The sequence below is a fragment of the Ornithorhynchus anatinus genome, chromosome 14, assembly GCF_004115215.2.
Source record: "Ornithorhynchus anatinus isolate Pmale09 chromosome 14, mOrnAna1.pri.v4, whole genome shotgun sequence".
Classification (NCBI taxonomy): domain Eukaryota; kingdom Metazoa; phylum Chordata; class Mammalia; order Monotremata; family Ornithorhynchidae; genus Ornithorhynchus; species Ornithorhynchus anatinus.
Genome location: NC_041741.1, coordinates 23,352,334 through 23,496,512, shown reverse-complemented (window position 1 = coordinate 23,496,512; position 144,179 = coordinate 23,352,334). Strand labels below are relative to the sequence as shown.

Sequence of the window (144,179 nt, the reverse complement as noted above, 5' to 3'; positions counted from 1 at the left end):
AGGTCCTCAATCAGTCAATTGTATTTATTGAGCGCTTACTGTGTGCAGAACACCATTCTAAACGTTTGGGAAAGTGCAATATAATGAAGTTGGTAGACACGGTGAGCTCACAGTCTAGAGGGGGAGACAGACATTAATATAAATAAATTATGGATGTGTACATAAGTGCTGAGGGGCTGAGGGAGGGAATACAGAGAACAAATAAGGGTGATGCAGAAGGGAGTGGGAGAAGAGGAAATAATAATGTTGGTATTTGTTAAGCGCTTACTATGTGCAGAGCACTGTTCTAAGCACTGGGATAGACACAAGGGAATCAGGTTGTCCCACGTGGGGCTCACAGTCTTAATCCCCATTTTACAGATGAGGTAACTGAGGCACAGAGAAGTTAAGTGACTTGCCCAAAGTCACACAGCTGACAAGTGGCAGAGCTGGGATAAAAGCTCAGTCAGGGAAGGTCCAGGTACAAAACTTCACCAATCATTTCTCTATACCACAAAGATGGGTTGGGAAGGGCCATACACACAAGTGAGTGGGGAACTGTTCTGGTTTCTGTTTATTTTTTATTGAGGGGGCGGGTCTTTAATATGAGATTGGATGAAATAAAGATCTCTTCCTCCTCTTTAATTCATCGAATTATATCAGTGTCCATTCTTTTAAGTCTAAAAACCCCTATAACCACAATTCAAAGAGGAACAGAAAAGTTATCAGAACCAGACCTGGTCTTTCTGTGACCTGAGACATCAACAAGATCACCAGGCCTGAATTCCTTCTCCATCACAACTGTGCCATGGAAACCCACCTCATTCAAATGGCAACCCCAGTGACAGGGAGCCAGGGCTCTGGGTTTCCTCCCATCCGCAGTCAGGTGGCCAGATCTGTTGTGGGGACTGGGGTCTGAGAAAGGAGCAGAAATGGAAACGAAGTGTGGCCCTCAGGGGCGAAAAGGGAGGATCGATTGCTGCTCCATCTCTGTTGCCTAGACTGAATGTAATCTCGATGTGGGCAGAAAGTGTGTCTGTTATAGTATACTCTCCCAAGAGCTTAGTACAGTGCTTTGCACACAGTAAGGGTTCAATAAATACGAATGAATGAATGAATGAATGAATGAATGAATGAATGAATGAATGAATGAATGCCCAAGCAACATTTCCTGGAGGGGGGCAGAACGGGGCCTTCTCTGAGCACAGTGGCTGGTGCCCTCATTCGCTACCACGGCTTCAACCCTATCATCTCTATGCAGATGATACACAAATCCACATCTCCTACCTTGTTCTCTCCCCCCCAGCCCCCTTCAGGCCCGTATCTCCTCCTGCCTCCAGGACGTCTCTACCTGGAAGTCTGCCCGCCACCTAAAGCTCACCATGTCCAAAACTGAGCTCCTTATCTTCCCTCCCAAACCCTGTCCCCTTCCTGACTTCCCTGTCGCTGTGGATGGAACGACCATCCTTCCTGTCTCTCAAGCCCACAGCAGCGTGGCTCAGTGGAAAGAGCATGGGCTTGGGAGTCAGAGGCCATGGGTTCAAATCCCGGCTCTGCCACTTGTCAGCTGTGTGACTGTGGGCAAGTCACTTCACTTCTCTGGGCCTCAGTGACCTCATCTGTAAAATGGGCATTAAGACTGTGAGCCCCACGTGGGACAACCTGATTCCCCTATGTCTACCCCAGCGCTTAGAACAGTGCTTGGCACATAGTAAGCACTTAACAAATACCAACATTATTATTATTATTATTATCCTTGACTCGGCTCTCGCATTCACCCCACACATCCAATCCGTCACCAAGGCCTGCCGGTCTCACCTTTACAATATCGCCAAGATCTGCTCTTTCCTCTCCACCCAAACGGCTATCTTACTGGTACAAGCTCTCATAATATTCCGCCTGGGTTATTGTATCAGCCTTCTCTCTGATCTCCCTCTTCTCTCTCCCCGCTTCAGTCTATTCTTCATTCCACTGCCCGGCTCATCTTCCTGCAGAAACGCTCTGGGCATGTCACTCCCCTCCTTAAAAACCTCCAGTGGTTGCCTATCAACCTCCACACGAAACAAAAACTTCTCACTCTGGACTTCAAGGCTTTCCATCACCTTGCCCCCTCCTACCTCTCCTTCCTTCTCTCTTTCTACTGCCCACCCCGCACGCTCTGCTCCTCTGCCACTCACCTCCTCACCATCCCCCGTTCACGCCTCTCCCGCCGTCGACCTCTGGCCCACATCCTACCGCTGTCTTGGAATGCCCTCCCTCCTCAGCTCCACCAAACTAACTCTCTTCCCCTCTTCAAAGCGAGATCTCACCTCCTCCAAGAGGCCTTCCCAGACTGAGCTTCCCCTTTACCCTCTGCTCCCTCTGCTCCCTCTCTGCTCCCCCTCCGCCCTCTGCTCCCTCCCCTTTCCCCCCTCCACCTCCCCTCAGCTAAGCCTCCTTTCCCTCTGCTCCTCCCCCTCTCCCTCCCCCCCCCAGCACTGTGCTCATTTGTATATATTTTTATTACCCTATTTATTTTATTAATGAGGTGTACATCCCCTTGATTCTATTTATCGTCATTAAGTTGTCTTGTTTTTGTCCGTCTGTTTCCCCCGATTAGACTGTAAGCCCGTCAATGGGCAGGGATTGTCTCTATCTTTGCTGAATTGTACATTCCAAGTGCTTAGAACAGTGCTCTGCACATAGTAAGCGCTCAATAAATACTACTGAATGAATGAAATGAATGCCCTCCTCCCCAGGCCCCACAGCTTGGCAGCCAATGGGTGCATCAGTGGCAGGTCTGGGAGTTGGGGTTGGTGTGTTGGAGGGGCCAGCCAGCAGAATCCCTAGAACTGGCACCACCATCATCAAGCCCTGGGGCAGGCCTGCCTCCCACCTCCTGCACCCTGTACCCAATCTTCTCGGTCTGGCACCTTTCCAGACCACCCAGGACCCGGCAGGTAGCAGGGAGCACAAGGACTGAGGTTAACTAGCAGAGGAGCCATAGCTCCGGAAATCCAGTCAGGGGTTGCGGGCGGCTCTGTGACCCAAGGCAGCATGGCCTGGAAGATGTGGCCTGCGGCCTCCATGCCTCTGTCCCTTGACCCTCTGCCCAACTGAAGACCACTGCAGTTCTCCCTACCTTCCCTGGGCCCCAGCATCTCCAAGGCCCACCCTTTCTGGAGAAGAAAACCTCCCTCCCTTAACTCCCACAGGCTGGAGCAGTTCATGATGAAGATAAAGAGAGTGTGGGGAAGGAGAGAGAAGGCCCAGACTGTAGCTCCTGCTTCAGCTTGGGGTCTTGGCCTGGGCAGAAGGGGAGGCAGCGCGGGGCAGCGAATGTCCATTTCCGCTATCCTTAGCCTCCCTCTCCTTTTCCATGATTGGTCTGTTCTGCTGCCGGACCATCGGCCAGTTCCAGCAGGGATTCTCCAGGCATGAAGAGGTTTGGCTGCTGGTTGGCTACTTCGGAGATGGTTCCAGTGGAGCCAAGAGGGTAGGAGACTCAGAGAGTCCCGTTCCAGTAGTCCACAGGTCAGGAGGCAGAGAGCAGGCTGGTGGCCAAGGACCGGGGGTGAAACGCCCTCCCTCCTCATAGCCTATAGACATTTACTCTCCCCTCCTTGAAAGCGTTATTGAAGGCACATCTCCAAGAGGTCTTCCCTAAGCCCTCCTTTCCTCTTCTCCACTCCCTTCTGCGTCACCCTGATTTGCTCCGTTGATTCATCACCCCCGTCCCAGCCCCACTGCATTTTTGTACATATGTGTAATTTACTTATATATTTATATAAATGTCTGTCTCCCCCTCTAGACTGCAAGCTCATTGTGGGCAGGGAATGCAACTGTTTATTGTTATATTGTACCCTCCCAGGCGCTTAGCCCAGTGCTTGGCACACTGTAAGTGCTCACTAAATATGATTGAATGAATGAATGAGAGCACTGGAAGTGGAATTAACATTTAATAATAATAATGGTATTTGTTAAGTGCTTACTATGTGCCAAGCACAGTTCTAAGCACTGGAGTAGAAACAAGCTAATCAGTTTGTCCCACGTGGGGCCTCACAGTTTTAATCCCCATTTTACAGATGAGGTAACTGAGGCTCAGAGAAGTTAAGTGACTTGCCCAAAGTCACACAGCTGGCAAGTAGCAGAGCCGGGACTAGAACCCATCACCTCTGACTCCCAAGCCCCACACTCATTCATTCATTCATTCATTCAATCGTATTACTGAGTGTTTACTGAGTGCAGAGCACTGTACTAAGTGTTTGGGAGAGTACAATATAAGAATAAACAGGGAGGGCGTTCCAGACCAGAGGCATGACGTGGGTGAAGTGTAAGTGGCGAGACAGACGAAATCAAGGTACAGTAAGAAGATTAACGTTAGAGGAGAGAAGTGTACGGGCTGGGATATAGTAGGAGAGTAGCAAGGTGTCTTTCTGGAGGCTGCAGACATGAGGGTATTTGTGTCTACATACTATCCAATTTCCTCCCTGTTAGAAGAGGTTATCAAAACTAGCTGCAGGCCAAAACAATGCTTCATTAAAGCAAGGACAGACCCAGAGCTCACCAATGTCCTCAAATGGTTGGAAACATGGTACCATGTTCAACCCTTTCTCTCACACAGTTTTGGATTCAAAATATCATGACAGAGCTCATCTTAGGGTGGAAGGCTTGATGCAAACACAGTTCAAAGCTAGTAGTAGCACGGTGCTATTCTTGTCCCTTAGACAGTAATTAATTGTTTTTAACCTTGCAACGAATACCGAAACCGAATGTGCTCCTTTACAGAAATCTATTTATTGTCAATCACTAATAGCATTTATTGAGCATTTACTGTGGTCAGAGCATTATTCTAAGTGCTTGGGAGAATACAGTAAAGTTGGTAGACATGATCCCTGACCACAAGGAGCTTATATATTAAATAATAATAATTGTGGTATTTATAAAGCACTTACTATGTGCCAAGTAGAAGCAGCGTGGCTCAGTGGAAAGAGCCCGGGCTTGGGAGTCAGAGGTCAGGGGTTCAAATCCCGGATCTGCCACTTGTCAGCTGTGTGACTGTGGGCAAGTCACTTAACTTCTCTGTGCCTCAGTTACCTCATCTGTAAAATGGAGATTAACTGTGAGCCTCACGTGGGACAACCTGATTACCCTGTATCTACCCCAGCGCTTAGAACAGTGCTCTGCACACAGTAAGTGCTCAACAAATACCAACATTATTATTATTATTATTTCTAAGCACTGGGATAGATCAGGTCCCAAATAGCACTCAGTCTTAATCCTCATTTTGTAGGTGATGAAACTGAGGCACAGTGAAGTTGTGACTTGCCCAAGGTCACATAGGAAACACGTGGTAGAGCCAGGATTAGAACACAGAGAGGAGTTTAGTGGAAAGAGCATGGGCCAGGGAGTCAGAGGACCAGGGTTCTAATCCCAGCTCTGTCCCTTGCTTGCTGTGTGACCTTGGGCAAATCACTTAACTTTTCTGTGTCTCAGTAACCTCCTCTATAAAATGGGAATTAAATCCTCCTCCCCCTGATTTAGACTATGAGACCCATGGGAGAGGGACTGTCCAACCTGATAAACTTGTATCTACCCCAGGGCTTCGAAAAATGCTTGACATAATAAATGTTTAACAAATATCATTAAAAATTATTACAGATAGATAGTAAGTTCTGTGGGGCTAAAGGAGGAGTGGATATCAAAGTGCTTAAAGATTACAGATTTTTTTGATGGTATTGATACCTGTCTACTTGTTTTATTTAGCTGTCTGTCTCCCCCTTTTAGAGTGTGAGCCCGTTGTTGAGCAGGGATTGTCTCTGTTGCCGAATTGTACATTCCAAGCATTTAGCACAGTGCTCTGCACTCAGCAAGTGCTCAATAAATATAACTGAATGAATTAAATGAATTACAGATATAAGTGTATGGGTGATGCAGAAGAGTTACTATCACTGTAGACAACACTACCATTCTCTCTGACTCACAACCTATAACGTTGACACTGTCCTCGACTCATCTCTTTCATTTGATCAACATATTCAATCTGTCACAACATCCTGTCAGTTCTTCCTTCACAACATCATTAAAATCCACCCTTTCTCCCATATCCAAACCTCTACTATGCTGATCCAACCACTTATCATATTCTGCCTTGACTCAGCCTTCTTGCTGACCTCCCTGCCTCCTGTCTCTCCCCAGTCCAGTACGTACTTTACGGTGCTGCCCAGATCATTTCTGTAAAAAGAAATTCAGTCAATGTTCTCCCACTCCTCAAAAATCATCCAGTAGTTGCCCATCCATCTCCACATCCAACAGAAACCCATCACTATTGGCTTTATAACACTTGGCCACTATGTCCCAGTCTATATTACCTCACTGATCTCCTACTACAACCCAGCCCTCTCGTTTCACTCCTCTAATGCCAACCTACTCACTACACCTTGATTTGTCTATCTCACCCTTGACCACTCTCCCCCACCTCCCCCTTCATATCCGACAAACCACGACTAACCCCACCTTCAAAATCTTATTAAAATCGCATCTCCCCCAAGAGGTCTTTCTCTACTGAGCCCTCATTTCCCCAACTCCCTCTCCCTTCTTCAACATCCTTGCGAATGGATTCCTACGTTTTAATCAACCCAACCCTCAACCCCACAGCAACCTACGTATTTATAATTAATTTTAATGTCTGTCTCCCTCTCGAGACTGTAAACTCCCTGTGAGCAATATATATATATATATTATGTTATATTGTACTTTCCCAAGCGTACAGTGCTCGATAAATATGATTGATTGACCGAGCATGGATAAAGAGTTTTGTCCCCATACACACTTACAAGCTCAGGAGTCAGGGTGACAGTGACAGGGTCAACGATAGGAACAACTCAGAGCCTCACTGGTACCCACTACTAGTCAGACAGGCAGGGACAGTGGCTTTTAATACATGCTCTTAAGTGCCCAGCACAGTGCTCTGTAAGCAGGAGGTGCCCAAGGAATACTGGTGATGATGATGATGAGCTGCCTAGACACTTAGAAAATGCACATAAATTAGCAACATTTATATCCTCACTCCTGCAATCTACTACCGTTTTACCCTACATTTTACAAATGTTTGGTTGACTAATAAGTTAGAGACCATCAAGGCAGATCAACTATCTCTAAGTTTTGTACTATGCAGGCAAATTATGTGCATTTGTGTGTACCTCATCACAACACCCCCTACACAACTTTTAACAACCTCCTTCTCAGGCCAAGGAAGTTTCTGTGGATTTTATGAATTGCATTCTTCAATGCCGACATAATGACATTCAACAACTTACGTCTGTTGTCCATTTGTTTACGACTAAAGTATAAACTGGTGTTCTTAGACCAGAGAGATAACATTCAACAGAAATAAAATGTGTTTTCCTGTTTACCATCCAACAAATTGAGAATTTAATTTATGCACTTAAGCTAAAAGCCAAAACATCCAGCTGTGGTCTTTTGTTATCAAAAAAAATTTCCTGTCAACTGTGAGTTGCCAATTCAAAAATTGTAAGAGAAATTGTCCAAGAAACAATTTGCGTGCATAATTCAAATTCACAAAGTCATTTTACACGTCATACTAGACTCCAGAAAAGATTTAACCCATGAATTATGCAAATTTGGGTAACAAAAAATGCATTTAAAATAGATACACTGGATCTTTGGAAAGTAGAAAAAAATACATTTTCTCCTATATAAATTAAGTTCATTTCCCATCATTTGTATGGACTAATTATCAATGAAACAAAAATATCATCCAGATTCATACATCTTGATTCATCAAAATATTTCCAATGTGTTTAAATCTTTACTCAATTAGAGTCCTTTAATTTGTGTCACCGTGGATTCCTGAAAATTCATCTTAAGTCAAAATGTGGTAGATTGTCACCAATTTTCCCATGAGAAGCAATATGATGGGTGAGTGGACGATTGGGTACTAATCTAGGGCTGGCCCAATTTTTACCCAAATTACCCAGAATTGTGTACTCAATCAATTCAAGATGAGTAGCAAAGCTACATGAATGTATTTTATATTTTAAACAGCAATCATGTTGTCATAAAAATCAAAGAAAGTTAAAAATATGGTATAAAGAAATATAGAACTGAAGTGCATTGTACAATGAGAATTACCTCTACCTACAAGTGAGCACTTATGTATATGTCTGTAATTTACTTTTTCTATTACTGTCTCCCCACTTTCTAGAATGTAAATTCATTGTGGGCAGGGAATGTGTCTGTTTACTGTTATATTGTGCTTCCCCAAGTGCTTAGTAAGTGCTCTACACACAGTAAGTACCCAATAAATATGACTGATTGAATACATTTTAAATTATTTATTTTATTAATTTATCTTGATGTAGAAGCAGGTTGGCATAGTGGAGCCAGCAGTCCAGAAAGGAAGAGATTCAGTGGGTTCCATTTTGGGATCTATTTCATTTGTTCATGCTTTCTTTGCTTTCTGCTTCGTTCCGTACTGTACATGTGTAATTATATAGAATGAACTTTATTCCTGGCTGTGTTTTCATAGAGGAAGTCACAGTGAGGGTGGAGGGCATCAGAGCTGACTCAAGTTCGTTCATTCATTCAATAGTATTTATTGAGCGCTTACTATGTGCAGAGCACTGTACTAAGCCTTGGAATATACAATTTGGCAACAGATAGAGACAATCCCTGCCCATTGATGGGCTTACAGTCTAATCAAGTTCTAGTAGCCCCTGGCAAAGCACCATGTTCCATTAAAGGCAGGACTTTTAGAAGCTTTGTCTGCCTATGGTGCTGCTGGAGCTAGAGGGGAAGGTGTGACCGGAACAGGGTCTCCAGACAACACTGGGGGTGGTGGGAGGCATGTAAAGAGGTTCAGGAATGGTAGCATGAGAAGGATTCCACCAGCAGGTCATTCTGTGCCCCTGTTACACAGGTGGGGGAAGCAGGGAACCTCCTGGGAATGAAATGCCCCTCACCCACAGTTACTGCTCTTTCCACCAAGGCAGCCAGGGTAAGTGGGATGAAAAGAGCGGGAAGTGGCTATCGTGCCACCTTGCACAGCCCCTAGCTGTCCCGGTGCTTGTAATAATTCTGATACCCAACCAGGCCCCGTCAGTAAACTGCAGTCTGCAGATCCCTGATCCAAAAGGGAATGGGAGAATTCCACTTGGCCAGAATGTAGTGGAAGCTGGAGTGATAATATTTTGCCCATCTGGATTAGAGAGGAATAGAAGCTGAACTTCCCAAAGCCCTATTAGCACTACCAAGGGGTTCAATTCTCCCAGGAAACTCCTTACTCTTCATGGAATGAGAAAAAAGGAATCGAGCCCCACGTGGGACAGGGACTGTGTCCCAACTGATTATCTTGAATTTACCCCACAGCTTAGAACAATGCTTGGCACAGAGTAATGCTTAGCAAATACCATAAAATAATTGAGTGGTAACTGTGTGCAGAGCACTAGAAGAGAACAGATTTGGTGAACTTATCCCTCTACCCATAGAGCTGCATTTAAATATGGCCAAACCTTCCAGAACCCATTCCAAGATGCACGTTAATTCTCTTGACAACAGTGAAGAATTTTATTTGATGCCAACTAACTGCTCAAATTCACCGTGGTCACTTTGGTCACAAATAACTTTGGAACTTTGGACTGAGGATCACCTATTTATGACAGGCATCTGTGTCTATGACATATGACATATCTATGACATATGTATATGACATATGTCTATGACATATGACAGGCATATGTGGTAGGTGGACTCGAGTTCATTGAATTGTACATTCCAAGCACTTAGTACAGTGCTCTGCACATAGTAAGCGCTTAACAAATACTATTGAATGAATGAATCCTGGCAGAATTAAAATGGAATCCTAAGTCTTTGATCCATTATGGTCCTGAAACTGTTGAGAAAAGCTCAATTGTTTATTCGGTTCCTTGCTTAACTTAATGTTTTCAGGTTTGGCGGCGGGGACTTAACTCTAATTTAGGAAAAAAAAAAAAATTCATGAGACAGAAATTGTGTTAAATAGGGATCATGACTCCCAGCTCCAGTGTATTGTACCTGCTTGCTCTAGACGGTAAGCTCTCTGTGGGCTGGCAATGTTTCTGTTTATTGTTATATTGTATGCTCCCAAGCGCTTAGTACAGTTATCTGCACATAGCAATTGCTCAATAAATGCAGTTTGACTAACAGGAACTTAGTACAGTGTTCTCTAAACAGTAAGCACTCAGAAAATGCCATCAACTGATTGACTGATAGATTGATGAAGTCCTGGCCCTACCTGTGCATGATGAGCCAATCCTGAGCTGAGGTAAAGGAGCAACTCAATTTGAGTATTTTTTGCTCCAATCTGGTCGCGTTTCAAAGAACAAAGAGATGCCGATGGTGCTGTGCAGAGCAGACCTATTGGTTCCATCCTGAAGTCAATGTCCGGCCTCCATTTTAAGAGGCTGAATATGCAGAGCATCATCCTCAGGGAATCCATAGTTCTGGCCCTTGCGACCCTTCATGCCAAGCATTACAAGAAGGACATGAGACGGTGTGGCTTCAATAATATGCTGGATAATTTAATGGGAATTTTTATATGACTCCTGGGTCTATGGTTTAATTTGGCATATGTTCTTGTAAATGCACCGAGGTATTTTACGCTAGGTAAATCTCCTAAATTAAATAAATTGGCGTGTTGAGACCGCCTGTGACAGCTCAGGCATTAGGGAATTTGGCAGCCAAAGGAAAAACCCTATTTTGGTCTTCCATTATCTAGTAGAGCTATTCATTTTGTGCCAGTCTCTCAAGTGGGTGGGAGTACCTTAAACAACCACCAGTAGAAAATAATTCTGGTATTTGTTAAGTGCTTACTCTGTGCCAAGCACTGCACTAAGCACTGGGATGGATACAAGCAAATCAAATTGGACAGAGTCCCTGTCCAAGACAGGGCTCACAGTCGTCATCCCCATTTTACAAATGAGCAGCGTGGCTCAGTGGAAAGAGCATGGGCTTTGGAGTCAGGAGGGCTCATGAGTTTGAATCCCAGCTCTGCCACTTGTCGGCTGTGTGACTGTGGGCAAGTCACTTAACTTCTCTGTGCCTCAGTTACCTCATCTGTAAAATGGGGATTAAGACTGTGAGCCCCATGTGGGACAACCCGATTCCCCTATGTCTACCCCAGCGCTTAGAACAGTGCTCGGCACATAGTAAGCGCTTAACAAATACCAATATTATTATTATTATTATTAAATGAGATAACTGAGGCAGAGAGCAGAGAAGCGGCTTGCCCAAGGCCACACATCAGACAAGTGAGGCAGTCAGGATTAGAATCAATGACGTTCTGACTCCCAGGCCCGTGCTCTATCCACTATACCATGCTGCTCCTCAGTAGATGACTTCAGTGTCAAGGGCAGAAGAGAAAATTTAATTGACTGTTCTGGCTTGTATTCATGTCTTTACAAAGCAAAAGACATATCTGAATCAGATGTCAGCTTCCGAAAATTGGGCACCCCCTTCCAAAGACAGGAAAATCCTACCCTGTTGTTTTGTTTTGGGGTTTTTTTCCAAAGAACTGAGAAAATAAAGTGCCAGAATGGAAAAAATATAAATGGGAGAATATTGGGTTTACTGTGCTCTTTAAGACACACCAACTCCACTCAGTCACCTTGATGAAGTGAAATAATACCTCCCAGACAAACAAATCAGGTTGGTTGACTGCTACCATGGAATCCAAATTGCCTCAAGTTGCTATGGAAATTAAGTGACTCAGAATGGTGAGAATGACAGCAAACAACCAGAGTCATTAAGCCTGCTACTACTGAATCAGTCACTCAATCGTATTTATTAAATACTTACTTTGTGCAGAGCAATGGACTAAATGCTTGGGAGAATACACTACAACAGAGGTGGTAGACACGTTCCCTGACCAAAATGAGCTTAGAATCTAGAGGGAAAATCATCTGTAAACTGATTCTAATAATAATAATAATGTTGGTATTTGTTAAGCGCTTACTATGTGCAGAGCACTGTTCTAAGCGCTGGGGTAGACACAGGGGAATCAGGTTGTCCCACGTGGGGCTCACAGTCTTAATCCCCATTTTACAGATGAGGGAACTGAGGCACAGAGAAGTTAAGTGACTTGCTCACAGTCATACAGCTGACAAGTGGCAGAGCTGAGATTCGAACTCATGAGCCCTGACTCCAAAGCCCGTATTCTTTCCACTGCGCCACGCTGCTTCAATCGGATGCAGTCACTGACGGTTTCCTTCTCAAAATGCTCTTCTTTTTTAGGATATTTATTAAACAATTACTATGTGCCAGGCACTGTACGAAGCACTGGGGTAGATACAAGCTAATCCCATAGGACTAATGAATTTATGCAAGGAGAGGGAACTTGGAATCAAGAAAAGAACACAGGCCTAGGTGTCAAGGATCTGGGTTCTAATCCTGCCTCTGCCACTTAACTGCTGGGTGACCTTGGGCAAGGTAACTAGTTTCTCTGTGCTTCAGTTCCCTCATCAATAAAAGAGGGATTCAATACCTGTCCTCTCTCCAACTTCAACTGTGAACCCACTGTGGGACCTGTTTATCTTGTGAGCAGCAGCATGGCTCAGTGGAAAGAGCACAGGCTTGCGCGTCAGAGGACGTGGGTTCTAATCCTGTCTCCGCCACTTGTCAGCTGTGTGACTGGGCAAGTCACTTCACTTCTCTGTGCCTCACTCACCTCATCTGTAAAATGGGGACTAAGACTGTGAGCCCCACGTGGGACAACCTGATTATCTTGTCTCTACCCCAGCACTTAGAACAGTGCTTGGCATAACAAGTACCATAATTATTATTATTATTCCAGTACTTATCACAGGACTTGGCACAAAATAAGCCCTTAACCAATACCGTTATTATCATTATGGTTGCATATCACAGTTAGACAAGAGGGTTTACATTTTACTGTCATTTCCTCAAGTGCTGGATCAAACCCTGCTTAGGCCCTGGGCTAACCGATTTGGGGAAGGCCTCCATGTGGTGTGTGATCTCATGGGATATGATGTCATTGGATGTCATTGGATGCCAGCAACAGCACTCAGAGAGAAAGAAAGAGAGAGACAGGGGGGAGAGAGAGAGACAGGGAGAGACAAGAGAAAGAAGACAAAGAGAGGGAGGAGAGGGAAAGAGAAAGGAGAGAAGAGAGAGGGAGAAAGAGAGAGGGGGAGAGAGGGAGGGAGAGAGAAGAAAAAGGAAAGAGGGAGAGTATGCCAGGATTTCATTTTCCACTCCATCCCTCATCGCTGGCCCATGGATGAGGAGGCCTACCTAATCCCCAAGTACTTCTAGACTCCTCTAGTAGCCTTCTCAGGCCACCTGGACTGTTCTTGTCCATCTTGTCAGGCCACACTCCCGGGCCCCGTGGATGATGGGTCCAGTGGGGGTGGGTTGCCGGGGGGACTTTGAGTAAGGCAGATCATGCTGGAGTCAGTTTGAACATCTAAACCAAGAGTGCACTCCTCAAGAAGACCTTCTAACCCACTCCCATCTTGGCCCGAACCCTTGCGTCTCCTTCCCCTGGCTGTGTTTACACATACTGTGTCCCACTTGGGCTGTAAGCGTTTTCATTGTTAACGGCCACCTGTCTTGGGCTGTCACCTCGCCCCCTCTGACATCGCAACCTCTTTCCCGCCCACGCCACGCCAAGCTGCTGGCCCATCTGGGATTCATTTCGTGAGGCAGTTGCTTATGTTGAGAACATGTTCAGGACATATTTCCCCTCTCCTCAAGAACCTCCAGTGGTGGTTGTCCACCCACCTCCGCATCGAACAAAAACTCCTCACCAACCAAGCACAGTTGAGTTTTGGCTTGTAGCAGATTGCCTTCCACTCTCTAACCACTGCCCAAGCTAGGCCTCTCCTTGACCCTTCCTCCCATAGTCGAGACTGGTAGGGTACTGGAAACTCTTCAGGTGTGACCCTGAGAAGGGAGTTAAGCACTTACTATGTGTCATACACTGTTCTAAGCACCGGGATAGGCAAAAGTTAATCAGGCAGGATAAAGTTTCTGTCCCAGATGGGGCTAATAGTCCATGTTAGAAAGAAAATAGGCATTGAATCCACATTTTACAGTTCAGGAAACTGAAGAACAGAGAAGTTAATTTACATCTCTGCCCCTGTCCTCTCCCCCTCCCTTCAGGCTCGTATCTCCTCCTGCCTCCAGGACGTCTCTACCTGGATGTCTGCCCGCCACCTAAAACTCAACATATCCAAAACTGAGCTCCTTATCTTCCCTCCCAAGCCCTGTCCTCTTACTGACTTCCCTATCACTGTGGATGGTTTGACCATCCTTCCCGTCTCTCAAGACCGCAACCTCGGTGTCATCTTTGACTCGGCTCTCTCATTCACCCCACACATCCAATCCGTCACCGAGACCTGCCAGTCTCACCTCTATAATTTCGCCAAGATCCGCCCTTTCCTCTCCACCCAAACGGCTATCTTACTGGTACAAGCTCTCATATTATCCTGGCTGGATTATTGTGACAGCCTTCTCTCTGATCTCCCTTCCTCGTGTCTCTCTCTACTCCAGTCTATTCTTCATTCTGCTGCCTGGCTCATTTTCCTGCAGAAATGCTCTGGCCATGTCACTCCCCTCCTTAAAAACCTCCAGTGGTTGCCTATCAACCTCCGCACGAAACAAAAACTTCTCACTCTAGGCTTCAAGGCTCTCCATCACCTTGCCCCCTCCTACCTCTCCTCCCTTCTCTCTTTCTACTGCCCACCCTGCACGCTCCGGTCCTCTGCCGCCCACCTCCTCACCATCCCCCATTCTCGCCTCTCCCGCTGTCGACCCCTGGGCCACGTCCTCCTGCTGTCCTGGAATGCCCTCCCTCCTCACCTCCACCAAACTAATTCTCTTCCCCTCTTCAAAACCCTACTGAGAGCTCACCTCCTCCAAGAGGCCTTCCCAAACTGAGCTTCCCCTTTTCCCTCTGCTCCCTCTGCTGCCCCTCTACCCCCCTTTCACCTCCCCTCAGCTAAGCCCTCTTTTCCCCCCTTTCCCTCTGCTCCTCCCCCTCTCCCTTCCCCTCCCTTCAGCACTGTGCTCAACCGCTCAATTGTATATATTTTTATTACCCTATTTATTTTGTTATTGAGATGTACATCACCTTGATTCTATTTATTGCTATTGTTTTAATGAGATGTACATCCCCTTGATTCTATTTATTGCTATTGTTTTTGTCTGTCTTCCCCGATTAGACTGTAAGCCCGTCAATAGTCAGGGACTGTCTCTATCTGTTGCCGATTTGTACATTCCAAGTGCTTAGTACAGTGCTCTGCACATAGTAAGCACTCAATAAATACTATTGAATGAATGAATAATTTATGTAATTTATTTGTTTATATTAATATCTGTCTGCCCCTCTAGACTGTAAATTTGTTGTGGGCAGGGAATGTGTCTTTTTCTTATAATACTGTACTCTCCCAAGTGCTTAGTCCCATGCTTTGCACCCAATAAGGACTCAAATATTATTGAATGAATGAGTAAAAAGTTAAGTGACTTGCCCAAGGTCACACAGCAAGGAAATGGCAGAGCTAAGATTAGAATAATAATAATAATTGTGGTATTTGGGCTCAAAGTCTAAGTAGAAGGGAGCACAGGTACTGAATTCCCATTATGCCGATGAGGAAACTGACGCACAGCGAAGTTAAGTGATTTGCCCACGGCAGGTACGTGGGCAGAGCCAAGATTAGAACCCAGGTCCTCAGAGTCCCAGGCCTGTGGTTTTGGATTAGGCCACACGATTCCTACTGCTGATATTCTCAGAATCTTCAGTGACTCCTTTAACACTCACATACATTTTGGACTATCAAGTGTAAGTGGTATCAGGTATGAGACAGCTGGCTTGGTGGCTTTCTTCCATATTCGGAATGATCCCGGTTGCCAGTTCCTCATCGTTCCCGGGGGATGTGGGTGTGCTTTTGCTCGCTGTCGGTCGCTGCATAAACAAATGTTGCTTTCCACGTCTGAAAGCTTCTGCCCTGTGTCAGCTGACTCCCTGCTCATTTGGCAGCTCAGCTCGGCAGACTGAGGTTTGGGATGCATTAGAAAGGATTTTTCATTTCGCCTTTGTATATCTCCTCATAAGTAATATGACTATTTTGGGTTTATTTGGGACATGTCAGCCCCGTCTTTCTAGCCTGAAATTGCACTGTGATCTCTCTGAAGGGGTCAGAGCCCACTGCAGAGCTACATAAAAGCAGGTTTCACTGTAGGACAGGTAACTGTCTTTTCCCACTCCAAATTGGGGTGGAATTCAGAGCCTAGGAGAGAGGAGGGGTGGCAAATTATTTCAATAAAGTCTTTGGAGCCCGGGTTTATTTCTAGATTTGGCGTGTTGTTCAGGACCGTGGAAAAGCTGCTTAGTGTATGTGTCTTGAGCCTGAACGAGATCGGCATGTTAATGTGGGGAAAAATGAGAACAGTGACAATAACGCTCATGATTATCATCACCATCAACAGTGTTCGATGAGTGCTTACTGCATGCAGAGCTCAGAATTTAGGCACCTGGGAAATACTGAAGAAGTAAACTAATAATGGTATTTTCTAAGTACTTACTGTGCTTACGGTGTGTCAAGCACTGTAATAGATGCAAGATAATCAGGGCAGACACAATCCCTGTCCCTACATGGGGTCACAGTTGTCTGTTGTGTGATCTTGGGCAAGTCACTTAACTTCTCTGTACCTCAGGTCCCTCATCTGTAAAATGGGGATTAGGACTGTGAGCCCTATGGGGGACATTCATTCATTCAATAGTATTTATTGAGCACTTACTATGTGCTGAGTACTGTACTAAGTGCTTGGAATGTACAATTCAGCAACAGATAGAGACAATCTCTGCCCAATAACAGGCTTACAGTCTAAACGGGGGAGACAAATAAGCAAAACAGAACAAAATAAAACATCATTAAAATAAATAGAATCATGGAAATATACACATCATTAACAAAATAAATAGGGTAATAATATATTCAAATATGCACCGTGCTGAGGGGTGGGGAAAGGGAAGAGCAGAGGGCGGGAGGGTGGAGAATGGGGAGGGGTGGAGGAGCAGAGGGAAAGGGGGGAAGCTCAGTCTGGGAAGGCTTCCTGGAGGAGGTGAGCTCTCAGTAGGGCTTTGAAGAGGGGAAGAGAATTTGTTTGGTCAACGTGAGGAGGGAGGGCATTCCAGGACAGTGGTAGGACATGGGCAGGGGTCGACGGCAGGACAGGCGTGAACGAGAGGCCGCGAGGAGGTGAGCGGCAAAGGAGCAGAGTGTATGGGGTGGGCAGTAGAAAGAGAGAATGGAGGTGAGGTAGGAGGGGGCAAGGGGATGGAGAGCTTTGAAGCCAAGAGTGAGATTTTGTTTCATGTGAAAGTTGGAGGTTTTTAAGGAGGGGAGACATGCCCAGAGCGTTTCTGTAGGAAGATGATCCAGGCAGCAGAATGAAGAATAGACTGGGAGTGGGGAGAGACAGGAGGAAGGAAGATCAGAGAGAAGGCTGACACAGTATTCCAGTCGGGATACTATGAGAGCTTGTACCAGCACGATAGCCATTTGAATGGAGAGGAAAGGGCAGATCTTGGCGATATTGTGAAGGTGAGACGGGCATTGGATGTGTGGGGTGAATGAGAGAGCTGAGTCAAGGATGGCACCAAGATTGCGAGCCTGTGAGAAGGGAAGGATGGTAGTGCCATCCACAGTGACAGGAACGTCAGGGAGAGGACAGGGCTTGGGAGGGAAGATAAGGAGATCAGTTTTAGACATGTTGAGTTTTAGGTGGCGGGCAGACAACCAGGTGGAGAAGTCCTGGAGGCAGGAGGAGATATGAGCCTGGAGGGAGGGTGAGAGAACAGGAGAGGAGATGTAGATTTGTGTGTCATCTGCGTAGAAATGATAATTGAAACAGTGGGAGCGAATGAGTTCACTAAGGGAGTGAGTATAGATGGAGAACAGAAAAGGGCCAGGAACTGACCCTTGAGGAACCCCTACAGTTAGTGGATGGGAGGGGGAAGAGGAGCCTGTGAAGAAGACGGAGAATGAACGGCCAGAGAGATAAGAAGAGAACCAGGAGAGGACGGAGTCCGTGAAGCCAAGGTGAGATAAAGTGTGGAGGAGAAGGGATGGTCGACAGCGTCAAAGGCAGCTGAGAGGTCGAGGAGGATTAGGATAGGGTATGAGCCATTGGGAGCACTGTACTAAGCATTTGGGAGGGTACGATACAATAGAGTTGACAGAAATGTTCCTCGGCCAAAATAACCTTACAGTCCAAGGGTTATTCCAAACTCATTCTAATACAAAGAGAGGAAAGTGACCCTTCCAATCGGATGGCTCTATGTTGAGTCCTCAAAATAAAATAGAGATCTCAGGAGGAGTACCTGCCAACAACCCAGCAATACTAATGTAGCAAGGAATTGCAGATGCGAGAATCAACATGAACAGCGAATGAATCTGTTTCCTCCAAACTGCCAAGCAAGTAGCCATCAATATCGCAGGAAGCATAAGGTGACAGTCCCAAGAATGTAATCTTCTTGTGGGCAGGGAACATGCCTACCGACTTTGCTATATTGTACTCTCTCAAGCACTCAGTAGAGTGCTCTGCACGCAGGAGACACTCAACAAATATGATTCATTGATAAGACTGGCTTAATAAAAATGACTACTAATTGGCATGTATCTTGCTACCAAGAAATAAGGAATCACTTACAATTTGCAGCTCCTCAGAACAAGAAATGAGTGGCAAACATGACATGCAGGTCAGAAAAAACAGCTTGATGAAAAGCAGCATGGTGTAGTTAACAGAATATGGGCCTGGAAATCAAGAGGACCTGGGTTACTTCTGTTGTGTGATCTCAGGCAAGTCACTTAATTTATCTATACCTCAGTTACCTCATCTGTAAAATGGGGCTTGAGACTGTGAGCCCATGTGGGACATGGATTGTGTCCAAAGTGATTAGCTTGTATCTACCCCAGTTCTTAGAACACTGACTGATACAGAGTAAGTGCTTAAACAATACCATAAAGAAAAGGAGTCTGCATCTGGAGCTTTGGGATGCCAAGACTGATGTGGCTCCGCTGAGCACCACCAAATCAAAGCTTTAGCTTTAATGGCAGTAATGTGGCTAGTCCCTTCATGGCTTGCCCCTGTTCAGCCTCAGAGGGTCCTGTAAGCTCCTGTGGGCAGGAATCGAGTCTATGAATTCTGTTGCAGTACACTTTCCTAAGCGCTTAATGATAATGTTGGTATTTGTTAAGTGCTTACTATGTGCAGAGCACTGTTCTAAGTGCTGGAGTAGATACAGGGTCATCAGGTTGTCCCACGTGAGGCTCACAGTCTTAATCCCCAGTTTACAGATGAGGCAACTGAGGCACAGAGAAGAGAAGTGACTTGCCCACAGTCATACAGTGCTCTGCACACAGTAAGCACTCGATAAGTACTACTGATTGATTCTGCCTTACAACATTTCAACTTAAGTCACAGTTTTCAAGAAACAATTGGGCTGGTGATCGGAGGACTGCCTCTACAAAGAACTAGAATCGTTAGAATATTAAACAACTTAAAAATCATTTGTTGTTTTCAAGCATCAGACTTTCTGTTATCTCTGAGACATAGTCTCAGAGCTGGTCAGGATTTGTTTTTTTGCTCTGACATCTGACCCAGAAGAATTGGAGGTGTGGAATCAGGCCAAGAGAAGCAGTGTGGCTCAGTGGATAGTGCATGGGCCTAGCAGTCAAAAGATCTGGGTTCTAATCTCTGCTCTGACGATTGCTTGCTGTGTGACCTTGGACAAGTCACTTAACTTGGACAGAGAAGCAGCGTGGCTCCGTGGAAAGAGCCCGGGCTTGGGAGTCATGGGGTCGAATCCCAGCTCTGCCACTTGTCAGCTGTGTGACTGTGGTCAAGTCACTTCACTTCTCTGGGCCTCAGTTACCTCATCTGTAAAATGGGGATTAAGACTTTGAGCTTCACATGGGACAACCTGATTACCCTGTATCTACCCCAGTGCTTAGAACAGTGCTCTGCACATAGTAAGCACTTAACAAATACCAACATTATTATTACTTAACTTCTCTGTGCTTCAGTCTCCTCAACTGTAAAAGGGGGATTAAATACCTTTTCTCCTTCTCCTCTGGACAGGAACTGTGTCCAACCTAATTAACACATACCTACCCCAGTGTTTGACACATAGTAAGTGCTTAACAAATAACATAAAAAAAGGAGAAACTGTATGGAGGAATGGATTATAGTGCTAGTGGTTTTTCAGAGTGCCGCTGACACTCTTGTCCACGCCAGTTATATCCCCACTAAGGCACCGACTGCAAAAAGTGAGCAGGCAGGAAGAGGTGGGGTACTGTGTTATCTGCAAATGGACCCATTCATTCATTCAATCCTATTTATTGAGCGCTTACTGTGTGCAAAGCACTGTCCTGGGTGCTTGGGAGAGTACAGTGGAAAGAGCACGGGCTTTGGAGTCAGAGTTCGTGGGTTCGAATCCCGGCTCGGCCACTTGTCAGCTGTGTGACTTTGGGCAAGTCACTTAACTTCTCTGTGCCTCAGTTACCTCATCTGTAAAATGGGGATTAAGACTGTGAGCCCCACGTGGGACAACCTGATTCCCCTGTGTCTACCCCAGCGCTTAGAACAGTGCTCAGCACATAGTAAGCGCTTAACAAATACCAACATTATTATTATTACAGTATAACAGTAAACAGACACATTCTGACCTAAAAGTCAGTTGCCTTTGAAGTCACTGCCATCATGACTGTCTACACTGGCCAGCTACTCTAAAACTGCTGAGCTTGTCTACTTTCCAAATGACCTAAATGGTGACTCAGTCAGAAAGCTTCATCACTGATGGTATCTCCCCAAGAGGCAAAAGTGGGAACAGAGACTGCCATTATTATGATTACGGTACTTTTAAGTGCTTCCTATGAGTCAAGCACTGCTCTAAGTGCTGAAGTAGATAAAAGATAATCAGGTCAAATACAGTCCCTATCCCACATGGGGCTCACAGTCTAAAGGCCCCCTGATTCCCACAGCTATGGTCTCTCCAACGGACCGACAGCAAGCTTACGGGAATGAAGAATCAAGTGAACAAAAAAAAAAAAAAGGGGATTGAGTGATTTGGGATACATTCACAGAGTGTCCTGTAATTCTCCCAAAACCTTTCCAGGGGAAACGTTGACCAGGATCAATCAACCCCAAGTGCCAGGCATTGTAAGTATCTGTCGCGGAGGATGCCTCAACACAAAGTCTCATGGCGAAATAAAGTATGAAAAGAGTAATCCGTTCAGAACTAGGTTACTGCCTCATAAATTACAGTTTGGACATTTAGGCTCTGAATTTTTAATTTGTGTTTATTTTTCCCCAAATGAAGACATTTGACAATGAGGACGGATTCCACAATAAAATGGGCCTATGGATTTTTTACTTAGGACACCACTTTATAAAAATCAATCAATCATATCGAGAGCTTACTGTGTCCCCTAGACTGTTAGCTCACTGTGGGCAGGGAACCTGTCTTCCAACTCAGTTATACTGTACTCACCCAAGAGCTTAGTGCAGTGGTCTGCACACAGTAAGCACTCAATAATATGATTGGTTGATTGCAGAGCACTGTACTAAGTCCTTGGGAGAGTACAATATAACAGAGTTGGTAGATACCCTGCCCACATCCCCTGCCCACAAAAATTTACAATCTAGGGGATTAGATAGACATTAATATAAACTATGGATATGTGTAAAAGTGCTAGGGGATGAACAGAGAGGTGAATAAAGGGTGCAATTATAAGTGCAAGGACTATGCAGAAGGGAGTGGAAGACGAGGAAATGAGGACCCAGTCGGGGAAGGCCTCTTGGAGGAGATGTGACTTCAATAAGGCTTTGAAGGTGGGGAGAATAGTTTTCTGTAAAACATGAAGAGGGAAGGTGATCCAGGCCAGAGGCAGGTCGTGGGTAAGAGGCCCGTGGTGAGATAGATGTGATCAGGGTACAACTGAGCAGGTTGGTGTTAGAGGCATGAAGCATGAGGGCTAGGTTGTAGGAGGAAAGCAGTGAGGTAAGGTGAGGTGGGGAGCCAAAGTGAATGAGTGCTTTAAGGTGCTATAAAAGAGTAGCACCGTGGCCTAGTGAAAACAGCATAAGCCTGGGAGTCAGAGGACCTGGATTCTAGTCCCAGCTCCACCACTTGTATGCTGGGTGACCTGGGCAAATCACTTATCTTTTCTGCACCTCAGATATCTCATTTGTAAAATGGGGACTAAAACTGTGAGCCCCAGGTGGGCTATGGATTGTGTCCAATCTGGTTGACTGTATCTACCCCAGAGCCTACGTACAGTTCAGTTACACAAAAGCGCTTAACATATATTTTAATAGGGTTCTAGAGAAGGCTTGTAACTGGGAATCTCTGAGGCGGAGATACCAGGTATCCGCAATGGGGTGAGCTTTTGAGGGTACAGAATGGAAAGAAGGGAAATGGGGAAAAGAGGAGGGAAAAGAGGAGAGAGGGAGGAAGAGATGGAAAGGGAGTGAGGGTGTGAGAAAGAATGGGGAAGGCAGAGGACATTAGATAGTCCCTGTTGCCTCATGCATATTTTGTCTTGTCTAATGCTGCCGAGTCATCTCCAACCCATAGTGACTCCATGCACACATCTATCCCAGAACACCCCATTCTCCATCTGCAATCGTTCTGGTAGTGTATCCATTGAGTTTTCTCGGTAAAAATACGGAAGTGGAAAAGGATACACTGCATTTTTCCACGCAGTAAACTTGACTCTCCACCCTGGACTCTGTCCCATGCTGTGGCTGCCCAGCACAGGTGAGTTTTGACTTGTAGCAGATTGCAAGCCACTCGCTAGCCACTGCCCAAGCTAGGAATGGAATAGGTAGGCCTCTGCTTGATTCTGCCTCCCATAGCCGAGGCTGGTAGAGTACTGGAAACACTCCAGATGCTATTCTGAGAGGGGCACATATATTTACTTATGTCTACATCCTCGTTCTACTTCTTTGAGTTGTAAACTATTTTAATGTCTGTCTCTCCCTCTACACTGTAAACTCCTGCTGGGAAGGGATCATGTCTGCCCACTCTATAATCCCCGCTCAGCCACCTGTCTGCTGCGTGACCTTGGGCAAATCACTTCACTTCTCTGTTCCTAAGTTTCCTCATGTGTAAAATGTGGATTGAGACTTTGAGCCCCACATGGGCTCAATTTGCTTGTATCCACCCCATCGCTTAGAAAAGTGGCCAGTGCATAGTAAGCGCTTAGGAAATACCACAATTATCAGTATTTTAATCATAATAATGTTGGTATTTGTTCATTCATTCAATAGTATTTATTGAGCGCTTACTATGTGCAGAGCACTGTACTAAGCGCTTGGAATGAACAAGTCGGCAACAGATAGAGACATTCCCTGCCGTTTGACGGGCTTATAAGCGCTTACTATGTGCAGAGCACTGTTCTAAGCGCTGGGGTAGATACAGGGTGATCAGGTTGTCCCACGTGGGGCTCATAGTTTTTTAATCCCCATTTTACAGATGAGGTAACTGAGGCACAGGGGAGTTAAGTGACTTGCCCACAGTCGCACAGCTGACAAGTGGCAGAGCCGGGATTCGAACCCAGTATTATTATTACTACTTTCCCAAGGACTGAGTCCAGTGCTCTGCCCACAGTTAAGTGCTCAATAAATAATAATTATGGTATTTCTTAAGCACTTAACTATGTGCCAGGCACTGTACTAAGCGCTGGGATGGATACAAGCAGATCGGGTTGGACACAGTCCCTGTCCCACGTGGGGCTCACAGTCTCAATCCCCATTTTACAGATGAGGTCACTGAGGCCCAGAGAAGTTAAGTGACTTGCCCAAAGTCACACAGCTGACAAGCGGCGGAGCCGGGATTAGAACCCACGACCTCTGACTCCCAAATCCGGGGTCTTTCCACTGAGCCACGCTGCTTCTATAGGGCAGGGAACGTGTATACCAACTCGACTGTATTATACTCTCCCAAGCACTTAGTCTAGTGCGCTGAGCAAGGTAAGCACTCAATAAATAGCATCGATTGATTGATCGCTTCCAGCAGGCTGCAGCTCAAAGGGGCAGAGTCTCTGGGCGGCTTCCCGGGCCTGCAGTCGAGGCTGCCGCCACACGAGAGCAGCAGAGCAGCTTTGGTGGCTGCAGCAACAGCTGCAAATTGCAGCAGCAAAGCAGCAGCCGAGGATGCAGGGCCAAGAAAACGCAAAGAGGCTGGTGGGGCTCCAGGATTTCACACCCGCCCCCTGACAAGGCGGCATCTCCCCCCCTCACCTGTCTCTGGAGGCCGAGCCAGGACTCTAAGCTCCATGTGGGCAGGGAACTTGTCTCTTTCTTAATAATAATAATGATGTTGATATTTGTAAAGCGCTTACTATGTGCAGAGCACTGTTCTAAGCGCTGGGGTAGATACAGGGTAATCAGGTTGTCTCACGTGAGGCTCACGGTTAATCCCCATTTTCCAGATGAGGTAAATGAGGCCCAGAGGAGTGAAGTGACTTGTCCACAGTCACACAGCTGACAAGTGCAGAGCGGGGAGTCGAACCCATGATCCCTGACTCCGAAGCCCAGGCTCTTTCCACTGAGCCACGCTGCTTACAGTAACTTGTAAAGCGCTTACTGTGCGCCAAGCCCCGTTCTAAGAACTGGTGTAGATGCAAGTTAATCCGGTTGGACGCAGTCCCTGTCCCACGAGGGGTTCACAATCTTGATCCCATTTTACAGATGAGGCCCAGAGAAGCCAAATGACTTGCCCGAGGTCACACAGCAGGCATTAGCAGGATTGGAGTCCAGGTCCTTCGGACTCCCAGGCCCGCGCTCTATCCGCTAAGCCACGTTGCTCTTGTTGCACTCTCCCAAGTGCTTCGCATAGTGCTCTGCACACAGTAAGCGCTCAATAAATACAACTGGCTGACTGACACACTGACTGAGGGGGTTGAGGGTGGGGAGGCTTCACCCTTTCTACTGGGCTTTGGGACCAGGAGTCAGGAGGGCTAGCTAGGTCCTGGTGCCCATCCTCCCAAAAAAGCCCTCTATGCCAACCCAGTCGGAGTTATGTTCAGCACCTATGCTTACTATGCCTACACACAAAAAAAGGGAAGACAATTCAAAGCCCTCTTTCACTCTTTCATCTCAACCCTGCTCATCTATGACATGATCCTCATCATTTCATCAACCAGCAGCCTACAGATTTATTATCAGAGATGATTTAAGATTAATTCAAGAGGGTACCATTCTACGCAGCCTGAAAATGACTAGATGTTAGCAACGTAATAAGTGAAAGAAGAAATGCAAAGTGAATTAAATTTTGAATAAACACATTTAACTCAATCCAATTATGACGACTCCAGCGGAATGGAACAGCAGTTAGAAATCTAAAGAAGACCTCATGCTGTAACTCTCACTAGCTGGGGGGCGGGGGGGGGTGGTGGCGAGGCTGCATTGTTCTAAATTACCGAGCGTAAGGTCAGTGAGAAAATCAATCACCCGCATCCAGCCTCTGGCCTGGAACACCCTCCCTCCTCATAGCTGACAGATACTCTCCCCCACATTCAAAGCCGTAATGAAAGCACACCTCCTCCAAGAGGTCTTCCCTGACTAAGCCCCTCTTTCCTCTTCTCCCACTCCCTCTGCATCACTCTGATTTACTCCCTTTATTCATCCCCTCCTTCCAGCCCCACGACACTTATGTACATAGCTGTAATTATTTATTTATATTCATGTGGGTCTCCCCCTCTAGACTTTAAACTCGATGTGTGCAGGGAATGTGTCTGTTCATTGTTATATTGTACTCTCCCAAGTGCTTAGTACAGTGCTCTTCACCAAGTAACTGCTCTATAAATATGATTGAATGAAAGGTCAGAGAAACAACATTGCCTGATGGAAAGAGCACGGGGCGGGGAGTCAGAAGACATGGGTTCTAATCCTGACTTCATTTGTCTGCTGTGTGTGCTGTGTGAACTTGGGCCAGTAACTTCACTTCTGTGGGCCTCAGTTCCCTCATCTGTAAAATGGGTGATTGAAACTGTGCATCCCATGTGGGACAGGGACTGTATCCAGCCTGATTTACTTGTATCCACCCCAGCACTTAGTATGGCACCTAAGACACAATAAGTGCTTAGCAGACTCCACAATTATTTTTTAAAGAAGCAGGATGGCTTAGTGGAAGGAGCATGGGCTTGGGAGTCAGAGGTTGTGGGTTCAAATCTCTGCTCCACCATTTGTCATCTGTGTGATTTAGGGCAAGTCAGTTAACTTCTCTGTGCCTCAGTTACCTCATCCGTAAAATGGTGATTGATTCTGCGAGTCTCCCGTGGGACAATCTGATAACCTGTATCTACCCCAGAGCTTAGAACCAGTGCTCGGCACATAGTAAGCACTTAAATCCCATCCAGCGCTTAGAAGAGTGTTTGACACAGAGTAATAGTTTAACAAATACCATAATTATTATTATGAGCAATGGTACTTTTGGATTGTTCTAAGATACTGGTGAGCCAGTCCAGAATCTAGAGGGAGAAAAAGGAAAGCGTAGAGGAGAGAAAATACTTTCCAAGGTCTCCCTCTTACTTCCTCAAACTCCTGATTTCTACATCCACTCGCTCATCCTTCCCTGCTGTCTCACTCCCGCTATGACCTACTGGGAGTCAAGGAATCTTGGCTTCTAATCCTGTCTCCACTACTTACCTGCTGCGTGAACATGGGCAAATCACTTAACCTCTCTGTGTCTCAGTTTCTTTTAGACTGTAAACTCATCCTCTAGGCTGTAAACTTATTGTGGGCAAGGAACGTATCTATCAAGTCTGTTGTGCTATAATCTCCCAGCACTTAATAGAGTGTTCTTCACACGTTCAGCACTGAAATACCACTGGTAAATGCATTTCCTCAAAATGCAAAATATGGATTAAAATACCCGTTCTTCCTCCTCCTTGGACAGTAAGCTCCTGTCTGATAGGTACTGGGTCTGATTTGGTTGTCTTTTATGTACCCTAGGGTTTATTATAGTGTTGGGCACATAGTAAGGGCTTAACACACACCACAGTTATAAACATACTCCCTTTCTATTGACTTCATATTCTTCGAGATCATCCCTAACGTTTATCAAAGCTAAAGGGCTTTACTCTGTCCTGATCTTCCTTGACTTCTTGACCATCTTCAATACTATGAGAAGCAGATGGCTTAGTGGAAAGAGCCTGGGCTTGGGAGTCAGAGGTCATGGGTTCTAATCCCAACTCTGGAATTTATCAGCTGTGTGAAGGCAAGTCACTTACCTTCTCTGTGCCTCAGTTACCTCATCTGTAAAATAGGGATTAAGACTGTGAGCCCCACGCAGGACAACCTGATTACCTTGTATCTACCCTAGCACTTAGAACAGTGCTTGGCAGGTAGTAAGTGCTTAACAAATACAAATACCATAACTACTGTTGAACAAAGTCAATTCTATGGCCTTGAGGAAATACAGCAGCAAAGCTCTTCTCCCAGTACCCTCCCCCCCCATCTTGCCCTCTTCATTCTCCCTAGCGCCCTTCCTCATTCTACCTTGCTTGCCACTCTCCCTCTCCCAGTCTCTCCTCCCTGCCTGCAAATCTCTCCCACTTAAAAAAATCCCAGACGTCACCTTCTCCAGTCATTGAGAGCCCCTGTTGGGCAGGGATTGTCTCTATTTATTGCTGAATTGTACTGTCCTAGCGCTTAGTACAGTATTCTGCACACAGTAAATGCTCAAAAAATACGATTGAATGAATATGATTCTTTCAATTCATTCATTCAATCGTATTTATTAAGCACTTACTGTGTGCAGAGCACCTCTGGAAACCCCACATTCTCCACAGACCCCCAGTTAAGCTCCCTTCTCCTGATAATAATAAACAATAATCATAATAATCGTATTCATAAAGCACCATATCAAGTGCTGGTGTAGATACAAGATAATCAGGGTGGATACAATCCCTATCCTAAATGAGGCTCACAGTCTAAGTAGAAGGGAGAACATGTATTGAATTCCCATTCTACAGATGAGCAAACTGAAGTACAGAGAAGTTAAGTGACTTGCCATGGGTCACACAGAGGTCAAGTGGTGGAGCCAGAATTAGGATCCAGGTCCTCTGACTCCAGGCCCTTGTGTTTTCCACTTGGCTACACTGATGTTGCACTCCGAGTGGCATCTACTCACCAGTTGTCCTAAACACTGAAATATTTCATATTTATTCTTAGTACTTATGCACTGTCATTTATATTAACTTGCTTGATTAAATCTGCTTCTCTAGCCAGAGTAACCTACTAAACTTTGCATTTGTTACTTACTAGTTTACTCTCTCCTCTTTATTTTTAGATTGTGGACTCTTGAAGGACAAGGGTTATATCTCATTCCAACCTTTTTTTAATATCTGTTTAGCGCTTACTCTGTGCTGAGCACTGCACTAAACTCTGTGGTAGATATAAAATAATCAGGTTGGACACAGTCCTCGACCCACATAGGGTTCACAGTCTTAATCGCCATTTTACAGATGAGGTAACTGAGGCATGGGGAAATTAAGTGACTTGCCCAAGTTCGTACAGCACACAAGTGGAAGAGCCAGGATTAGTGCCTAGCTAATGCCAGTCTCAGCTATGGGAAGGACAGTTAAGCAGAGGCCTACCCATTCCATTCCTAACTTGGCCAGTGGTTAGCGTGTGGAAGGCAATCTGCTACAAGTCAAAACTCCCCTGTGCTGGGCAGCTGCAGCATGGGGGAAAGTCGAGGGCGGAGACTCAGGTTTACTGCGCGGAAGGCGGCAGTGGTAAACCATTTCCATATTTTTACCAAGAAAACTCTATGGATCCACTACCAGAACGATTACAGATGGAGAGCAAGGCACTCTGATAGAAATGTATCCATGTTGTCGCTATGGATCAGAAATGACTCGACGACATAAAACAAGACAAGGCAATACAGATTAGCCTGCAGATTAAGCCACGGATAAAGAACACGGATTAGGCTCCTGCTCTTTCCATTAGGCCAAACTGTTTCTCTGTGTATTCTTTCCCAGAGCTTAGTGCAGCGTTCTGCACACAGCAAGCAGTGAAGGAAAAAAAAAGTCTTATCATTAGGAGATTCTTGAGGAAAAGAAAACCCTCCAAAAAACCAATTTGTGAAAAAAAAAATATTGTGGAAGAAAAAGCGGGGGAGGAAATATTTACCAAGAAATTTATCGAGTTGAAGAAAAAAAATTGTGGGGTGAGAAAGAGGAAATATTGTATTGTATTGACTCATGTCCCCCGTCTAGACTGTGAGCCTGTTGTGCGTAGAGATTCTCTCTCTTTATTGCTGTACTGTAGTTTCCAAGTGCTTAGTACAGTGCTCTACACAGAGTATGCGCTCAATAAATACGAATAAATGAATACTATAATGACTTCTCCTTTTATCCTTCCACACTGCTGCTATCAACAACCTTTATTCTCATCTATCGGTGAATGGCTTGTAGACTTTAGTCCTCCCATAATTTTGTAGCTACATAAGGCTAGCGATCACATCTCTTAATTCAACTCTCCTAAGCTCTTTGTATGGCTCTTTGCTTGCAATAGGTAAGTGGTTGACTGACTGACAAGGGAAAATTTTCAAATAGCCTTGAGTGATTGGGACAACTGCAGCAATAGTAATAATAATAATAAAAATAATAACGATGGCATTTGTTAAGCTCTTACTATGTGCCAAACACTGTTCTAAGCACTGGGGAGGATACACTGCTGGAGAAGCGGCATGGCTGGAGAAGCAGCATGGCTCAGTGGAAAGACCCTGGGCTTGGGAGTCAGAGGTCATGGGTTCAAATTCCGGCTCTGCCACTTGTCAGCTGTGTGACTGTGGGCAAGTCACTTAACTTCTCTGTGCCTCAGTAACCTCATCTGGAAAATGGGGATTAAGACTGTGAGCCTCACGTGAGACAACCTGATTACCCTGTATCTACCCCAGCGCTCAGAACAGTGCTCTGCACATAGTAAGCGCTTAACAAATACTAACATTATTATTATTATTATACAAGATGATCAGGTTGTCCCACGTGGGGCTCCCAGTCTTAATTCCCATTTTACAGATGGGGTAACTGAGGCACAGAGAAATTAAATGACTTGCCCAAAGTCAGCTGACAAGTGGCTGAGCCAGGATTGGAACCCGTGACCTCTGGTAAGCCCATGCTCTTTCTCCTTGTTCCTAACTGAATTATTTCTTAGAAAGTTGGGTTTTATTCACCTTTCTGTTCAAAATGTGGCTCATCATTCATTCATTCAATCATATTTATTGAGCACTTACTATGTGCAGAACACTGTACTAAGCGCTTGAATCGGCAGAAACTCGTGTTTCCAGGATTTGGACTGTTGAGGAAACAATAAATTGATTTTGGTACCCTTATCAAGCTTGGAGTAAGCATCTTTGAGACCAGGTATTGCATCTTCTATTTTTATTGTACAGCTGCAAGGTGGGCACGCAATAAATAATGGTGATGGTGACAGGGAGGGGATGATAGAAGATGTGGAAATTCTTCAGCTGGGAAGAATTCTACTCTTGAAGCCACCCTTTCCCAGAAGACATAGATTCAGTTTATCCACAGCTGTGAAACCTGCCTGGTTGGTGCTGAGAAAAAGGGTCTAGAAGATTCCTTGGAGTCTCTGACCCTCCAGGGGTGTTGTGCTGCTTATGGGGAAGGGCAGGGCCAGTTGGCTGCCCCAGGCAACCCCTCTTTTCTCCCTCCCCCCAAAATTGGTCTGGCCCCATTACCATTTCTCCATGAGGTTAATTGGGCTAGATTACAATCAGAAAAATACAAGTCCCCAATCTCCATTCTATTGAATTGAAAACTAGCAGGGAATTTTCAGGCTGTTCCTCCTCAGACAATATTCCTGAGAGCAAAATTACTCTGAGGACGTTCCAAGACTGCAAAAGCAACAGGATTATACCTCCTAAAGGGGATGAAACTCAGCCACCTGGGGCCTTTGTTTTTGCTTATAGCACACAAATCATGATAATACTTGTGGTATTTGTTAAGCACTTACTCCTTGACAAGCATTGCGGTAGAGTACATGCAGATTGCACAAGTCCTTGTTCCACATTGGGCTCACAGTCCAAGTGAGAGGGAGAGCAACTACTTAATCTTTATAAGTTCTTAGTAGAGTGCTTTACCCACAGTAAATGCTCAATTAATATGATTGAATTTTACATATGAGGAATCTGAGGCACAGAGAAGCGAAGTGACTCACCCCAGGTCACCCAGCAGGCAAGTGGCAGATGAAAACTCATTCACTTTCACGGCTTCAACTACCATCCCTATGCCGATGATTCCCAAATCTACATCTCCAGCCCTCATCTTTCTCTTTCTCTGCAGTCTTGTAATTCCTCTTGCCTTCAGGACATCTCATCTTTGCTGCCCTGCCAACAACTCTCACTCAACATGTCCAGAAACAGAACTCCTCATCTTCCCAACTAAACCCTGTCGGCCCCCGACTTTCCCACCATTGTAGACAGCACCACCACCCCACTGATAACCTTGATGTTATCCTAGACTCATCTTTCTCAATCAACCCACATATTCAATCCATCACCAAATCCTGTCAGTTCAAACATCACCACATCCCTAAAATCTGCCCTTTTCTCTCCATCCAAATGGATACCAAGTTTATCCAAACACTGATTCTATTTTGCTTCTATTACTGCTGCCATGTTAATACAGTCATTTATTCTATCCGGCCTTGATAACTCTATCAGCCTCCTTGCTGACCTCCCCGCCTCTTGTCTCTCCTCACTCCAGTCCACATTTCACCCTGCTGCCTGGATCATTTTTCGACAAAGCTGTTCAGTCCATATTTTCTTACTCCTCAAGAACGTCCAGTAGCTGTCCATCCATCTCCTCAAGAGGAAACCCCTTACCCTCAGCTTTAAAGCTCTCAATCACCTTGCCCTTTCCCACCTTACCTCTCTGATCACCAACTACAACCAAACCTATACACTTCTATCCTCCCACTCCAACCTACCTCGATTTCATTCTACCTCTCTGCCGAACCCTCGCCTACATCCTGCCTCTGGCCTGAAATACCCTCTCCCATCATGTTCGACAAATGATCACTCTCCCCACCTTCAAAGACTTAATAACAGCACTTAATTACTCTGTATCTACCCCTAAGCTTGATGCAATGGTTGGCATATAGAAAGCACTTTAAAACCTATTATTATTGTTATTAATATTATTATCAGCTTGATAGTAACCTCTAAGTACATATGTGTATCTCTGTTCAAAATATGTTCATATTCCCCTTTCAGTTGTACACTCATTGTATCGTGTAGGTTCCCCGTTTTAGGTTCTTTATGATGATGAACATTAGTATGATCTTATCTCTCACTAGATTGAAAAACCAAGACCAGGAGCTGTTTTTTGTTCTTCCAAACATGGGGAAGCAGCTTGGCTTAGTGGAAGAGCTGTGGCCCTGGAAGGTCTTGGGTTCTAGTCCCAACTCTACTGTGTGGCCTTAGGCAATTCAAGTGGTCTCCCCATGCCTCAGTTTTCCCATCTGTAAAATGGGGGTGGTAATACTGAACCCTACCTTGCAGGGATTTTGTGAGGGGTAAATTAAAAGGTGCTTATAAGGGGACCTGTTTACCAACTCCGTTGTACTGCACTCTCCCTAGTGCTTAGTACACATGGTGAGCGCTCAATAAATACCACTGATGATGATGATCTCCTCCATAGGCCTTCCCAGGTAAGCCCTCATTTCCTCTTCCCCATTCCCTTTGGCATCACCCTTGTACAGAGAAGCAGTGTGGCTCAGTGGAAAGAGCCCAGGCTTGGGAGTCAGAGGTCATGGGTTCTAATCCCAGCTCTGCCACTTGTCAGCTGTGTGACCTTGGGCAAGACACTTGATTTCTCTGGGGCTCAGTTTCCTCATCAGGAAAATGGGGATTAAGACTGAGCGCCTCACGTGGGACAACCTGATTACTTTGTATCTACCCCAGTGCTTAGAACAGTGCATGGCACATAGTAAGCACCTAACAAATACCAACATTATTATTTTTACTAGTATTTGCATACTTTATTCATCCAAGCGTCAGCCCCACAGAGCTTTGTACATATCTGTAATTTATTTATTTATATTACTGTCTCCATTGTTCTTGTCTGTCTCCCCCGATTAGACTGTAAGCCCGTCAAAGGGCAGGGACTGTCTCTATCTGTTACCGATTTGTACATTCCAAGCGCTTAGTACAGTGCTCTGCACATAGTAAGCACTCAAAAAGTACTACTGAATGAATGGACAGCTCCTCCTAGACAGAATACATCTATCAACTCTGCTATATTTTACTCTCCCAGACTTAATGAAGTGCTCTGCTTACAGCAAGTGTTCAATAAATACAAATTGATTGATTAGAATGCAAGTTCTCTAACCCTCAGGCCTATGTTCTTTCCACTAGGCCACGTTGCTTCTTCTGATTCTATCCCTACCCCTACAAACTAGAAGAAGATATCATTGAGAGAAAGATCTACATAACTCTCTATTGCCATGTAGTCATTTCTATCTTCGGAACTGCAGGAGTACACGCTAGCTAAAAGCTATTGTGGAAAGTGCACTATCATCCTGTGTTAAATACATGTATCCATCTTCTGTTTTATACATTCAGCCAGTACAATTCTATTCTCTCCATAGGAATACAAAGTCTTTCCCCAGTTGTTTTAAATTGACAAAATCTCCAAAAAGAATAGATTCGATTGAAACAAAAAAGAAGAGGATTGCATTGACAATTTTTACAGTGAATAGAATTGTCTTCACCTTTTCTTCTCCTATTGAAGTCCTGCAAAATTCAAACCCTACCTATTGGAGATAAAAGTGAATTAAATCATTTTGAATTGTTTATAGATTTTAAAAGTGACACAAACATAATCTCTTATGTTACATATTGTAGTGTGGCATCTAAGAAATCTGGAAAATTCAATTAGACTGTAAAATTTATTATAACACATATACAAGTCCACTGTCCTAAGGGAGCCTAACTCACATTTATCTTGAGCTTCCTCCCAGATCTAATAATATTAATAATATCATTAGTTTTTCTAAAATGCTTACTGTGTGTCAAGCCCTGTGCAAGCCCTGGGGTTAATATAAGATAGCCAGATCAGGCCAGTACCTGTCCTGTAAGTGGCTCACAGTCTATAGAAAAGAGAGGAAAGGTTATTTAATCTCAATTTAACAGATGAAAAAATCAAGGCCCAGAGAAGTGCGTTGGACAAGGTTACATAACAGGCATCCAAATGGCCAAGTCTCGACTCGAACCCAGGTCCCCAGACTTGCATGCTCTTCCCACTATGCCTGGGCCACTGGCATGGGCAGAAATCCTCTGAAGCCTCAATACCTTACAACCTGCAGCACGATTAGTCTTAATAGAATGGCTCAGGTGGTCACTCTCTCGATCCTGATCCCAGAAGTGAATTGTTGGGGAATGATTTTCATTAACTGGCTATTCATCTCAGCTGGGAACCTTCCACTGACAGTTTAAATTGTCCTAGGCCACATGATTCTTCTTCAGTATCTGTTTTATTTTTCTGAGATCCATATAAATGATTTAATTATAGTATTTATTGAGTGTTTATTATGTGTGAACATACTCCTCCCGAGAAAGGAGTCACTGCTTTTGAGCAACAGATTGAGAAAAAGAACAAAAAATTTTGGTGGGAAAATAGAAAATATTGCCAGGCACTGCAAACATCAAACATGACAGCAAAACAAAGCTTAGAGGATAGTGCACGGATCTGGGGATCAGAAGGACCACGGTTCTAATCTCGGCTCCAATTGGGTGGGTTACTTCACTTCTCTAAGCCTCAGTTACCTCATCTGTAAAATGGGGATTAAGAGTGTGACCCTCATGTGGGACAGGGACTGTGTCCAACCTGATTAGCTTGTATCTACCCCAGTGCTTAGATTAGTGCTCAGCACATAGAAAACACAAGTAACTTTATTATTATTATTATTATTAACAAAGGACAACCTCTTTATGTGGCCAATGTGGCAGGGACCGAGGATCCTACGTTGGCTTTTCAATCACACATGCACCCATAAGTGAATTTCACGCTCAGTGGTGTAGACTTGAATAGAAAGACATACTCCCTCACTCTCTCTTTCTCTCCTCTTTTTCTCTCTATCTTTCTCTCCCTCTCTCTCTTTCTATGTGCCAAACACCCTGCTATGTACTGGATTAGATACAAGACAATCAGCTAAGACAGTTGATTTGATGTCTTCATGGTATCATTTGACATTTTGAAATATAGAAGTGTTATGAATAAAAGCTAACAAGTTGCATTACTGGATGGAATTATCAATTATTTTATCATATTACTATGCAATTGATCCTGCTCTCCCATCACCCAGTTTGGGCACTGCTGCTGAATGAGATGCCCGCATCTGCTGTACCAGCCATTGAGGTCTGCCCTTGGGAACCAGGTGGCGTCTGATAATGTTATGGAACAGAGTGTCTCTGAGCATTCTCTCAGCAGCAGATCCTGTTTTTAAGCAAGAAACTTGCACAATCAGAGGCGGTTTGACCTCAGGTGTAGGTAAGCACTTAATAAACATGATTGATTGATTGACTGAGAAATAAAAAAGTAAATAACCCCCTCTGTCCCCTGATTATTCCCAGTAATTAACCTCTACTGTCCAGGATCAAGCCAAGGGAGGGGCATGGAGGTTGATGAAAAGTAAATACTAATTTGCATTTACAAGATATTAAATTAGTGAACCAGCTCCCACACCATTTTATTAATATAGCCCAGGAGTTCTAGGTGTTATGCCCTTGTTGGAAATGTTCCATTTGATCTCAGGGTCATTTTTGTGTGCCTCAAAAATCCTCAATTGAAGACTCTTTTATGAAACAATATACCATTTGTTCTAGAGCACTCACAGATGGCCTTAAATTTATCCATTTATTTTTTTTATCCTGTGACAGTTGATGCTCCTAAATATTTTCTAATCATCTATCGTGTGGAGTCATGAAGTAAATGACAGTAAAAGTCATACTATTCACACTCACAGATGGCTAATTTAGCAAGAGCAAGGTGCAGAGAAGTAATCTCTACAAGAAGTCTAATAATTAGTCAGAAGATGCCAGAAAAGGAAACGGAGCCTTTGGATTCATGTTTGTGTGTTCTAAGTTTAATTTGAGTCTACTTTAACTAACTGCACAATGTTAAGTAGCACCCAAATTATATGAATCAATTATTTTCACATTGAACAACACTCAACAAAATGCATTTTCTAAAAGTAAGCAAAAGTGCTTTCATACATCATAATTAACTTCTGAAAATGATTAATCTCAATAAAAAATGGATTAAGAAACACTTTAATGTTCCCTCAAAAATTCCAGAATCTTCAATGCCCAGGAAAAGTGTGTTTTAAATCTCTCCAATCTCTCATGGACCCTCACTTTGTAAAAAAAAAGACACACAAATGTAGAACCATTAAAATTCTAGTAAATATGTTTTTCTTCCCAAAAGCAGAGTGTTAAACCTGGGCAAAGGTGCTAGAAAAGCTGCCTTTTTGCCAGTTCCTGAAAAGACCACTGGAATAATCTTGTTTGCACCAGATCATGCTCACGCGCTGTACAAAACTCTATGTCACTGGGCAGTGGGCTCTGAAAAAGCCTCAGAAGGCAGCAGTGATGCTCTGGTAATCATAATGCTAATAGCTACAAAGCAGTCTTGTGTCATAGTGCCATCCTTTTGGGAAATGCTCTACTGTATTTGGGAAAGGATAAATGACATGATCACATCGACATCCAGAGACTCCTTTATGAAAACAAAATGCCCAAAAGGCATTAATAATGAATTATTACTAATTATGGACAGATAAGAAGCATAATTCATTCCCTCCAAGTTAAGAGGGGAATGTGATTTGAATGGAGAGAGATGAAGTGGCTTCTCATGTTAAAAAAGTTGGAATTTGCTTTATATCCTTCGTAAATCAAAACAGGTCAAATATGTGGAGCTTTTCCTATTTATCCACTTTATAAAATGCAGAAAAATAGTTTAACTTCCTTCTAGTTTTAGAGATAAAAAAGAATTAGCCTTTAACTTAGCTTCAGACATTTTGATGTTCCGGTAATTCTCAATGGCTTTTTTTTAGAAGTGAACACAAAAAGGCCATTAATCCTTGATATGGGGTTCACGCTCTTGAGTAGTTGAAGCAGAGGTAATTAAAATGAATTGAGATTTCCTATTTAGAGTTATTTCATTCTTCACGTTATCAGAGATAGAGCCTAAAGGCTTTAACTCAGATTTGTACAAATGAGCAGAAGCCATATTAACAAAGCACATCTCTATGCCTCTAAATATAACAGTCATCACTGGCTGTTTGCTAGCTAACTTTTCTAACTGCCGCAATCATTTTGATAATGATTTGCACTCTCAGAATGGTGAATTCTATAGTTTTCATCATTATAAAGGAATTCCTCTATATTTAATGGAACATTCAGAGCTTCATCTTCTTTTTTTACATTCTTTTTATATCTCAGCTTGTAGCTATTAAAGAGATGAGCAAAAGACCAGTGTGGTAGTAATAGCAGTATAGTAATAATAATAATAACAATAATAAAATAATGGTATTTGTTAAGCACTTATGTGCCAAGCACTGTTCTAAGTGCTGGTGTAGATACAAGGTAATTAGGTTGTCCCACGGGGGGCTCACAGTCTAAATGCCCACTTTACAGGTGAAGTAACTGAGGCACAGAGAATAATAATAATAATGATAACGTTGGTATTTGTTAAGCGCTTGCTTTGTGCCAACCACTGTTCTAAGCAGTGGGGGTAGATACAAGGTAATCAGGTTGCCCCACGGGGGGGCTCACAGTCTTAATCCCCATTTTACAGATGAGGGAATTGAGGCTTAGAGAAGTGAAGTGACTTGCCCAAAGTCATACAGCTAAGTGCCGGAGCCAGGATTAGAACCCATGTCCTCTAACTCCCAAGTCCGGATTTTTCCACTGACCCATGCTGCTTTTCATGTCCAATATAGTATAGTGTATATATATTACATAGTATAACATAGTATAGTAGCAGTACTAATCCGTTTAGACTGTGAGCCCGTCATTGGGCAGGGAATGTCTCTATTGCCAATTGTATATTCCAAGCGCTTAGTACAGTGCTCTGCACATAGTAAACACTCAATAAATACTATTGAGTGAATGAATAAAAGTATTGGCAGTAATAGGAAGGCAATCAGCTTCAAGTCAAAATTCACCCATGCTGGGCAACAGCGGCATCGGACAGAGTCGAGCACAAGTTTACTGTGTGGAAGGAGGCAATGGTAAACTGCCTCTGGATTTTTACCAAGAAAACTCTATGGATCCACTACCAGAATGATTGCAGATGGAGGTGGGATGATCTGGGAGAGCTGGGTCTGTGGTGTTGCTATGGGTCAGAAGTCCCAACTCCTCCAAGAGGCTTTCCTGACTAAGCCTCCTTTCCTCTTCTTCCACTCCCTTCTTTGAGGCACTGACTTGCCCCCTTTTTATTCATCACCCCCACCCCCAGCGTCACAACGCTAATGTACATATCTATAATTCATTTATATAAATGTCTGTCTCCCCGTCTAGACTGTAAGCTCACTGTGGGCAGGGAATGTCTCTTGTTTATTGTTATATGGTACTCCCCCAAGCGCTTAGTACAGTGTTCTGCACATCGTAAGTATTCAGTAAATGTGATTGACTGACTGACTAGTAGTGTAATAATAATAATGATGGTATTTGTTAAGCGCTTACTATGTGTCAAGCATTTTTCTAAGCACTGGAGCAGATAGAAGGTCATCAGGTTGCCCCATGTGGGGCTCACATCCTAATCCCCATTTTACAGAGGAGGTAACTGCGGCTCAGAGAAGTTAAGTGGTCTGCCCAAGGTCACAAAGCAGGCAAGTGGCAGAATTAGCCAGGATTAGAACCCATGCCCTCTGACTCCCAAGCCCCGGCTCTTTCCACTGTCACGCTGCTTCTCTGTAGCAGTAATAGTAATAATAGAAGCAGCAATTGAAGGAGTACTTACTGGAGAATTACTGAGTTCAGTACACTGGAGTACCAGAGGACTATAAGGCATGCTCCCTGCCCACGGGAGCGTATATACTAATAGAGGAAGGTGAGCACAAAAATATTTACACTAGTGAACTGGCAATAAACAGCTAACTATGCAACTGAATATACCTATATGTACTTGTACTGTGGAGGGCTACAAATATATATATATATATACGCACATATATACACACACACACATATACACACACACATACACACACACATACAAACACACACATACACACACACACACACACAAATATACAATCCTGGAGGTGTCTATTGGTTTGATATATTTTAGAGTGTTGAGAACTAACTGAGCAGGATTTGCTGGAAGATCTGGGATTTTAGGAGGGCTTCAAAGCAGAGCAGGGCTGAGGTCTGGCAGACTTATAGAGGGAGAAGAACTAGGCAAATAGAAGCTAAGTCAGAAGTGGATGGGGCAAGTACAGTAAGGGAACTTGGGAGGAGCAAAGCAAATGTGGCATTTTCTTTTTGACCAAAGTATAAGGCATGAAGTGTGAAATATCAAATTTGCTGGCTTCTTGTCAGTCCTCAGTATTAAATAGGATATTAGCAATAGAGCTATTTCTATTAAATTTTCTAAGAACAAAAACTTTAGGAATGCGATGACACCAAGAGAGAGAAAAGAAAGTAGCACCAGGCATTATAGGTAACAAATACAATAAAGCAGTGAACAGTGACCTTTATCTGTGCATATTATGGAATGGAGTGGCTTATCACTCACAATCACACCCACCGATTTAAAACCTTAAAATCAGCAAGGTCATTTTTGAAAGAGAATGACTATAATAAACATGTATATTTGTGGATTGTAGCCATAATACTTATAGATTACACATGTCATAAATATTAGTAATAAGTGTGCTATAGGTAATAGCATATATATTCTATGAATACAACTGCTACGAACTTTTCCAAATCAACAGGCCACAAGTATCAAAGAAAAGAGTATGGATCTGTGAGTCAATGGACCTCGGTTGTATTGTACTCTCCCAAGTGCTTAGAACAGTGTTCTGCACAATACATACTGCTGACTGATGGGATTTACTGTCAGTAGCAACAAAACAACATCCTTGAAAACAAAGGACAGATATTTGTGTATATTCTCCTATAATGCACACACTGAAACAGTTTTTCAGTTTGCCAGCATTCTGAAGTGAAAGAAATGTGAAATTAAAGGAATTCACTTACAAAATCCATTCTCTATTGTTACCCATTCACTGACTAAAGGCGTTTAACTTACTAAATCCATTACCCATTGTTAAGGGCTATTACAGACTTTACTGGTCTTTGAGTTAGATTTTTCCCATAAATGCTGTCTACTTGGGCTATAGATTGTGAATTCCATGAGAGTTGTGGAGGGAGAGCACGCCTGTTTAATCTCATTGTGTTTTTCTAAGTGCTCTGTTCAGTATATTGCACTTAAGAGCGCTTCATAAATCATTGTGATGCTAATGATGATGTAAGGCATGAAAAACAATTATTTTACAAATCTACCTGGGGTTAGCCCAGAAAATATTCCTGCCAAAAATGCAGGCAAACGGTTGTGAACTGAGATGGAATCAGCACAGGGCCGTTGACTGAAGTTGTGTGATAGCCTGCATGGGGAAACTCTATCAACTTCAAAAACGTTTGTCAGCAACATAAAGTTGAAGGCTGTCACTGAATTTTGCCACTTTGGCAGGATAAGTCAAATGATGCCCTAGGTGATTGAGATATAAAAATTCAGATACAGGAGGACAGTGCGCATTTGAGGGGTGGGTCGATAGAATATAGCCACAGTGTGACAAATTCTAGACTGAATTCAGGATTTGTAGAAGAAATGTTTTAAGGTCACAATAAGCCACTACTTCAAGCAATATAGTCAGGGCCAGCTTCAGATGGGAAATAGTAAATCCCACCTTCACAACATCACTAAACTCTGCCCTTTCCTCTCCATCCAAACTGCTACTAAGTTAATACAATCACTCATCCTATCCCACCTAGATTATTGCATCAGCCTCCTTGTTGACTTCCCAACCTTCTGTCTCTCCCCACTCCAGTCCCCACTTCACTCGGCTGCCCAGATAATCTTTCTATAAAAACGTTCAGGACATATCACCCTCCTCCTCAAAAATCTCCAGTAGTTGCCTATCCACCTCCATATCAAACAAAAATTCCTCACCATTGGCTTTAAAGCACCCTATCACTTTGCCTCCTCCTACCTGACTTTGCTTCTCTCCTTCTACAACCCAGCCCACATACTTCACTCCTCTGGTGTTAACCTCCTCACTGTGCCCTGATCTCGCCCGTCTCGCCGCCTACCCTTGCCCACATCTCGCTTCTGGCCTGGAACACTCTCCCTCCTCCAAGCTGACAGACAATTACTCTTCCCTCCTTAAAAGTCTTACTGAAGGCACATCTCCTCCAAGAGGCCTTCCCAGACTAAGCCCCACTTTTCCTCACCTCCCACTCCCTTATGTATCACCCTGACTTGCTCCCTTTGCTCTTCCCTCCTCCCCAGTCTCACAGCACTTATGTATATATCTATAATTTTATTTTTCATTGATGTCTGTCTCCCCCACTGAAGATTATGAGCTCATTGTGGGCAGGCAATGTCACTGTTTATTGTTGTAGTGTACTTTCCCAAGCGCTAAATACAGTGCTGTGCACACAGTAAGCACTTAATAAATACCATTGGGAATGATGATGTGTCCAGAAGAGAAGCTCTCTGAGATCTACACAGCAACAGGTACCATTGTGCCCTTCCCCATTTCTGATTAGAATACTCAGAATGTCTTAGTGAGGCACAGGGAGGGCTTTTCCAGGTTTTTGACATAAACCAGGTTGGAATTCATCAGGAGCCTCAAAGCAGTACATATTTTCCCTGTGCCAAAGAGCCCGTACAGAAATATTCTATGGTTGCCTGTCTACTTGTTTTGTTTTGTTGTCTGTCTCCCCCCTTCTAGACTGTGAACCCATTGTTGGGTAGGGATTGACTCTGTTGCTGAATTGCACTTTCCAAGCACTTAGTACAGTGCTCTGCACACAATAAGTGCTCAAAAAATATGATTGATTGAATGAATGAATGAATGAATGAATGAATGAATGAATGAATGAATGAATGAATGAAAAGCCTGTTCCCAGCCATTGCCTGATGGCTGCTTCTCCAATAAGAAAAAAAAAAAACTAGCCAAAATAAGATGCATCCAGCCTCTGTCCCTGTAAACTGGGCTTTATCAGGGCATAGAGCCCTGGTCAGGGCTGAGATATAGACTCAACATGGGGTGGCTGTTCACACAGTTTTACACCAGACAGTCCAGTTTGGGGTTGGTCTGTCCGCATCTTCAGATGGTAAGGGAGGTAAGTTGTTGCCTCACAGTGGCACACTTTAGGGATGGCCACACGCCTCTTGACCTCCTCTAGATGGCTGCTGCTGCTTGGATCATCTCTAAATTGGCCCCCAGACAAGACCTTCCTGTCATGGCTACTACACAGACGCAACGTCAGAGGGGGCAGAGTCCCCCTGCTCTTCCTCCCACCCACTCACTCATTTCCTCAAGGACTCTCCATTCCCCACTCCCTCCTCTAACATCCCCTCACTACCCTGAAAAATGAAAACATTTCTGCAATAATTTACTGAAGTGCTGAGGGATGTTTTTAATGGTATTTGTTAAGTGCTTACTACGTGCCAGGCACTGTACTGAGCCCTGGGGGGGATACAAGATAATCAGGTTGGACACAGTCCATGCCCAACATGGGGCTTACACTATTATATTTTACAGATGAGGTAACTGAGGCACAGAGAAGTGAAGTGACTGGCCCAAAGTCACACAACAGACAAGTGGAGAATGCAGGATTAGAATCCAGGTCCTCCTGACCCCCAGGCCCATGGTCTATCCACTAGGCTGTACTGGGACTAATTGTCAATTTTCCCCCACCTTTGACCCTCCATTCCTCCCCTGTCTTTACCCACCTTCCCGGGCCTCGGAGGCTGTGAGGGCAGGGGCAGCTTACGGCCAGGCAGACTGCCTCAGTGAAGCCGGGAAAGGAGAGGGATGGGGCCCACACTTCCCCAGAAGCCCGCTTTTCCACATCAGGATAGGGGAAAAACACATTAAAACCAGAAACATATAATCCAGCTTCCTGCAGTCCTCTTGTTCTCCCTACTGCTATTCAAAATATTGACAATTAGGGAGAGATCAGGAATGGATCTGTTGTTAACAGAGAGTGAAAGAGGATGAAAGAAAAAGTAAAATTAGAATACGTGGAATTAGCATATCCCAGAGCTCTGTTCTACACTCTCCCAAGTGTTTAGTACAGTGCTGTGCACACAGCACGTTCTCAATATGTTCTCTGATTGACTGACATTGCCAGAAGGCAATGGAGAGGGGAGTCAGGCTTCCCCAGAAACCTCTTTTCCTGGGATAATTCAGCGAAGAAACATGAAGTTTGAAGAAAAAAGCAAACATCAAGAGAGAAGTGGCTTCTACTGCTCGCTCCCTCCTGTCATCTGGCCCTGGGGTTTAATGACCAACAGAGCTTTTTTTTTAAGGGTATTTGTTAAGCATTTACTGCATACCAGACACTGTACTAAATGCTGGGGTAAATACAAGTGAAGCAGGTTAGACACAGTCAACGTCCCACAAAAAGCTCATAGTCTTAATCCCCGTTTTACAGATGAGGTAATTGAAGCACAGAGAAGTTGTGATTTGCCCAAAGTCACACAGCGGATGTGTGACAATCAGGATTAGAACCCAGGTCCTTCTGACCCCCTAGGCCCGGGCTCTAGCCACTAGGCTGTGCTGCTTCTCAATATCTGCAGTACTTCTTCCAAAGATCACAGACATGAAGTGAGAAGTAAATCACCTAGCCCTAATGTGATTAATTACATTCTCTCTACTAAAATTTCCTCTATTTTAATGTCTCATTTCCCATTCAAACCAATGAAGATCTTCAATAGTCACCACATTCTAGGCTCAGGTTATTTGTATTTAGTGATGTTATGGCTAAAAGCCCTACTTAGTGATACATAGATGCACTCAAACAAAATAGTCCCCTTCCAAGGCCGCTGGTGAAATGTATCCTTGGGTAGATAAGCCTGAAACTGTTAGGAATTAAACTTTCCTTAAGTGGCTATTAGTGTTATATATGATTCTCCTCTGGTTGGCTCATGAACTAAAAAGAAGCCTTAATATTGCTGCACTTTAACATTGATTCTTTTATAGATAAAGCAGTGAAGTACAATTTTTTTGCCCCAGGCCTCAAGTTCTTTCTCCTCTGCATTATGTGTGATTGACTTTGCAGCCAGTCACTGTGGTCTGTAGCAAATATGCAATTGAGAGGTGCCATTCCTTTCCCTGACTTCATGCCTCTCCATGGGTCCCAGCATCCAAGATCAACATTTGGCCCAGTAAGACTCATAAGGTGTTCGGGTCTTCTGGGAGGAGAAATGCTATATAATAATAATGTTGGTATTTGTTAAGTGCTTACTATGTGCAGAGCACTGTTCTAAGTGCTGGGGTAGATACAGGGTAATCAGGTTGTCCCACGCGTGGCTCACAGTTAATCCCCATTTTACAGATGAGGTAACTGAGGCACAGAGAAGTTAAGTGACTTGCCCACAGTCACACAGCTGACAAGTGGCAAGTACAAGGCAAGGATATGATTTTATAACAAATGTTGGTAATTAATTTATAAAAAGTAAATGAAACAGTGAAGATCTTTACGACTGATTCCTGAGTTACCCCGCCTGCACATTTTTTACATTGAGATTTAATGCACTACACTTTACTTTTGTTCAAACCAATTTAAAATCTAATATGGGAGATTGCAACTAACTTTTTGGCTGAAAATACTCTGGGGTCATTTCCAGACAGTAACTGTAAATATTAAAAACAGGCTAATGTTTTCAATGAAGAAACTAGTAAGAGGTCTTCTGCGAAGTTGATGATGCTCTAAAGATAACTGAACTAATGTTTTACTAGGCTCCAAATGCACTGCTGTGATATTCTTCTGCTAGCTTCCGGTCACAAAAGTAAACAAACGATGGTTGTCTCATAGTTACAGTCTAATCATTTCTTCATTAGAAAGCAACTGCTTAAAAAACTTGAAGACAAAAATAAAGATAGCTTTACATTAATTGCTCTCTTTCTGCTAGGTTCAGATTAAAGCCATAAAATGACTAAATGAATCTCAAAGGAGACAGTAAAATCCAATGCATTGTGCCCTGGAGTCACAAATGGTGTGCCTTAACCTAGTTCAAGCACTAACCGGAAGTCTAATATTAGGCATTCATATATCCTTTCTGGGCCTCCAGTTCCCAATTAAAAATGAGACTTTTTGTTGAGATATATAAAACAGAAACTAGGCTATGCCCTAGTAGAAGGAATATGATATGATAACCAGGAGACCTTTGTTCTACTGCCAACTCTGTTCCTAGTCTGTTGTGTGACCTTGAGTAAGTCGTTTCACCTCTTTGCATCTCAGTCTCATTATAAACTGTGTTTAAGGCAACCATCCTTTCCTTGTCGAATGTGAGCCTCCTGTAGAATCTCTGACCCTTGTCTGTTGTGTGACCTTAGGCAAGTCACTTAACTTCTCTGTGCCTCAGTTACCTCATCTGTGAAATAGGTATTAAAATTGTGAGCCTCATATGGAAAATGGATTGTGTCCAACCCAATTAGCTTGTATCTACTCCAGCACTTAATACAGTGTCTGGCACAGAGTAAAAGCTTAACAAATACAACAAAAAAAAGGAAGCCTTTCCCAGATTCGACACTCATCTTTGCTCCTCCCCAAGGGTCCCTTTGAACCATTCCCAATTCCCCTGAGATGACTTCCCTTTTTTTCCTTTATTAAATGCTCAGGATTCCACTTTTCCCATTATCACAACCTGCTGGGCAGACCCTACTCTTTTCTGCCTCCCAACAATGAATTTTGGTACTCTACCGTGTATACCACGCAAACCCATAGACGGATTTGAGAGCCAGATCACATATCCAAAGAGAACTCAGATCAGACCTTAGGTGTCAGCAACAGCCGCTTTGCAAAACTCCTGTGGCAGCAACAACCCCTTGGGTTGCATAAATGATGATGGAGTTGCCTAGTCTAAAATGATCGGTGAGTTTCACTCTTACTGGATGGTGACTTACCAAGCACGAGCCATACTCTCTCCATGGAGTAAACAAAAATGCAATCCTCCTCCTCTTTTGCATGCATTTCTTAAGTGATTACTATGTACCAGACACTGTCCTAAGCACTTTGGGTCAGCAATAAACTAATGAAGTTGGATTAGTCTCTGTCCCATATGGATTCACAGCTTTAATTCCCATTTTACAGATGAGGTAACTGAGGCACAGAGAAGTGGAGTGACTTCTGTGGGAGCAGAAGGGAGAGGGTATTTTTCATAATGCACAAAGACTCCTCATATTTGATTATCAGAGCTCTGAAGAATGTTAAGGCTCAAGAATCTGATGGCACATCAGTCCATGAATCACATTTATTGAATGTTTATGTATGCAGAGCACTATACTAAACATTTGGGAGAGTACAATACAACAGAGTTGGTAGACACATTCCTGCTCCACAATGAGCTCATGGCCCAGAGGGGGAGACAGACATCAGTATAAATAAATAAATTATAGATATGTATATAAGTGCTACAGGGCTGAGGGAGCAGTGAATAAAGAGAGCAAATCAGGGAGATGCAGAAGGGAGTGGGAAAAGAGGAAATGAGGGCTTAGTCGGGGAAAGTGATGTACCTTTAATAAGGCTTTGAAGATGGGGAGAATAATTTTCTGCTGGATCTGAAAAGGGAGGCATTCCAGGCCAGTGGGAAGGCATGGGTGAAGCGATACAAGAATCAATCAGTTGTATTTGTTGAGGGCTTACTGTGTGCAGAATACTGCAGTAAGCATTTGAAAGGACAACAGAAGTGAGGTAAGATGGAGGAAGAGAATGATTAAGTGACTTAAAGCCAATGGAAAGGAGGTTCTGTTTGATATGATTATAGATCGTCAATCACTGGAGTCTTCAAAGGAGTGGGAAGGCATGCACATATTTATTTTTTATAAGTGATATGGGCAGCAGAGCGAAGTTTAGATTGAAGAAGGTTGAGATTGAAGGCAGGAAGATCAACAAGGATGCTGATGCAGTGGTCACGCTGGATATAAGCATTTGGACCAGTATGAATGAAGAGAAGGGGGCAGATTCGGGAAATTCTGTGAATGCTGAAACAACAGGACTTGGTGACAGATTAGATATGAATATGGAGTGAGAGAGATGAGCCAAGGATAATGTCCAGATTATGGATTCATGAGATAGAGAGGATGGTGGCATTGTACACAGTATTGTACTCTCCCAAATGCTTAGTACAGTGCTTTGCAAACAGTAATCACTCAATAAATATGAGTGAATGAATGAATGGGAAATTTGCAAGGAGGACAGGGCTTGGGAGGGAAGATGAGGAGTCCTGTTCTGGGTATGTTAAATAGGAACATCCCAGACTGAACTCCCCTTCCCACTCTGAGCCCCCCTTTTCCTCTACTCCTCCTCCCCTCCCCATCGCCCCGACTCCCTCCCTCTGCTCTACCCCCTGCCCACCCCACAGCACTTGTGTATATAAGTACATATTTATTATTCTATTTATTTTAATAATGATGTACATATATCTATAATTCTATATATTTATATTGATACTTTTCACCCCTGTCTACTTGTTTTGTTTTGTTGTCTGTCTCCCCCCGTTCTAGACTGTGAGCCCATTGTTGTGAGAGATTATCTCTATTGGTTGCCGAATTGTACTTTCCAAGCACTTGGTAGAGTGCCCTGCACATAGTAAACGCTCAATAAATGCGATTCGATAAATGAATAAATGAACATTCAAGTGCAGATGTCCTGAAGCCAGGAGGAAATGGGAGACTGCAAAGAAGGGGAGAGATTGGGACTGGAATTGTAGATTTGGGAATCATCTAGGTAGAGATGATAGTTGAAGCCACGGGAGTGGTTGATTTCTCCAAGGGAATGAGTGTAGATTGAGGATGCAAAGAGAACCAGCACGGAGCTTTGAGGGATTCTCACTGAGATCTACAATTAGAGAGTGGACATGCTGCTTCGAGAATCAGTTAGACTATTCTTCAACTTATTAAAAAACGAACAGAGGCCACAGGATTTCAAAGGTGAGGCCATAGGGTCATCACCATCTTCAGCACTGAATCCACGCTTCTCTCAGCACAGCTGCGCTGGGTAGGTACGTATGTGGGGAATGGACGATAATGGAATACCTAAAAAGCTGCTGTATGGAGAGTGGAAATTAGAAAACTGAAGGCCAAAAAGTCAGAAGAAACATTTTAAGGATAAAGGAAAATAAAACCTCTGATTGTGCTGCATCTCTACTGAAAACTAGGAGTCAGTTGTCATGGAAAAATCAGCATGGTAGTTCGTGTCCAACCTTGGACCTGATAAATACTGTGCACTGTAGCCTCTAAGCTCCTTGTAGGTAGGGATGGCATCTTTCCCAAGTGCTTAGTTCAAAGTTGTGCATACATTAAGTACTCAATCAATCCACTGATTGACAAAGGAACACAATCTGTTCCTTCCCATGTGTCCTTCACACTGAATCCAAACAGGATCTCATTGTCAGAAGTAATTTCCCAAATTCCTTAACAGGATTCTAACCAAAGTGCTTAGTGAAAACATTCATTATGACAGAATGGAGAAGCAGCTCTGCCTAGTGGGTAGAGTACGGTCCTGGGAGTCGAAAGGAATTGGGTTCTAATCCCAGCTCTGCCACTTGTCTTCTGGGTGACTTTGGGCAAATCACTTAACTTTCCTCTTCCTCAGTTACATCATCTGTGAAATGGGGATTAAAACTGTGAACTCCATGTGGGACATGGACTGAGTCCATCCTGATTCAGTCGTCCTACCCCAGTGCTTAGTACAGCGTCTGGCACGTTATAAGCATTTAACAAATACTATTAAAAAAATTGAATGAGTGGACATAAGATTATGTGTGTGCATATCTCTATAGATAGTGTTTTCAAGAACAAAAGTTTTTTTAAAAAACTGTTCCAGGAATTACTTGCCACTGTAGCGAAGATGTTAGCCAGGGCTTTTTCTGACCAACTAGGGAACCCCCTTAACGACACACAACTAGAATCACAGTGAGGCTTTAGGCAGAAAGGCAGCACAGTATTCATTAATTCATTCAATAGTATTTATTGAGCGCTTACTATGTGCAGAGCACTGTACTAAGGGCTTGGAATGAACAAGTCGGCAAAAGTATAACATGACCTTTGAAACAAATCAATTTCAGTAAAAGAAATGGGGACCAAATTAAAACCCTTATACTGCATTCAAAGACTTTCCAAAGCCATTTGTCACCACAAGTCAACCCGGGTCTTAGGAGTTACTAAACAAATACGGATCCCTTGAAAGGTTTATCAATTTTCTAGCCACACGGTGATAGGCTTGGTTGTGTCAAAAAAGAAGATATCCTGACTGACCTATTCCCATGAACAGTGGAGTTGAGTTGGCTCGTTCCGGGGCTACTCAGTGTATTTCACACAACTGTGTTTGAGCATATAATTTGGAACCCTCAAGGGAGTGTTAGAACACACTTCTGATTGTCTGGGAAGCTCTTCCTACTCATATACAGTTGCTCTTCATACTCAAAGAAGGCACCATTCATTCAATAGTATTTATTGAGCGCTTACTATGTGCAGAGCACTGTACTAAGAGCTTGGAATGAACAAGTCAGCAACAGATAGAGACAGTCCCTGCCGTTTGACGGGCTTACAGTCTAATCGGGGGAGACGGACAAACAAGAACAAGAATTTCACTGGTGGTGAAATTTGCCTGTGAGTGCATGTGTGACGAACGGCACATGTGAGACCACCTGGTCCTCAACGTGATGTGCACCCACAAAAGTGTATTGTTGTGATTGTTATTTACAGTGCCTATTGAAGTTTTTGCTTTCACCTCCCTGTGTCTTGATCTGTGAGAAACTTCTGCTCAAAGAGAGTAACTCCTTTCTTGATTTCTTTGTGCCTTGCAATGTCTATGTGTAACAGTTGATTCCTAGTTTTCATTTGGGATGCAGTATGGTACCCTTAAAATGATTCCTCTGACCTCCTTGCCTTTGTTTTTCCAGTTTCAATTTATCACACAACAGTTGTTTGTGTATCCTGAAGCAGAATCCATTCACCGGCCCAAACCCTACCCATCACAGGTGTGTTAAGGTGAATGAAGATTTTCTTCTAGCACTTCACTGTAGTGATGTTGCCCTGTCACTTGCTGTTTTCTATAGCTGTAAGTGAAGCTGATGAAACTGTCCAAGGAGTTGAATATGGAGTTTGTGTGGAGTCCAGGGCTCAAAGCCTTAGAGAAGATTGCGCTACAGCTCTATAAACCTTTCCCTTAGCCCAGATCCTAATATCCTGCTCTGTTTAACAGTCCCACCAAAGAAGTGCTGGCCCCTTAATGCAGCTTTCTATTTCTCTGTTTATGATTCTGTGATTGGTGACTGAGCTGCTTGAGAAACCGAAATCTGTGACAATAACTACGATATTTGGCAAGCATATCCTACGTGTCACGTACCGTTCTAAGGACTGGAGAAGATATGAGTTAATCAGGTCAGATGGAGGAACAGGAGGCACACAGTCAGAGTAGGAGGAAGAACAACTACTGGACTCCCATTTTATAGGTGGGGAAACTGAGGCACAGAGAAAAATAAGAATAAAAATAATTATCACAGTAATTGTTAAGCACTTACTATGTGCCAAGCACAGTCCTAAACTCTAGGGTAGATACAAGCACATCAAGTTGGACACAGTCGCTGGCCCACGTGGGGCTCACCGTCTGAATCCCCATTTTAGAGATGAGGTAACTGTGGCACAGAGAGGTTAAGTGACTTTCCAGGGTCACACAGAGGGGACGTGGCAGAGGTGAGAACCCAGGTCCTCTGACTCCGATGCTCTTCCATTAGGCTACTCTTCTCATAAGAATAATAATAATTACCAGAGTACTTGTTAAGCACTTACTATGTGCCAGGCACTGTACTAAGCACTGGGATAGGTACAACCAAATCGACGTGGACATATTCCCTGTCCCAGGTGGGGCTCGCAGTCTCAAATTCCCATTTTTAAATACAGATAAGATAACTGAGGCCCAGAGAAATGAATTGACTTGCCCAAGGTCACATAGTGGACAAGTGGCAGAGCCAGGATTAGAACCCATGACCTTCTGACTCCAAGGCCCGTGCTCTATCCACTATGCCATGGTGCTTCTCATGCAGCTCGGTTGACTATATGGATTTTTGGTAGAGTGAATGACTTCTCTGGCTCAATCTGATATACCATCTTGGTTTGTGTTAGACTTATCACCAGTCCATAACGTTTGATTGATTCAGAAAAGTGGTTTACAGTCATTTGCATGTCTTCTTGACTGTGCGCCTTTTAGGTGCAGTCATCTGAATCCAGCAATTCTCGAATGACTCTCTCTAAGATTTTGGATGATCCGCAGAGTCTTCTGAGTTGGAAAATTTCCCGGGATGCAAAAGCATATTCTAACAACTAATAATGACTCTAGTATTGGTTAAGTGCATACTACATGCCAAGCACCTAACTAAGCAGTGGGATAGATATAAGGCAATCGAGTTGGTTGTAATCCCTGTCCCAGGTGGGGCTCCCAGTTTAAGTAAGAGGAAGAAAAGGTATTGAACCCCTCCTTTGACAGATGAGGGAACAGAAGCACAGACAAGTTAAGTGACTTGTCCAAGTCATATAACAGGCAAGTGGTGGAACCGGGATTAGAACTCAGGTCTTCTGACTCCCAGCCCATGCTCTTTCCACTAGGTCATACTGATTCTCAGCCCCTACATCTACATTTCCTGTTCAAGCTTCCAGCATAGCTGTGTAAAATAAACTGAACAGGAATTCTATGCGGCCCTGTTTTGCTTCAAAGGAAATAGGGAAAGGATCGGACAGGGAACATTTCAGGGCAGTTAAACTTGCTAATTCATTTCCAGAGTCCAGATCTACTGAAGGCATCAAATGCTTTCTTCAGGTCTATGAAAATCATGCAGAAGTTGTGGTGCTGGTTCTCAAACTTTTTCCTGGTCTGATGCTCCCAAGTTCAAATCTACCAGGCCCTGCTCAGATCCGAGCCACATTTGTGCCATCCTCATTTATATCAACCCAACAGCAACAGTAATAATAATAATTGTCATTATTATTATTATCATGCATTCATTCGTACCTTTCCTCAGTACACGTGTATATATGTATAATCAATTATTAAGTCAATAATTTATTGTGATCACTCAACTTGTAAATATGTTTATTGTCTGTTTCCCCCATTATAGTGGCAATTCATTGTGGGCAGCCAATGGTAAGGACTTTCTCTTTAATGTGGAGACAAATGGGCAACTCTTGAAGGTTGTTGAGGAGTGGGGAGATATGGAAATTATTACAGTGATGGGAAAGACATGGGGCAGTCAGGGGTTGGGTGGGAAAATAAGGAGTTCTGTTTTGGACTTGTTTGAGTTGTTGGTGGGACATCCAGGGAGGGATGTACTGAAGGCAGTAGGAAATGCGAGACAATAGAGAAGGGCTGGAGATAGAGATTTGGGAATCATCCACATAGAGATGGTAGTTGAAGACATGGGGGCGAATGACTTCTCCAAGGATGTGGGTGTAGATGCAGCATGACTCAGTGGAAAGAGCTTGGGCTTGGGAGTCGGAGGTCATAGGTTCTAATCCCAGCACCACCGCTTGTCAGCTGTATGACTTTGGACAAGTCACTTAACTTCTCTTTGCCTCAGTCCCTTCATCTGTAAATGGGGATTAAGGCTGTGAGCCCCACGTGGGACAACCCAATTACCTTGTATCTACCCCAGAGCTTAGAACAGTGCTTGGCACAGAGTAAGAGCTTAAAATAAACTGTAAGCTTATCAGTGAGCAGGGACTATCTCTATCAGTTGCTGATTTGTACATTTCAAGCGCTTAGTACAGTGCTCTGCACATAGTAAGTGCTCAATAAATACTATTGAATGAACAAATACCATCATCAATATTATTCTTATTAGATGGACAGTAGAAGGGGACCTAGAACTGAGTCTTGAAGGACCTCCCCTGTCAGAGGGTGGGCAATAGAAGAGGAGCTTAAAAGCTCATTATGGTAAGGGACGTGTCTGTTAATTCTGCCGTATTATACTCTCCCAAGTGCTTTGCACAGTGCTCTTCGCATATAAGCGTTCAATAAATATAATTGATTGATTGACTGAACCTGCAAAAGAGACTGAGATGGAGCGGTCAGAGAGATTGGAGGAGAACAAAGAGAGGACAGTGTCAGTGAAGACAAGCCTGAATAAAGTTTCAAGAACTGGGTGGTTCACAGGGTCAAAGGCAGATGAGTGTCCTAGGGGAATTAGAATGGAGTAGCGGCTGTCTGATTTGGTGAAAAGAAGTTCATCAGTAACCTTAGAGAGGGCTGGTTCCGGGGAGTGAAAGGGACAGAAACCAAATTGGAGAAGATCAAGGAAAAAATTGGAGGAGAAACAGAGATAGTGGGCATAGACAACTTGCTCAAGGAGTTTGGCAGGAGGGAGGTGGGATGATAACTGGATATAGAGAAGCAGCATGGCCTAGTGGAAAGAGCATAAGCCTGGTAGTCAGAGGACGTGTGTTCTGATTTTAGATCTGCAATTCATCTGCTGAATGACCTTGGGCAAGTCACTTCATTTCTTCATGGCTCAGTTTCCTCATCTATAAAATGGGGATTAATCATGCTCCTTTCTACTTAGTCTGTGAGCTCCCTGTGGGACAGGGACTGTGTCCAACCTGATTCACTGTTGTTATTATTATTATGTTTGAAAGCAGTGGGTAAGAAATTATTGGAAAGTGAACAGTTGAAGATGGCAGTCAAGGAGGGGAAAAGGAGGGGGGCAAGTGTTTTAATAAAGTATTAAAGAATGGGGTCAGAAGCACAAGTGGAGGTGGTAGGTTTGGAGAGGAGGCGTGAGATAGCTTCTTGAGATACTGCTGGGAATATTGGGAGAGTCAAAGAAGGTGGAGGAGGAAGGGAGACTGGGAATGAGCAGGAGACATTTTAAGGAGACCGTTCCTGATGGTTTCAATTTTGTTGATAAAATATGTGTGCAGGCCATTAGGGGAAGGAGATTAAAGGATTGGGGGGAGCGACAGGAAGTTTGAAGAGGAAGTTAAACGTCTGGAACAGCTGGTGAGGGAAATGGGTATGGAAGTGAATTAGGAAGAAGTATTGTCAGGCAGAGGAGAGGGCAGAAATGAGGCAGGTAAGAATGAATTTAAAGTGGACGAGGTCAGATAGATATATGGCTTGCCAACATCTGTAACAGCTGGTGAGGTAAATAGGTATGGAAGTGAATTAGGAAGAAGTATTGTTGTCAGGCAGAGGAGAGGGCAAGTTGAAGCAGGTAAGAATGAATTTAAGGTGGAGAAGGTCTGGCTTTTCACCAACAGCTCAAGTAAAGGATTGGAGGAAACTTATTATGGAGGTGACCCAGGACTGTGGCTTAGTGATATTAGATCAGCTGAAGGACCAGTAAGTGAGGGAGATGAGTTGAATGGAGAGGATGGTGTTGAAGGCATCAAACTGTGCATCAAGAGATAGGATTTTGAGACCCAGTGGGATATTTGGCTTGAAAATATCAGAGGGGGTCAAAAGATTGGAAGCGTCTATGGGGAAACAGGACAGATTTGGGTTGGGGTGGGGGTGGGGTGGGGTGAGGGGTGTATGGGAACAAGAGCGTGATACATTAGGTTATGCTATGTGCTTCATGCAGAACCAGGAGGGCAGCAGAATTTCCAAAGCCAGCCTAGCCCTGATGCTGTTCCAGTTGGAGTAGAAACATTCAAGAAGCAGCCAGTTGCAGTAGCCAGAGCAGTTTCAGTGGTAGCAGGGATGGGGGAAGAATAATAATAATAATGGTATTTATTAAGCCCTTACTCTGTGCCAAGCACTGTGCTAAACAGTGGGGTAGATACAGAGTAATCAGGTTGTCCCATAGGGGGCTCACAATCTTAATCCTTATTTTACAGATGAGGAAAATGAGGCACAGAGAAGTTAAGTGACTTGTCCAAGATCACCCAGCAGACAGGTGGGGAAGTGAGATTAGAAGCCATGTCCTCCACCTCCCAAGCCTGTGCTCTTGCCACTAGGCCATGCTGCTTAAGGATAGCAACAGCAAAAGAGGGAAAGTAAATTTTCCTATTTACCTTTACTCCATCCTAATCCTACTAGACTTCTCAGATGTCTTTGGTACTGTCAACAACCCCCTTCTCCTTGAAACACTATCCAACCTCAGCTTCACCGACACTGTCCTCTCCTGATTCTCCTTCTAACTCTCTGGCCACTCATTCTCAGTCTCTTTGGGGTGGGGCGGGGGGGGGGACTCCCTCATATTTCAGTTCTGGGTCCCCTACTATTCTCCACCTAGACACACTCCCTTGGAGAACTCATTCACTCCTAAGGCTTCAACTCCCACCTCTATGCGGATGATTCCCAAATCTACATCCCCAGCTCTGATCTTTCTCCCTCTTTGCAGTCTCACATTTTCTCTACTTGGATATCTTGCCATCACCTCAAGCTTAACGTGTCCAAAATAGACCCCTGGGCCACATCCTCCCGCGGTCCTGGAATGCCCTCCCTTCTCACCTCTGCCAAACTAATTCTCTTCCCCTCTTCAAAACCCTACTTAAAGCTCACCTCCTCCAAGAGGCCTTCCCAGACTGAGCTCCTCTTTTCTGTCTGCTCCCTCTACCCCCCCTTCACCTCTCCGCAGCTAAACCCTCTTCTCTCCCCTTTCCCTCTGCTCCTCCCCCTCTCCCATCCCATCCCCTCAGCACTGTACTCGTCCGCTCAACTGTATATACCTCAACTGTATATATCTTCATTACCCTATTTATTTTGTTAATGAGATGTACATCACCCTGATTCTATTTATCTGCTATTGTTTTAATGAGATGTTCTTCCCCTTGATTCTATTTATTGCCATTGTTCTTGTCTGTCCGTCTCCCCCAGTTAGACTGTAAGCCCATCAAAGGGCAGGGACTGTCTCTATCTGTTACCGATTTGTACATTCCAAGCGCTTAGTACAGTGCTCCGCACATAGTAAGTGCTCAATAAATACTATTGAATGAATGAATGAATGAATGAATGAACTCCCCATCTTCCCACCTAAACCCTGTTCTTCCTCTGATTTTCCCATCACTGTAGACAGCCCCACCAATCTTTCTCCCCAGTCTATAACCCAGATGCCATCCTAGACGCCACTCTCCCAGTCAACCCACATATTCACTCTATCACTAAATCCTGTTGGTTCAACCTCCACAAGATTGCTAAAATCCATCCTCTCCTCTCCATCCCAACTGCTACCATGTTAATCCAAGCATTTATCTTAACCCACCTTGATTACTATTTCAGCCTCCTTGCTGACCTCCCTGCCCCCTGAATCTTCCTACTCCAGTTCATATTTCACTCTGCTGCCCTGATCGTTTTTCTACCATAACGTTCAGTCCACAAGAACTTCCAGTGGTTGTCTACCCACCTTTAATAATAATAATGTTGGCATTTGTTAAGCGCTTACTATGTGCAGAGCACTGTTCTAAGCGCTGGGGTAGATACAGGGTGATCGGGTTGTCCCACATGAGGCTCACAGTTAATCCCCATTTTACAGATGAGGTAACTGAGGCACAGAGAAGTTAAGTGACTTGCCCAAAGTCACACAGCTGACAAGTGGCAGAGCAGGGATTCGAACTCATGACCTCTGACTCCCAAGCCCAGGCTCTTTCCATGAGCCACACTGCTTATCTGCTTCTTTACATCAAACAGAAAGTCTTTACTACCAGCTCTAAAGCACTCAAACACCTTCCCCCCTCCGACCTCACCTCGCTACTCTCAACTACAACCCAGCCTACACACTTCACTCCTTTAATTCCAACCTACAGTGTACCTCAGTCTCACCAATCTCGCTACCGATCTCATTTCACCCTCCTGCCTCTGGCCTCCAAAGCCCTCTCTCTTCATATCTGAGAGACAATCACTCTCCTGCTCCAGTCGTAGCCTTATTGAAGGCACCTCTCCTGTCAGTCAGTCAATCATATTTATTCAGCACTTACTATGTGCAGAGCACTGTACTCAGTCCTTGGGAGAGTATAATATAACAATAAACAGACACATTCCCTACCCACATGAAGCTTACAGTCGAGAACAGGTATTGACTAAGTCTTCTATTCTTTTTCTTCCACTTCCTTCTGTCCTACTGTGTCACCCTGACTTGCTCCCTTTATTCACTTCTGCAGCCCCCCAGAACTTATGTACATATCTGTAATTTATTGATTTATATTAATGCCCTTCTCATTGTGGTTGGGAATGTCTGTTTTATTGTTCTAATGTATTCTCCCAATTGCCTAGTACAGTACTCTGCACACAATAAGTGCTCATTAAATACAACTTGCGTGTCTCTGTGGCGCAATCGGTTAGCGCGTTCGGCTGTTAACCGAAAGGTTGGTGGTTCAAGCCCACCCAGGGACGAATTTATTATAGAGAAGCAGCGTGGCTCAGTGGAAAGAGCACGGGCTTTGGAGTCAGGGCTCATGAGTTCGAATCCCAGCTCTGCCACTTGTCGGCTGTGTGACTGTGGGCAAGTCACTTAACTTCTCTGTGCCTCAGTTCCCTCATCTGTAAAATGGGGATTAAGACTGTGAGCCCCACGTGGGACAACCCGATTCCCCTGTGTCTACCCCAGCGCTTAGAACAGTGCTTGGCACATAGTAAGCGCTTAATAAATACCAACATTATTATTATTATTATTACAACTGATTACATTCGATTGATTTTTTTTTACCACCATAATTCCACCATCCACCCAACCAAAAGTGGGACTTTGAGGAGACTCCCTGACCATTTTTCAGATGGTGTTAGAGGACCCCAATAATAGTGCCCATTCTAATGAAAGAGAAGCAGACAATCACCTTATGTAACTAGGATCTGAGAATTAAAAATAAAACTTGTTACCAGGTCAAGCAAGTTATTCTACCCATGTCTCATTTCCCACTCTCTTCTATCAAAATCCTGCCCGATAAATAATCAACTCAGATATCCCATGAGATCGTCCTTGATTAAATTCTGATACGATGTCAACTACTGCTCAAATGAATACTATCAAATGAGAACAGAATTTCACCTAATTGGTTCAGGAACTCCAGCTTCTACCTGAGAACTCCGGGTTTTAGCAAGTAGAATTCTGCATTTGACTCTGTCCATATGAAAGTCTGCTATAACCAAAAACAAAGTTGTCCCACATCGATATAAAGGAGCAAAACCGTTCATATTGCTCAAAATAAGATAATGGAATATGTGAACTTCAAAAATGTAAATGACATAAACAATTTAGAATATCAGTAATTACTCTTTTTTTTTTTGCTCTGAGAAGCAATACCTAGAACCTGCCTTAATTACCATTTTAACTTTCTTCTAAAAAGCTACCAACTTCTTTTTCCCCTAGGGGGAAAAAGGTAGAAGAGGTAAAGAGGTAAATTATTGACCCACTAATTACAGCGAAAACAGCCTAAATATGGTTTTAATAATCATAATAATGTTGGTATTTGTTAAGTGCTTACTATGTGCCAAGCACTGTTCTAAGCACAGAGTAGATACAAGATAATCAGGTCGTCCCATGTAGGGCTCACAGTCTTCATCCCCATTTTACAGATGAGGTAACTGAGGCCCAGAGAAGTTGTGACTTGCCCAAGGTCACACAGCTGATAGCCGCGAAGTCGGAATTAGAACCCATGACCTCTGACTCCCAAGCCCGGGCTCTTTCCACTGAGTCACACTGCTAGAAAGCACACACTTGGTTAGTCTAGATTGCCGCTAATCTCCAAGGTAGCCTTTGTACTCGTGTTTAGGATGGTCAGTTGCCATGTTTGACAACAGATGCGTTTTTCAGCTGGACTGCCCTCTGCCTCCGTAGGGCTTTGGAACTGCACCCATTTATTTTAATTTCCAGTGAGTGTCCCTCTGCAGCCGCTCCAGCTGCTGAATGCCCCAACGTGGATATGGAAACTTTCAGGGGGACACAATGTCTCTGGAGTGATTGGAATGGTCATTTCCCCAGAGAAACGTTCTAGGTGCAGACCGAAATGGGTGAACCGCCGCAAAAATGACAATCAAAGTAATGTCATCAAGTTACTCTACGGGGGAGGGGGGTGGCAGACCAGCAGAAAAACGCAACTGTTGTCAAACATGGCAACCGACCATCCTAGACACGTGTACAAAGGCTACCTGGGAGATTAGTGACATTGAGTAAAGTCACGTGTTTCAGGGTCTGGTTTTCTGGAGCGTCACTGAATTCCACCCTGTTCGGGTATTAGAAATCCTTCAAAACCGTTAGCCAACGCAACCGACGGCTCTACAGAGGTGCTGGGTGACTTTATGAATGTGCTCTGAAGAAATAGATTGCTACCGATATTCATAATCATAGTATGGAGCATGCAAATAAAGTGACGATGTGTCTGGTTCTCATTAGAATGTAATCAGTCACTCAGTGCAATTCTTGAGGGCGGGAATTGTGCTTACTAATTTCGTTGTAATCAATCAATCACATTCGTTGAGTGCTTACTGTGTGCACAGCACCATACTAGGCTCTTGGGAGAGTGCAATATAACAGAGTTAGAAGATACTTTTTTATGGTATTTGTTTAGCACTTTCTATGTGTCAAACACTGTACTAAGTGCTGGGATAGGTACAAGTCAAATTGAATCGGACACAGTCCCTGCACCGCATGGGACTCACAGTCTAAGTGGGAGGGAGAACAGGTATTGAAACCCCACTGCACAGTTAAGGAACCTGAGGCAGAGAGAAAGCAAATGACTCTCTCAGTCACACAGCAAGCAATTGGCAGAGCCAGAATTAGATCCCAGGTCCTCTAACTCCAAGGTCCGTGCTTTTTCCACTAGGCTTCTCCACCCAGAATAATAATAATAATGGTGTTTGTTAAGCACTTATTCATTCATTTATTCATTCAATCATATTTACTGAGCACTTACTGTGTGCAGAGCATTGAACTATGCGCTTGGAATGTACAATTGGGCAACAGATAGAGACAATCCCTGCCCAACAACGGGTTCACAGTCTAAAAGGGGGAGACAACAAAACAGTGTCTGGTATCGTGGCGGGTCACCGGTGGCCAAGTTCTCACTGTGGGCGCGGAATGTGTCTACTTATTGTCACATTATACTCTCCCACCCCTCTCAGAGTCAAACGTGGAGAGTTTCCAGTACTCTACCAGTCACGACTACAGGAGGGAGAGTCAAGCAGAGGCATACCCATTCCATTCCTAGCTTGGGCAGTGACTAGCGAGTGGAAGGCAATCTTCTATGAGTCAAAACCCACCTGTGCTGGGCAGTAGCAGCATGGGAGAGACACAAGAGCAGTGACTCGTTTCCTGTGCGGAAGGAGGAAATGATAAATCACTTCCATATTTTGACCAAGAAAACTCTATGGATCCACTACCGGAACGACTGCAGATGGAAGGGGGGCATTCTGGGAGAGATGTGTCTATGGCGTCACTATGGGTTGGACACTACTCGACAGCATAAGACAACAACAATAATACTCTCTCAGGTGCTTAGTACAGTGCTCTCTGTACATAGCAAGTGCTCAATAAAAATGACTAATTGACTGACTAGGGCAATTGATCGCCCCACAGAATGTAATAATAATAATAATGTTTGTATTTGTTAAGCGTTTACTATGTGCAGAGCACTGTTCTAAGCACTTAGGTAGATACAGGGTAATCAGGTTGTCCCACGTGAGGCTCACAGTTAATCCCCATTTTACAGATGAGGTCACAGGCACAGAGAAGTGAAGTGACTTGCCCCCAGTCACACAGCTGACAAGGGGCAGAGCCGGGATTCGAACCCATGGCTTCTGACTCCCAAGCCCTTATATTTTGCCGCACCCCATGTGCATTTTATTTTAACATCCGTTTCCCCCTTTAGATGTAAGCTCCTTGAGGGCAGTGATCAAGCCTCCAAATTCCATTGTATTTTAGTCTCCCAAGCGTTTAGGACAGTGCTCAACAAGTGGTAAGCCCTTCATTCATTCATTCAATCATACGTACTAAGCGCTTACTTTGTGCAATGCACTGTACTAAGCTCTTGGGAAAGTACAATAAAACAATAAACCAATAAAGAGTGGCAATACCTGCCCACAATGGGCTCATAGTCTGGCAGGTTTGGAGGGTGGGGGGTGGGGTGGGGGGTAGTCTTGAAGGAAATTCCTCTGATTAACAGATAGATAAATGAAGTTCATGTTGCTGGAGAAGCTTCCTTCCCTTCTCTTGAGTGGCTTGGGTTCTAATCCCAGCTCTGCCACATCTGCTGGGTGGCACTGGGCAAATCACTTCACTTCTCTGTGCCTCAGTTCCCTCATCTGTAAAATGGGTACCGTGAGCCCCATGTGGAACAGGGACTGTGGTCAACCTGATTAACTTGTGCCTACCACAGCATTGATTCTCCTAAAGAATTAACATCTCACCATGGCAGGAAAGCTTGCAGATGCCAATGAAGCTTAGAGCTATGCCATCGAGAGATGCTCTCTCGTCAGGGTTACCCATAATGGAAAGGCCTAAGCCGAAGTGTCAGACAAGGTTGATTCACCTGGGCTGGGCAGCAGCGGCATGAGAATGAATCAAAGGTGGATAATAATGTTGGTATTTGTTAAGCGCTTACTATGTGCAGAGCACTGTTCTAAGCGCTGGGGGAGATACAGAGTAATCAGGTTGTCCCACATGAGGCTCACAGTCTTCATCCCCATTTTACAGATGAGGTTACTGAGGCCCAGAGAAGTGAAGTGATTCGCCCACAGTCACACAGCTGACAAGTGGCAGAGTCGGGAATTCGAACCCATGACCTCTGACTCCCAAGCCCGTGCTCTTTCCACTGAGCAACGCTGCTTGATTCAGAAATGACTCAAAGGCATGTGAGGAAGACGTCGGCGCTTAGAACAGTGCTTAGCACACAGTCAGTGCTTAACAAGTGCCGTTATTATTCATTTATTGGCATTATTGTTAAAGTATTAGTTACTTTCACATTTCTGGGAAGGAAATGATACCGGATAAAACACTTTCCTAGGATCCAAGTTGACTGGATTGTAATTCAACATCTTCCGAGCATTGTCCTTTCATAAGAACGCTGCCTATGCAAATCAAAACGATGTACACCTGCCATTATTAGGTGCTTTAGAGAACAGAACCACACTTTCTTGGCAGTGGGCGGGCCTCTTAAAACGAACTGGCTTGCCATCTGCTCCCCGGATATAATGGTAACTAGGGCTTATTCCCCTGCTTCTGTTTGGAAAAGTTTGCCTGAACATGTCCGGGCAATTCTGCATCCAGGGAGGTTGTCGGTGGGGAGGAGCTTGTTGTGGACAGGGATTGTGTCTGTTTACTGTTGCACCGTACTCTCCCAAGTGCGTAGTACAGTGTTCTGCGCGTGGCTTGAGTGGGCAGGGAATGTGTCTGTTTATAAGTAATAGTAATTGTGGTATTAAGCACTTATGTGCCATGCACTGTTCTAAGCACTGGGGTAGATACAACGCAATCAAGTTGGACACAGTCCTTGTCCCTCACAATTGATCCCCATTTTACAAATGAGGTAACTGAGGCGCAGAGAAGTTATGTGACTTGCCCAACGTCACACATCATACCTCTGGCAGGGCCGGGTTTAGAACCCAATATCTCTGACTGTACTCTCCCAAGCACCAAGTACAGTGCTCTGCACACGGTATGAGTTCAATCAATAGGACTGAACGGTCGTTGTGGGAAGGGAATGTGTCTGTTTATTGTTGTACCGTCCTCCCACAAGCGCTTAGCACACGGTATGAGCTCAATCAATGCGACTGCATGGTCGAAAGGTCGTCGTGGGCAGGGAATGTGTCTGTTGGTTGTTGCACCGCACACTCCCGGGTGCTTAGTGTAGTGCTCTGCACCCGGTTGGAGCTCCATCAATGCGATCAAAGGGTCAAAAGCTCAATGAGGGTGGGGAATGTATCTGTTTCTTGTTGCCTTGTACTCTCCTAAGCGCTCAGCACACGGTCGGAGCTCCATCCATGCGATTGAACGGTTGAGTGATGGAAAGTAGAAGTCTGTCTCCCCTCGTCCGCCCTCCCCAACGGGGAGCTCGTTGCGGGCGAGGAATGTGACTGCTCGTTCATTCATTCAATAGTATTTATTGAGCGCTTACTCTGTGCAGAGCACTGTACTAAGCGCTTGGAATGTACAATTCGGCAACAGATAGAGACAATCCCTGCCCCATGATGGGCTCACAATCTAAACGGGGGAGAAAGACAGGAGAGCCAAAGAGAACAAAGCAAAAACAAGACAACAACATCAAGATAAATAGAATCAAGGGGATGTACACCTCATTAACAAAATAAATAGGGTAATAAATAATATATACAACTGAGGATAGGGCTGAGGGGAGGGGAAGGGGGAGAGAGCAGAGGGAAAGGGGGGTTCAAGTCTGGGAAGGCCTCTTGAAGGAGGTGAGCTCTCAGTAAGGCTTTGAAGAGGGGAAGAGAGTTAGTTTGGTGGAGGTGAGGAAGGAGGGCATTCCAGGACAGCGGGAGGACGTGGGCCAGGGGTCGATGGCGGGATAGGCGAGAACGGGGGACGGTGAGGAGGTGGGCGGCAGAGGAGCGGAGCGTGCGGGGTGGGGAGTAGAAAGAGAGAAGGGAGGAGAGGTAGGAGGGGGCAAGGTGATGGAGAGCCTTATAGCCTAGAATGAGAAGTTTTTGTTTCATGCAGAGGTTGATGGGCAACCACTGGAGGTTTTTAAGGAGGAGAGTGACATAGTAATAATAATAATAATTATGTTGGCATTTAAACACTTACTATGTGCAGAGCACTGTTCTAAGCGATGGGGGAGATACAGAGTAATCAGGTTGTCCCACGTGAGACTCATAGTTACTCCCCATTTTACAGATGAGGGAACTGAGGCCCAGAGAAGTGAAGTGACTTGCCCACAGTCACACAGTTGACAAGTGGCGAGGTCAGGATTAGAACCCGTGACCTCTCACTCCCCAGTCCGGGCTCTTTCCACTGAGCCACGCTGCTTCTCTACCCATAGCGTTTCTGCAGGCAGATGATGATGATGATGATGATGTTGGTATTTGTTAAGCCCTGGGCAGCGGAATGAAGAATAGACTGGAGCAGGGAGAGACAGGAGGAAAGGGGAGCAGAGAGGAGGCTTGTTGGTGTAGAGTAATAATAATAATGTTGGTATTTGTTAAGCACTTACTATGTGCAGAACACTGTTCTAAGCGCCGGGGAAGATACAGGGTCATCAGGTTGTCCCACGTGAGGCTCACAGTTAATCCCCATTTTACAGATGAGGTAACTGAGGCACAGAGAAGTTGTCACTTGCCCACAGTCACACAGCTGACAAGTGGCAGAGGCGGAATTCGAACCCATGACCTCTGACTCCCAAGCCTGGGCTCTTTCCACTGAGCCACGCTGAGTACTCTCCCAAGCGCTTAGTACAGTGCTCTGCACGCAGTCAGCGCTGTATAAATACTACCGAATGAATGCATGCATGCATGCATGCATGAATAAAACTCAACATGAGCAAGACTGAGCTCCTCATCTTCCCTCCCAAACCCGGTCCTCTCCCAGACTTCTCCATCACCGTGGATGGCACGACCATCCTTCCCGTCCCGCAGGCCCGCAATCTCGGTGTCATCCTTGACTCGTCCCTCTCGTTCACCCCACACATCCTATCCGTTACCGAGACCTGCCGGTTTCACCTCTACAATATCGCCAAGATCCGCCCTTTCCTCTCCACCCAAATGGCTACCTTACTGTTACGGGCTCTCGTTATATCCCGGCTAGACTACTGTGTCAGCCTTCTCTCTGACCTCCCTTCCTCCTCTCTCGCCCCGCTCCGGTCTATTCTTCACTCCGCTGCCCGGCTCATCTTCCTGCAGAAACGATGCGGGCATGTCACTCCCCTTCTTAAACAACTCCAGTGGTTGCCTATCGACCTCCGCTCCAAACAAAAACTCCTCACTCTAGGCTTCGAGGCTCTCCATCACCTTGCCCCTTCCTACCTCTCCTCCCTTCTCTCTTTCTACCGCCCACCCCGCACGCTCCGCTCCTCTGCCGCCCACCTCCTCACCGTCCCTCGGTCTCGCCTATCCCGCTGTCGACCCCTGGGTCACGTCCTCCCGCGGTCCTGGAACGCCCTCCCTCCTCACCTCCGCCAAACTGATTCTCTTTCCCTCTTCAAAACCCTACTTAAAACTCACCTCCTCCAAGAGGCGTTCCCAGACTGAGCTCCTCTTCCCCCTCTCCTCCCTCTGCCATCCCCCCTTTACCTCTCCGCAGCTAAAGCCTCATTTTCCCCTTTTCCCTCTGCTCCTCCACCTCTCCCTTCCCATCCCCACAGCACTGTACTCGTCCGCTCAACTGTCTATATTTTCGTTACCCTATTTATTTTGTTAATGAATTGTACATCGCCTCGATTCTATTTAGTTGCCATTGTTTTTACGAGATGTTCTTCCCCTCGACTCTATTTATTGCCATTGTTCTTGTCTGTCCGCCTCCCCCGATTAGACCGTAAGCCCGTCAAACGGCAGGGACTGCCTCTATCTGTTGCTGACTTGTTCATCCCAGGCGCTTAGTACAGTGCTCTGCACATAGTAAGCGCTCAATAAATACTATTGAATGCATGAATGAATGCATGAATGAATGAATGAATGAATGAATGAATGAATGAATGAATGGAGGAAACAGAAGCAGCGTCCCGAGCGTTAAGTGGATAAGGCAGGTTGCGCGGGCCCCTCCCCCGCCCCCTCCGCGGTTGCCCGGGTAACCGGGCGGGGGCGTGGCCTGGGGGGCGTGGCCTGGGGGGCGTGGCCGGGGCCGGCGCGCGCCGGCGGCCGCATTTGGGCGGGCGGCGGGGTCGGAGCGCGCCGAGCCGAGCGCCAACATTCCAAGCGGGGGTGGGGAGCGCGGGGGATGGGCGGGCCGGGCCGGGCCGCCCGTCGGGATTGGCCGCGGGGGCCCCGCCGGGCGCTCCCCATTGGCCGCAGAGCCCCCGACCGGACGCTCCCCATTGGCCGCAGGAGCCTCCGGCCGGACGCTTCCCATTGGGCGCGGGGCTCCCCGGCGGACGCTGCCCATTGGCCGCGCGGTCCCCGGCGGACGCCCCCCATTGGCCGCGGGGCCCCCGGCGGACGCTCCCCATTGGCCGGATCCCCCGCCTCGGGGCGCTGGGCGCCAGAAGCTCGGCCGCCACCGGGCTCCGGGCGGCAGCGGGGACGGCGGCGTCCCGTTCCCTCGTCCGCCCTCCTTCCCTCCCTCCTTCCCTCCTTCCCTCCGGCGCGGGGCCTCCAGACCCTCCTGCCCGCGGCCGCTGCAGGGGTAAGGCGCCCACGGGGGGAGGGCTGGGAAAAGCCGGTGGGCCGGACGGACCCCGGTGGGGACTGCCCGGCAGCCGAGGTGCGCCCCCACCTCCCGAAAATTAAAAAAAAAAAAAAAAGGTTGGCTCTGGGGGTCCCCCAAGCAGCCCCGCGGAGGCGTCCAGTACGCTCCCTGCCGCTGCCGAGCGGGGTCCCCACCCCGCCCCTGCGACACCCCTGACAACCGGCATCCCCCCCGCCCCCCGCCCCCGCATTATTTGCGCCAAAAGGAACGGCCGGGGAGAGAGTCGGTTTTCCTCCCCCTTGTTTGTTTGTTTGTTTTTCGACCTGTGCTTGGCCCAGTCTCCTGCATCCATTCGTCTTTGTGGAGCGCTTACTGTGCGCAGAGCCCCGGGCCCAGCGCTGGGAAGGGACAATTGGGCGGCCGACTGGGACCGTCCCCGCCCAGCGACGGGCTCCCGAGCTCGGCGGCGCCCCTGACCTCGGCGCTCGCTACAGAAACGCCTCCCACCCACCCACCCCGTCTCCTCCCCGGATCCCCTTCCTAGCCTGCCTTGCTTTGGGGGTGTTTTAGCCCCGCAGCCCCTTTGCTTTTTTAGACTTTGGCATGTGAAGGTCACAGGGGTTGCAGGGTTGGGGGGACACGCGGGACCGCGGGCCACCCCCTTCCAAAATAACACTGGCCTCTGCCCTCCAGCCAACTTGTTGTTGTTCTTCTCCTCCCTCTTCCTTCTCCTCTTCCCTCTTCTTCTCCTCTTCCTCCTCCTCTTCCCTCTTCCTTCTTCTTCTCCTCCTCCTCCTCCTCTTCCCTCTTCCTTCTTCTCCTCTTCCTCCTCTTCCCTCGTCCTTTTTCTCCTTCTCCTCCTCTTCCCTCTTCCTTTTTCCTTCTCCTCCCCTTCCCTCTTCCTCCTCTTCCTCCTCTTCCCTCTTCCTTCTTCTTTCTTCTCCTCCTCCTCTTCCCTCTTCTCCTCCTCCTCTTCCCTCTTCTCCTCCTCCTCTTCCCTCTTCCTTCTCCTCCTCTTCCCTCTTCCTTCTCCTCCTCCTCTTCCCTCTTCTCCTCCTCCTCCTCTTCCCTCTTCCTTCTCCTCCTCTTCCCTCTTCTCCTCCTCTTCCCTCTTCTCCTCCTCTTCCCTCTTCTCCTCCTCTTCCTTCTTCCTTCTTCTCCTTCTCCTCCTCCTCTTCCCTCTTCTCCTCCTCCTCTTCCTCCTCTTCCTTCTCCTCCTTCTCCTCTTCCTCCTGTTCCTTTTCCTCCTTCTCCTCTTCCTTCTTTTCCTCCTCCTCTTCCCTCTTCTCCTTCTCCTTCTTCTCTTCCTCTTCCTTCTCTTTCCCTCTTCTTTCTCCTTCTCCTCCTCTTCCTCCTCCTCCTCCCTCTTCTCCCCTTTCTCCTCTTCCCTCTTCTTCTTCTCCTCCTCTTCCCTCTTCTCCTTCTCCTCTTCCTCCTCCTCTTCCCTCTTCCTTCTCCTTTCTTCTTCCCATTCTCCTTGCAGATGGAGGTAAACTGCTTAACACTCAAAGACCTGATCGGCCCTTGGCAGTCCAGGTTCAATTTCCCCGCCGAAGATGGAGAAAGTGCCCAAAAGGTAATTTCTACCCCAAATTGATCGTGCTCGATTTTGCGGTTTCGCATCTATTTTGAGAGTGTTATTGTCGAAGCAGGCATCATCGGCTGGCTGTTCGGCCCATTTTATAATCGACGGGGATGCTGACCGATTTGTATCTAGGGGGGTGAGATCGAAAATAACAAAGCCCATGATTGAAAAACAAAAAAAGTAAGGAGTTCAAATCCTGGGGAGTTCACCTTTTCTTTTTTTTCTTTACATGAACATGCCTTTTGGAAAGGGGGACTGTTCTGACCAGGAAGGCTGTGCTAGATATAAGGTATCTTTCTAACCCAGCCCTACTGGAGCAATGATTTACTGAAAAACGGTATTAACCGGATGATTTGGGAGAATATGAATTTTCAATGATCCTGATTTGGGGGAGCTTCATCATGCTTTGAATTGTGATTAACTCAATTCCTGGAGACATTCATTATAGTACCGATTAGCTGTCCCGAAGTTTGCGTCTGTGCAGATCCTCATCAAAGAAATTGTACCAGTGAATTAGGGGGTGAATGAACTCGCTATTTTAGGTAGAGACAGAGTCTGGAGAGCTGGGTTTTTAGAAATAGGCTGGAGTTCTAGTCCAGGTCATTCATTCATGCAATCGCATTTATTGAGCGCTTACTGTGTGCAGAGCACTGGGCTACTAAGCACTTGTAAAGGTCCAGATACTTCCTAACTGTGGATAAGTATTTTAATTTCACTGGGTCTCCCAGAACCACCATTAAGGCTGGGAATAACAATGCTACTTTGCCTTTAGTTCCAGGTTTTGGTGGGAACTGGGCAACAATAGTATGCAAAGAACTTTGCGGGACAATAATAGTGCTGGCTCAATGAGGAGATAAGGATCTGAAGAATTACCAACTCAATTATATTTTCCAAGTGCTTCACAGTAAAGTTTCTCGTAATGGAAAGTTGCATTTTAGTGTTATTTTCCCGTGGTTTGCCTCTTTTTGTGAATAAACGGGCCACTCATGAAATATTTAATTCAGGCATTTGGTCACCACATCTGGCATGAGTTCATCAGTGTGAATTACTAAGTATTTGCTAGTTGCAGAGCATTGTACTAAGTACGTGGGAGAATACTAGTAGGATTACTAGACGTGAACCCTGGTCTCATGGAGTTTGCAGTCTAGTAGGGGATTCAGGCACCAAGATAAATTAGACAGGAAGAAGAAATAGAGTGTATATAAGGTATCTACCCAAGTCCAAGAAGACTTTGTGAAAAAGTGCTTAGGTGGTGAGAAAGGGTTGATGTGGGACTTAGGAGATATTCATTCATTCAGTAGTATTTACTGAGCGTTTACTATGTGCAGAGCACTGTACTAAGTGCTTGGAATGTACAAATCGGCAACAGATAGAGACAATCCCTGCCCACTGAAGGGCTTACAGTGTAATCGGGGGAGACAGACAAAAACAATAGCAATAAATAGAATCAAGGGGATGTACATCTCATTAACAAAATAAATAGGGTAATAAAAACATATTATTACTCAGCACAGTGCTGAGGGGAGGGGAAGGGAGAGGGGGGCTAAGCTGAGGGGAGGTGAAGGGGGGGCAGAGAGGGAGCAGAGGGAAAAGGGGAAGCTCAGTCTGGGAAGGCCTCTTGGAGGAGGTGAGCTCTCAGTAGGGAAGACGGGAAGAGAGTTAGTTTGGCGGAGGCGAGGAAGGAGGGCATTCCAGGACAGCGGGAGGACGTGGGCCAGGGGTCGACGGCGGGATAGGCGAGAACGGGGGATGGTGAGGAGGTGGGCGGCAGAGGAGTGCAGCATGTGGGGTGGGCAGTAGAAAGAGAGAAGGGAGGAGAGGTAGGAGGGGGCAAGACGATGGAGAACCTTGAAGCCTAGAGTGAGAAGTTTTTGTTTTGTGCGGAGGTTGATAGGCAACCACTGGAGGTTTTTAAGAAGAGGAGTGACATGCCCAGACCGTTTTTGCACGAAGATGAGCCGGGCAGCGGAATGAAGAATAGACTGGAGCAGGGAGAGAGAGGAGGAAGGGAGATCAGAGAGAAGACTGACACAGTAGTCTAGCCGGGATATTACGAGAGCCTGTAGCAGTAAGGTAGCCGTTTGGGTGGAGAGGAAAGGGCGGATCTTGGCGATATTATAAAGGTGAGACAGGCAGGTCTTGGTGACGGATCGGATGTGTGGGGTGAATGAGAGAGCTGAGTCAAGGATGACACCGAGGTTGCGGGCTTGAGAGACGGGAAGGATGGACGTACCATCCACAGTGACAGGGAAGACAGGAAGGGGGCAGGTCTTGGGAAGGAAGATAAGGAGCTCAGTTTTGGACATGTTGAGTTGGATGGCGGGCAGACATCCAGGTAGAGACGTCCTTGAGGGAGGAGGAGATACGAGCCTGAAGGGAGGGGGAGAAGACAGGGGCAGAGATGTCGATTTGTGTGTCATCTGCATTGAGATGATAGTTGAAGCCGCGAGAGTGAATGTGTGAAGAGTTTATAAATGAATGGGGGAAGGCTTGCAAGAGGTGACGTGACTCCAGAAGGGCTTTGTTCAACCCATATATTCCATCTAGCAAAATCCCGTCATTTCGTCCTCCACATCATTTCCAGGATCTGCCCTTTCGTCTCCATTCAAATGGCCACCTCACTGGTCCAGGCACTTAGTATATTACATCTTGACTACTGCATCATGCCTCCTCACTGGTCTCTCTGTCAGTCGATGATATTTATTGAGAGCTTACTGTGTGTGGAGCGCTTGGGAGAGTTCAACATAACACATTCCCTTCCCACAATAAGCTTACAGTCCAGAGAGATGAACTTACATTCTAGAGGAAGCTTACAGCCTACTGTCTGCCTCCCATCTCTCCTCTCATCATCCCCACACTTCTCTGCTTCCAGAATCCCATTTCTAACAAGATGTCGTGCATATGGCTTCCCACTCCTCATCAACCTCCGGGGGTTATCCAGTCCTTTCCACATCAAGCAGAAACCCCTGACTGTTGACTTTAGAAAGTCAGCTCTCTCCCTCGTGCTTATCCACCCACTTCTCACATCATACCCCAGCTCACACTCTTTATAACTCTTAGCCTAACCCACTCACCGTGCCTCATTCTTATTTCTTTCAGCCTCTTGCTCGTCTCCTTTCCCCAACCTGGGACTCCCCATTGGAGCTTATGTTCCTACCATAATTTCTCACATAATTGCCCCACTTTTGCTACCCAGAAAAGGGGCCAGGCTATTACCCAGGGAGTTAAGTCTAGAAATAAGAAAACGGGTGGCAAAAGGAGGAGGGGAGAATGCAGAGAATGGAAAGAGGGCATTTGAGACTACTGCAGCCAACTTCTGTCACCCTCTCCCAGATGCTGTATACAACAGGCACTCAGTGAATTACAGTACCCGCCCCCCGCCAAAACCTGGCCCTCACAGTTCTCTTCCTACACAAGCCTCAATCCACAGTGTCTGACCCTGCTCCCACCCCAGCCTGTAACTTGGACATTCTGACCATACTTCTTACCACCCCTGCTCAACCTGCTGTCATTGTTTTACAAAGTAATCTTGAATTTCTTCCTCAGAAATCGGTGGGGGAGTATGCGGGTGAAGCAGTTTTGCAAGTGAATATGTTCTATTACTTTCTCCTATCTGTTGTGTCTGTCTTGCCCCCACTAAATTCTAAGCTTCTTGTGGGCAGGATCATATAGTTGTAGCGATAATAATATTGAGTGCTTACAGGGTGCAGAACCCTGTACTAAGCACTGAAAAATAATTTGCTGGTGAGAGAGTTAGGCATGGTCCGTGTCCTTCCAGGGGTTCACAATCAATAAGTAAGGTGGGGTAGAGTTTGTTGAGGCACAGTGGGAAAAAGGAAAGACTGAAAATGCAAAGCAACATAAAAGTACAGTCCCACAAGTCCACTGGTAAAAAGAACCTGAAGAGGCCCTTTGAAAATTAGAAGAGGTACCCACTCTCGCTGCTTAAATCCCTTACAGCCTCACATACCCAACACATGTCAGGAGGAGGGCCCCTGGATGTCACGATGGGAAGGTGCCAGGGGTTACTGATGATAATAATAATACTAGATACTAGTGGTATTTATTAAGCACTTGCTATGAGTCAAGCCCTGTTCTAAGCGCTGGCGAAGGTATAAGATAATCAGGTCAGACACATTCCCTGTCCCACATGGAGCTCACCATCTAAGTTGGAGGGAGAACTGATATTGATTCCCATTTTGCAGATAAGGTGACTGAGGCGCAGAAAAATTAAGTGATTTGCCCCAGGTCACACAGCAGGCAGGTGGCAGAGCCAGGATTAGAGCCCAGGTCCTCTGACTCCCGGGTCCGCGCACTTGACACTAGGCCATGCTACTTCTCTAAATAATGTCTGTCAATGGTCTTATAAATTATTTAGGTCAATTAATGTCTGTCCCCCCTTCTAGGCCATAAGCTCACTGTAGGCAGGGAAAATGTCTACCAACTCGTACTGTACTCTCCAAAGTGCTTAGTACGGTGCTCTGCACCCAGGAAGCATTCAGTTAATACAATTGATCAATTGATTATACCCTCCAAAATATTAGTAATAGTAGCAATAATAGCAATAATATGTATTGAAAGCCCACTGTACTTAGTACTTGAGAAGTACAAAACGAGTAAGTGACACCTTCCCTGCCCCCAAAGAGCTGACACTCTAACGGGGGAGAGAAACATGAAAATATTTACAAATGGAGTAATCAGAGGAAGTAATTTTATGGACAATTGAATAGCATCTATACATAAGAGCTCAGAATGGGTCTACCTAAAAATGGTGTAAGAGTTCCGGAGATTCCCGGTGGGTTTGGACAACACTGGATGTTGGGAACTGCTAGGGGAAGGCTTATTGGAGGATGTGGCTTAGAATGCAGGCAGCACTGTGATCTGTTAGATTTGTGGAGTGAGGAAGTTCGAGGGGAGCGGGGTAGGTAAAGACAGAAGTGAGAGAGAATACAGTGTTTTGCACATAGTCGCTGCTCAGTCAATGCTAAGGGTTGGTGATGCTAAGATTGTGGGGGTGTAAGAGAAGAGGAGGATGGTGGTGTCAGTTGTGGTGGGAAAATGAAGTGGAGCAGGGCTGTTTGGGAGAAAGCTGAGGAGCTGCATCATCTGGGGAGGGATAGGGAAAAATTACTGTGAATCTAACATCTTCACTTTTTAAATTATAATGTTAAACACTTACTGGGTGTCAGGATATCTGGGGTAGATATCGAATCTTGGCTTTACTGACACTGTCCTCTCCTGGTTCTCCACCTCTCCCCCGCTGCTCATTCTCAGACTCTTTTGCAGGCTCCTCCTCTGCCTCCCACCTCCTAACTGTGGGAGTCCCTCAAAGTTCAGTTCTGAGTCCACTTCTCCATTTACACCCACTCCCTTGGAGAACTCTTTCTGTCCCGTGATTTCAACTACCATCTCTATGTGGTTGATTCCCAAATCTATATCTCCAGCCCTGCTCTCCTTCTCTGCAGTCTAGCCTTTCCTCCTACCTTCAGGACATCTCTAACTTGTAAGTCCTGCTGACACCTCAAACTTAACATGTCTAAAACAAAACTCATCTTCCCTCCCAGACTTGCCCTCCCCTTAACTTTCCCATCAGTGTAGAAAGCACTACCCTCCTCCCTGTTTCACAAGCCCATAACTGTGGCGTTATCCTCAACTCATCTCTCTCATTCAACCCACATATCAATCTGTCACCATATCCTGTCAGTTAAATCTTCATATCACTAAAATTGTCCCTTTCCTCTCCATCTAAATTGCTGCCATGTTAATCCAAGCACTTATCGTATTCCACGTTGATTACTGCATCATAATAGTAATAATTATGGCTCTTGTTAAGCATTTAATATATGTTAAGCACTGTTCTAAGCACTGGGCTAGATACAGGTTCATCAGGTTGGACACAGGTCCTGTCCCACCCTGGGCTCCCACTCTTAATCCCCATTTTACAGATGAGGTAACTGAGGCCCAGAGAAGTGAAGTTACTTGCCCAAGGTCACACAGCAGACAAATGATGCAGCCAGGCTTAGAACCCAGGTCCTTCTGACTCCCAGGCCCGGGCTCTATCCACGAGGCCACGCTGCTTCTGCATCACCCTCCTTGCTGACCTCCCTGCCTCCTGTCTCCCGACTCCAGTCCATTCTTCACCCTGCTGTCCAGATCATTTTTCTACAAAAACGTTCAGTCCATGTTTCCTCACTCCTCAAGAACTTCCAGCAGTTGTCCATCCACCGCCTCATCAAACAGAAACTCCTTACCATCGACTTGAGGTCATCAGTCAGCTCTGTCCCTCCTACCCTACCTCCCTGTTCTCCTACGACAACCCAGCCCGCACACTTTGCTCCTCTAATGCTAACCTACTCACAGTTCCTCGATCCCATCTACCTCTCTGGGGACCTCTCGCCCATGTCCTGCCTTGGGTCTAGAATGTCCTCCCTCTTCAAAGCCAATGCTCTTCCTTCAAAACCATTTTTTTATGGTATTTGTTAATCGCTTACTGTGTGCCAGGCACTGAACTAAGTACTGGGTAGATTTAAGCTAATCATTTTGGACACAGTCCCTTGACCCACATGGGGCTCACAGTCTTTAGTCCCTATTGTACAGATGAGGCACAGAGAAATTAAGTGACTTGCCCAAGGTTACACAGCAGACAAGTGGTAGAGCTGAAATTAGAATCCAGATCCTGACTCTCAGGCCCGTATTCTTGCCCCCTCTTTTCTCCATCTACACCAGCTCCCTCGATTCATTCGGTCCCGTGGCTTCAGCTACTACCTTTAGGTGGATGATACGCAAATCTACATCTCTAGCCCAGATCTGTGTCCCTTTCTGTAGTCTCACATTTCCTCCTACCTTCAAGACATCTCTATTTGGTTGTCCTCCAGTCACCTTAAACTTAACTTGTAGAAAACAGAACTCCTTATCTTCTCTCCCAAACTCTGTCCTCTCCCAGACTTTCCCATCACTGTAGATGGCACCACCATCCTTCCTGTCTCTCACGTCCGTAACCTTGGCATTATCCTTGACTCCTCTCTCTCAGGCAACACATACATTCAATCCTTCACGAAATCCTGTCGGTCCCACCTTCACAGCACTGCTAAAATCTGCCCTTTCCTCTCCATCCAAACTGCTATCACGTTAATACAGTCGCTTATCCTTTCCCACCTTGATAACTCTATCAACCTCCTTGCTGACCTCCCTGCCTCCTGTCTCTCCCCAGTCCAGTCCGTACTTCACTTTGCTGCTCAGATAGTTTTTCTGCAAATACATTCAGGACATGTTTTTCCACTCCTCAAGAAACTCCAATGGTTAATAATGTTGGTATTTGTTAAGCGCTTACTATGTGCAGAGCACTGTTCTAAGCACTGGGGTAGACACAAGGGAATCAGGTTGTCCCACGTGGGGCTCTCAGTCTTAATCCCCATTTTACAGATGAGGTAACTGAGGCACAGAGAAGTTAAGTGACTTGCCCAAAGTCACACAGCTGACAAATGGCAGAGCCGGGATTCGAACCCATGATCTCTGACTCCAAAGCCCATGCTCTTTCCACTGAGCCATGCTGCTTCTCTGCCCATAGATCTACAAAAATTCCTCACCACTGGCTTTAAAGCACTCAGTCACCTTTCCCCCTCCTGTCTCACCTCGCTACTCTCCTACAACCCAGCCCGTGCGCTTCGCTGCTCTGTTGCCAACGCTGAGAAGCAGCGTGACTCAGTGGAAAGAGGAAAGAAATTGCGTGCCTTCTGGATGGGACCTGAGACTGAAAGTCAGAGATCACAAGTTCTAGTTTCCGTTTCTCAAAGTGACTTTTTTTAAGTGATTTGGGACAAGTTTATACTTGTTGAAACGAGTTCACTTCTCTCACCTTAATGCAACAGCCCCAATTAGATTACTGTGGTCTGTTCCTGTGGATCAAAGCACTTTAACAGGTTTGTGGCGGGCTCAGGAAAAAGGATTAAAGAAGATTAAAAGCCTAGGCTCTGAGATCTGCAGCATTACCTAGTCGGAAGAGTGAGGGCCTGGGAGTTAGACAATTTGGGTTCTAATCCTGGCTATGCCCCTTTCCTGTTGTATAACCTTGGGTAAGACACTAAACTTTTCTTTCCTTCAGTTTCCTCATCTGTAAAACAGAAATTACCTATTCTCCGTCCTAGTTTATTCAATAGTATTTATTGAGCACTCGTGGGCAGAGCACTGTTCTAAGAGCTTGGGAGAGTACAGTATAACAGTAAACAGACACATTCCTTGCCTACAACAAGCTTACAGTCTCATGGACTGAGTCCCATCTGGGGAAGGTGCTTAGCCGGTTGATCTCATATCTACCCCAGCGCTTAGTTTAGCACTTGTCTGATCGGTTTATAGTGTACCCTCCCCAGTGCTTAGTTCAGTGTGTGGCACATAGCAAGCCCTTAAGTACCATAGTCCTACAATACCACAAAAGCCTTCAGTTTTGACCCATTTGTGTCACCCACCGTGTTACTATTAGGTCATTGTCTTAATGTAGTTTTCTGATCTAATTCTGCACGTGCCCCCACCTTTCCAATGAGATATGAAAAAACCAACTGAAATGGGAGGTGGGAGAGGGCGAAATGCCAAGATCTTTACTACTTCCCTTACCGTGCCCATTTCCTTTTCCGTGAAGGGGTTCTTTGCCGACCCAGATGGCAAGCTGCAAATAAATTCCTGGCAGCAGCATCTGGCGAATTTCAGGTACTTTAGGGTTCATTTTCTCTAGTCCCATTAAAACAGCTCTGATGATGCTGCATTTCAAATGTAATCTATGCCACAAGGTGCATTTATTGGTTTAATTGTGGTATGGTATTTACATCATAGCTCTTGGGGTTGTGAGGTGAGAATAATGAGAATAATCAGTTGATTGATAGAGCACTTACTGTATGCAGAGCACTGTAGTAAACCACTGAAAAGGGTCCCATACTGATCCAACCACTTATCATATCCTGCCTTGACTACTGCATGAACCTCCTCCCTGCATCCTGTCTCTCCCCTCTCTGGTTCATACTTCACTTCGTTTTCGTAAATAAATGTTCAGTCCATGACTTTCCCACTCCTCAGAAATATCTTATGACCGCACATCACCAACAATATCAAACAGAAACTCCATTCCCTTGGCTTTAAGGCTGTCCATCAACTCTCCTCCTCCCACCTTCAGTGAATCAGTGGTATTTATCGAGCCTCGCTATGTACAGAGCATTGTACTAAGTGCTTGGGAGAATACTGTATAACCGAGTCAGTAGACATGTTCCCTGCCCATGACAAGCTTATATTATAAGAGTTGGTAGAAGCAATTACCTTGTTTATCTACAGACCGGCATGCACACTTTGCTGCTTTAATACCAACCCACTCACTGTTCCTTGATCTCCTCTTGCTCTCTTGCTTCCTCTGTCTTGGAACTCCTTCCCCCATCATAGCCAATAGACCACCTAGCTCCTCGCTTTAAAGTCCTACAGAAATCACATCTTCCCCAGTAAACTTTCCCTGACCACGGTCTCATTTCCCCTTTTGGCCGTCCTTACTGAATCACTTATACACTTGACTCTTTACCCTTTAAGGACTTGATATCACCCCACCTCCCAGGCACAGCATTTATAGACAGATTTTTTTTTTTCACTCTCCCATTTCCCCTGTTTTAATGTCTGTCCTCCCGTCTGGGCTAAGATCCTTGTCGGGAGGGATCATGTCTCCTCTAGAGATACTGTTGGGAAAGATGGGAGAGTTGAAGAAAGGGTAGGAGGAGGAGAGGAATGGAGAGGAGCAGGGGAGATTTTAGGGAGATCCTGCCTGATGGTTTCAGTTGTCTCAGTAAAACACATGGTTAGATCATTGGAGGTGGGAGGACTGGTTTGAGGAGCAAGTTCAACATCTGAAACAACTTTTGTGGTCCATGCCCACAAAAAGCTGGCAACACAGGAAGTGGTATCCTTATTAAGTAAACCTTCAAACTCATTTTTTTAGCTTAAGCTAAAAAAAACCCTTGCTTTTACAAGATGCAATTGTAGAAAACAAATTTAATCAATCCATGGTATTTATTGAGCAATTACCTTGTGCAGAGCACTGTACTAAGCACTTGGGAAAGCACAACAGGTTTGCTAGATGTAATCGCTGCCCACAAGGAGCTTACGGTCTACAAAGAGAGACAGATGTTAGACTAGAGAGAGAGGAAATAGTGGAATATTAATAGAGAATAGTAGAATACTTAAGAGGCATGTGAGTTTTATGTTTGAATCACTATATTTTTCTCTGGTATCCGCATCTCTCACTGTCCTCAAAATGGTCCTCCCTCTCCACCGGACACAGTAATAAGGACTAATTGACCTATTTGAAGGTAATTCTTCATATTCAATAAACCCATTCCCAAATCCCAGCCTCTGGGTCAGGGAGACTGTGGCCCATCACTAGATTAGCTTTTCTGTAGTCGGCACCATTAATGAGGCCTGAGTCCACCCCAAGGCCCACAGAGATCAGCAGATCCACCTCATCCCTGGAAAGTTTCAGCCTTTTCCGCCTACACAGGCCTGTGTCCTCATTCTGCTGCTAGACCGTGTGACTCCAAGGTCATTTTCAGAATTTAAGTGGGGAGAGGGTGACGGCTTCCCCAAAGAGATGAACTACTGTTCCAGTTTGGAAAGGGCTTCAACCACATGATTTCTCAGCAGAAGTATTTGGTTTATAGAGTTTGTCGGTTTCTCTGGGCTCAATTATAGCTGAAAGGCCTCCAAACAGTTTTGTCATTCGGTACTTCCCAAGTCACCTCTCAGGGTAAGATCTGGAGAGTTTCCAGTACTCTACCAGTCTCGACTGTGGGAGGGAGAGTCAAGAAGAGGCCTATCCATTCCATTCCTAGCTTGGGCAGTGGCTAGCGGGTAGAAGGCAATCTGCTACAAGTCAAAACTCACCTGTGCTGGGCAGCAGAGACATGGGAGGGAGTCGAAGGCGGAGACTCAGATTTACTGCGTGGAAGGAGGCAACGGTAAATCGCTTCTATATTTTTACCAAGAAAACTCTATGGATCCACTACCTGAACGATTGCAGATGGAGGTGAGGTGTTCTGGGAGAGATGTGTCCATGGCATCGCTATGGGTAGGAAGCGACTTAACAGCATAAAACAACTTTCCAAGTAGAATGTGCACACTAGAGGATATTTACAGAATGCTTAGTCATCAGCAGCAGCAGAAATGGTATTTATTGAGTGCTTACCATGTGTATAGCACTGTACTAAGCGTCCCAGAGTTTCTCTCTAGTTTTGCCTTTTCCGTGTGTGTGTTTTGCCGTTTGGTATGCATAAGCAAATGTGGTCCTGTCTCTTATCCATTTCCTCCACCCACTTTTGCGCTGTCTTCCCACTTTTCTCCCCTTCCATCTCTTTCCACTGCCAACCATTATCTCCTCCCAACCAGCCTCCACTCTCTCCCACTGCTGAAGTTTCCTGTATTCTCTTCTCCACCCCTCCCCCTATAATCGGCAATTCTACTCTCGCCTTTTGTCTTTTGTAATGCTGCCTTCCTCTCTTTATATTCGTACTAAGGTGAAATTTGTCCTCCTTTATCCTTTATTCAACTTCTCCAATTTATATTTCCCTTTCCGACCCTTGCTTTTTCCCACCCCGGGTTTCCTTTTTAAAAAACGGTTGTCTTTGTACCGACCAGTGCCAACAGTGAATATGGTTTCTCCCTGGAATCCCAGCAGCGAGCCGGCCTAAGGGGGTTCACATCGGGACAGGGGAGAGAAAGGTAGCAGTGACAGCCGCAGTGGGGAGCGACCTTTCTGGGTAATACACCCTTCAGGGACATTTTCAGACATTCCAGAGCAAAATTCCAACCATTTCCTGCTTACACACATTTCTCCTGTGACATGGGACTTGCATTGCAGAAGATTTGCTGTGTAGTCCACACCTCAGAGCAGACAACTGTTTTTCGTTAACATCAACCTATTATTACCATTATTGTAAGTGCTTACTATGTGCCAAGTGAATCAGGCCAGACACAGTCTCTGTCCCATTCCCCAAATTCCTGCATCCTTTGGCCCCACCATTGCTCCTGTCTCGCCTCTCTTCCATCCTCTCGTTCTCTGCTCTTCTCTCTTCCCCATCCCAACTCCCCACTTCTTCTGCCCAATCCCTAATTTCCTGCTCTTCCATTTTTCTGGCCTCACAAATAAACTCCAGAAATGTTTTTCAAGAGTAGTACTGCCCTTCATCTCTTTCCATACCTACTCTAATGTAGCAGATGCCGGTGTTTGAAATGGCTAGAGAGGATTCTGAGCAGAAGGGGTGTTTGCAGGAAAACACCTTTTGACCCTTTAGTTATTGTACACAACTTTTCTAAAAAAAAACCTATAGAAGAGGACAAAGATTAAAATAAATTACAGATGGGGAAGAAGTAGAATATAATGATATTTACATAAGTACTGTGGGGCTGGGATGAGTATCAAAATGCTTAGAGGGTACACAGCCAAGTTACAGGGGTGATGCAGAGAGGAGGGGAAATGAGGACTTAAACAGTGAAGACCTCTCAGCTGTTATTATTGGAGGGTTTTGAAGGTGGGAAGAGTGGTGGACTCTCAGATAGGAAGCTGGGAGGGAGTTCCAGGCCGGAGGGAGGACATGGGCAAGAAGCTGGCATCAAGATGGACAAGATCTAGGTACAGCGAGTAGGTTGGCATTAGAGGAGTGGAGTGTTCGGTTTGGGTCGTACTAAGGAGATAAGCAAGATAAGCAAGGTAGTGGGGAGCAAGGGAGCAAGGTGACTGGGTGCCTAGCACCAATGATAAGGAAATGCAGAGGTGGATGGGAATGGGAGGTTATTGAAGAGTGGGGGGATTTAGCAGGAGCGGTTTTTCAGAAAGATGATCCAGGCATCAGAGTGAAGTGTGTATTGGAGAGGTCAGAGACAGGCGGCAAGAAGGTGAGGAAGGAGACCTATGCTGTAGTCAAGATGAGGAATAAGTGTTTTGATCGGCGTGGCAGAAGTTTGAGTGGAGAGGAAAGGGAGGGTTCCAGAGATGATAGAACCAACAGGATTTTGTGACATTGCTTGTGTGGGTGGAATGAGAGAGATGACTCTACACCCGCTGTCTCAAATTCCTCTCCTCCAATTCTCTCCTTGACCCCCTCCAATCTGGTTTCCATCCCCTTCACGCTACAGAAACCACCCTTGCAAAGGTCACTGGTGATCTCCTTCTCGCCAAGTCCGACAGCCTCCACTCCATCCTAATCCTCCTCAGTCTCTCAGCTGCCTTCAGCACTGTCAACCACCCCCTTCTCTGGAAACATTATTCAACCTTGGCTGAATGGTCACTGTCCTCTCTTGGTTCTCCTCCTATCTCTCTGACCACTTCTCCTCTGCCTCCTACCCCCTAACTGTGGGTGTCCCGCAAGTCAGTTTTGGGTCCCCTTCTACTCTGCATTTACACTCCCTCCCTTAGAGAAGTCATTTCCTCCCATGGCTTCAACTACCACCTGTGTGGATGATTCCAAAATCTTCATCTCCATCCCTGATCTCTCTCCGTCTATGCAGTCTCACATTTCCTCCTGCCTTCAAGACATCTCTGTCCTACCATCACCTCAAATTTAGCAAGTCAGAAAGAGAACCCCTTCTTTTCCCACCCAAACCCTGTCCTTCTTCTGACTACTATCCTTCCACTTCTACTTCCACTATTATCCTTCCTGTTTCCCAAGCCCCTAACTTTGGCATTATCTTAAACTTCTCTCTTTCACTCAGCCCACGTATTCAATCTATCACTAAATCTTGCCGGTTCAACCCCTACAATATTGGTAAAATCTGTCGTTTCCTCTCCATCCACATTTTTCCGTGTTCATCCAAGCACTTCTCCTATACCAATACCACTTTGATTACTGTATCAACCTCCCCACTCCAGTCCATACATCACTCTGCTGCCCTGATCATTTTTCTATAAAAAACGTTGAGGTCATGTTACCTCACTCCTCAAAAACCTCCAGTGGTTGCCCAACCATTTCCACATCAAACAGAAATTCCTTACCTTCAGCTTTAAAGCATTCAGTCACCTCCCCCCTACCCCACCTCACCTCGGTATTCTCCTACTACAACCCAGTCTGCACACTTCACTCTTCTAATGCCAACCTACTCACTCTATCTCAATCTCGTCTATCTCACCGCTGACCTCTCACCCATGTCCTGCCTTGGGCCTGGAATGCCCTCCCTCCTCATATCCGACAGACAATAACTCTACCCTACCTTCAAAGAAATATTGAAGGCACATCTCCTCCAGTAGGCCTTCCCTGATTAAGCCCTCCTTTCATCTTCTCCCACTCCCTTCTGCATCACCCTACCTTGCTCCTTTATTCATCCCAGCCCCCCCAGCACTTATGAACATATGTTATTCATTTATTTATATTAGTGTTTGCCTCCCCCTCTAGACTTTAAGTTCATTGTGGGGAGGGAGTGTCTATTGTTATAGTGTGCTCTCTCAAGCACTTAGTAAAGTGTTTTGCACACAGTAAGCGTTCAAATACCATTGAATGAATATACATATGAATATATCTTTATATATATAGATATATATGTATATAAATGTTATTCCCCTAAGAATATGTGTGTGTGTGTGTGTGTGTGTGTGTGTGTGTGTGTGTGTGTGTGTGTGTTCCCCTAAGAACTTCTTGAAGAGAATGGATCCATTTCAGAATGACCCAGTGTGTTATTCTCAGAATCCTGATCAAAAGTGCCTGGGGTGGAATTGTGCTTTTGAAAGCCTTTTGGGAATTTTTTCTTCCTTGACTTATGCTGATCATTCAGAAAATGTGAGAGCCCCATGCAGGATAAGCCATATGCGGCTCTGGTTGTCAGACAGAGAAAGGCCTTTATTTTGAATAAGGTGCTGTCACCTGATGTTTGAAGGCTGTCATTATAGCTTGTGACTCCAAGTAAGATTGGTTGCCTGCGGGGATAAGTGCAGTTCCAGTATGAAGAAACCTGTAGGAAGGTGAAATGAAGTTTAAAATCATCTTTCTTTATGGAGGTTCGCTTCAATAGTTTTCTTGTGGACTACTGATTCCTCAAATTTGGGGAGCAGCAATGGGTTTGGAATGGCATAGTTGAAGAGTGAAGCTGCGAAAAATAGAGTAAAAGTGATATCTCTTTCTGACCTGTATTTATTAACCCTTATGCTGGAGGACAGGAGGAAGCTCAGGCTTCTGAGGCCAAGGAGAGCAAGGAAGAGGAGCCAGACCAAGAGAGCTTCCTCCATCTCTTCACTGGCAGGGTTGAAACAACATAGCTAAGCGGATAGAGCATGGGCTTGGAAGTCAGAAGGATCTGGGTTCGAATCCCAGCTCTACCATTTGCTGTTAGACCTCGGGCAAGTCCCTTCACTTCTCTGGGCCTCAGTTAGCTCAACTGCCCCATGAGGGGACAGGGACTGTGTCCACCACGATCTGCTTATATCCACCCCAGTGCTTACTATAGTGTCAGGCACATAGTGAGAGCTTAACAAATGCCACAATTATTATTAACTATTATCTCTGATGGAGCCTCTGACAGAACTAAGTTGGGTTGTCTGTCTGGGGGGTGTTTGGACAGCAGTGTTCCTGGTAAGTCCCTTGGATCCCAGGATCCCAACCGTCAGCATGGGCCCTATAGAACCAGCATGGAATTGGGCGAGAAAGAATCAGCTTGTACAAGGTTCTAGCCTGTGACCTGGTGTCACGGGAATCTAAACCATTTGACCCAATTTGGGGGTTCACAGTTGGAGACTTACAGTCTTACTTCTGCTAGGGAGCCCCTGGGGAGTAACGTTTTCATAAAGGAATAATAAAATGTTTTGACTTTGGGTGATGAGGTGATGACCACTATGAGTAGAAGGGAAAGGGGTCCCTTCTATTCATTTCCTTCCTGTCGTCAGCGGAGGGCGGCATGGTTGAGTTGTTGTTCATCTCCTGGACGGACTTCAGTCCCACCACAAAGTTGCTGGCTTGAGAGAGTGAACATGTGGCTGCTGGAAAAGTGTAGTTATCGCTTTGAATTTGCACTTTCAGAATGATTTAGCCCAGGTAATTGACTATGTGTGAGTTTGAGTGAAGCGGGTGGAAAATTCAAAAGTCTGGTAGGTTGAGGTTTCTTTGACTGGAAGAAACCTATTTTCGCATGCCTTTGTTCAAGGGGAAAACCAGGACACTTACTTAAACAAGTTTTTTTGGTTTTTTGTTGTTTTTTTTTTTTTTACTTTCTCTTTCAGGATTTTTGTTTTCTGCTCTGGTCTGTGGGCCTATTCTTACTTTGGGAGTCACTTTCTCTAGATGATTCACATTCCTTGGCTAAAGGGTTTGACTTGAAATTTGGTAGTTCACTGGCATGTCCTTGTGAATAGTATTTGCTTAATGTGTGTGCCTATGCCCTGAGCAATCCAGAGAACCATTGCAAACAACCTGGCTGTATTGTTCCAGAAGAGTTACAGAGTTGCCCTAACACCAACCTTATGGAATATTTTCGAAAACCCTTAGGCCTATCAAATTGTACTTACATTTCCACCATGATCACAGCTCACAGCATCGTATGCCCTTTTATTACTCCACGTACCCTTAGGCTAAGAGAACATTCAAGCCTACAGTTCAGTTTCCCCCCAGACACAAACTGCTCTGAAAACCAAGCAGAAGAAATAAAATGGAGGGGCAGACTCCGTAGCATTTTCCATTTGATTCCCTGCTTGATTCCTATTTGGGCCCATCTCCGAATCAATCAACGATATTTACTGAGCGCTTACTGAGTACGGTACTAAGTGCGAAAGTACAATTCAGTAGAATTGGTAGATGTAATTCCTTCCCACAAGCTTATACTCTACAGAATTGTACCAGCCCTTTTTTTCTTTCCTTCTTCTTAGGGTGTACAGATCTGTGCTCATTTTCATTCCAGAATTCATGACTTCATCAATAAGACGGGAACCCTATGGCACCTGACTTTGCTCTCTCCTCCATCTCATAACGCGACCTGTCTCATTATCGTCTCCCAACAATCTCTTTCCGCTTAGGAAAACATATACGTGGATCGATCCCGAACAGTTCCAAAGACCCCATTGAAAAGCGAGCCGATCGATCTGTCGAAGCAGAGGAACTGCACCCCAGAAAGAAATCCAATTACGCCGGTGAAACTTGTGGACCGATCCCAGGCTGAGCCATGGACCCCAACGGCTAACTTGAAAATGCTCATTAGTGCTGCTAGCCCAGACATGAGAGACCGCGAAAAGAAGAAAGAGCTGTTCAGGCCAATTGAAAACAAGAATGCAGCCTTCTCTGAATCTCAGCAGGTAAATGGTTTGAGAGCATTAAGAAGCTTAAGGTTTTTCATTAACTTGTCCCTTAGACGAGGTCACAGCAGGTACAGTTTTTAAGTTACCTATCTGTAGTCAGCTTGTCTGTAATATTAAACAGTGGAACCTCAAATCCAACCCTTGAGACCCGATGATACTTGAAAAATCTGGATTTTTGAAGCAAGGAAACCACATAGCCTATTATTCAGCTAATTACAGGACAGTTTTCTGTAGGTCACAAGTTATGCCAAGTATTTTTCAATATTGAAGCAGTCCTTTCAGTACTTACATGCCCTGGAAACCCAAATGGAATCTTTTAATGTTGAATTTTTCTTTGAATGCATTCATTTCCCTCACGCCTATTTTTGGCAGTGAGCAATTTCTGAAAAAAAATTTGCACCCATAACTACATTTTAGTGATTGTAAAAATTCTCTAGGCCATCAGCTGCACTGTTGAGGATTAAGTGAGATCATTGATATGAAAGTTATTATGTTTGTGTTTTTTGTTAAGGACTTTGTATGTGCTAGTCACTGTACTAATTTTAGTCACTGTACTAAGCTCTGGGGTAGTTACTACATAATCAGGTTGGTCTTAGACCCTGTCTAAATCCTGTCAGTCCCACCTTCACAACATAGCTAATATCCACCCTTTCCTCTCCGTCCAAACTGCCTCCTCATTAATACAGTCATTCATCCTATTCTGCCTGGATTACTGCATCAGCCTCCCAGCCACCTTTCTCCCCACCCAAGTTCATACTTCACTCCGCTACCCCACTCACTCTTCTACCAAACATTCAGGACATGTCACCCCACTCTTCAAACAACCCTAGTGCTTGCTCATCCATCTCTGTATTAAACAAAAACTCCTCACCATTGGCCTTAAAACATTCCACCACCCTTGCCCTCTCCTACCTCACCTCGTTATTCTCCTTCTACAATCCAGTCCGCACACTTCACTCCTCTAATGCTAACCTTGTCACTGTGCCTCGATTGCTCCGCCGATCCCTAGCCCACATCCTGCCTCTGGCCTGGAACGCCAAATCTGACAGGCAATTACTCTCCCCTGCTTCAAAGCCTTATTGAAGGTACATCTCTTTCAAAGGACATCCCAGACAAATTCCCCCTTTCCTCTTCCCCCACTCCCTTCTACATTGCCCTGACTTGCTCCCTTTGTTCTTCCCCCCTCCCAGCCCCACAACCCTTATGTACATATCTGTAATTCATTTATTTGCATTGTCTGCCTTCCCCTCATCTAGACTAAGCTCGTTGTGGACAGGAAGGTGTCTGTTTATTGTTGGGATCTCCCAAGTGCTTAGTACAGTTCTCTGCACACAGTACATGGGCAATAAATGTGATTAAATGAATGAATGTGGCCCACTGGAGGAATAAGTGATATACAAGTTGAAGCTATAATTATTATTAATAATAATAATAATATATTGCTACAAACTAGAGTGAAGCATCCAGATCAGCAATGCAACCACTGAATAAAATCTTTGCCATTTTCATCTAGCCCCTTGGGCTTGCAGGGCATCCATACCACTGGCAAGGAGTGAATCACAAAACATAGTAGTAGTAATCTTAGTATTTAATAAGCACTTATTGTACAGAGAGCACTGTATTAAGCACTGGAAAAGAATAGCCAGGTGGGAATTAGACACGGCCCCTGTCCTTCCTGGGGATCTCTAAAGCACAGTAGAGATCAAAGACATGAGCCCTGCCGTCTAGGAGCTCACAGTCTACCAGATGTTTCATTAACAGTTATTTGCATAGTACTGGACAGGATGTGGTTTTTCTGCTTTCAAGCCGCGAAAGTGCGTACATTTGCCATGCACCGTTAAGTTTAAGTCCGTACCTGCTGCCTGTGCCCAGACAAGTACCATCAGCCTCCGCTTTGATGCCTTCCACCCACTTTTAGTCTCCTCACCTTCAGATGAGTGTACTGTGAGGAAGATAATATGAAAATAGTCTGTTGCCTTGGCACTGTACATTTGTTCAGCAGTGAAGTGGGCAGATTTGTAGACAGAATCTTCCCCTTTATCTGAATCGGCAGAAAGTGTTTTGCTCACTACTGTGATGAAGATTGAATTCATGGAGCCAGCCTTGAGAATTATCACAGAAGTGGACAGTCAGCATGAAATGTTTTTGCTTTATAGATCAGCCTTGGGCCTGAAAATAGATTCCCCTTCACTTATTGTTTGCTGGCAATTGATTGCATTTTCCCATAGCGATTCATAGTAATGATTTTAGTCCCTGTTAAACACTTGCTATTGGCCAAGCATTGTATTGAGCACTGGGGTAGACAAGATAATCAGGTAGGATACGTCCCTATCTCATACAAGACTCACAGTCTAAAGAGAAGGGAAAATTAATTAATACCCACTTTACAGATGAGTAAACTGAGACAGAGAAATTAAGTAGCTCACACAGAGTTACACAGCCTTCAAGTGGCAGAGCCAAGATTGGAACCCAGGCCTTCTGATTCCCAGGCTCATGCTTTTTCCACTAGACCACACTGCTTCTCTGTTTTGTAGTTCCTCGTACCTATAAATTGCTGTTTCACTTTGAATCATTCATCTCATCCACAATCGGCACGTATCCATTTTGAGCTTTCTTTGTAATTCAACCTTTTTCCAGTCTAGAAACCTACTTATATTGATAATTCACAAAGCATACTGAGTTGTTTTCTCTGAACCCATTTCAGAGTAGAATTTTAGCAAAGAAAAGCAGTGTGGTCTAGTGGATAGAGCATAGGCCTGGGAGTCAGCGGCACCTGGGTTCTATTCCCGGTTCTGCCACTCATCTGCTGTGTGACCTGGGCAAGTCACTTCAATTCTCTGGGCCTCAGTTCCCTCATATGTAAAATGGATATTAAGACTGTGAGCCCCCTGTGGGACAGGGACTGTGTCCAACCTGGCAAACATGTATCTGTCCAAGCACTTAGAAGAGTATCTAGCACATTGTAAGTGCTTAACAAATACCATTAAAAAGGTACCTATTACAATACTGAAAAGTTCATGAAATCATACAGAATGGACACACATGACCTCTGACGAAATAGGTCCATGGCATTTGGAATTGTACCAGACTATTAGAGAAATGTCCTTTTAAAGTAGTTGGAAATCTTCTTCACTCCTTTTGAGTGTTTTTAGTGAAACGATACACTGTATCTACTTTGGACTGTAGCCTCTATATAGTTGTAACAATGCCATCTTCATTTAAATTTAAAATATTTACTTTCAGTGTAGTTGATCCATTTACTTACCCCAACAATTCATAAAATAAAACATGTGATAGGTCTTTGAGAATTCTGTATTTTTACAAGCTGTATTACATGGATAATTAAAATAGCATCTTTCACAATGAGCACTTCTTTCTTCACACTAGAGTTGTGTGGTTATTCATCCCAGTCCTATTTCTCCCATAGAAACAGAAAAGGATTTTTTGAGAAAGAATGTGATGGTTGCCCCCATTTTCTGTTTATTTTTGTATGGTATTTGCTCTACACTTACTATGTGCCAGGCACTGTACTAAGTGCTGTGGTAGATTACAAGCTAATCAGATTGGACACATTTTATAGATCAGGTAATTCAGGCACAGAGAAGTTAAGTGACTTGCCCAAGGTTACACAGCAGGCGAATGGCAGAGCTGGTATTAAAGCCCAGGTCCTCTGACTCCTAGGTCTGTGCTCTTTCCACTAGGCCTACCCTGCTTCTCAAATATCTAGCATCATGGCCATGATCATGTAAGATCACTTAATGCCCCCAGCTGTGTGTGAAATGAAATCAGTCAATCAGTGGTATTTGCTGAGACTTTGCTGTGTGCAGAGCACTAAACTAAGCACTTAGGGGAGTACAGTGCAATAGAGTTTGTAGTAGACTTGATCCCTTCCTTAAGGAGTTTCAGTCTAGTGTGTAGGTTAAAGAATAACAGCTTTCCAGGGTTGAGTTTTGGTTTAGTTTTGCAATTGATGAGAAACCATTTTCTGATTCATTAGTCATCAACATGTTGGATTATTTATAGTCTGAAGGATTTTTAAACCCTATAGTTCTAGCCGATGGAAAGGTGAGTGCCTCTAAAAAATGTTATCTCAATAATACTGTTTTGTTTCCACTTCCCTGTTCTATGCCAGCTCTACGTTATCTGAGGTCCAAGGGGTTAGAATAGCAGATGGATTAAATCTCCAGGTAATCGGAACACTACAAATGAGTCACCCCCCCACCCCAACCACCAAACCTTTAATCTGAGCTACTAGCAAGTAACCAAAGCGAAGTTAAGCATTTCCTTTCTTCCCCTGCTTTTTGAAGGTGTTAATTATCATTGAAATAACCAATAGACCTGGCACAGAAAGAAGAGGGGGTTTGGATAGTCCACTTAAGACCACAGGTTCTAAGCCAGGGACACTTATTGCCCTGGGCACAGCAGAGGATCAGTAAAAGGAGAGAGCAATTACGTCAATAGTTCACGAGCTTTTGAGGGACAGACAGTTCAGGAGCATTTGAGGGTGCTGACCTTACTCGACTCTCTGAAGAGGCAAGGAGGAGGAGGAAGAGGCTGGCAAGTAGCAGCAGCTGGAGCGTAGGAGAAGAGAAACTTGTTTGGCTACCAGTCAGGCTTCACAGGGTTGGTACCTCTGCTGAGAACATAAGAAGCAACCACAGAGGCTGAACTCCAGGAGAGTAGGAAATTGTGGTGGCTGCAGACTTTTTTTCTTTTTTCACCTAGTCAGACGCTGCTGCTCTGATTTGGCTCCTTTGACGATTCCTCTCTGAGAGGGTGAGGGTGGGGGCTTCCCCAGGGTCACACAGAGACATCATTTCTAAACAGACCTGAAAATCTCTCGTCTGCATGATCGAGCTCCATCAGTTGATAATAAATAGCACAATGAAATACTTTGCTAATGTTTCTATTTCAATGGGGTATTACTAGCTATTACATTCCCAGAGTTAGCTTCTTTAGGCATATTAAAAAATCTCTCTTAAAAATGACTTTTTATCCCCCCCTCTGTGTCTCCGATACAGCTTGACATCGAAGGGGATGGAACTATAGATGAATTTGAAAAGCAGAGGCCAAGCCGGAAGCAAAAAAGTTTAGGACTTCTATGCCAAAAGTTTCTAGCTCGCTACCCAAGTTACCCCTTGTCAACCGAAAAGACTACTATTTCCCTGGATGAAGTTGCTACTAGTCTTGGTATGTATGCTGTTAACACACAATACAGAACAACCTCCCTAGAGAAAATAAAGGCAGTCTATTCAAATTGAAGCCTGGTCAAAGATTACAAACACTGCACAGATTACAAGGGGAAATTTGTTTTGGAAGACAAAATGCCCTTTGTAAACATTTTATCCTTTTTGATTGAAGAGAAAACTCTCTTGCAGGAATGAAGAAATTGGTGTGGTCAGGGACAGGCCAAGGGAGGCCTGAAATTTTGTTTTATGCTGCTCTGTTAACAGTTTACTTCCTACAGTTAATGCAGCTTCTAACATCTAGGAAAATCATCAAGCATAATTTTGTTGTCTAGAAAAAAGATCAAAACAGTGTTTTCACCACAAGTGTAACAATTGATTTACAGTATCCACATTTAAAGCATCTATTATTTCATACTAGAAGAATGATTGCTTCCAAGTGAATCCTGTTTTTTTTTCCCTTGACTTTATGAATCCACAACTGTGTTTTTGTTATTTTGTAAGCAGAAGTTTGAATTCAGACAGTGTCTGTTTGAACACCTTGGTGTCAGTATTAAGCATACAAACTGAGGAGAGAAGGAAACACCTGAAAAAAGAGAACTAAAATAAATCATATGCAGGGATCTAGTTGCTAATGTATATTTATAACCGTCTGTTTGGAAATTTGTGAGATCTATCAGGGCAGGTTCTGAACAGGGTTCTGCACATTGAAAGAGTTTAATCAACTCTCTAAGGGTGAGGATGAGCAAAACAATGGTTATGCTGAAGAAATAGGGTTTGGAGACAAATAATTTGAGGATTCTGGGGAAATGAAATGTACTTGAAAAATAAGCTATAGAACCCTTGCAGATAAATTCAGATTGGCAAAAATGTTTGAGCAGTAGTGACAATAGGCAGTAGTAGATTGAAGAAGTACCCTAACAGTGCTTTGGGCTGATCTTTAATTTTCCATTAAATTTTGGCAAAGAATAAGTGGATTTCTTTTAGACCAAGGGTTATTTTAACAGCCTGCCTATTGCAAATGAGTGGCTTTGATTGTAGATTCTAATGGCAGAAAGGAAGGTATGTGACAACTGGGAGTTGAGATGGTTGGAATTGTTTGAATGGAGACCATTGTTTGCTATTACTGAATCAAGCCAATGGTCCATTCCTCTCAGTATTTGGTCTGACAGTTGCACAGCGATAGTTGGTGGACATAGATTGCCATCTTCAACTTCTTCCCTCTGGATTCCTAACTTTCCCTCTGGTACCCTCCCTTAAAATTTGTCCAGACCCTCTTGCATCTTCTCATATTTTCTCCTTGCACAATCCTGTGCTTACCACCTGCAGGGCTTTGAAGCTGCCATTTTAAAATCTCAGTGGGTCCCCTCTTGTTCTGGAGTTTGGGAATTTGGCGAACACCTCCGTGTTCACATCTGTCCACACTCTTCATGATTTTGTATTCTTTAGTCACATCTCCTCTCAGCCCGTGATGTTCCAGAGAGGAGTGAGTGAGAATAAGTCTTTTTGATTAATCCTCATAAGAAAGGTTTTCCTTTCCCGTGATCATCTTGATTGCCCTTCTCAGAACTGGCTCCAGCTCTAGAATGTCCCCATTAAAATAACACAACTAGAACTTCATCCCTTATTCCATATGGGAGATTATTATAATAATAATAACTGTGGCATTTTAGTACTTTCTGTGTGTTAGGCACTCTACTAAGCGTTGGGGTGGAAACAAGTATATCATAATGGGGCTCAAAGTCTTAATCCAAATTTTACATATGAGGTAAATGAGGCCCAGAGAAGTGAAGTGACTTGCCCAAGGTTACACAGCCAACAAGTGGTGGAGCTGGGACTAGAACCCAGGTCCTTCTGACTCCCGGGCCTGTGCTCTATCCATTAGGCCACATTGTTTTGCTATAGCTTTACCTATAGAGTTACAGTTTTATGTAGTGGCAAAACTATTGAGTACTTACTGTGTGCAGAGCATTGTACTAATTACTTGGGGGAATACAGGGGAGTAAGTAGACCCAGCCCCCGCCCTGAAGGAACTTACAATCTAGCAGAGGAGATAGATATTAAAATAAATTACTGGTAAGAGAGACAACTAACAACACAGATATGTGCATAAGTGCTTTGTTTCATTTTCTGTCATTTTCCTAATGATGCCCAGCTTTTTGTTTGTTTAGGAAGCATCATGGCCGAGGGGTAAGAGCATAGGCGTGGGAGTCAAATGCCCTGTACTCTAATTCTGGCTCTGTCACTTACCTGCTCTGAGTCCTTGGCCAAGTCACTTAACTTGTCTAAGCCTCAATTCCCTAATCTGTAAAATGGGTAGTAAGTATCTAGTCTCCCTTCTACTCAGACTGTAAGCCCCGTTTGAAACCTGATTTATCTTGTATCTACCCCAGTGCTTGGCATATAGAAAGCTTTTAATTATTATTTTCGTTGGCCTTCTTGGCTGCCGAGGGACGTTAATAGTAAACAGTGACTTCAGTGTTTTAATCAATCCAATCGTATTTATCGAGTGCTTAGTTTTGTGAGTTGGTAGATGTGTTTCCTGCCCACAAAGAGCTGAATTTGTGACCAAGATATCAAGAACTTCCCATTCGCTTGTAAGCTCATATTTTTTAGCTCTATCATTTGTACCCAAGCCGCTACCAAAAGTTTGGCATATTTCAGGGGCTCAAGAAATGCTGTTAAGGATAATAGTTCCAAGCCCATCATTGTGCAGCTGTAATTTGGATTATTTCTATGTAGTTTCATGCAATACCTTGTACAGAAATACCCCACAATACGGTAGGGTTGTGTTCTTTGATAAAAATAATAATGATGGTATTTGTTAAGTGCTTACAGTGTGCTAGGCACAGTATTAAGTGCTGGTGTGGATACAAGCAAATAACACGGTCCTACCATGAAGAGCTGTTATCAGGGTTACTTTTTCCCTTAGATTTACCTGTTATAAATTAGGATCTGTTCCAAAACCTTTGGATAATATGCAATTCTTTTATGAACGCTCTACTGATGCTATAGAAATCCTAAGCATAACACTGCAACATGGATATTAACTTTACTATTACAAAGTCTAAAAAGAAGTCCTCTCAAAAAGATTAACGGGATAAAAACGGTGCCCAGCCCAAAGATGACCCAGTTACCCTATAGCTCTGTGACCCTCCCTGTGCTTCCTGGCAAAGAATGCCCTTGGCCAGCTTCAAAACCAGGTGAGTGGTACTGCCATCTTCCTCCTCTGCACCTCACCCTCCCCAATTTCCCAGCACTTTTCGGTCTGTCAGCATCCCCTCGCTGTGCAGCCTGTTTGTGACCAAACTGTGGAGTGTGAAACAGTTTCATCTGTTGGTTCGTTCTTCCTCTCACCTATAATTCTAACCGGAACGGTGGTGGTTCCCACTGCGCAGCTTGCCATTCTCTGATTCAGCCCGGCTGCTGCTGGGGCTGTGGGGACTGTGACAAGTGGGTGCAGGAAGTGACAGAGACAGCGGCCCCCCTCCCAAGAGGTTTGCCGGTCACCTAGCCCACCCTGGTCTGGGGTGGAGTGGTGGATGTGCCGGACAGCCAATTGGGACGCAGCACAGAGGAGCGCAAGGGTTGATGACAGCAGCTGCCGATAGGGTTAGAATTACAGGAGGAAGCACTACTCAACTCTACTCCACCACACAGACCAACACCAAAGGGCCTTGGGGAGGGGGCAGTAAAGCCGCTGGGAGGAGGGTGAGGTGGAGTGAGGGAAAGAAGGGCCCGAGTGGGAATTGATTTTGCTGCAATTCGGCGTGACATCTGGCCGAGAACCTACATATATTGCTGTGTGTCAGCAAGAAGTATACCGGAGAAGGGTATACTGTGGGGTGCTTGGCACATGGGATATACATATTTGCTCTCACTGAAACTCCTACCATTTTATGGACCTTTTTTTTCTTAGCTACCCTTTTCAACATCTTCCCCACTGAGCCTCTCATGGTTTTTTTTTTCCAGTTTCCTCTTCAAAAATTAAAAATCCTTAAACTGGGGTTGTTGTTTTCTTGCCTCCTCTTTCTTCCTCGCCCCATCCCTCAATTCCCCATCAAGAACATTAAATTTTATCACGTTTGAAACTACTGCAGTGTGACTTCTGCTCTTGCCCAGACCCCTCCTAGATCAAGGCTCCATCCAGTGTTCTCCTCAGGAGATCACCACATGACCTTCATTGCTCAGAATTAAATCCAGTATATCATCTTGCCTTTACAACTACCCATTTCATAGTTATTTTATTCATAAGCCTTCCTTACATACTGCACCTCTCCTCCTGATGAGTATTTTCAGCCTATTTATATGAGGATAACTGAAGTTTCCCACCTTTACCCCCTGCCCTGGCTTAAGGCTGACCCAAACCCATCTGACATTTCCTAATCCGTTTTCTCATTCTGGTAACACTCTTACTCTAACGTTTTTGTTTAAGTTTCAGATTGTATGAATCCCTTTTGTCTAGAAATAATTTTGTGTTGTCCCTCACATTTGAGGGCACACCTCCAATGTCATCATCGTTATCAGTCATATTAATTGACTGATATGCAGAACTGTGTGCAGAACACTGTACTAAGCACTTGCACTATACTAAGCATCGTGTCCATTCCCAGTCTTTCCTAAAGAGAGGAGGCAAAATGAGGACTTTGGCTTTCCTCTTTCTTTTTTCCTTGGCCAGCTTCCCAGCTCTAAGTCTCACGCTTACTGCCTTTCCCCCCACTGTTTAGTGTGAAACTGCTCAACCACCTTTGGGATATTTAGTAGCAGCAGCTACTGATAGAGCCCTTTCCTCCTAAACACGTTTCACCTGTCCCAGAAGACCTCCCCTTCCTAATGTAGCCAACATAACCCTCCTCTCTGCACAATCCTCTAATCCATGCACTGATCTCTCCCTGAATCTGCAGGCCCATGTGTGGCAGTCAGTCAGTGAATGACATTTATTGAGCACTTACTGTGTGCAGAGCAGGCTACTAAACTTTTAGTACAGTAGAATTGGTAGGCATAGTTCCTGCTTTTCAGCTTGCAATCTGTACGGGAAGATAGACATTAAAATAAATTACAGGCAGAGGAAGGAACAGAGTATACGGAGGTAAACCTTAATGCGCTGAGGGTGGGGTGAGTAGGAAAGAGCTTAGGGGATAACCTGAGTGTGTAGGGGATGCAGAAGGGAGGAAGACTCTGGGGCAGGGAGAGATGAGAGGTCAGTCAGGGAAGGCCCCATGGAGAAGATACGATTTTAGTAGGGTTTTGAAGATGGGGAGAGTAGCGGTCTTCTGGCACAGACAGCATTCCAGAAGATTCTCCCCTGGAAGTACTGGGACAAACCAAAGTTGGCCTCCAGGGTTTTCCTGCTCCTATTCCCTGTGTCCTAATGGCATCAACATATACATCGAACACTGACTTCTCCCTCCAACAGTCCATCTACACCCAGTGGGCATGATGAGAAGCAGTTTGGCCTAGTCGATAGACCACGGGCCTGGGAGTCAAAAGGTCATGCGTTCTAATCCCGACTCCGCCACTTTTCTGCTGTGTGATCTTGGGGAAGTCACTTGACTTCTCTGTGACTCAGTTACCTCATCTGTAAGTTCTGTCTGCATTGCTGCTTCTCCTGCCTTGCAGGCTATACATGACCGCTCAGGTGGTTCTTGAGCCGGCCTAGAGCTAGCAAGGAGAAGCAGGTTTCAGGGCTAACCTGGTGACAGAAGAGCCTGGAGTTAAAGATTAAGTCCAGAGAGAGAATGGGGACTTTGGACAGAGGGAGAACAAAAGCCAGTGAAGTGAGCAAAGGAAGCTGGCCATTTAGAGTTTGGGAAGTGGAGGGGTGTTGTTTTAACCTGACAAGTAAGAGATCTTTGCTTGGAATCATCCTGAGCCACACTGGTGGAGAACTGGTCGATCCCTCTGGTGAAGGAAGGGTAGAAGCAGCCGAAAACAGGCCCAAGATAGGAGAAAATCAGTGTGGTCAGACTGGCAATGTGCAGCCATTGAAGGTTTCCGAGTGGATGAAAGAAGAATCAGGAAGCAGAAGTCAGAAACAACTGGCAAGCAGAAATTATTCCAAATGCTGGATTTGGGAGAACTTTAATGGCCCTGACCCTGAGGGCAGGGCCTGCATCCTGGTCCTGGTGAGGGTGTGGAGTGAGAGGCAGCGTGGCGTAGTGGATAGAGCACGGGCCTGGGAGTCAAAAGATCACAGGTTCTAATCCCGGTTCTGCCACTTGTCTACTGTGTGACCTCGGGCAAGTCACTTTACTTCTGCCTCAGTTACCTCATCTGTAAAATGGGGATGAGACTGTGAGCCCAACATGGGACAGGGACGTTGTCCATCCCAATTTGCTTGTATCCATTACAGTGTCTGGCACAAAGTAAGCGCTTTACAAATGCCAAAGTTATTATTATCATTTCATCAGTCTGTAGAACGGAATATTACAACAGCCCAGCAGAAGGGCCTGATCAAATATGCTGGGGCGACTGCAACCTTGTCAGGACAGGCAAGCAGAGACAAATGGCCCATAGAGGACAGTAATCTTGGGCTCACTCCTGGCTGGTTCTTCCTGATCCATCTGCCAGCTTTCTCCAACGTTCGCTTGCCTGCCTGAAACCCAGCCCTACTGTCACTGGAGGTGAATGACTAGAAACTTCCTGGGCTCCTGTGGCAGTTTGATAACCAACCAACATCCTGGCCACTTTAATGTATAGTAGATCTGGGACAGAAAAGAGCATGGGCACTGGTGAAGGAGGAAAGAAAGATTTGAAGATAAGGAAATAAACACAGACATTATAAATAAGCCTGACAGCAAAAGCAACTGTCCCATCATGGAATATAGGAGTTATTCAGCTGAAGAGTATTTTGAACGGGGGCTAAGAGGACAATGGTATTCTCTATGCCCACGATGGGAGAACTAATGGTATAAAAGATACCTGGTGGAAAAAGGGTTTTAATCTCAGCCATTTTATATATACATATATATATATATATATGTATATATATGGTATTTGTTAAGTGCTTACTATGTGCTGGGCATTGTACTAAGTGCTGGGGTAGATACAAGCTTATCATTTTGGACATAGTCCCTGCTCCCTTGGGTTTCACAGTCATAATCTCCATTTTACAGATGGGGTAACTGAGGCACCAAGAAGTTAAGTGACTTGCCCAAGGTCACAAAGCAGAAGAGCGGCAGAGCCGGGATTTGAACCCAGGTACTCTGACTCCCAGGCCTGTGCTCTGTCCACTAGGTCACTTGTCTGCCATGTGACCTTGGAAGAGTCACTGTGCCTCAGTTACCTCACCTGTAAAATGGGGATTCAATCCTCCTGTGTCCATTTTATACTGTGAGCCCGATGTGGGACAAGGTGTGTGTCCAACCTGATAAATTTGTATATCTATCCCAGTGCTTAGAACAGTGTTTGACACATCGTAAGTGTTAAATTAATACCATAAAAATCCAAGTACCAAAGTATTTTAACAGCTAAATTCAGCACGATGCAGGGAAGCAACATGGCCTAGTGGACAGAATGCAGAATTGGGAGTCAAGAGACCTGGATTCTAATCCCACCTCTACCCCTTGCCTCCTGTGTGACCTTGGGCAATTCATTTAACTTTTCTGTGCCTCAGTTCCCTCACCTGTAAAATGAAAACCTGTTCTCCCTCCTTTTAGTCTGGGAGCCTCACATTGGGCAGCCTCATGTGTCTAATCTGACTAGATTCTATCTGTCCCAGCATTTAATACAGTGTTTAACACACAGTAAGTGCTTAACAAATTTTATTGTTGTTGTTATAATTATTATTATGTCAAAGGATAAAGTAGATTGAGTGCTCAGGGGAATCAGGATGGTAAAATTCCCCTTGGAAGTATTCCCCTAAGGCAAGTGATATAAACTTCAGATATCCCCGCCTTTGAAACAGGCTCCTGAACAGCCAAGTGAGTGAGCAGGTAAAATGAACTTCTATGTTTTCAGCATCACTATATATTCTCAAGTAGTTAGAATCTTGGTTTAATTTTTTCCACTAGATGGAGACCTTGATGGAAAATGCAAAGGAGAAAACAAAATTGGGATTGAACCTGGGGCCCTCTTGAGGAAATTACTCAGAATTTTCTAGTAGGGCGAGTCGCCATCCAGGGGTAATCTAATCTAAACCTGGTGTGCATTTGGATCTTTTCTGAGTTCTTTAGAAAAAAAGAAAAGCCAAATGGCATGTACAGTGGGTATCCGAATAAATGCCTCTTAGATCACCCTTTCTGTTAGAGAAGCAGCGTGGCTCAGTGGAAAGACCACAGGCTTAGGAGTCAGAGGTCATGGGTTCTAATCCCGGCTCCACCACCCGTCAGCTGTGGGACTTTGGGCAAGTCATTTGACTTTTCGGTGCCTTAGTTACCTCATCTCTAAAATGGGGATTAAGACTGTGAGCCTCAAGTGGGACAACCTGATTACCCTGTATCTATCCCAGTGCTTAGAACAGTGCTCGGCACATAGTAAGTGCTTAACAAATACCAACGTTATTTATGATTATTAGTCGCCCAAAAAAATAGTCAACAGCGTTGTTTGGCCAAATATCTTTAAGTGACAAAAAAGGGTAATATTCTCCATCAAGTAGTACCCAATAACAGATGGTTTATTAGTTGTGTTGTACTATAGTAGTCAACCAGTCCATTGCCTCCAGTGTGCATTAGTAACAGTAGTATTGGTGGTGGAATTTATTCAATCCCTCCTACTGACTTTTGACATAGCTATTCGTACAGGAGATCAAAATCGGGACCACTTAGCTGTATAATCCCAAACTAGGACCAAAAATTAGCCAGATTTCTAGACTATAAGATCCCTGTGGACAGGGAATTTTGGGAACAACACACTTTGTTGTATTGTACTCTTCCAAATGCTTAGGACAGTGCTCTGCATACAGTAAGTGCTCAATAAATGCCAGTGATTGATTGATTAAGACCATTGAAGGAAGATACAGGATTAAGAATTCCAACCAGCTCCCCCTTGAGGGTTTTGAAAGAGCCCCAACAACCATGGTTAAACCAGATTCCTAAACAAGGCAGTACTGATGTCGGGATTTAATCAGTACCATAAATTGGAAAGAATCACAATGGGAAATAAAAAGGCTAAGGTTCACATGGTAATATTTAAAGCCATCGAGGTTCAAGACTTCCAAGGCCAAGATGATGATCTGATTAAGAAAAGCCAGGCAACATGTGTTTCAGACATGAAACTACCTTGAGTTTGCAGGAGAAAATGGATGAAAATGGGCCTTAGTCTAAAATAACCCCCAAATAAACTCACCCTACATTCCCTTTTTCTTCAGGTAGAATTAGAGAGATACCTAACCACGTGGGAGTCTCTCCTGTTGGATCTCAGAGAAGCAGACAGACGAGGCCTAAACTAACTGCCCGCCTTCTACTAGCTTCTCCCTCAATAGAAATCAACAGTGGGGCTGCCTCACTATTAGTAACTGAGCCAGCCTCCTACCAGTTACCTATTGAGAACTTACTGTGTGCAGAGCAATTTAATGGTGGTATTTGTTAAGCGCTTACTATGTGCAAAGCACTGTTCTAAGGGCTGGGGGGAGACAGGGTGATCAGATTGTCCCACGTGAAGCTCACGGTTTAAATCCCCATTTTACAGATGAGATAACTGAGGCCCAGAGAAGAAGTGACTTGCCCAAAGTCACACAGCTGGCAAGCGGCAGAGCCGGGATTAGAACCCATGACCTCTGACTCCCAAGCCCAGGCTCTTTCCATTGAGCCAAGCTGCTTCTCTACTAATATACTAAAAGCTTGAGAGTACAGGAACAATAGAGTTGGTAGGCATGATCCCTGTCCTCAAGTACCTTAAATTCTAGGAGAGGAGACAGGTGTTAAATTACAGGTAGAGGAAGCAGGAGAGTATAAGGGCATGTATACATTAATGCTGTAGGACCATGGCATAACGGACAGAGCACTTGCCTGGGAGTCAGAAGGTCATGGCTGCTAATCCTGGATCCGCCACTTGTCTGCTCTGTGGCCTTGCGGAAATCACCTCACTTCTGCGTGCCTCAGTAACTTCATCTTTAAAATGGGAATTAAGGCTGTGACCCCGAAATGAGACAGGGACTGAGTTCATCCCGATTTGGTGTATCCTCCCCAACACTTAGTACAGGGCCTGGCTCAAAGTAAGCGCTTAACAAACACCGTAATTATTATGGTGCAGAAAGTATGTAGGCAATGCGGAAGAGAGTGAGAGTAAGGTAGGAAAGAGAGGTTAACCAGGGAAGGCTTCTTGGAGAAAATAGGATTTTTGTAGGACTTCGAAGATGGGGAGAGTGGTAGTTGGATATTAATGGGAAAGAAATTCCAGGAAGGAGAGAGGATATGAGCAAGGGGCCAGTGACGAGAAAGATGAAGTCAGGGTTCAACCTAGAGTAAGAAGATTGGTGCTTGAGGAGCAAAATGTGCAGATTGGGTTGTAGTAGGAAATGAGAGCGATGAAGTGTGGAGGGCAGGAGGGAGAGCCTTTTGGTTCGAAAGTGGATAGACAATCATTGGAAACTTTTGAGGAGTGGGGAGATATGGACTGGATGCTTTTTCAGAAAAACGATCAAGGCAGCAGACTGAAGTATGGACTAGAGAGGAGAGAGAGGGGATGTCGCGTTTGCCCCTTGAGGATGTAGAGCAGCCTTTCTTCCCTGAAGTTCTCCTCCCAAGCCTCCTTAGGACTTAAAGCATCCGACTCCAGCTGTGACCTTGCCTTCTATTCATTCATTCATTCATTCAATAGTATTTATTGAGCGCTTACTAGGTGCAGAGCACTGTACTAAGCACTTGGAATGAACAAGTCGGTAACAGATAGAGACAGTCCCTGCCCTTTGACGGGCTTACAGTCTAATCGGGGGAGACAGGCAGACAAGAATAATGGCAATAAATAGAGTCAAGGGGAAGAACATCTCATAAAAACAATGGCAACTAAATAGAATCAGGATGATGTACATCTCATTAAACAAAATAAACAAAATAAATAGGGTGATAAAGATATATACAGTCGAGCGGACGAGTACAGTGCTGAGGGGGTGGGACGGGAGAGGGGGAGGAGGAGAGGGAAAGGGGGGAGAAGAGGGTTTAGCTGCGGAGAGGTGAAGGAGGGGGTAGAGGGAGCAGAGGGGAAAAGGGGGGAGCTCAGTCTGGGAAGGCCTCTTGGAGGAGGTGAGTTTTAAGTAGGTATTTGAAGAGGGGAAGAGAATTAGATTGTCTGAGGTGAGGAGGGAGGGCATTCCAAGACTGTGGGAGGACGTGGCCCAGGAGTCGACGGCGGAATAGGCTAGAACGAGGGGTGGTGAGGAGGTGGGCGGCAGAGGAGCGGAGCGTGCGGGATGGGCGGTAGAAAGAGAGAAGGGAGGAGAGGTAGGAAGGGGCAAGGTGACGGAGAGCCTGAAGCCTAGAGTGAGGAGTTTTTGTTTGGAGCGGAGGTTGATAGGCAACCACTGGAGGTGTTTAAGAAGGGGAGTGACATGCCCAGATCGTTTCTGCAGGAAGATGAGCAGGGCAGCGGAGTGAAGAATAGACTAGAGCAGGGCGAGAGAGGAGGAAGGGAGATCAGAGAGAAGGCTGACACAATAGTCTAGCCGGGATATAACAAGAGCCCGTAGCAGTAAGGTAGCCGTTTGGGTGGAGAGGAAAGGGCGGATCTTGGCAATACTGTAAAGGTGAAACCAGCAGGTCTCGTTAACGGATAGGATGTGTGGGGTGAATGAGAGAGACAAGTCAAAGATGACACCGAGATTGCGGGCCTGAGAGACGGGAAGGATGGTCGTACCATCCACGCTGATAGGGAAGTCTGGGAGAGGACCGGGCTTGGGAGGGAAGATGAGGAGCTCAGTCTGGCTCATGTTGAGTTTTAGGTGGCGGGCCGACATCCAGGTGGAGACGTCCTGGAGGCAGGAGGAGATGCGAGCCTGAAGGGAGGGGGAGAGGACAGGGGCGGAGATGTAGATCTGCGTGTCATCTGCGTAGAGATGGTAGTCAAAGCCGTGAGCGAATGAGTTCACCAAGGGAGTGAGTGTAAATGGAGAACTGACCCTTGAGGAACTCCAACAGTTAAAGGATGGGAGGGGGAGCAGGCGCCAGCGAAGGAGACCGAGAATGACCGGCCAGATAGATAAGAGGAGAACCAGGAGAGGACGGAGTCCATGAAGCCAAGGTGAGATAAGGTGTGGAGGAGGAGGGGATGGTCGACAGTGTCAAAGGCAGCTGAGAGGTCAAGGAGGATTAGAATGGAGTAGGAGCCATTGGATTTGGCAAGAAGGAGGTGATCTTAGAGAGAGCAGTCTCAGTAGAGTGGAGGGGACGGAAGCCAGATTGGAGGGTGTCCAGGAGAGAATGGGAGTTAAGGAATTCTAAGCAGCGATTGTAGACGACTCGTTGTAGGATTTTGGAAAAGGGTAGTAGGGAGATAAGGCAATAACTGGCAGGGGAAGTGGGGTCGAGAGCACCGACACAGTACAACCAAGTGACCGGCAGAGGACAACTGACACAAAAACACCCATTCCCTGCCTGCAGGGAACTTACATTCCAAACGGGGAGACAGGCATGTGAAATATTGAGAAATAGTGGGAGTGATAAGAAGGAAAAAGCTAAAATAGAGACAAGAACAAATATTCCAGGCTGAAAAATCAGAACAAACCAAATGAACAATTGAAAATGATTCAACTTGCACGTGACTACATATGTGATATTGAGTATACCTATGTTTATAGGTGCTGGGACTGAAAGCATCCTGGCATGGCTGTTCCGTCGTAACAGTAGTTTGCCACAGTACTGGTGGGCCTTTCGTCCAGGTGGACCAGCACCCACAGGTGGCCTGGGAAAGTGAGCGGCTCCATCATCCGGCCCCACCCCTAGCCCTTGCCATCTCTTGGTTGCCAGGAGCAAAACCCCCACTTACCCCTTTTTAAATAGTCAATAATAATCGTATTCATTAAGCATTTGCTTTATATGTGTCAAGCACTTTTTTTAAGCCCTGGGGTAGGTAAGAGATAGTCAGGTCCCACATAGGGTTGCCAAACTAAGTAGGAGGGAAAACTGGTATTGAATCTCCATTTTGCAGATGAGAGAACTGAGGGCCAAAGAAGTTAAGTGACAATAATTATTATTATGGTACTCGTTAAGCACTTACTATGGGCCAAAGACTATTCTAAGCATTAGGGTAATACAGATTTATCAGGTTGAACACAGTCCCTGGCCCACCTGGGGCTCACACTTTTAATCTCCATTTTACAGATGAGGTAACTGAGCCCCAGATAAGTTAAATGACTTGCCCTAGGTCACACAGCAGACACGTGGCAGAGTCGGGACCACAACCCAGGTCCCCTGACTTCCAGGCCCAGGCTCTTTCCACTAGGCCATGCTGCTTCCTCACTCCCTGACTGAGAGGTCCCACGTTAGAGCCTTTTGAACTTGGCCACGGAGAGGTGGTTGTTGACTTTGAAATGAGTGGATTGAGAGAGTGGAAGGCTGACTCTAATGGATCTAGAGGACAGCTGATAGAACGGAATCGCAGCTTCCAAGGAACATGGCCTGCTTTGGAATCCACGTCAGGTCAGATGGGAGGCGAGGGGAAGGAGCCATCTGAGCGAGAGGTTGAAGACAGTGGAAAAGGAAGGCAGGAACAAGTGTTTTTTTTGAAGAGGTGAGGGGATAGGGCCAGCAACAGAGCGGGTAGGCACATTCCCGGCCAGCAATGACCTTAGAGCGTAGAGGTGTACCACCCATATTTGTTAGCATTTATTTAGTGCCTCCCTTGCAGGGCACCATGCTGGGTATCTGGGGAAACGTAATTCCTCCCTTAGAGCCGACAATTCAAAGTGATCGGACAGTCTGGTAAAAGATATAATAAAGAATTGCTTTCACAAATAATTACATATAATGGATAGGGAGCCTGCAGAATTCTAGATTTAAGCTTTCAAGATAAACTGCAGTACAGCTAAAATTGCACTAAATTTAGACTGGAAAAATGTCTTAATTTTCACTTGGATGCATGGGTGGTGTGTAGTGGGTGGGGAGAAGTGTGATTTAATAGCCTTTAGGATGAGAGGAGGGAGATACAGGTAACATATGTCATTCTATCTTCTATTTCCTTTTCTCTGTAAAATGGGAAACATAAAATCCTTCCCTTCGGTAAACTTCAGTGAAACTGCCTATTATGTCACAGATGCGACCCCTTCCCCAAAAGAGCGGGAGATGGTGGGGTTCACAGTGCAGCTCCACAGACTCCTTTGATGCCGCTTCTGGGAGCTGGAGGAATCTTGTTACCACCCAGAAAAACACCTAACCCTCTCTCTGCTAATGCATCCCAGACTAGCAGAAGCAGAGGGGGGCTGCAGGTTTACCAGGCACTTTGCAGACCCTGGTCTCTGTTCTAACCACCGAAGGAGATAAAGATGGATTTCTCAAGGACTTGTGCCCATAAGACCTATTCAGGCACATGGGCACGTGCCCTGTGGTGTTGGCAGCTAAAGGGTACAGTTACTGGTTTTACCCCACGGCTTTGGGGGCAGCTGCTACTAATCTGCTGTGCCCCTTGGCATCAGAAAGGCTCCAGGATGGTGGAGTCCCCTCTTGCCCCCATTAGTAGGAGTCAGAGGACCTGGGTGCTCCTCCAGTTGCCAGCTGTGTGACTTTGGGCAAATTATCTGTGCCTTGTTTATCTCATCTCTAAAACAGGGATTAAGACCGTGAGCTCCTTGTGGGGCAGGGACTATGTCCCACCTGATTATCTTGTGTCTGGCCCAGGGCTTAGTACAGTGCCTGGAACATAGTAAGCACTTAAAAATTATTGTCATCAAGTGTCATCGAGGCGTTTCCGATTCATAGCAACTCTGTGGATGTATTTTCTCCAGAAGTCTTGTCTTCGGCCATAATCCATAATCTCGCTAACGGTTCTTCCGTTATCGTTGTTATGGTCTCTATCCATCTAGCTGCTGGTCTGCCTCTTCCATGTTTTCCCTGGACTTTTCCTAGGATTAGTGTCTTCTCCAGAGAATTAGTCCTCCTGATTTTGTGTCCAAAATATGCTAATCTAAATCGAGTCATTTGGCCTTCCAAAGACCAGTTTGGCTTAATTTGCTCCAAAATCCATTTGTTTATTTCCTGGGCCATCCATGGTATCTGCAGAAATCTTCTCAAAAGAACTGATGCTCTTTCTATCCTGTTTTTTCACTGAGGTAACTGAGGCCCAGAGAAGTGAAGTGACTTGCCCAGTGTCACACAGCAGAGCCAGGATGAGAACCCATTTCCCTCTGACTCCCAGGCCTGTGCTCTATCCACTAAGCCATGCTGTAATGATGATGATGGTGCTGCGCCTCAGCATTTTTTTAAGTGGCCACTGAACAAGAGAGCACAGGGAGATGGGCTGTTGCCCCTGGGTCTCGTGGTTCCCAACTTACTGCTTTCACCCAAGCAGACATAAGACGACGGGGAAGAGCAGCAGGTGAAATTGAGGTAGATGCCCTCAGAGCTCCAGGAGTTGGGCGGTGCCTGATGGTGGGGGGCTGGCCACCCGCCGAGGGTCGGGGTGCCAGAGACTCTAACACATTGCCAACTTTGCCAAGCGACACGTTGTCCTCCGCTCATTTGTTCTGAAAATAGGTGTCGAACGGAGGCGCATCTACGACATCGTGAACGTCCTGGAGTCCCTGCACCTTGTTAGCCGTGTGGCCAAGAACCAGTACGGCTGGCACGGGCGGCATAGCCTGCGCCAGACGCTGAAGGGTCTCCGGAGGCTGGGCGAGGAGCTGAAGTATGAGGAGCAGATGGCCCTCCTTCAGCAGAAAGAGCTGGATCTGGTGGAATACAAATTTGGAGAACACAGGAAGGAGGTCTTTGCTGATGCCCAAGACCCAACATTACTGGAGTTTTCAGATGCCGATTGCTCCTCATGTGAGTTTGCTGACCTCTAAAGAGCTTCCCTGCAGAAGGAGAACGTGCTGAATGGGTTCCTTGGGATCTAGATGATCCCAGCACTCTCTCTGTGCCTCTCTCTTAGTGCTCTAATTCCTGTCCAGTGGAAGTCTTTTAGCCCTAAGTGCTAAATCTACATGTCTACATCAGATTTTCCACCTGAACAGAAAGAACTCTTGGCGTTTTTTCCTGGGGTTGGAGCTTTGGAACTGTCAAAGAAACATTAACTGATCCGTGAAAAGAATTCCTTGTTATTGACAGCGCTCGGTTGTTTTATATTGGCACGAGGTTGTGCAACTTATTTGGGGACCGTTAAGAAAAAAATCGAATTATCTTGCATCTGGTTTTCAAGAAGCCCATGATCACAAATTTGTGTTGTATTTGCTGAGGCCCTCACCTCCTGTCTCTCTCGGCCACTACGTAATGAAAATAATAATAATAATAATAATAATGAGTGGTATTTGTAAAGTGCTTACTATATGCTAACCCCTGTACTAAGCGCTGGGACTCACAGTCTAAAGGAGGGAGAACAGGTCTCAATAAATCAATCAATGGTATTTGAGCGCTTACTATGTGCGGAGCACTGTACTAAGCGCTTGGGAGAGTACAGTGCATCAGAATGAGAGGACATGTTTCCTGCCCATAACAAGCCTAGAGTCTAGAAGTATTGAGGAAACCAAGGCACGGAGAAACTAAGTGACTTGTCCAAGGACACTCAGCAGTCAAGTGAGGCAACCGGGATTAGAACCCAAGTCCCACGACTCCTAGGTCTGTGCTTTTTCCATTAGGCCATGCTTCATATGCTCCCTGGGTTAATTAGGGCAAGAGAGTCAATCTTCTAAATATTTATGTCCGTCATCTCTTGGCTTCCACCAAACATGAAACCAAATAAGGAGGAAAAAGAAAGGCTTAAGGGAGAGAATTTTGACATCTTCCAAACCCCGTAATTGATGTTCATTAGCATCCTTGCCTACTTACTTTTAAAAGCAGGGTACACCCCTCTCCTGACTAGTGAGCAGCAGACTTGACAGTCACCTATGTTGGGTAATTTAACTGCAGCCTTGCCCAGGAGGGAGCGTAGGAAGAGATAACCACTTGAGGTCACTTTGTGAGCCACATGTCAGTAATTTCTTCCATATGTCCTACACCTGCTTTTTGGAAAGGATTTTATTTTGATCACCTGCTTTACACCGTGGGGAAAATATTCATTGATCCCCCCAGAGGGAAATGCTCTTGTTTAACACCAACTTCTTTGTGATGTGTTGCATGCATCAACACTTGCATTCTCTTTCTCTTGCAGCCTCCGCAAACAGCCGCAAAGACAAGTCCCTGCGCATTATGAGCCAAAAGTTTGTCATGCTGTTCCTCGTCTCCAAGACTAAGATTGTGACTCTCGATGTAGCAGCAAAAATCTTGATAGAAGAGAGCCAAGATGCAGCAGATCATAGCAAGTTTAAAAGTATGAAATGTTAAGAATTAGAGTAACCCTGCTTTAGTAAGAATGATGATGACGATGGTACTTAAGAGCTTACTATGTGCCAGGCACTGTTCTAAGCCTGAGGTAGATACAAGGAAATCGGGTAGTCCCATGTGGAGATCACAGTCTTAATCCCCATTTTACAGATGAGGTAACTGAGGCACAGAGAAGCTAAGTGACTTGCCCAAAGTCACACAGCTGACAAGTGGCGAAGCCAGAATTAGAACCCGCAACCTCTGACTCCCAAGCCTGGGCTCTTTCCACTAAGCCACGCTGCTTCTCACTAAGGTACGCTGCTTAGTGAGAAGAGGAGAGACTTTGAATCGTGTTATTTTCTCTCTGACTTTACTAGTAACATATGTACATGGGGTTCCTTCTTAGGCTAAACTTTTTGATGTAACTTGTAGTGAGTCAGGAATACCCTGTCCACTGATATTCTGCTATAGCCTACTGAGGTATGAAAATGTTTTTGGTTTTGTTCTTTAAACATAGCCCGTAATCTGCTATACCAGTTGGTAGCCCTTAACAATCCATCAGTCAGTGGTATTTATTTAGTACTGGCTGTGTGCAGAACACTAGACTAAGAGCATGGGAAAGTACAATACAACAGAGCCATTAGACACGAGCTCTGCCCACAGGGAGCTCACAGTCCACAGGGGGAGACTAACATTAAAATAAACCACAGAGAGAAGAAACAGTAGAGTAAAAGGACAGATATGTAAGTGCTGTGGGGCTGGGGTGAGTGCCAAGGTGCTAATGGACGCACAGTCAAATGCACAATCAACACAGCAGGGTTAGGGGAAATGACAGCTTATTTGGGAAGCCCTCCCAGAGGTGATGTGACTCTGCAGGGACTTTGAAGGTGGGGAAAGTGGCGGACTGCTGGATACCAAAGGGGAGGGAGCACCGATCTTGAGGGAAGGATGTGTGCAGGGTTGGTGACGGGGTGGATGCGATTGAAGTACGGAGAAAGTAGGTTGGCATCAGAGTAGAAGGTATGGACTGGATTCCAGTAGGAGATCAGTGAGGTAAGGTACAAGAAGACTGTGGAGAAGGGGAGTGATCAGGGCTGGAGATGTAGATTTGGGAGTCATCCACATAGAGATGGTAGTTGAATCCATAGGAGTGAATGAATTCTCCAAGAGAATGGGTGTACGTGGAGTATAGAAGGGGACCCAGAACAGTTAGGGGTTGAAGGCAGAGGAGGAGTCCGCAAAAGAGACTCGGAATGAGTGAAGCCAAGTTCGGATCACATTTCCAGGAGAAGAGGGTGGTCGACAGTGTTTAAAGGCAGCTGAGAGATCGAGGAAGATGAGGATGAATTCGAGGTCATTGGATTTGGCAAGAAGGAGGTAGATCATTTGGTGACTTTTGAGAGGGCAGTTTCGGTGAAATGAAGGGGAACAGAAGCCAGACTGTAGGGAACCAGAGGAGGGAATCAAAGGTGGGGAAGTTTGTCACGTCACCATTTGGCCACCACTAGCCCCATCGGCTCCTGCAGCCAGCTTGTAGAGGCTCTTCAAGATAAATACATCCTTTAGCCTATTCGCCTTTACCTACACCCCTTGATCTTGGGCTGCCTGCAAATAATTTATCATATGAGTGGGCTGCCCCTTAACAACGTGGTCTTCCATGATCCCCCTATCCTCCTTATGGTCAATTTTGACTTCTGCCTGCTTCCCCCAATCTTGGGAGCTGTCCTCTCCATTCCATAATGGCTAAGGGAGGTGGCCAGGAGCCTGCCTGTCAAAGCCATCTGCTCACAACTGCACTTGCCCAGGGATCCCTTTCCTGGAGTGGACCCCAAGGGGTAATATCTGTTCGGGTGAGTGTTGTATTAATAATTATGGTATTTGTTAAGCACTTACTATGTGCCAGGCACCGTACTAAGTACTGGGTGGATACAAGCAAATCGCACTGGACACAGTCCCTGTCCCACATGGGACTCACAGTCTTCGTCCCCATTTTACAGATGAGGTAACTGAGGCACAGAGAAGTGAAGTGACTTGCCCAAGCCAATGCAGCAGACAAGTGGTGGAGCCAAGATCAGAACCCAGGCCTGTGCTAATACTATTGTATTGATGATGCTCAGTATATGTCAATCTATTTTGTGTCAGTGGCTTACAGCTTGAAAATATTTTGTCTTTTAGCAAAGGTACGAAGACTGTATGACATAGCTAATGTTCTGACCAGCCTGATGCTAATAAAGAAAGTGCACGTAACAGAAGAGCGCGGTAGGAAACCAGCATTCAAATGGATTGGACCTGTAGACTTCGGCACAGATGATGGTAATGTGTGTTGGGAGAGGGAATGTAAGGCAATATTATGTTTAATTTTCATTACTTCACATTTCATAACTTGAGAACTGTGCTCACACAGAACTGCACAGAAGGTATCAAAAATAGAAAACTTCCTAGTCTCACCACTTTAGACTTTTCCAACCATAGCTTTCTGCCAGAAAAAGTTTCTTGTCAGAGGAGGACAAGGAGGGTAGCTCTCAACCAATCAACCAGTTGTTGCTCCTGACAGAGACAGAAAGAATGCTAACCAGAATGAGCTATTGGCCGCTCTTCAATTCTTGGGTTTGGATTATTCAAAATGATCAGTCAATCACTCAATGGTATTTGTTGAGTGCTCACTAGGTGCAGAGTACTGTACTAAGCACTTGGGAGAGTACAGTATAACAGAATTAGCAGACACATTCCTGGCCCATATCGACTTTACAGTCTAGTGGGGAAAATGATCACACCATGTAATTGTTTTCTGAGTTGTTTTTCTATTAGCAGAAGGAAGCATGTTGAGCTCAATTCTCCCACTAGAAAGTTATTCACGTTCAACTCATTTGAAAAACAATTTAAAAGTAAACTTGGGCGGAAAAGTGATTTTTATATAACATCTTTAGCCCTCATCAGTCCTTGAGTGCTCTATAAAATATAAGGTAAACAGACTAATTACTTGCCAGCACTTCAGGTGATGTAAAATAGCTAACTACTCAAACTTTTATGAAAACTAAAATTGACAGTAAAATGACAAATAATGGCCTGGTGTTAAATGGGTTTTTCTGAACCTTTTAACAAAGGAAACAAATGCAATACCTTGACATAATGTATTAATGGGTTACATCACCAATGCTACTTTGGAAATATGCAGTCTGTGCTATCTAGAAGATATTAAAAAAAAAGATTTTTATGTCCAATTTGCTTATGTTGTATCAACCCCAGCTTTTAGTACATTTCGTGGCACATTACAGAGTAAAAATTGCCACAGTGAAAATAATATTGCTATTATCATGTAAAAGATGCTTTTCCATTTTTGTTGCCTCAAAATTAAAGTTGATATACTATTTCCTAGTTAAAACCTGCAGTAAAGAGAATTCTCTCAACTCCCACCCCTGCTCCTCAGTTCTGTGGGAATAGGACCACTTTAATGGTAGCTTTTACTCAAGTTCAGGTCCCTGTACATATACATTTGATTTGTTATCTCCCGTTCAATATATCAGGTGCTTAAGCCAGGCTTTTGCCTAATATCTTTCTAGATGATAAATAAGATTTTTCTCAAAATATCGAAAACTTGCAGTCTGAGGAAAACCTGCAGCCTAAAAATGTTTATCTCAATTAGAGTCTTGACATTAAGGTTTAATACTCAGTGGAGTTGCTTATGTTCTTTCCTGTGCAAGCAAAATGCTTTTACTGCATTGTAAAATCCTGTAGCAAAGAACTTCAAAACCATCATTCGTGATAATGCTGACATAAAAAAAAATCAAACATTGCAATAATATTAAAAATTATCATTAGGTAGTCCTTCCCTGATTTTTAAGTTATTATTAAGAAGGGTAATTGAATGTTAGGAAAGCTATGTTTTTCCTTTGGAATTTGCAGTTATAAAATACAAAATTATTTATGCTTTGCATTATATTGTACTTGTATCCAAAAGTCATAAAGTTGCTATCTTAATATCATAATCCCATAACCCAAAGCAGGTAGTTAGCAAATCCTTCAAATTGTATTAGCAAGAGATTGCTTTGTGTTTTTTTTCTGTTCCCAAGAAATTAGTGGGTACGGCTTAGAGCAAAGTAAAATTCTGAATGATTAATTACAGGATGAGTTATTTTCTGATTTTGTGTTATTCTATTTTAAAAGAAAGCCAAACTTTTTTGCACTATTAGAATTAATAATTGAGTAATCATTAAGTATATTTTATATAACTAAGCCCAGTGCTCTGCACACAGTAAGAACTCTATAAATACAACCGAATGTGAAGCTTTATTAGTCAGTCAAGGCAATGTTAGAGGTGAGTTTGTAATTTAAATCAGCTTGGCTTGAAATGAAGGATGCAGTTTTCAAAGGAGGGTTGGAGATAAGTAAAGAGTTGGAGCCTCCTGATGCCAAGAGAGGGACCTGTGTTTTGGAGATCCATGAACCCTTTTTGGTTGCTGAAGATCATTTTGGAAATCTTTTCCAATGCATTAAAAAGCAGGTGAGAATCTCACTGTGCCTAAGAATGCTGCCCCTTTTCTGAAAAGCAGGTGATTAGCCAAGCCCACTAAAGCTCAAGTCCCTTTTTTAATGGTATTTATTTAGTACTTACTATGTGCCAGGCACTATTCTAAGCACTTGGGCAGGTACAAGGTAATCAGGTTGAACAAAGTCCATGCCTCACATAGAGATCACAGTCTTATTCCCCATTTTACAGATGAGGTACCTGAGGCACAGAGAAGTCAAGTGACTTGCCCAGGGTCCCACAGTAGACAAGTGGCGATTAGAACCCCTGACCTTCTGACTCTCAGGCACGTGCTCTATCCACTATGCCAGGCTGCGTCTCATCAACTGCCCCTCCAAACCCAGCCCACGTCATTCTGGAATAGGGCGGTCATTTTACCTCTGCAGATCCAATGGCCCACCACACTTTGTCCCAGTAGTTTATAGGCTGGAAGTAAGGGATTACTGTCCAGCGGTAAATTGACCCTAAGGTAACCACAGCTGTGAACCTCCCAGTCAATCCATCAATGGTATTTATTGAGTGCTTACTATGTGAAGAGCACAGTGCTAAGCAAATGGGAAAGTACAGTATAATAGTGTTGGTCAACCTGATCACTGACCATGGGGAGCATATGGTATGAAAGGATGAATATATATCCTTGGCAGGGACAAGTCTTTTCCATTTGGATGATCACTTTTTTGGTGGCAGACTCATCTGGCCTCAAAGAAAAATCCAATAGAATCACCCATCAACTGATTGATCAAATCTACCCATTGATCTAGGTGTGACTGCAGAGGCAGAGTTTTGGAAAACGAGACAGCTTTTTGAGGGCTCTGAGTTTGTATTTCCTACAAGTCAATCAGGTTGGACACAGTCCCTCTCCCACATGGAGCTCACACTCTTCATCCCTGTTTTACAGATGAAGTAACTGAGACCCAGAAAAGTGATGTGACTTGCCCAAGGTCACACAGCAGACACGTGGTGGAGCCAGGATTCAAACCTTTGACCTCCTGACTCGCGGGCCCATACTGTATCCACTAGGCCATGCTGTTTCTCTCCTGATTGCTATTCTGGTTTCATTAGCCCATCAATGCTCAGAGCAACATCTGAAGATTGGGGGAATTAGAGTGAGTTCAGTCTTCATAATATGCCTCTGCAAACTTCTGCATTTTTTCAGATGACCAGCTCCCAGACCTTCCAACATCCGCTTTACCCAAACTGAAGAGCGAACTGTGTCCGCAGGCACTGACGTGTGCGAAACAGAGACTTGCCCGGCATTCCTCTTTTAATGCTGTTCAGGCTTCGGAAGGGATCAAGAGGAAAGCAAGCTCTGAGCCCAGCAGCCCTCAAAGAGAGGAGAAGCGAGGTACCCATCTGCCGAAGAGACAAGCCCCTTGCTGTCCACAGTGCAGCGGGCTAGAGATCTTGCTAGGGGCCCTAACAATAATGATAATAATGATAGTATTTGTTAAGCGCTATGTGCCCAGCACTGTTCTAAGTGCTGAGGGAGCTATAAGGTAGTCAGGTCATCCCATGTGGGGCTCACAGTCTTAATCCCCGTTTTACAGATGAGGTAACTGAGACACAGAGAAGTCAAGTGACTTGCCCAAAGTCACACTGCTGACAAGTGGTGGAGCTGGGATTAGAACCCATGACCCCTGACTCCCAAGCCTATGCTCTTTCCACTGAGCCATGCTGCTTCTCCACAGTAGGCCAACCCTGCGATCTATTCAGCTAAGTATTGTGCTTTACCCCAAAAAAAACCCTTTATCTGGAAATTGTAACTACAGAGTTCATTCAAAAAATCTAGCCTGCCACTGTTTCCCACTTAACAATATTAAGGTTGAGCTGTGATTTTAGATACCAGTAGAATCCTGTGTGAATGAGTGCAAAGTAAATTGATCCAATTAATGTTTTGGACATCTCTATTTGTGCTTATGGATCTTTCATACTGATTTGTAGGTTCAGAAGAATTCTGCTCGAAAATTGCAAATCTGTCAGCAGTCTGCAGACAAAAGATCAAGCAGTGTACAGAGTACGTAGCCCCAAATCTACCTCACCCTAAATTTCTGTTTTCTATCATTTTTGTTCTTGAGTATAAATCCCTGTTTATTATTAATACGTTTGAAGCGGTTCCACTGTAGGGGAAAAATTTGGCAGCTATCATATTCTCATTTTGCGGTGGCATGGGAATAACTTAATTAACCTCACGGTGGGAAACCTGGTATGGATTCCAAGGAATGTGACAGAGCCCTCCTAAAAAAATCCTACCTCCTCCAAGAAGACTTCCCTGATCAAGTCCTATCAACCCAACACATTTATGTTTTCATGCCCAATCTCAGGACTAATGCATATATGTTTTTCCACTTATACAGTCAATGATTTATTCAGCTATTTCTTAATAATAATTACTATTATGGTACTTGTAAAGCGCTTACTCTGTGCCAAGCACTGTTCTAAGACTGGGGTCGATGCAAGTTAATCAGGTGGGACCCAGCTCACACTTTTAATCCCCATTTTACAGATGAGGTAACCGAGGCCCAGAGAAGTTAAGTGATCTGCTCATAGTCACACAGCAGACCTGTGGAGAAGGTGGGATTAGAACCCAGGTCCTTCTGACTCCCAGGCCCGTGTTCAAGCCATTAAACCATACTGCGCTTCTCAATAATCGATGCTACTTATCATTAAGCCACAATGCTTCCTTCCTGACTCACTGTGCTACTCTACCTACTCTAACCACGTTCGTCCTCCTGCTGCTTAACTTTTGTTTCCGGTGTTCACTAGTGCTTAATACAGTGCTCTATGCAGAATAGGCACTCAACAAATACCAGTGAAGGTTGATTAATTGATTGAGTAAGAGCTTTCACTGAACTACAGCATTGTACCATGGGCAAGTTGAGTCAGCTTTCCCAACCGCTTCCTCAGGAAAATGATAAAAACCTTTCTGCCTTCTTAAATGGAGTTGGGGGAGGGAATTTCCCCTTTGACTGAGAATGCTTGTGGATAAAGAAGTATCCAGTTGAAAAAAGAATCTCCCATCCACCTATCTCTTGATGCTAAAACATTTTCAGGCTCATTTTCAAGAGCACATAGTGGCTTTGTCAGTTTATGTAGAACGTATGAAATCCATCTTGTTTTATGGCCTAGAGCAAAGAGCACGGGCCTTGGAGTCAGAAGACCTGGGTTCTAATCCCTGCTCTGCCCCTTGCTTGCTATGTGACTTTGGGCAAAACACAATTTCTCTGTGTCTCAGTTTCCTCAACTGAAAAGGAGGGATACCTGTTCTCTCTCCTACTTAGTGACCTCTGTGTGTGTCTAACCTGATTAACACATATCTACCACCGGTGCTTAAAACAGTGTTTGACAAAAAGTGCTTAAATACTGTTATAGTTATCACTATCACTATTATTACCATCTCCCCTGTTGGACTGTAAACTCCCTGAGGGCAGGATTGTGCCTTCTAACTCTGGTACTCTCCCATGTGCTTAGCACGGTATTCCTCACATACAATGAGCCCTCAATGAATGTTATCAATCACCGATCAACTGTTTGATCAAATCCACCCATTGATCTAGGTGTGACAGCAGAGGCAGTGGTTTGGAAACCGAAACAGCTTTTTGAGGGCTGTGAGTTTGTATTTCCTAATTGATCAGCTTCCTGATGGAGAGCTGTTGCTCTCTAGTAGGTGACATCCACAAATCAATTTGAATAGGAAAGTTAAAAGCTAAGCTGTCATGATTCAAGTTTAGACTGGCTAATATGCCTTATTTGCTCTCATTTTCTGAGTGTCTGTCATGGAGAAATAGGCCTAGACAGTGGAAGACCTGTGCTAACCCAGCATAGGGCTGGGGAGAGGAATGAAGACTGGAATTGCTCTCTGTCAGTCAGGGAGCTGGGCTAATATCAGAGTTCCCTTAGCAATTTAATAATAATAATAATAACGTTGGAATTTGTTAAGCACTTACTATGTGCAGAGCACTGTTCTAAGTGCTGGGGTAGATACAGGGTAATCAGGTTGTCCCACGTGAGACTCACAGTTAATCCCCATTTTACAGGTGAGGTAACTGAGGCACAGAGAAGTTAAATGACTTGCCCATAGTCACACAGCTGACAAGTGGCAGAGCCGGAATTCAAACCCATGACCTCTGACTCCCAAGCCCAGGCTCTTTCCACTGAGCCACGCTGCTTCTCTAATAATACTGATGATGGTATTTGTTGAATGTTTATGTACCAGTTATTGCACTGAGCATGGGAGTGGATACAAGCAAATCAAGTTGGACACAGTCCCTGTCCCATGTGGGGTTCACAGTTTCAATCCCCATTTTATAGATGAGGTAACTGAGTCAGAGAGAATTGAAGTGATTTCCCCATAGTTACACAGTAGACAAGAGGCGGAATGGGGATTAGAACCCATGACCTCTGATTCCCAGGCCTGTGCTTTATCCACTACGCCATGCTGCGTGGGTTCAAATGATACTCATGGATCATGCCTGTAAAACTGTTTTTCTCGTGGACTAGACTGGCCTATTGCAAACCAGTCAAAAAATGGACATTCCTACAAAAAAATCCATTCAAAAAATATTTTGCCCCATTTAGTGTCAGCTATTTTACTTCCCTTGAGCTTCAGGCAAGATAAGGTGTTTATTTTCTAAGAGCCCAGAAGATATTAATATTTTCATATCCTAGATAATTTATTGCAAGCATGATTTTGTTGTTCCCTAACCATTTCAATCAGAATAAGGCAGATACTTGGGATTTACTTGACTCTCCCCATCTTCAAAGCCTTGAAGACACATCTCCTCCAACAGGCCTTCCCTGACTAAGCCTCGTTTCCTCTTCTCCTACTGGGTTCTGCCTCACTCTAACTTGAGCCCTTTGTTTATGCTCCCTCCCAGTCCCAAAGCACTTATGTACATTTATTTATGTATATTAACTTCTGTCTCCCCTCCTCTAAACTGTAAGCTCATTGTAGGTAGGGAATGTATCTGTTTATTGTTGTATTATACTCTCCCAAGCGCCTAGTACAGTGCTCTGCACACAGTAAGCGCTAAATAAATCTGATTCAATGAATTAATGAGAGAACGAACTAAGCTCAATTCCAACTGGGTTGAAAGTGATTACCAGTAAGTAACTATGGCCAAAAAAAAAAAGGCAAAAAAAGTTGAACCTACCATTTTTAATGAATTCCATTTATTTGAACTTAGGTACATGGAAGTAATAGTGTATTAATTGCTTTCTTTTTCTTTGTGTTTTAGGAGTAAAAGTTCAGCCACAGAAAAACTGACTCCAAAAAACACAGACCCCATTCCTTCGTTCCCTCTTCTCCCCGTGGACTCGGAACTTTGCCTTAATGCTTTACCCCATCAGGTGTTTTCGGTTGCCCCGTCAGACCTGCCCCAGTTCTCTCTGTCGAACAGTCTGAACGGGCACATAGCTGTCCTGCAATCATCTGTGGCATCCGGACTGGAGACTGCAAAACCCGCTCTGCTCAACAATCAGCCTTTTGTTTACGTCCCCTCCGCTTCCCTCTTTATGCTGTATGGAAGCCTCCCAGAGAGTCTCACGCCACTCCCCGCCGGTGCAGAACGAGCCGATGGATATTCAGACCCTCAGACAGAGGCCACGGACCCGCCACCTGCCTCCCCCGCGGGCTCTCCGAAACGCGGCTGCCGTGCCTGTGCGTCTCTGGAAGCCGCCCAGCCAGCCGCCAAAAGGCAGACCGGCGAGCTGGAGGACGGTCCCCTCTCCCTGGTGCTGCCCAAGGTAAGGCCGAGGGAGCGGAGACCTCTATCTGCATCTCACACAGCCTAGACGGTTCATCCTAGCCACCGAAGGCTTGGGAGTCATTCTTCGGTCAGTCATTCAGTTCATTCAGAGATAGACATCAATACAGATCAATAAATCACAGATCTTTGCATCAGTGCTTTGAGGCTGGGCTGGGGGGGGAAGAACAAAGGGAGTGAGTCAGGGCAACACAGAAGCGAGTGGTAGAAGAGGGAAGGGGGACCTAGTATGGGAAGGCCTCTTGGAGGAGATATGTCAAGGATCTTCTCCAACTACCTGACTCCCTAACTTTTTCTATTTTTAATGGTATTCTTTAAGCACTTACTCTGTACTAAGCACTGAGTAGATACAAGCTAATCAAGTTGAACATAGTACATGTCCCACACGGGGCTCACAGTCTTTGTCCCCGTTTTACAGAGGAGGTAACTGAGGCACAGAGAAGTTAAACGACTTGCCCAAGGTCACACAGCAGACCGGCAGCGGAGTCGGGTTTAACACCCAGGTCCTTCTGACTCCCAGACCCACAATCTATCCATTAGGCCACACTGCTTCTCATCCACTTCCTCCCCAGTCCTGCCCTCTGATTAGCTGGACTAAGTTTTTACGCTTCCGTCAGAGAGGGGCCCCATGGAATGACACTCCTGGCTTCCTCCTCCTCCCCATCGTGGAGGTAGTGGAATAGGCCATCACAGATATCCACAATTAGAGAGCAGGGGGAGGCAGGGGAACAGCAGATTCATTCATTCATTCAGTAGTATTTATTGAGCGCTTACTATGTGCAGAGCACTGTACTAAGCGCTAGGAATGTACAATTCGGCAACAGATAGAGACATTCCTTGCCCATTGATGGACTTACAGTCTAATTGGGGGAGACAGACAAAAACAATAGCAGTAAATAGAATCAAGGGGATGTACATCTCATTAACAAAATAAATAGGATAATAAAAATATATACAAATGAGCAGACAAGCACAGTGCTGAGGGAGAGGGGGAGGAGCAGAGGGAAACGGGGGGAAAAGGGGGCTTAGCTGAGGGGAGGTGAAAGGGGGGGGCAGAGAGGGAGCAGAGGGAAAAGGGGAAGCTCTGTCTGGGAAGGCCTCTTGGAGGAGGTGCACTCTCAGCAGGGCTTTGAAGAGGGGAAGAGAATTAGTTTGGCGGAGGTGAGGAGGGAGGGCGTTCCAAGACAGCGGGAGGACGTGGGCCAGGGGTCGACGGCGGGATAGGCGAGAGCGGGGGACGGCGAGGGGGTGGGTGGCAGAGGAGCGGAGCGTGCGGGGTGGGCAGTAGAAAGAGAGAAGGGAGGAGAGGTAGGAGGGGGCAAGGTGAAGGAGAGCCTTGAAGCCTAGAGTGAGAAGTTTTTGTTTCGTGCAGAGGTTGATAGGCAGAATGTGAGCAGCAGGAGAGGAAGGAGGAAATCCAGGAGAGGCCCGAGTCAGAGAAGCCAAAATTAGATGGTGTTTGTAGGAAACGGGAAGTCTGCAAGGTCAGAGCCTACTCCTATGCTTTTTTTCCAAAGAGCACTACATAGAACTGCCGGCTCCTGATATGTTTTATCTTTTAAATGTTTTTCTGTGCACTTGGAACTATTCGCTTTAGGCTCTTGATATTCATCCCACCCTCAGCCACAGAACACTAATTTACCTATTCATAATTTATTTATTTACATTTCTATCCATTTCCCCCTCTAGGCCACAGTCTCCTTGTGGGCAGGGAACGTGTCTACCAGCTCGGGTATACAGTACTCCCTCAAGCACTTAGTACAGAGCCCTGCACCCAGATAGCACTTAATACCATTGATCAATTAATTATGAGATGGTTGAGAATAAATTGATTTTGTTTTTAATTTGTGTGTAATTCTGTTTTTGTTTTGGATCAGAGGCCCTCTCCCAAGAAACTCGGTAGCACGTATTCAGTACCACTAGAAAATGCTCGTCTTGGCCTAGAATCTTCCCCTACTGATGAGATTTCAGGAAAGGCTGCAGTCAGATGCTCAGATAATCCCAAACAGGGAAATCCGACAAGAAGCACAGAAGACCGTGGAAGTTCCACCAAGGAGCAGGGAAAACTTCACCCTAAAGAGCCTTCTCTCCCACAGTATCTGTATGTGCAGTCTGCAGCTGGTAAGGCATTAACTGAGCCTAGAGCCCCCGTGGCTCCGGTATTTATGTGATGTGCTTGGAGATTTTTGTAATTAAATACGTACGATTTAAGGGAAGTGGTCGCACCATACATAAATTGTTTAGCTTCTGAATGCAGTGGGGTTAATACTTTGTATTTGGGGGAGGATGTTGGGAAAATCACTTTTGAGTCTCTTACAGAAAACGCACTGTGAATATTCAAGGAGATGTTAAGTTCTTCGCTGAGCTGCGTTAACTTGTGTTTTCACTGTACGTTCCCACCCGAGCAAGGTCTGGGAAATAGAAAACGCTCAGCCGACAGTGCAGGCGGAAAAAACGGTTTTCTGCATGAGCACGTGATAACACAGCGAGCACTGCAGCACCCCTTTCTCCAATGTAGGGTTCTGTAAGACAGCAACCCTGTATTATAGGGAAACCAGGTGTGCTTATATTACAGTTTAATTTGTAAGCGAGCCAGCAGGGAAATGAGCTTGAAGGCTTTATGATGGGGACTTAATATGAAGTCCCTAAAATCCTTAATTCATTCTCTCTTGCTACTTCTGTTTGGGTTTTAGGGTTGAATGGTCTTAATTTCCTGTTTTCGGCAAATCAGACCCCTACTACTGTTGGTCTGTCTACGAGCCAGTTGGCCTCCGTAAACGTCCCTTGCATGGTGGTGCCCTCCACGGCCCTGGCACCCTTTCCTGTGATCTATTCTCCCGCCATCACGAGGCCTCTTCCTTCTCCTGCTGGTGGCCTTCCGAATCCTCGCTCCGTGAATTTTGGTCTGCCTGGTCTGGCATCCACGGCTCACGTTCTCATTGGCAACACAGCTGTGGTGAACCCCAAAACGGCCCAACTCCCGCCCACTGAGCCCCAGCCTCGCGTTCAGTCTCCAGTCCACCTGAGCCCGGTGTTGACAAGATCTCATAATCCTGTGAAACCAGATTCTCCCGTTTGCTTGGGACATCCGGTCACGATTGTGAAATTCCCACAGGTGAGTCCTAAAACTTCTTTGAATCGGAATTATGAGGGAGCCAGGGAGGGCTGCGGGGTGGGGGGGGCACCAAATTCTGAGATGGGATGACACAAGAGCAGAGTTATCCGGTCCTAGAATACTATAGGAATGGGGCTAGGCTAGGAATGTGCCTTGCTGCAAATTCACTAGCATTCTGGGCTACTCAGTGCCGGGCCAGTCCAACCTTTGCCCAACTTCGGGCATGTAGTGGTTGGGTTGGATAAGACTTGTAAAGCCCTCCTTCTGAGTTGGATAAGTGAAAAGCCTTCAGTCGAAAAGCAAAGTTGCAAAATAATGATAATAATAATAATTATGCTACTAGTTAAGCGCTTAAATATGTGCCAGGCACTGTATTAAGCACTGGGGTGGTTACGAGCACATCGGGTTGGACTCAAGTCCATGTCTCGCATCGGACTCACAGTCTTCATCCCCATTCTACAGGGGGGCACATAGAAGTGAAGTGACTTACCCAAGGCCACACAGCAGAAAAGTGGTGGAGCCAGATTTAGAATTCATGACCTTCTGCAAGCCAAGCCCGTGATCAGTAGAAACTAGGTCAAACTTTTGTCCTCTTAATGATCGCCAAATACTCTTCATCTGCAGTTTTGGGTGACTGCTTTCTTTACCAGAGAGCAGAGTTATGCTGTGACCAAAAATATTATTTTACAGATTATTTTGATGCCTTGAAGTTTGCTCTCTATCGAGGAACAGCAAACACAGGCCTGAAAGACAAGGCCCCTGTGGGACCTGGGGTCAAGTCACTTAACTTCTCTGTGCCTCAGTTGCCTCATCTTGTAAAATGGGGATTAGAATCCTGTTCTCCCCCTCCTTAGACCATGAGCCCCAGGACAGGGACTGTGTCTGCTTGGTGGGAAGCAGCATGGTGTAGTGGACAGAGCATGGGCCTGGAAGTCAGAAGGTTGTGGGTTCTAATCCTGGCTCTGCCACTTGTCTGTGTGACCTTCAGCAAGTCATTTTGCTTCTCTTTACCTCAGTTTCCTCATCTGTAAAATGGGGTTTGAGACTGTGAACCCCACGTGGGACAAGGACTGTACCCAACCTGATTTGCTTGTATCTACCCCAGTGCTTAGTACAGTGTCTGGCACACAGTAAGTGTTTAACAAATAATAGTATTATTATTATTTACCCCCATGCTTACTACAGTGCATAGGTCAGCACTTAGGACAATATCTAGTCAGAATTTAGCAAATTACAGAATTATTGCCAGTACTGTGATCTTTTTATGGTATTTGTTAGGGCATTTACTATGTCCCAGGCATTGTACTAAGACCTGGGATAGATATAAGATAACCAGGTTGTCTCACAATAGGGCTCCCTGTCTCACAATAGGGCTCCCAGTCTTAATCTGCATTTTATAGCGAGGTAACAAAGGCACAGAGAAGTGAAGTGACTAGCCCAAGGTCACACAGCAGACCAGTGGTGGTAATGGGATTAGAACCCAGGCCCATGGTCTTTCCACTAAATAATTGTTAATATTATTATTAGTGAAATCTTGTTATTGAGCCTTTGGCAAATTGACAGGGCTGAGGAAAGTGTTGAGGCCAGCATACCTGCCGTTGTTTTTACAAACACACCTAAATTGTTTTCCCTTTCTAAATAGTCACCAGCCCCACTGACGCCCAAGAGCGTTCGGCCCAGACATCACGAGGCGTTTTTCAAAACTCCCGGCAGCCTCGGAAATCCCGCCACCGCCTTGAGGAACACTGAAGGCAACCAGACCAGAAACACCAGCTCTGCCCAGAGAAGGCTGGAAATCTCCAGCGGGGGCACTGATTAACTCTGCTAGCCCACACGAGGAGGAGGAGAGTGGTCGTGGGACTTTCAGACTGGTTCTAGAAGACGGGCCCCGGCCTAATGAAATGGGCCAACTCGCAGCACATAACCTTCCTCTTTCTTTTTTCTCCCTTTCCTCTACTGTTCACTTTTTCTCCTCACGAATCACCACCCTGCTTTGTGACTCACTATTAATAGTTTATCTAATCCCAGTTTGGTTTCCAACCCTGTGCATGGTGTAACAGAAAAAACATTAACTTGCCTGTGCGGTTTCCACTTGAAAAATGTCTTCTTACTATTGGGAGACAGGGATAAGACTATTGCAGTCTTGTGGTTTTAAAAAGGTGAGCTGTCTAGCACTTAACTAGGGTAAGAACTCCATGCTTTACATACACTCTACTGATCCTGAGTAAATCTGTGACAGTCTAATTTCCTTTCTGTAGTTCCCCGTGGCAGTGCTTTCTTGGCTTCAGGAGGTCAAAGTCAGCTTCAGCGATGCAATCTATTCTATTATTTATTTTGTTCCTGGAAGGGATTTAGAGCAAAAAGTTTACAACTACAGAATAACAGATTTTCTCAGGGTATGACTACTTGAATGTTAGCACAATGTTTTTTTCTAGAATTTGCCCTGCACTTACTCTGTAAATTCCTGGTACACAGGGATGAAAGTCCACCTGTGAAAAATTATTCAGACCGAAATAACTGTGAAGACTACCATATGGTCAGTTCTCCCTCGGTGTGTGTTTTCACTACATTTTGGGTAGGATGCCGTTGGGAGAATTAGAAAGTGGCCTTACTGGTAAAGCACATCTGGTAAAGAACATGGTGCGATGTCAGCAAGAATGGGGTCAGGGCATGGGTACTTAGATGCCCTTTGGCCTTATCTTGTGGCTCGTCAAAAACGTAGCCTAGGCATGAGTAGGGAACTGACTGTACTTTTAGGATTAATGGGCTGTACTCGTGTGTGCGTGTGTTTGTGTGATATCAGAGTGAAAATAATCTAAATTATTGAATTTGAAAGACGTTCCGTGTTCCTTTTCCCTCGGCCCTGGGTATTGTTCTGCAGTGGTAAGCTGTGAGAAATAATTATGCAAGGCCTTGTACAATTCCTACTTCAGTGAAATATGTGCAGACAGTCCTTGAACTTGCAACCTAATTGGTTCTTAAAGACCGTGTCTTAAATTGAGACATTGTAAGTCAAAGCCAATTTCCCAAAGGAACAATGGTTACAAAGTGGGAACTGGTTTCCAAATCAAGGTCAGACACACTGTGTTTACCAAAATTACCCAGAATTGTGAATTCAATCAATTATAGGCAAGTGATCTAGCTACATTAATGAATTTGTGTTGATCAGAGAGGGTCCACAGGAAGTTAACCAGTTGGCCCTGGCTAATCTCATTGGTGACTGTGGAGTGATCAGTTAACCCTCTCCTTCCACCCCCGCTCTCAAATCAATCGATGGTATTTATTGAGCGCTTAACTACTTAACCTTTCCTTCCTCATTACAGCTTTCAAACCTGTTTCTCCATTTTCCATAGCACCCTTGCGCACTCACCCACTTTCTATCAACAAATCAACTGATCAATCAGGGGTATTTAATCAGGGGTATTTAACTTTTACTGTGTGCAGAGCACTATTTTAAGTGCTTGGGGGAGGAAGGTAGAGTAAGTACACATGACCCCTCCCTTGCTGGGGAAAGACACTGAGATAAAATATGGATGGGGAAACAGAGTATAAAGATGCATACTTAAGTGCTGTGAGAACTGGGGGCAAAAAGAGGAAATTGATTAGGAGATAGGGGCCCAAGTGTGTAGTGATGCAGAAGACAGAGAAAACAGGTTGGGGAGATGAAAGATTGAAGCAGTATGGTCATCGTGGATAGAACACGGACCTGGGAGTCAGAAGGACCTGGGTTCTAATCCTGGCTCCACCACTTGACTGCATTGTGACCTTGGGCAAGTCACTTAACTTCTTGGTTCCTCAGTTACCTCATCTGTAAAATGGGGTTTAAGACTGTGAGCCCCATGCATATCTTAACTTTTCGGTTCCTCAGTTACCTCATCTGTAAAATGGGGATTAAGACTGTGAGCCCCATGCATATCCAACCCGATTAGCGACCATCTACCCCAGCGCTTAATCCGGTGCCTGGCACATAGTAAGCACTTAAATAGCATAAAAAAAGGAAGATTAATCAGGGAAGGCCTCTTGGAGGAGATGCAGTTTTGGTAGGACTGACTTAACTCTCCCCGATCCTACAATTTCCCCCATGGTATCCCATCTTTTCCACAACCCAGCACCCCTTGGGGGATTTTTTTTTTTCAAAACTTGTTTCATAGCCCTGATGCACCCTCCTCTCACACCCCCAAGAGTGGGAAAGACCAGTCTCCTCCTCCTCTAACTGACCAGTCCGACCCAGTCCAAGCCCTGTAGCCAGGGCAGTGCCATAGCTGAAGAAAAAAAAGGGAATGTGGTGTAAATAAAAAAAAAAGATTCAACAAGCAGCACCATGTACCAAAGCTAAAGGAAAGTGGTGAAACAATTTAAGAGGAAGCCCACTCAGAGAGAGATGAGGTAGAGAAGGAGATGCCAGGGATGCGTAGGGAAGGGGTCAGGCTACCTGTTCACTAATAAGAGCCAACACTCCCATCTTCTCTCTGATAAACCCCTACAGCATAGATGGAAGTTGGAGTTAGTGCCTTAAAGGAGCCTAGTGTTGTAAAGCCAAAATCACTGTGGTGTAATGCTGAATTGGTGTAAAATCTGGAAGCATCGTAATTGTCATTTATCATAACTCAGAATGCTGCTCAGATAAGGACTACCCGGAGAAGGTTAATTGGGGCAGAGCATTTGGTATAGGAACATTACAGCTGGCCTGAATGAATTAGGAAAGTATTTAAATCGGGATGTTGATTGGGTTGGGGTTAATAAGTAGAAAAAGCATTGATTTGGGTTTTTCCTAAATTACAGGTGCAGGAAATGAGCACTTGGTGTTGAGCATTCAGAAATGCTCAAAGTGGGGTGGCAAATCTTCTCTAAGGAAGACTATAGTGAGTAAAATTAGTTAATGCAGGTATGGGGTGTTTTAAACAGAATGCAGTTGTATAATCTCTCTGTGTCAAACCACATTATTTAGGTGTTTTATCAAATAGGTGGGTAACCTCGGTCCTTTTTTTTTTTTTTAACCAAATAAGTTCCCTTAGCTACCAATGTCTAGGACAGCATCGCTGTGTTGCAGAAAGCCAGGAAAAATATGGGGTGGAGGGTCTCAGATCACAGCACAGTGTCTCTTTTAATGGTCTTTTCTTTCCTCTTTGCAGAACCTCAGTGTGTACTGTCCTCTTGTGTCTTAAGAATTGTTAGGCACTGCATATTTTTCACCTCCCCCATGGGCAGATAGAGGAAGGAATCCTCTATTCTTAAATGAAAAGGCTCTGGGTAGCCAAACTGGTATTTTATTCACACCTCTGCTCATTAGATGAAATTTTATATTTTTTAAGAATTGCTATAGGTTTAAGCATTAAAACTAGGGTTGGGGTGCTCACAGGGAGATAATAAAGAAAGGAATTAAATATTGAAGTGAAATGCTTGACGGAGTACAGTGCCTTAACATATGTATATATATATATATATATGAAATATGCATATAATATATATATATATAAGACCTTATCCACAACTGCTGAAAAGACTAACTAATGACCGATACATCCTAGAGTATTGTTTGCGACACTGTTGCCGGTGGAGGTCTTAGGTAATGTGTAGGGGTATCTTGGAGTGAGCTAGTGTATAACACTGGTTTTCTTAAACCTGTCATGCACTTATCCTGTAACATGATGGGGGGTGGTGTTTTTGTCAGAAACCCTGTTAAGGAAAACTTATATGTACTATGCACCAGGTCCACAATGTGTTATATCCAGTCAGGCTTGTTCTGGCAGGCAGTCCTTAACTAATTCCCTCAGTAACGTTCTAGAGAAAATGTGGTAGGGCAAAACTTAGTGTATCGTCCAGTCAGAACATTAGGCAGAATCAAAAAGCAATTTATAATCATTTGACTGTCATCTTGTACATTTGTCTCTAGAGGATGAGTTTTCAAAGCCCTGTGAAGATGACTGTGGCCTCTTGAGTTGGAAATGTATTTTTCCCATGTCATCTTCCAGCAGGGCTGCTTAGGTTCAACAGACTTGAGCTAACCACATAGTATATTCTAATAGAAGATTAGTAACAGTCCCAAGTCCTAGGACATTCTGAGAAAATAAGGAAGGCTGTCTACAGAAAACAAATTTACCAAGCATTTTTGATTCAAAGCTTTCTTCTGAACACTACACTTTGAAAATATTTCATGATTTTTTTTTCCTGGATGCACCCTTTTTTTAATATTTCTTAAAAATCAAATATTAAATCAGGCAGCAAAAACATTGCTAATTTCCAGTAATTATGGATGAGATATCATCCTAAACTAATGAAAATGGGTTCCCTTTCCAAAATCAAAAGAAATTGGGTGGAATTAGCAAGACGTTTGTGAGATTCCCAGTACGTGGCTTATTTCAGCTTCAAAACTTGTAATGAAATTGTCATCTTTACCTTACTGTGAAAGGTTTTACATTCTAGATGAGAACCTCCAACTTAGACTGTGAGACCCATGTGGGACAGAAACTATGTCCAACTTGATGATGTATCCACCCCAGTGCGAAGTACAGTGATGGGCTCGCTTAAGCCACCATTAAAAATAAAATAAATCAAAACCCTCTACCTTTCCTCTCCTGTCCTCGTTGAAAAACCTGCCTCTGGCTAGCCCATTGGTTTTCTATTTTGCCCCATTTCCCATCCTTCTTTTGACTATCATCAGCGTGTGCTCTGTTCCCACTGGCCATGGGGACTTGCACAGCCTCCTCTGAGAGAACGTTAGTGAGGGATCGGTAGCCAACTGAAACAGACTCAAGTTCTCGGGAGCCATGGTGGGCTAGAGCAGTCACATGGGCCGGAATCCCCCGGCCTGCCCGGGTTATGGAGTGGTTAGAACAGAGGCAGAGAATAGTTTGGAGAAGGGAGGCAACTGAGTCAGAGAGCCAGCTGTCCACCAATGGGGCCAAAGAGATATCTGTCCATCTGGAGGGTCCCAGCCGGGGCACTGGGAATGTTTTACTCCTGCTGAAGGCAGTGGGTCAGGACTTGATCAGGTCACTGAGCGCTCACAAAAATACTGAGCTGTGGGATTGGCAGGAAACAGCAGAAGGAGGGGGGAGAAAAGCTTCCCAGAACAGAGAGGGAGCAGGAACAGAGCACCATGCAAGAGGAGGAGTAGGGAGACTATTGATTTACCAGCTGTGATTGGCCATAACTTCAAAAGCAGGGCTTAGAAATTCTGTGGTACATCAGCAATTAGTGTACGATATATCTAGATTTCATATACCTTGGGATGGACGTGACCAGGAGAGTACCTGAGTAAGGTGACCTTGAAATCGTTCCCCAAAAGGAGCTAACACTGAGCCTGAGAGAGAATAGAATCCTAAACTGCCTTCGATTTCCGACTATTCTTAATGGCAAAGGAGCAAACAGCAATCCAGACTATCTCTGTTCAGTGGAAAGCACCAGCCATATTACTAGGAAAATGCAAGCTTTGTATTTGCACTGATAAAGAAGGTGCAGGGTTTGTGAAACCCCTACATTCTGGTACAAGTGTTGTGGGGTATAACTTATATACTTGAATCTTCCACGTTTACATTTCTCAATCTCCTTTATGAAAAAGGTGCTATTTCTGTATTTAAGAAGCTGTATTTTTAATGTAAAGCTGCTTCCTGTTTATATTATTGCACTGCTAGGTTTATTTAGGGGTATTAATTTTTTTGGTGCTTAACTTTTTTCTGTTTTTTAGTCTTGAATTCTCTCTTTTTCCTATTAGCTATGTTCTCTGTAGCTGTCTGCATATAACTTTTACTGCAAACATACATTTTTTGTTCTTTTTGAAAAATAAATTTTTTTAAATAGTAAAATAAAATTTCAGTGTGTGGGCAAATTTATCTTCACATCTGTTGTTTCCACCCAGGTTGAGGCATTATTTAGTAGAGAATGTTTTGTTCTTAAGCCCAAAACCTGCCAAAAGTTCAAACTGAAGTTAGCAGAGCTTGTGCTGGGCAAATAAAACCAATAATTTGATGTTGTTGTCCTGGAACCCACCCCAACTCACAGAGAATTTGGGGCATTTCACCCCAACCTTTGATTCTATCCTGTGTCTCGAGGTGGAGAGGGAGTCTACAGGGCAGTTCCCAGCATCCCAAATAGCTGCTGATTGATTGGAGGGGAAAACTAAAGATCTCTAATCACTCCCTAAGCAGAGACAGTAATTGGGCAGTCTTCTGTATTCATTCATTCATTCAGTTACATCTGTTGAAAGCTTAATATGTTCAAAGCCTATACCAATTAGAACCACGTAATGCCATCTTACATCAAAAATGCCCTGTCTGAACAGCCTCAACTTAATGCTTTTCAGCCTCTCGATAATGAATTGGAACAGAAAGGGCTAACATTCATGCCTCCTGACCTTAGCTAGCTAATACTCCAGCACCCATACTTTTTGTTAAGACACAGGTGAGATTTGTTAATTTTTTTCCAGATCCAAAGGAGGATTGCCCTAAACAGATAGGCACTGACTCATTCATTAGGTTGTCAGTATTGACACTGAGGCTTGCATCCTTCATAGTGTATCTCTTTATTAAATTCTAGTACACCATTACTCAACATTGGAAACCCAAACTGGGATGAAAGCCAAGCTAGAATGCAGAAAAAAAAAATTACTTTTGAAAATTGATGTCTGCGAATCGATAAACTTATGCAAACTCAGAAACTTCAGGAATTGGTGGGTGCTTTTGCAGAACCAGTAGCTGTTGTTACTTTTGAGAACCCATGGTGGAAGACAGAAAAAAAGTTCTTTATGGTGTAAACATGGCAAAAATCCATTCTTCAAAAGTAGTCATAATAATTATTATGGTATTTGTTAAGCACTTACTATGTGCCAGGCACTATACTAAGCACTGGGGAGGCTACCAGCTAATTGGGTTGGACCCAGTCCCTGTCCCAAGTAGGACACACAGTCTCGATCCCCATTTTGCAGGTAACTGAGGCCCAGAGAAGTGAAGTGACTTGCCCAAGGCCATGCAGCAGACAAGTGGCAGAGCCAAGACCAGAACCCATGACCTTCTGACTCCCAGGCCCCTGCTCGATCCACTAGCATGGCCTAGCGGCAAATGCACAAGCCTGATAATCAGGGAAGCTGGGTTCTATGCCTTCTTTGCCATGTGCCTGCTTTGTGACCTTGGGCAAGTCATTTAACTTATCTGTGCCTCAGTTGCCTCATCCGTAAATGGGAATTCAATCAATCCTATGTACTGAGTGCTTAATGTGTGCAAGGGAGTGTATAAGCACTTGGGAGAGTACAGCATGATAATAAAACAAACATTCCCCACCCACAACAAGCTTACAATCTATAGGGGGAGACAGACATTAATATTCATTCAATATTTATTGAATGCTTACTGTGGGCACAGCACTGTACTAAGTGCTTAGACTTTCCCATCATTTCCCACAATAAACAGATATATTCCCTGCACAAAACGATCTTATAGTCTAGGGTGGGGGAAACAGACATTAATGTGAAGAAATAAATTACAGATAGGCATATAAGTCCTTTGGGGCTGGAATGGGGGATGAATAAAGGGAGCAAGTCAGGCGGAAGCAGAAAGGAGTAGGAGAAAAGGAAAGGGGGTCTTAGGGAAGGCCTCTTGGAGGAGTTGTGCCTTCAGTAAGGCTTTGAAGGAGCGGGGGGGAGAATAATTGTCAGATTTGAGGAGGGAGGGCCTTCCAGGCCAAAGGCAAGATGTGAGTGAGAAATCCCTGGTGAGATAGACAAGATCGAGACATTGATGTTAACATTTTCACTGAGGAGAGAAGTGTGCCGGCTGGGTTGGAGGAGGAGAGTAAGGAGGCAAGGTAAGTGGGGGCAAGATGATCGAATGCTTTTCATTCATTCATTCAATAGTATTTATTGAGCGCTTACTATGTGCAGAGCACTGTACTAAGCGCTTGGGAAGAACAAGTCGGCAACAGATAGAGACAGTCCCTGCCGTTTGACGGGCTTACAGTCTAATCGGGGGAGACGGACAGACAAGAACAATGGCAATAAACAGCGTCAAGGGGAAGAACATCTCGTAAAAACAATGGCAACTAAATAGAATCAAGGCGATGTACAATTCATTAACAAAATAAATAGGGTAACGAAAATATATACAGTTGAGCGGACGAGTACAGTGCTGTGGGGATGGGAAGGGAGAGGTGGAGGAGCAGAGGGAAAAGGGGAAAATGAGGCTTTAGCTGCAGAGAGGTAAAGGGGGGATGGCAGAGGGAGTAGAGGGAGAAGAGGAGCTCAGTCTGGGAACGCCTCTTGGAGGAGGTGATTTTTAAGTAGGGTTTTGAAGATGGAAAGAGAATCAGTTTGGCGGAGGTGAGGAGGGAGGGCGTTCCAGGACCGCGGGAGGACGTGACCCAGGGGTCGACGGCGGGATAGGCGAAACCGAGGGACGGTGAGGAGGTGGGCGGCAGAGGAGCGGAGCGTGCGGGGTGGGCGGTAGAAAGAGAGAAGGGAGGAGAGGTAGGAAGGGGCAAGGTGATGGAGAGCCTTGAAGCCTAGAGTGAGGAGTTTTTGTTTGGAGCGGAGGTCGATAGGCAACCACTGGAGTTGCTTTAAAAGCCAAAGGTAAGAAGTTTTTGTTGATGCGGAGGTGGATGAGTAACAACTGGAGTTTCTTGAGTAGGTCAAACAATCACTCTCCCTGTGTGCAGAGGACTGAACTAAGTACTTGGGAGAGTACAATTAGCAGAATTGATAGGCATTTTCCCTGCCCATAATGAGCTTACAATCTAGAGGGTTGTAGACTGTACTTTATGTAGAAGGGAATTGGTATTTATCACCCACACAGATAAAAGTATCTTCACTTTCAAACCTAAAGTATGTATTCACACACACACACACACACACACACACTCAATTTTAAATTTAATTTATATTTGCATGCCCACAATGCAGAAGGAGAGTGGTCGAAAGACAGTTCCAATGGCCTAGACGCTGACATTCTAAATTAGTGAGACATTAAACTTGCTCTAAGTGATTTTTCCTTCTCTCCATTTCTGATGGAGAGTAGCAACTTCTAATTTTAAATTCAAGCCTAACTTTTGATCCCAGCATCCTCACAAGAAGGTTAACAGACCAGTCCCTAACATACCCACTTTCTAATCTCTGTATGGGGAAATTCTAGCCAGCACTGCCAGCCTCAGGCTCTCCACAAATCCCCCCTTGAAAGCCTACTCTCTTATACCCGTTCTCTCTCTCCCAACCACACTGTGAATATCTTCCTCTGCCTTTTGTCACCTTCTTCTGCTCCTTCCTGGGCTCCATCCTCAACAAGAAAGGCTGGACCAGTTTCCCCTGTTCCACTTCTTCCCTTTCACTCTTCCCCTTCACTCCCTCCATTCTTGATTTCTTGCTTCTCCTTCTCCATCTGCCCCTCCTTCCACTGACAGATTCCAGGAAGAGGCTCTACCAGTCACTTCCTTTTTGCCAGAAACCAAAATGCTGCTGCTTCTCTCAGCTCTGCTTCTTTCTCCTCTCCTTCCAATTCCTTTTTATTTTGAAGGAACTTATTTCAAACTCTCTCTTGGCTGAATATTTCCTTCCCATCTACATTCAACTCCAGCCATTGTCATCATGATCATCATCATCATTATTATGATCATGACCATCATTATCACATCATTATCATCATTATCATGACCATGATGACCATCATGATGATCATCATTATCTTCATCATTTCATCATCATCATTAACATCTACATAGTGAGAAACACTACACTAAGTGTTTGGAAGAACACAATAGGAGCAAGTCACATGACCACTACCCAGGGTTTACTAGAGTGGACCAACAAAAATAATTGAGAAATAAAGGAAGGGGGAGGAAAAACTAGGATGTAGAAGAAAATAAATCAATCATATTTGAGCGCTTACAATGTGGAGAGCACTGTACAACACACTAGGGAGAGTACAGCAGAATTAGCAAACATGTTCCATGACCATAACGGAGCTTACAGTCTAGAGAGGGAGACGGGCATTAATATGACTAAATGATTTATAATCTATAATTTGAAGATACATATATAAGTACTGTGGGATTGGGGGTGGAACGAATACAAAATGTCCAAAGATCACTAATCCAAGTGCTTAGATGACGCGGAAGGGGGAGTGAGCCAGAAATAAGAGGGCTTAATGGACAAAGGCCTCTTGGAAGAGATGTGACCTCAGTAATGCTTTGAAAATGAAGAGAGTGGTAGTCTGGCAAAAACAGATGGGGAGGTAGCTTCAGGCCGGGGGAGGATGTAGGAAAGTGGTCAGAGGCAAGTTAGACAAAATCGGGGCACAGTGAGTGAGCTGGTGTTACAGGAGCCTAGTATTCAGTGAGGTGAGATAGGATGGGATGAGCTAATTGAGTGCTTTAAAGACAATGGGAAGGTGTTCCCGTTTGATGTGGAGGTGGGTGGGCAGCCATTGGAGGTTCCTGAGGAGAGAAGAGACACAAGATCAGAAATGTTTCAGAATGAGAATAATCGAACAGATAATTGGATATGCAAATCAAATATGCAAAGGCACCCATATGCCAAGAACAGACCTGAAATATCTCAATGCTAAGAACGGGGAGTTTGACATGACGAGAGTGTCGAGAACTGATCGGAGAAGGCTTGTTGGAGAAGGTGGCATTTTCGGAGGCCTTTGAATGGAGGGAGCTGTGGAGAAGGAGGTCAGGCTGAGGGAATAGTGGGAGTGTCTGTGACCACTCTCTCTGTGACCACTCTCTCCCCAGTCCCCGTCCTCCCCTCTCCCCCATCTCTTGCCCCCAGTGACCTGGCCATTTTTTTTGATAAGACAAAGCATCAGGCGTGATCTCCCTAAAATCTCCACTACCTCTCCCCAGTGTCTCCCTCCTCCTGCCCCTTCTTCAACTCTGGCATCTTTCCCAGCAGTATCTCAAGAAGAGATCTCTCGGTTCTTTTCAGAATCTACTCTCTCCAGCAGAACCACTGACCTCATTCCTGCACACCTTATAAAAACACTTGCCGCGTCCCTTCTTCCCACCCTGACTGCCATCTTCAACTCTTTACTTTCCAATGGCTTTTTCCCCGCTGCTTTTAAACAAGCTCATATCTCCCCCACTCTAAAAAACCCTCCCTTGACCCATGACCCTCGAGTTATCACCTCATCCCCTTTCTACTATTCCACTCCACACTCACTCAAGGAGCTGCCTCCACCTGCTACCTCCACTTCCTTTCCTCCAATTCTCTACTTGACCCTCCCCCATCTGGCTTCTGCCCCCTTCACTCCAACAAAACCGCCCTCTCAAAGGTGACCATTGATCTCCTTGTCAAATCCAACGACCTCTACTCCATCCTATTTCTCCTCAACCTCAGCTGTCTTCAACACAATCAACCACCCCCTTCTGGAAACATTATCCAACCCCCGCTCCGCTAATACCGTGCTCTCCTGGGTCTCCTCCTATCTCTCTGGCTGCTCATTCTCAGTCTCTTTCACAAGCTCCTCCTCTACCTCCCACCCTCTAACTGTGGGAGTTCCTCAAGGCTCAATTCTGAGTCCCCTTCTATTCTCCATCTACACCCACCACCTAGAAAAACTAAATCATTTGACCCAATGGCTTCAACTACGATCTCTACATGGATGATTCTCAGATCTTTATCTCCTGCCCTTACCTCTCTCCTTTTCTGTAATTTCATATTTCCTCCTGCCTTCAGGACATCTCTATTTGAATATGGCACCTTCACTTCAAATTTATGTCCAAAACAAAACTCCTCTTCTTCCCTACCAAACCCCATCCACTCCCTGTCTTTCCCAGCACTTGAGACAGCACCACCAACCTCCCTATTTCGCAAGCCCGTAAACTCGGCATTATCCTCAACTCATCTCTTTCATTCAACCCACATAGTCAAACTGTCATCAAATCCTGTCAGTTCTACCCTCACAATATTGCTAAAAATCTGTCCTTTACTCTCATCCAAACCATTACCACATTAACCCAAGCTCTTATCCTACTGTCCTTCCACTGTCCCCCTGACATTCCCATCGCTGTAGACAGCACTACCATCCTTCCTGTCTCACAAGCCCATAACCTTGGCGTTATCCTTGACCCCTCTCTCATTCAACCCACATATTCAATCCATCATGAAATCCTATCAGTCCCACCCTCACAACATCACTAAAAACCACCCTTTCCACTCCATCCAAATTGCTACCACGATAATACAGTCACTCATCCTATCCCACTTGGATCACTGTATCAGTCTCCTTGTTGTCTTTCCCCTCTCCAGACCATACTTCGTTCTTCTGCCGGCATCATTTTTCTACAAAAACGATCAGGACATGTTTCCCCATTCCTCAAAAAACTCCAGTGGTTGCCCATCCACCTCCATATCAAACAAAAACTCCTCACCATAGGCTTTAAAGCACTCAATCACCCAGCCCCCTCCCTACCTCGCCTCGCTCCTCTTCTCCTACAGCCCAAGGCCTCACACTTTACTCCTTCTCACTGTACCTCGATCTCCTCTATCTTGCCGACCCACCCACGTACTTTCTCTGGCCTGGAATGCCCTTCCTCCTCAAATCTCACAGATAATTACTCTCCCCACCCCCTTCAAAGCCATCTCTTCCAACAGGTCTTCCCTGACTGAGCCCTCCTTTCCTCTTTTCCCACTCCCTTCTGCATCGCCCTGACTTGCACTTCTTATTTATCTCCCACCCAATCCCACAGCACTTATGTACATATCTGTAATTTATTGATTGTTATTACTGCCTGCCTCCCCATCTAGATTGTAAGATCATTCTGGGCAGGGAATGTGTGTTACATTGTTGTATTGTACTCTCCCAAGCACTTAATACAGTGCTCAGCACACAGTAAGTGCTCAATAAATATGATTCAAGAAGGGAAAGCAGGGAAAAGAAGCTTTGTGGACTCTTTTGGAAAGTGGCAGAGGTACTCTGAGTCTGGCTAAGTTGGGAAGAAGCCATCGCTTGATGCAGAAAGACTTCTGTTTAGTAAAATCATCTGGGCACCCTTCTCCCCAACCAGCTAAAGTGATTGAAGTGGGATTTCTCCAACCTACGACATAGACCCCTACAACCATTCTGCCCTTCCTCTGACAGAAATTATTAAATATGGTCTCTCTCATTCCCCACCAGGGGGCAGAAGCGTCTTCATGACATGACAATTCGAAAATCAAGAGTTCTTTCCCCCAATATTCCTGCTCTTCATCTGTAGAGAGACACATTAAGCGGGGAACTCTACCGCTCCATTATGTAAGAGAAATATAGATGTCTAAACCGTTTGATCACTGCTGGATTTTGACATTTTGAAGGTTAGTGTATTTCAAAACGACATATGAGGAAGTAGGTCAGATCAATCTAGCTTCCCTCTCTTCTACCCTAGTTTAAGTTTGACCTTTTTTGTTTTCCGGTCCCCTTCATTCTTTATTAAGCCCACATTTTGTTGCTAGGCAACTACATTGATATTGTTGCCCATAACCATTAGCCATTAACTGCTCTGTTTCCTTTAATCAGAATATGGCAGCCCGACAAATCTCTCTAAAGAAGAGATGAGTAGGTGTACAACCTTTCTCTACATTGCTTTACTCCTGGGAAAATATAGATAAAAGATGTCTAGATATGCCATTGACTGCTCTAAGCTACCTTGAACGTTTGCTTCGATTAGGTCTATTTTTCAGTAGGATTAAGAATAGAACTTGATAGGGTCAGCTCCTCACCATCACTAATTTTGAAAATCATTTTATCTAATATATAAATCATTTTTTCTTCAGATTCGTAGGTCGGTGTTTCACAGTAAAGTATATATATATGTATTTGTGAACACATGGATATTTATATGAATGTTTATGTCCTCAACATTTCTAATGCCGTCTCTGTCTCTTGTCTGCGGCGTGACCTTGAGCAAGTCACCTAACTTTTCTGGGCCTCAGTTTTGGGAAGCAGCATGGCTTAGTGGAAAGAGCCCAGGCTTGGGAGTCAAAGGTCATGGGTTCTAATCCCAGCTCTGCCACTTATCAGCTGTGACTTTGGGCAAATCACCTCTTCTCTATGCCTCAGTTACCTCATCTGTAAAATAGGGATGAAGTCTGTGAGCCCCACATCAGACAACCTGATGACCCTGTATTCATTCATTCAATAGTATTTATTGAGCACTTACTATGTGCAGAGCACTGTTCTAAGCGCTTGGAATGAACAAGTCGGCAACAGATAGAGACAGTCCCTGCCGTTTGACGGGCTTACAGTCTAATCGGGGGAGACAGACAGACAAGAACAATGGCAATAAATAGAGTCAAGGGGAAGAACATCTCGTAAAAACAATGGCGACTAAATAGAATCGAGGCGATGTACATTTCATTAAATAAATAGGGTAATGAAAATATATACAGTTGAGCAGACGAGTACAGTGCTGAGGGGATGGGAAGGGAGAGGGGGAGGAGCAGAGGGAAATGGGGGGAAAAGAGGGTTAAGCTGTGGAGAGGTGAAGGGGGGTGGTAGAGGGAGTAGAGAGAGAAGAGGAGCTCAGTCTGGGAAGGCCTCTTGGAGGAGGTGAGTTTTAAGTAGGGTTTTGAAGAGGGGAAGAGAATCAGTTTGGCGGAGAGGAGGGAGGGCGTTCCAGGACCGTGGGAGGACGTGGCCCAGGGGTCGACGGTGGGATAGGCAAGACCGAGGGACGGTGAAGAGGTGGGCGGCAGAGGAGCGGAGCGTGCGGGGTGGGCGGTAGAAAGAGAGAAGGGAGGAGAGGTAGGAAGGGGCAAGGTGATGGAGAGCCTTGAAGCCTAGAGTGAGGAGTTTTTGTTTGGAGCGGAGGTTGATAGGCAACCACTGGAGGTGTTTAAGAAGGGGAGTGACATGCCCAGACCGTTTCTGCAGGAAGATGAGCCGGGCAGTAGAGTGAAGAATAGACTGGAGCGGGGCGAGAGAGGAGGAAGGGAGGTCAGAGAGAAGGCTGACACAGTAGTCTAGCCGGGATATAACGAGAACCCGTAGCAGTAAGGTAGCCGTTTGGGTGGAGAGGAAAGGGCGGATCTTGGCGATATTGTAAAGGTGAAACCGGCAGGTCTCGGTAACGGATAGGATGTGTGGGGTGAACGGGAGAGACGAGTCAAGGATGACACCTAGATCGCGGGCCCGAGAGACGGGAAGGATGGTCATGCCATCCACGGTGATAGGGAAGTCTGGGAGAGGACCGGGTTTGATAGGGAAGATGAGGAGCTCAGTCTTGCTCATGTTGAGTTTTAGGTGGCGGGCCGACATCCAGGTGGAGATGTCCTGGAGGCAGGAGGAGATGCGAGCCTGAAGGGAGGGGGAGAGAACGGGGCAGAGATGTAGATCCGCGTGTCATCTGTGTAGAGATGGTAGTCAAAGCCGTGAGAGCGGATGAGTTCACCAAGGGAGTGAGTGTAAATGGAGAACAGAAGAGGGCCAAGAACTGACCCTTGAGGAACTCCAACAGTTAAAGGATGGGAGGGGGAGGAGGCGCCAGCGAAGGAGACCAAGAATGACCGGCCAGAGAGGTAAGAGGAGAACCAGGAGAGGACGGAGCCCGTGAAGCCAAGGTGAGATAAGGTATGGAGGAGGAGGGGATGGTTGACAGTGTCAAAGGCAGCAGAGAGGTCAAGGAGGATTAGAATGGAGTAGGAGCCATTGGATTTGGCAAGAAGGAGGTCATGGGTGACCTTAGAGAGAGCAGTCTCGGTAGAGTGGAGGGGACGGAAGCCAGATTGGAGGGGGTCCGGGAGAGAATGGGAGTTAAGGAATTCTAAGCAGCGATTGTAGACGACTCGTTCTAGGATTTTGGAAAGGAAGGGTGTGCTTAGAACAGTGCTTGGCACATAGTAAGAGCTTAACAAATACCATCATTATTAATACCTTTGCTTTCCCACCCCTGGACTATGAGCCCACTTTTTTGACAGGGGCTGTGTCCAACTTAATTATCTACCCCAGTGCTTAGTACAGTGTTTGGCATGTACTAAGTTTTTAACGCGAACCACAATTATCATTATCATTACTAGGATGTTCATATACATTCCTTGTAGGGGCACATAACTCAACAAACCAGTTGGATTTATTTGTGGCACAGATTGTAATTTACTTATATATATTAATGTCCACCTCCCCTTCTAGACTGTATGCTCACTGTGGGCAAGGAATGTGTCTATTGTTACATTATACTCACCAAATCATTTAATACAGTGCTCTGCACACAGTAAGCATTCAAAAAATATTATTGACTAACTGTGCCCTGCCTGCTGTAAGTGGAGAGGGGATGGTAACCTCTATGAGTTTTGAGGTTTGGCTTTCACCATGAATGTTGAGGCATTAAGTAGGACTTGGGATGTTCAGCCCTATTTTATGCGCAACAGGTATCTTCCATAATTTCTAGTTTTAGAGCTCTCCTGAAAAATTCATTCATTCACTTAATCGTATTTATGGAGCGCTTACTATGTGCAAAGCACCATACTAAGCACTTGGAACAGTAAAATAGAACAATAAACAGACACATTCCCTGCCCATAGTGATCTTATAGTCTAGAGGGGGAGACAGACATTAATATAAACAAATTAATAGAGAATTTACTCAATTTACTTAGACTGTAAGCCGCATGTGTGACAGGGCCTGAATATCTTGCATCTACCCCTAGGCTTAGAACAGTCCTTGGCATAGAGTAAACTCTTGACAAAGACTATAATTATTATTACTACACTCTCGTTTAATGCAGCAAGAGATATTTTCCATAATTTCCAGGTTTCATGCATATCTGAAAGACTGAGCGGGGGGGGGTTTCTCCTCTCTCTCCTCCCACCTCCTTCTTTCTTTCTTTTTCATTTGAAGATGTTATCAGTAAGATGAATTTTACCACAGCTACAGATGTGGCTTCAAGGCCCAAGGAGGCATGAGTTTCCACCACCCACCCACTCGGCACTTCCACTCCACAAACAATTCACCCAGACCAAAGACCCTCCAAGAATGTGCTGATGCATTAGCCACACTGGCTGAGTCTGACACCATTTTGGATTTTCCTTCCTAGCCAGATGAGCACAGTAGAACCTCTTCTTGCAAAGAACTCCTTCTCTTTGGATGGTCACACTGAAGGTTGTGCCACAGGCAGGTGGTATTTTATTTCCCGATACCGCCCATGTGACCTGTATTAGCCATCCAACCCAGGCTGTTTGTTATCCTCTAGCTCAGGCCACTGTGGCCTCCTCTTTACCCTGTCCATCCTGCCCTCCTCCTCCTCCTCATTAATATTTAATAAGAACTGTGGTATTTTGTTAAGCATTTTCTGTATGCCAGGCACTCTACTAAGCACTGGAGTGGATACAAGCAAATTGGGTTGGATACAGTCCCTGTCCCATATGGGGCTTACAGTCTTAACCCCCATTTCACAGATGAGGCAACTGAGGCCCAGTGAAGTGATTTGCCCACGGTCACACAGAAGACATGGGATTAGAACCCACAGCCTTCTGACTCCCAGGCCTGTGCTCTATTCTCTGTAGGGATACCTGTTCTCCCTCCTACTTAGATTGTGAGCCCCATGCGAAACAGGGACTGTGTCTGACCTAATTAATTTGTACCTACCCCAGTGCTTAGAACAGTGTTTGACACATAGTAAGCACTTAAATACTGTAAAAAAAAAAAAATTAAGGCAGCATAAGGGACAAGGACAGAAACCCAGTACATAAAATAAAAACAAAAGTCATTAGGGAGCTGAGGCTAGAGGATCAGAATGTCAAGCTCCTCGTGATTAAGAGTCCATTGTATAACCAAAGCCACAGTAACAGCCACTAGACTTCCCGAGATTCTACGAGGTCTTGCTATGCAGATGTTGTTCTCTTTCCCACCAGAGACGGGATGGGAGCTCTTGGATGGTGCAGAGGGAAGTCTGGGTCAGTTCCCAGGGAGTCAGTGTGTCTGGTGTAAAGAGGTCGCTTGGCTGTGGTGGGGACACAGAGTGAGCAGAGAGGTAAGCCTGTAGATTTCAGACATTTCTCTCAGCCTAGGCAGAAGAGGCCTATGCTTTGAGCATCTCTCTCCTACTAACCTGATCCCCAAGGCCCAGCCAGATGGGAATAAGGCTGCCCTTCTCCTGGGACATTGGGATTCTCATGATCCATTGCTCCAGCCCCAAAGGAGTCGGCCAAGTTGGGAAGACCTCCTGAACTTTTAGAACTTTGAGCAGGAGGTCACCAGGGGACCGCAGTGGAGAGTTCTGGAACTGATGGGCTGAGTTACGTGGAGCCTGAAATTCTGATGCTCCTTCCACACTTATCTTCTAGGTCTCTGCTATCTTTATTTGCCTTTCCTTATGTGTGCCCAGCCAATATCATGTCTTGAGTGCTGCTCGGTGTATTTTTTTTTCCTATTTAGTAGATGCAAAGTAGCTTTGGGGATCACAAGCTAATCTTTGGTACATTCCCTGAATAGCTTTCAGATCTCTCTTGGAATGCTGATTTTTTTTCCGCATGTTTGGGCATTGTTATCCATTGCTATGGCACTGGAAATTGGGTCTTGGGCAAGAAACCCTGTAGAATATTAAATATATGATTGGAAGATGGCAAGAATGTGTCATAAATCCATATAATCTAGTAAACTTGCATACACTCTTTAAACTAAAATGGACAAATCTAAATTACATTTCCATTGATAGAGTACTATCATTTACGCCCGGAGCCTTGGAGCCATTACCACGTGGGCCCGGGATCTCTGCTCCCCTGGGGGTAAGTCTCAGACCGCCGGGCCCCCTCTTCCCAGCCGAATCGACCACCACATGGACTCTGGAGCTCTCCTCCCACGCGGTGGTTCCTTGGGCTGCCTGCCCCCGTTTCCAGCCTAGCTCTTTAGCAGCCTTTTGGCCACCGACCGCCGACTTTAGCGGCTTCTTGGCCGCCGACCGCCGACTCATCCACGCCGAGACCACCCCCCTCTCTCGGGAAGCTGAGCCTTGTCATCGCCCGGACCCTTGGAGCCATTACCTCGTGGGCCCGGGATCTCTGCTCCCCTGGGGCTGAATCGACCACCACATGGACTCGGGAGCTCTCCTCCCAGGCGGTGGTTCCTTGGGCTGCCTGCCCCCCCGTTTCCAGCCTAGCTCTTTAGCAGCCTTTTGGCCACCGACCGCCGACTTTAGCGGCTTTTTGGCCGCCGACCGCCGACTCATCCACACCGAGACCACCCCCCCCTCCCGGGAAGCTGAGCCTTGTCATCGCCCGGACCCTTGGAGCCATTACCTCGTGGGCTCGGGATCTCTGCTCCCCTGAGGCGCAGCCTCGGCCCGCCCGGCCCCGATTCCCGACAAGCCCCCCTTCGCCTGCCGCTCGCCGACTCCTCTGCGCTTCCTCCGCCTCCACCGGGGAGCTGAGCCTTGGACCGTCCGGACCCGCGCCCGCCTCAGCCTTTCGCAACCTGGACCTCCGCACCCCCGCTCGGGAACTCCGACACTACGGATCTTTGCCCCCACAGACCCCCAGCCACCAGCTTCCAGTCCACCCGCCCCCCCTCCCCGCTCGGGCCCGGGGACATTGCGCTCCCCTTCTCGATCCTGGGGACATTGTGCTCCCCTTCTTGGCCCCAAGGACATTGTGTCCTCGGGGGACATTATGTCCCCCTGCTCGGGCCCGGGGACATTGTGCTCCCCAACCGCTCCCCCACTCCGCCCGAGGCGGCCATTTTAGGAAGCCCCCACTCTGCCTGAGGCGGCCATTTTGGGAAGGCCTCACTCCCTCTTCCCTCTTGAGGTGATTCATCCCTCCCGCCCCCGCCCCGGGCGACTACGTCCTTGTTCTCACCATGTTACCTTACCTTAGCCGCGGCCTACGGCCGCCACCCACCCCGGACAACCTCAGGGCCCCCCCGCCGCCACAGGGTTATTTGGTCATGAGCTCTGGGATTCTCTCGGCCGCTGGCCGCTTGACTTTGAGTCTGATCGGGTAGGGTCGGCTCGTCCCCCGACCCTGGTCATCACCTGCTTATTAACACTATTGTAGTGTGCCTTACTGTAGCATGTTGCTATATTAGCGATCTCGCTTGTCATTGTCTACTGTCGTCAGACTTTGAATTTGATCAGGTCGCCCCTTAATCGAATCTACCCCCGACCCTGATCATCACCCCTTTTATTAACACGACTATATTGTATCATACTGTATCATGTTGCTATATTAGCACTACTGTATTGTATCATACTGTATCATGTTGCTATATTACCGATTTTGTTTATTACTGTTTATTGTTGTCAGTGCTGCCACCCACCTCTCTGGCCTCGCCATGTCCCTCCTCCCCCCCCCTCCCGCCCCTTCCTATCCTCCCCTTCCCCTTCCCCTCTCTCGCTCAGCTCTTTCCCGCTCTCTCCTCTGTCTCCTCCCCCCCTCCCCTCTCCCGCCCTAGAACCCCACTTTACCAGCGCTACCCCTCTTCCCCCTCCCCCTACTCTTCCCCCCACCAAACCCCCTCTTCACCCCCTCCCCCCTTCTCTCTTCCCCACCCATGCCCCATCCCAGTCCTCTTGTCCCACCGCCACCCCTCATCCCCCTCTCCTCGTCCAGGGCCCCGCCACCTCCTTCCCATCCAAACCCTCCCCTCCCCCCGCCCTTCCCCCCCTCCTCCCCTTGCACCCACAGCTACTTTCAAGTGTGGCCTCTGGAACCCCCGCTCTATTACAGGCAAGCTACCTTTCATCCATGACCTTTTCCTCTCCCGCTCTCTCCTCCTCCTCGCCCTTTCGGAAACGTGGCTCTCTCCCGAAGACACGGTCTCCGCTGCCGCTCTCTCCAGCGGAGGCCTCTCCTTCTCCCACTCCCCCAGACTCACCGGTAAGGGAGGAGGCGT

The 144,179-nt window shown here is 45.2% G+C and overlaps 1 protein-coding gene and 2 non-coding genes across 3 annotated transcripts; all 3 read left to right on the top strand.

Moving 5' to 3' along the window:
* The first annotated feature begins 57,575 nt into the window (after window positions 1-57,575).
* On the top strand, window positions 57,576-57,649 carry TRNAN-GUU. The gene has a single exon. It is a non-coding gene; the product is annotated as a tRNA-Asn (tRNA).
* An 8,757-nt stretch (window positions 57,650-66,406) lies between these two features.
* On the top strand, window positions 66,407-125,104 carry E2F7 (E2F transcription factor 7). Its single transcript, XM_029079253.2, has 13 exons — window positions 66,407-66,542; window positions 68,029-68,121; window positions 85,139-85,414; window positions 90,439-90,607; window positions 106,224-106,514; window positions 107,836-107,994; window positions 110,163-110,300; window positions 113,669-113,857; window positions 114,454-114,526; window positions 117,747-118,254; window positions 120,152-120,395; window positions 120,968-121,389; window positions 123,032-125,104. The coding sequence occupies exons 2-13, from the start codon at window positions 68,029-68,031 to the stop codon at window positions 123,206-123,208; spliced, it is 2,739 nt and encodes a 912-aa protein (XP_028935086.1). The 5' UTR covers window positions 66,407-66,542; the 3' UTR covers window positions 123,209-125,104.
* LOC114816814 lies at window positions 78,888-79,025 on the top strand. Its single transcript, XR_003764621.1, has one exon. It is a non-coding gene; the product is annotated as a small nucleolar RNA SNORA7 (small nucleolar RNA).
* Window positions 125,105-144,179: the final 19,075 nt, after the last annotated feature.

Bases quoted from the DNA above. Each gene is read 5' to 3' on its own strand.
- E2F7 (XM_029079253.2), top strand. From the start codon at position 68,029: ATGGAGGTAAACTGCTTAACACTCAAAGACCTGATCGGCCCTTGGCAG. The intron at 90,608-106,223 runs GTATGTATGCTG...TTCTGAAAATAG, and splicing joins TGAAGTTGCTACTAGTCTTG to GTGTCGAACGGAGGCGCATC. The intron at 113,858-114,453 runs GTACCCATCTGC...ACTGATTTGTAG, and splicing joins TCAAAGAGAGGAGAAGCGAG to GTTCAGAAGAATTCTGCTCG.